At 25.1% G+C, this 144,179-nt stretch overlaps 1 protein-coding gene across 1 annotated transcript; it reads right to left on the reverse strand.

Annotated features, from left to right (window-relative positions):
• Window positions 1–24,397: 24,397 nt before the first annotated feature.
• On the reverse strand, window positions 24,398–84,017 carry LOC129608318 (GATA zinc finger domain-containing protein 10-like). The gene is made up of 2 exons (XM_055519769.1): window positions 82,543–84,017; window positions 24,398–24,485 (listed from the first exon to the last, which is right to left on the reverse strand). The coding sequence occupies exons 1-2, from the start codon at window positions 83,888–83,890 to the stop codon at window positions 24,433–24,435; spliced, it is 1,401 nt and encodes a 466-aa protein (XP_055375744.1). The 5' UTR covers window positions 83,891–84,017; the 3' UTR covers window positions 24,398–24,432.
• Between the last annotated feature and the right edge of the window lie 60,162 nt (window positions 84,018–144,179).

Here is a 144,179-nt window from a genome sequence, read left to right on the forward strand (position 1 = left end):
TTATAACAAGAGAGCCAACTGTTTTGGAAAGGTAAGATGCTGAATATTAAAATTTGAGGAAATTTTAAAATGAAAGTATTCTTTTAAGGAAGTAAATATCTTCTTCTTCTTTCTAAGCTTTACAGCCCCCTGTAAGCTAAAGCTATGCACCGATTCTCTTCCATTCCTCTCGATATTGCGCCAAAATGGTGTAATTAGTAACACTCATACTTCTCAAATCAGCCTAGCCATGGCTAGCCAACTACTTTTTTGTCTGCCCCTGGTTCTTGTGTCACACTCAATGCAAGAAAATCTTTTTAACAATATTATCGTTCATCATACGAAGAATATGGCCCAGTCACTTAATTCTTTGCGATTTCACAAAACTATAATATTTTTATGCAAAGTTTGTAAAATTTCAAAGACTTTAGAAGATTTATAAGCAAATGGACGAACGTACAAAAAGAATAGCACATTTTTCTATCAATTATATTGGAAATGTGCTAAAAAACAAAACTTAATTAATTTTGTTGAAAAAATTTCTTTTCTTTTCACTCACTCCGACTTTTCACATTACGAATTTTCAGCAGACATTTTAAACGTGTGAACATTGGAAAAACAAAAAAAAAGAAAAACAGAAATAAATTTTTCTTTGATTATGTAACTTAATTTAGTTCATGGAATGAAAATGAAGAGGCACTGAGGCAGACTTCTTCTTTTTATAATTTTATTTTTTTTTTTTTTTTTAAATTTAAGTAATGAATTTTTCATTATCAAATTTTTAGACTTCTAAAAAGGAAAAACCAGAAAAAAAAATATTTTGTGTTTAGTTTTTTTCTTTTTAGATGAAAGCCAAATAAAGATTCTACGAAAAATTCACACATACATATGTACATATATAATGATAATTAAATATTATATGAGGAGGTACAGAGCTAGGGAGACTGGGAAGGGGAAAGGGGGGCCGAGAACGCGAATTCAAAATTTTTTCGGGCAAAATCAAATCATTTGCAAATTATTTTTTTTTCTTTTATTTATTTTTGTTGCGAAAGTTTCTATTTTAAGAATTTTTTTTTTCTAAATTTTAAATAAATAAAATAAATATAGCAGAAATATTAAACAGAATTTTGCAAAAAATTTAAACGCGTAAATTTTTATTTAAAATTATAAATGAAGTTTTTCGTATAATTTTCTTAGAATTTTAATAATTTTTAGTTTGAAAATTTTCCACAAGTAATTATCCTGGTTAATAAATTAATTTAATCTAATAATTGTAGTTGTTAAAAATTATTTGTAAAACACGAGCATTAAATATAATAGCCAACAAGACTGAAATAATTCCAAGAATTTGGAAAGTCTACAAAAAAAAACTTTATCATTCCATAAAGAAAAGAATGGTATCGGAAGAAGTTAGTGAAGTTAAATATCGGTTTGCTATAGAAAGCAGCCTAAAGTCAATTATCAGCTAACTTATGCTTAATAACTGAATACGAGAGTAACTAAATCGTAACCGCAATTAGAATTTAAATGACCGAATAACTCTAACGTTGTTAGAGTATAACCTGACTAATATTAATATTAGAGTAACGGAGGATTTTTTTCTACCATAATCTATCAATTGTAATTAATATTGAATCGAAAAAAAAGTTCTAGCGATTTCAAATTTTTTATATTTTCCAATATAAACAATTTAATGAAATTTGTTCCAGGAAGGATAGAATGTCCAGAATGAACTTCTATGCCAGTCGTTGATAAAGTGCGGCTTATGGGCAAAATACGGCACACCATTCTGCTTGCTAGAAAAAATAATATTCGACTGCGATTACCAAAATTTGAAATTTTTTTTTTCAAAAAAATTTTAAGAACTTAATCATAGATAATATAGATATAGGGGCTAAAAATTCCATACAGATTTATTATTTGTCACAACAAAACAATCAATAAAGTGAAATAAGAAACTAGAGTGGCCCATAACCATACTATAAATAAAAAAATTTTAGAAATTAATTTTGTATTCTTGCATTTTATTTCTAATTATCAACTTTTAGAATATTTTAGTAAACTTACACGGTACCTAATTCGGACTATTTTTAATGGGCATAATTTTGGTATAGTGATTAAAATACTCATTTGTCAATGATATACCCTAGTAGATTTTATAATTGATTTTCCATTACCATTTGAAATTTAAGATTATCTTTTCTATTTTTATGATGTCTGATTTTTTTTTTAGCTTTTTTTTTAAGATATTAAAATTTTTATAACATCGCATTTTAATTTAGTTATACAATATAAAATATTTTTATAGTATAGAGTTCAAGGTGAATTAATGAATAGTGCAGAAACGATGAATAAAATGAACCTAGTTTTGAGGATCACTATTACAAAATAAAAAAATCTCTTTCGTTTCCTTATCCAGCAATACTATAAATTAGTAATTTGATTTATATAGCTTCATTTTTATAGGTAATAAAATTTTTTTTTAAATTAAATTTTTTGCAAATTAATTTTATAATTTAATATGGCTATAATCATAAAAAATAAAGGGAAATAATCAAATTTTATATGGAAATAAAACAATTTTAAATTACATAATTCACATAAGTTCAATCTATTCAAAACTTATTATTAAATAGAAAATATAAATTAATTTAATTTCACATTAAATTTATAATAATTATTTTGAATTTCATATGAAATTGAACTGTAGACAACTATAAAATTTAAAGGGAACAATTTTAAATTTATTACGAATTTGTAATGAAATAAGCTTGTATTCAAATAATAAACATGAAATATTAATATTAATTTTATTATAGTAATAATGAGCATCAAAAAACAATAATGAATAAAATATTAGAAATATGAATGTGAACAATATTCTTAAAAAATTCTAATGTGATCAGCATATTACCGATCGTAAAGTATATTGCCTAGTTTAGTGCGTGTATTACAGAAGATTATGAAAATAAAACATTTCCAAGCAATCTTAAGGAGGGTAGCAAAATTTTAGTTAACATACCTAAAAAAGTGTAAATTTGGCTCTTAGTAGAGTTTCGCTTTATTCCACCGAAATTTTCCGAAAAGTTTCGGTAGTTAGTTTCGGTAACAACTAGAACTCATATATAAAATTTCAATAAAATTTCAAGAATTTCTATCAATTCGTTCCGTAGATATGGTAAAAAATTTAAACTCAAGTCTCAGTTCGGTTTCCGAGCCCTAATCTTTCCAAAAAAATTTATAAATTCATTGTTTTAACATCCCAAATTTAAATATTAAATTTTAAGGAAATTTGTTGATTATTACACTTTTTATATAAGCAAAAATGAAAAATTGGCCTGCAAAATAGTTCAGTTCCTGAGGTCTGATTTATCCCAAAAGTTGATTAATCGGTTCAGGCGAACTTGAGATACACGCTTCAACACACAGACCGACAGATCAACATCTCTCTAAATTAGCTTATTTACTTCTACTTCCCTACTGAATGAAGAACTGTATTCCCCCACCGAAAACTCGACATCCAAAATTTGATGCCATCACATCACCTACCTTATTGTATACAATACGATCGGTGAAGGTAAATATTTGTGAATATGAGCAATCGACCCAAATATATCCAACAGGTTATTATTATTCCATAAAACTAATAATTTTTTTACGCTCTCATATATATTTATATATATATAAGCACCAATCATACACGTATATTTGTACGCATACGAACATCATTTCGTATATAATATAATGACGTGCCTATTAAAAATAAAATATCACAACAATATTATAATTCTATGGTATATTTATAAAGGACATGCTCGTAATATCTTAGTAATCACCTGCTCATAGCTTCCATTCATTATTCTTTCCTCTATATATACTGAAAAAATACATATATACATACACGTTTATATATTGTCGTTCGAAATAAGAGGAACAAAAAAAAAAAAAACACCTTATATAATTTATTATATTAAAAGTCTAAAATGAAAACATAAATTTTTACTTCCGTTAAGGTTTTCTTTTATAATAAAAATATTTTTTTTTTTTTGTCTTTTTTTTTGTATATATGTGGAAAACAATATGTAATTTACACGTCTTACACATTTTTATTTCTTTTCTTCATTTATACAACATGAATGTGTATGTATGATTGTATACAAATATACATGTATGTACAATATAAATTTACATGATCCTATAAATATGCTATGTTTGTATATATATATGTAACTCTAATATTAACGTACATATACTTACATACGTAAATTTGCTTTCATCAATCAAAACACCAAACAGCATGAAAAGGTGAGAGAAAAAAAATACCGCAAAAATTTCCAAAATAAAAAAAAATTTTTTTTTATATCAACAATTTTTTGGCTGAAATTTTTTTTTTTTTTTGCCTTCATTCCTTTGAAATTATTCGCAATTTATTTTAATGTTGAAAAGATTCTTGCCTTATTCTTTACGGTAGAGTAAATTTACTGCATTTTTTTTTGTTCAATTGCAAAATTTATTCTCTTAGAGCCCTGGCAGATATGCAATTTTTAGTTTTGCAATTACTGCTTGATTGTAATTGAGCGTACTCTTCAACAGCTAATTACTAAATTGCAATCAGTTTGCGCAAAAAATTACAAAATTGATTGCTTTTTACATAATTAAAATTTGATATAAAATAAATCGATTTACAAATTTAATCACGTAAGAAATAGGTACCATATATACGATCACAACGTTCACAGAAAATTTCAATATTAAGTATAGAAAATTTATGTAGTAAATTTTCTGCTATATCTAAAATCAAATTCAAGCAGCTATAACAAAGTATGTTTGTGAAAATCTACTTTGATATTATTACATTACATTTATATTTAAAATGTGTACATGAAGTAAAAATCATTACCACCTACAGATTTTATACATTACCCCCCGAAAAATGAAAAAAAACTTATTATAACATGAAAATAATAGAAACAAACAGAATATGAAAATAAAATCGCATAAATTACTGTAGATTCCGGTCAACAATTTAAGCAACAAAAAAAAAAAAACTCTTTAGGTGGGAAATTCTGTTACGAACGTTAAATAATTATGGTTGTATGGATAATATCGTAAGGAAATCTATATACATGTGTTTAGAGGAGCAGATCCGTATATGTACAGGGTAAGTAATAATTTTACTAATTTAAGATTCAATTGAGCAGTGAAATGTTAATTTAATGGAATTTCATGTTAAAAAAAATTTTTTTGCCCGTAACTTCAGAACTAGGAACGCTTTACGAGCTTAAAGCACATTTATTACAATGTACATCGATTGGCAGAAAATAGATTAAACTATCAGAAATTGAAATTTTTGACTAAATGAAAAAACTGAAAAATTTTGGAATAGCTTTCTTTGTCTCCTCAAAAAATCACTGATTTTCTAAATTACTATAATCATTTTATGATAAGAACCGAATAGACATGAATAAGAACCGAACCCGAATAGGCTTAATGTATATTTGGGGCAGAAGAAATCATTTCTTGCAGTATACAATTTAATTATACATAATTGGAAGATATTTCTGTAAAATACAAATTATTAACGTACAATATAAATTTACGATATTATAATATCGTAAATTTTTTTTAAGTATGTGTTCAAGTATACTGTGCGCATATTTTCTTGAAATTAAACCAAATCAAATGAAATTAATAAATTGTAACAAAAATGCTTTTATTCGAGAACAATATTTGATTACTTCTAATAGGATTCAGAGACTATACTATTTTGAATATCAAATTTGTGCATGTACATTGCTAGTTAGTTAGGTATGTATGTATGTAAAAGGAATACTACATAATGATGAAAACATGAAAATATTTTCAAAAACAAAAATGCAATTTGAATTTTCTATATGAAATTGAAATAGATGGGACAACGCAGCATGATTTAAAAAAAAACAATTATACAAAATATAATCTGTATACATGCATATTTTAAAATATTTAAAAAACATGAAAAAATTTTATAAATATGTGCGAATTTAATTAACATTTTAAAATAAAAAAACAATTATAACAGAATAAATTGAAATTTTGTACAATCCCAAAAATATCATAGTTTTTTTTTTGCTTCTGCATATTAAAAATTTAAATGAGAAAAAATAGAAGAAAAAACTACCGTGGGAACAATATTTTAATCTAGAATTAACGGAATAAATTCATTTTTCCAGAATTAAAATATTAAAAATTATAATGAATTAAAAATTTAAAAAAAAAAATTTTTTTCATATCAGATTCGATGCTTTGACCGTTAAAAAATAATAATATGCCTGAGGAGGATGCATTCCAATGAATTCAGTTTCAAGAATAGAGGCTATGCAAAGGCGTTCCCTTCGTTTTGTTCATTGTGGTATGGATTAGTCGGATTCGTTTAAATTGCCCCCTTATGAGAGTAGAATTCAACGTTTTGCGATCGCTTCGTTATCGTAGAGTGGTTTTCGATAGAGTTTTCATTCATCAACTTGTGGTGAGTAACACAGTTGCCCCGATTTTATTGGGTTGAATTTCCTATAGGGAAAATTGCAGTAACATAAGTTGGTAAGTCAGTTAACGTTTTTGATATTCGACGTCATAGCACGGAGTATGAGATGCATTAGTCAGTGGTGCATATTTTGCGGGAAAATAATTTGTATTCGCCCGTTTTTTGTATAAACATAAGTAAGAGGATGCTTTAAACCAGACTATATAGTACCATTGATTTTGTTTAATATATTCTTATATATATAAAGTTTTCTATTAATTCGCCGCACAATATAATTGTATACGTTTGGTTTTACCAATAGTAAAATTACTGTTTCCACAAAAATAGCTGTTTATGATTCAATTCGAGGGTTAAAGATAGCAATCACCTTGTACTTTTTAAATAAATAAAAATATATAAATAATGTTAATATTCATACATCTACAGTATGTACAATAAAAAAAAAAGTATTTTTATCTGGCAACTTTATGCACACACACAAACACTAACAATTTTGACAATACACAATAAATAAAATTTCCGAAAAAAATCCTATTGAAATTGTGTCGGACGTATACTCTGTGATGGAAGATGAGAAAAGTGAAAGGTTACCTTCCATTTTTTCTTTTTGTTTCTAGGTTATTGCATAAAGAAAAATATATAAAAGGTTCATTTTTCAAGAAAATTAAAAACTTCCGAAAAAAAAAGTGAAAGCAATTAAGTATTTTTTTTTGTTATTTTGTTCCGTTTTGTTTTTCTTTTTATTATTTGCAGCCATTATTAATTTCAATTTTTTTTCTATAATTGTTTCATTGTTTTGCCATTATATTGATAGTCAAATTGCCTTTTGTTTTGTTCAAATTTTAGTCTGAAAAAAAAATTTTTTTTTTTATTTTTCTACTTTTCTCAATTTTTTATGTTTTCCTTTATAAAAAAATTATAAGGCTTTAGGAATTTTTTACTCTATTACCTACTCAAACATTTTTAATAATAATGGTTATATTTTTGGAATAGCCATTAGTAACCATTATTTTAAAAAGGTGATAATTTGCAAAAAATAATTTTTTTATGATACTTTTATACGAAAAACAATCTGATGTGACCAGCACATAACCGACTGCAATTTATGTTGCCTATTTTAGCAAAAAATGTTGCACAAGGTTACGAAAATACGTCTCCAACTCCCCATCCTAATTTTAAGGACCTTAGTAAGCTGTTAGTAGGATTTTGCTTTGTGTCTTTCGCATTTCCTGAGAAGTTTACCAGTTATCTAAGACAACAACCAGAATTCAAATATTAAATTTCAAAAAATTCTATTAGTTCCGTTGATATAGTAAAAATCGAAAAATTGATCCTTGGAGCGGTTTCCGAACCCTCATTGTCCAAAAAAAAATATCTCTTCATTTTTATAATATAGACAGAAAGACCGAAATATCTCTATACGTAGTTTATTTGCTCTTCCCTACTATGAAGAAATGCATTCCAATCAAAAACTCGATATTCAAAATTTGATGCCATCACATAATCTTCGTGTATTGTATGCAATGCGACCGGTATAAAACACTATTCGCGATTATTGCTTTCTTTTTAATAATGAAAGGTAAATGATTTATTATTTTCAGAAATTTGAATAATATTGCAATTATAATTTTAATAAAAGTATTAAAGAATGCATAATTGTATTTGTATGGAATTAATATTTTGTATACTTAGGATTTAATATCATAAAAAATTCGAAAAACCTGAACGAAAATTGTTTGGAGCATCTAGGCTTAGTCAATATTTAATTAAATTGGGAGTATTTGACATAAAAATCATCGTAGTAGAACATTCGACAGTAGTGATTTCTAATATTAATAAGTTGAACAATTTGTTATAAGAATTTTTGAACTGCAACGTAATGAAAGTGAGTCACAAACTAGTCTTGTGTTTGCCAATGGATCTATATTATAGATGTGGAATTCTGCTTTTGTGAGTGTAACTAGAAACAGAAGACTTCCTTTGTGATAAAGAACTTTCTTTATTTTTTGACCCATATACATATTGTATAACTTAATAATAAATGTTTTCTAACGGGATCAATGGACACCAAAACTTGTTCTAACTTCGCTATTTATCCAACTGATATTTCACTGAAATGAACATTCCCCCAAACCTAAGATAATCTTGGACTTTAATGAAAACACAATCTTGTCATTTTCCCGGCCATACAATTAAGTACTATTATGAGTTACGTCAGTAGAAAACTTCTTATAATCTCACATGTCTTCGACCAGAAATGCCCTTAATATGTTAAGAACGTGCTAACACTCAAATATCTAATGTGTTTTTGATAAAATTTCTACAAAGCACCTATCCTCAACCATGAAATTTTCGGAAAATAAAAAATTTTAAATACAAAATAGGGTAATATATAAATTCAGGTGCGTTATAATTGGAAAAAAGCTCTTCCCGCGAGAAGTATGTTCTAATACCTAATATAATCCTTACAAACGTAACCTGGGAATGCATTAGTGAGGTTAGTGGTACATAACATTACCTGACTTACTTATATATAAAATTTTCTATTGTATGATTCAAATATTCTCGCATACACTCACAGAATCTGGATACAAGATCTTAAATTGGTTTCTCTTGCAGTATTAAAATTAAACAATTTAAATTTAATTAAAAAATTTAATTATTCTTTTGACTTATTAAGTAATAAAATATAATTGATAAATGAAAATTATGAAAAATAACCTTCTTAACTGAATTTTATTTGTTTATTTTTCTTTTTATTAATGTTGGTGTTCGCCCTATGGCACTTTTTATATTAGTTTTAATTCATAATTCAAGTTGATTTCATTATTGTTTATTTTATTGAAAAAGTTCAATAAAAATCAAATATTTGATTGTCTTTTTTAGAGGCCGTATATGAAATCTGACCATAAAGAAAAAGAATTATTGACTTTCTAAAACAAGAAAATTAAAAAAATGTAACCCGTTAAAGACAGTTTAATAATTTTATAAATAATTGCAAATAAGATAAGAAAGAAACAGTAATCAAGTTAAAAATAATAAAAAAAAATATTATGGTAAAAAATTTTTGACCCAATTTATTTTTTCATAATTTTATAACCAATTCGTATGAACTATGAAAATTACAATAAATATTTTTTTTTAAAACAGAAAATCTTATACAGAGAAAACACTGCACTGCATGACTTTTCAATATTATAGCGTGTGTACCTACTGTTTTACCATACAGGGTAGGGTGTTTCCCGTAAAGTGGCAATTAATTTCAAAATTGATTATTTGATCAATTTCCAGCAAAAAAATTATATTTTCGGGAGTGGGTACAGATGTATTAGGTTTCGAGGTACAATCTGTTGAAAAAAAAGATGCCAGATGTTGCTTGCATATAAATAAATGCTTATTACTTTAGAGCAAAGCGCAATAGGGTAAAGATTGGGAGCTTGTCTCAAAGGGGATTGATTACCATTATTTAAATCTTCTAATCAAGTTGTAAGCATTTATTTGTATGCAGAAAAATTTGGGTAACATTTTTTTTTCAATACGACTACAGCCAACTGGAAAGTGAGTCTGAGAAAAATGTCCACTCCCCTCCACCCATACAATTTTTGTAATTGGGAATTGATCAAAGAATCATTCTTGAAATTATTTCCCATCTTAAGCGAACCACCCTGTATAATATGTATATACGTGTATCTACGTGTACTGGCTGCCTATATATTTCATAAATCTGTTCTCATGCATTTCAATTTTAATTTTAGTCAATATATGACCTCTACCTATACAGCTTATACAATTATTATGTACATATACACATACTATCAATTATTTACGTACTTATATAGTAAAATTTAATTTTTTTTGATTGTGAACTCTAAACTCTTAATCATATACCAGCATTAAAGTAATAACAGTGCGCATAATAAACATAACCAATTTTTCGTTTATTTTTTTTTCTGTGCCCATGACTAAATAAATTTATTTTAAATATAATTTGACATGCAATAAGTACACAAACACGTAAATTATATTAAAAAAAAAAGAAAATCCCTCGAATCTCCAAATCAATATTTTTTGACCTTTTAAAAACAAAAGAAAAAAATAAAGTAAATTCATCATGATGGTTAAAAAGATACAAAAATTATGAGTATGGGCTTAAGAAAAAAAAAATTTTTTTTAAAATGTACAGTTAAGATTGCTTTACTATACAAGAAAAAAAAAAAACCGCAAAAAAATCATAAAAATTTGCAAATTATTCAAAAGATAGTTAAGAAAAAAATTGTAGGGAGCGCTCAAAAAATATAGTGAGCAATAAAAGAATGGAAAAAAACAACAACAACACGACCTTGTGTAAATTGAAACCAATCAATCAGTGATGATTTTTTTTTTGCTTAGTATTGTTTTTCTTGTTTTTTGCGCAAAAAATCCAAAAACATGTTTTGCAGAAATAAAAAAAATTTATTTGCAAATTACACATTTACATATTTAAATCTATATATATATATATATATGTATATATATATAACGAAATATTTCCTCATCTTCTTATATACCCACCATTCCACTTAAAAAAAATATTTCTGTTTAATTTAAAATTAAAAGCATGGCCAATTTATTTCAAGTCATCGATATTTTTTTAAACACTAATAAAAAAAGAATAAAATTGATGAAAAATTACTGAAACTATGCTCAATAAATTCGTAATAATAGATCCGAAGTTACAGTAATAATGATTCCGAAGGTATAACAAGATTCTCTCAATAAAGGTTTTGAACACTTAAGCTGTCTCGGTAATTACGCCCATAATCCCAATTAACTTATTAAAAAAGAGCAGAATATATTAGAAAAATTCAGGCAACAGCAGAGGAGTAATAGCGGAAGCTGTTTTTGAAGTCACGAGCGCAATTCTAATTGACTTGTTAGAAAAGAGAAGAATATAATTTAGGAATTGAAGCAACAGACCGGAATAAGCAACTGCAGAGGGCAGAATGCGCAGACAATGCAGCTATGAAAGTAAGGTTGGAGCAATGATCTCCGCGGTAAGTGTAAAACAAACGTTTGCGAAAAGGTGGACTTGCAAATCCGTTTTCCGAATATAGTTTTAATGGAAAACCGATCGAAATAACCGGTTAGAAAGAAGGCGGTCGAAATACTGAAAAAGTTTTCGACAAACTAAAAAACATATGAGAGAATACGTAATTATAGGTTTGGGCAGGGATGATTTTATTATAAAGGTTATGAGAATTTTCACAGTTGGCACTGCCTTTAAAAGAAGTGACCCAAGTGAGCGAAAAAATGGAAATATTGTTGAATTATAAAATCATTACAGAAGAGTTAGAGTCTACAAGTCGCTCAAATTCGGTTGTGAATCATAATTACCCCTATTATACAATCTACAATATGTACCCGACTTCGATTTTTGGATCAAACGTTGTACTCACTAGATTAGCTATTACTTAACATAGTTTTTGTTTACTGTAACGAAGATGAGTACGCCCGTAACTTCATTTTATATGATTTTGTTTCTAAATAAAATTATTAAAATAACAAAATTTAACCGCAATCAAAAAATATCGATTCAAATCATATCGATTCATTTTTATCACATCGATTTGCATTGTAATTTGAGAGTTTTTCGAATCAATGAAAATTTCATAAAGAATACCTGCGATATAACAAAGCATATAAAAATCAAGACAATTTTATGAAATGTGAATATACTTACTAATATTTGGTTGAAAAAGGATAGAACTATAAGTTGGGAAAGTAAATATTAGAACAGAAGAAAAAATAAATTTGAAAATAGCAAAAATATTTTTGTATAATTTTATGGGCCTCGACCGCGATCAAAATTTTCTTTCTTCTTTTTATTTTTTTTTTTTTGCTTAATAACGGTGATGAACTCTCAATATATTTAATTATGCCATATTTGAATGTAAGTGCTTATAAAATAACATTTGATTTTATAGCAATTGGGTGGTTTTAGAATCTAAATCACTGTATAATAACCGATTTCTCTGTGGTAAAGAAACATAAACAAACTACTTTCAAAGAGATGTCAGCCTGTCTGTCTTACGGTCAATTTGCCATTTCTCGGCTAAAATAATTTTTATTTAGTTAGTGTTCATTTTCACCATGTTAGAGCTATTGAGTAATTTGGAATACGTAGATCACAACAACTAAACCTCTACCAAAGGCGAGAAAAACATTTTTGCTAAACTAGAAAATTTACTTTGTGGTAGATTATTCCGGTAGACCACATCAAATTTTTTGATATTAATTTGAAATTTTGTTTTTCTGATCTACAAAGAAAAATGCTGCCCAAAATACTTGTATCACTTTCAGTTGTGCAAGTACCACACAGTTTATTTGCTCAAATATTTCAACTTCCTTGCTTTTAACAATGATTTTCTATTTTTTGATTATTCTTTTCCCATAGTTCATTTAATTTTTCTTTTTTTTATTATTATTCTCTTTCGATACAGCAATTATAATTGGGCTTTGATCATTTTTTATTATCTTTGAGTAAAAAATAGCAAAAACAAAACAAATTTTTTTTTTCTATTTCATTTTGGTCAAATTTTATCTTTAATTACAATCAGTTCCGTTATGTTCTCATTTTGTTTATATTTTATTCTTCTTATTTTCTATATATTTCTCAATTTTTTTCGAAATTGATTGAAATTTTTATTATTACATACTAAATAAGATCGAAAGTAACCGCAAATTTGGAATATTTTCAAAATAATTTTTTTTTTTCTAGGAAAAAAATTTTAAATTAAGAAAATCATTTTGAAAATTTAGGGCATTTAATTTTCAAGTTTATATTAATTTTGTTGATTTTCTATAAATAAATATGAATATGAAATATATACAGCAATCCCCCCTATAACGTAACCTCTCTTACTACATAAATTCGATTTACGTTCATAGATATTTTTTTTTTTCGTATTTATTTTCATTTCGCGTAATTTTTACCACGCTTACTTAACGTAACAAAAAATTCACCCGCTCTACTAAATAATTTAGTAAATTATAGTTTAGGGAAAGATCAAGTTATAGTTTTTTGGAACCTCCTACAGCATAATTTTAGTTCAAGTAAAAATTTGCCGGCCCCGTAAATTACGTTATAAGAGGAATTGCTGTACTTATATGCTGTATATGTAGAGGATTTTTATTTAATATAGAAATCTGATATTGCAATATTTTTAATATTTATGTATACATTTTTATTTATAGTTCCATATAAAAGAATATACAGTTATCACAGAATTTGCGGGGAAAAAAATCGAATATAGACAAAATTGCAAAAATAAAATTTAAAAATTCATTCAACTGTCAACTCTTAATTAATCAGTTTTTATGAAATATTTATTAACGATTTTACGATGAACATTAATGCACACATGTATACATACTCAATTTCCAATATATATATACATATATATGAATAACACAATGATATTATGAATAACACAATCTGTGTAATACGTTCCATCTACATTTACATAATTAAATTTAATACTTTTATCTTTGAGAATTCATTGCATAATAGAAAAAATTTACAATTTAAAAATACCGTAATTTTATCGTAAAAAAATTCGTGACTCAAATTCTATAGTATTCTATTAATCAATTTAACCCACAATATGGGTTGCGTGCACGTCAACAAAAAGAAAGAGTTAAGAATGATCGGTATTTAATAACTGAGATTATATTCGTGCTATTATAGTATAATTTAGGGATATTTAAAGAACTCGTATATAAATGACATATCATGTATATATAGAAACAGCATTGCCATATTACAAAAATTTATTTTCCTAAGTAAGTACGTATTTTATTTTAAAGGTTTCAATAGTTTAAGTAAAAGTCAAGATCTTCTTAAAATACAACAGTTTTTTTCTTCTATTTCTAGTTTCAAATACTGTTATACTACTGAATACTATGGAATACTATTTCAATTCGATATATAATACTGGCTTATAACCTTATATACCAATAATTTATTTACAAACATATAACAAATACCTTCAAATTGTTATACTGTACATAATTTTCTTAGTTTTTTATGACATTTTCATTGTATCTACGTTTACAAAAATATTGGCCTATTTTGATATGCTTCAATAAAATTCAAATAAAATAAAAATTTGATTATGCAAAATAATAACAAGACAGAGAAAGACGAAGAGGGAGACGAAGATATTAACGATAAAATAAAAACAACAGGGAACGATAATATAAAAATATCGTAAAAAAAAAAATAACAGAAAAATTAAAGAAATAGCAAATTGTTATAAGCGTAACTATTGAACCAAATGTCTAATTTACATTAACGCTCATTATGTTTTTAACTGTTTTTCCTTTTAATTCGATTAAAAGAAAAGAAGAAAAAAAAAACAAAAACTCCTACAAAATAATTTTATCTGCACTACCACCATTTTATTTTACTATTTTGTATGTACACAGCTTGTGCTTTACTATTACCCGTACATACATTTTTGCTCTGTTTTTTTTTTTTTATTTTGCCCACCATTAACCAATTAAATTTGTGTTTTATAAAAAAAAAAAAAATTTTTTCTGGCTTTTACGAGTTATTCCTTAATTTCTGTTAAACAATCACTTTTTTTTATGTATTTTTATACTTAATATTTCATGCTTTTTTTTTCTGCTGTACAGCCTTGTTGCTTTTTTTCTATATATATTATCATTCGAGCCTCATTGTTGCTGTTGTTTTGTTACACATTAAAAAAGCACAACTAACTAACAACAAGAAAATAAAAAAAATTTTGAGAGTTAGAAAGGCGTTAAACATACTTAGTAGTTCGTTAACCTAAGCCATGGATAAGACGTAATATGTAGGTATATATGAATATAAAAAAGCTAAATAACCGTCAGATAGTATGGTATAATTTCAAAAAAATAACAAAAAAAAATTAAAAAGTAAGTCACAATTATTATCAAAGAAAGAAAGAAAGAAAATTACACAAAAAAAAGAAAGGGAGTTAGAAAAAATAAAAGAAAAAAACCCATAGCAAAAAACAAAATGGAAAATGGAAAATTACGATCCAAATGATGTGAATTCATTTTTCTATTCACGAATCACCGTGTTTCAAATAGGGAAGGTACCGTCTACATACGAAATTTTATATGAAAAACTGTTAAGGAATACAGTATTCGATGATTTCTGTTGCGATAGTAATAACTGAATGCCTGTTTTTGCACATAAATTTAAGAGATCAGCTTTTAGAATTAAAAATTGGATGATTAATACAAGAGATTGAATGATTCAACCAACAAATTAATTACAAATTTTATTCTTACCAACTTCCTTATATCTCAATATAAGACGAGCCTAATCGGAATATTTATACAAATAAATTTTAGCAATTATGTTACCGATGCACATAATTTAAATATTTCAATTCAAAATAAATAAATACAGAAAACAGAGATGTTGCTATATACACAAATTTCTACCAAATTATATCTCAAATTTGGGCAAATTGTGCTATATTTTAATGTATTATTGCATATTCAGTTAATTTTCAGCATATACAATTACTTTTTTAGCATATTATGCCAAATTTTAGCATATTATGCCAGTTTTTAGCATATTAGGTCAGTTTTTAGCATATTTCTTCTAATTTTAGCATATTATGTCGAAATTTAATTCAAATGTATTCAGTCAAATTTTTAGGATATTAAGCATATTTGGATAATTTTTAACATATTTAGTGAATATTTTGATAAAATTTTTCACATTTCAGCATATTATGCCAATTTTTAGCATATTATGCCAAAAGTTAGCATATTATGCCAGATTTTAGCATATTATGCTAAATTTTAACATATTGTGGCCAATTCTGGCATATTATTTCAGATTTTAGCATATTATGCCAAATTTTAGCAAATTATACTAAATTACACTAAATTTTGGCATATTATGCCAAATTCTACCATATTATGCGAAATTTTAGCATATTATGCCGAATTTTAGCATAATGTGATAAATTTCGGTATTTTGCCAAATCGATTAATAGCCCAGATACAGTCGTTTAAAAAATTTAATTTTGTGACACTATCTCAAAAATAAATACGACATTATCGATTATATGCTAGCCACATTGTTAATCATTTTGCTTAAAATGCACTTAGTTATCTACATATATTTGCTATGTATACAACAAACCATAAATTTTTCTTAAAGTAATTTTACAAAATTTTTTGTTGATTTCAGTAAGTTTTTTATAACATTAACATTTTACGTTGTTAGACTAAGAAAAAAATAAACTCAATTGGGATTTAAAATAAGTTTGTATTGATGCTTTCCTTCTATCATTGATTTTTGCGCAATATCACAAATTTTGGAGTATAAAAACTGGTAAAGAATTTTATAGATTGAAAATTTTGAATTTTGCTTTTATATTTGCCGGAGAAAAAAAAGAGTTAGAAAATTTAAAATTTCACACTTCAATTTAAATTTTATCGGAATTAATTCTCTTTTCCAATTCCCGACAATCTGGAATTTAATATTTAATATTTAACCAGATTGTCAGAAATTTATTAAACTCTTAATAACATGGAGTAGGTAATCAATTTATTTAATCTTGTACAATCTGATTTTAAAGTATTCATTAATTATAATAAAAACCACTTAGATTTTAATTTTATTTTAAGATTCTAATTTATAATATTAATTTAATTATTTGTATACACAAGAAGTGGTTGTGTTTAACCTAAAAATGTATTCGAATGAATAATGATAATCTTATTTAGAATGTTTATTTTTTTCTTATGCTCTTTTTTTTTTGGAATTACGGCAAGTATTTAAAAATCGATTTGCTAAACTAAAAATGTGGATTTAATATGGTATAAAAAAATTAGATAAAAAAAGAATGGTTTTATACTTTGGGTCCCGTTTAGCTTAGAATCCTACTTAATCGTACCAGACATCGGAATCGCCGAAATCAAATACACAGTATATTTGGAAACAGATAAAGTTAAAAGAAAAGGTACTACCGGCTGAGATTTAGGCTACTTCAAAGTCGGCTTGATTCTAGCCAGTCCTATTTAAATATGTGTATTCAATATGAAATCTGGTATTTTACCCTTGGAAAATCACACTTGCTCTATTTTCAGCTTAAAGTTTTAAATAATTTTAATATACTACATATAGTTTGAACTAATTCTATGAAAATTTATTTTCTTAGAAATTTTTAAATGGCTAAAGACGGTAAGATTACATTAAGGAATTTATTTTTAAATCATATAAGGATCACACGTAAGTAATTGTCTAAAAATTTCATAAACAAATTATCAAAATCTATACTTTTAAGCTTTGAATTCAACTTTAATTCTAAAAATAATTTGAAATGATTCTTTTCAATTGTAAGAATAAGTATAACCAAAAATGCTGTTATAAATAATGCCAAAAGGTATTTAGACAATAACGTTGAACACAAAACAAAAAAAAAAAATTTCTTGATGGATTTCAGCCATTAAATTTTAATTCCATTGTTTCTTTTTTTTTCAACTCCCCCTGTATGTATGATAGATTCTGTTTGGTATTTTTTACTTACATTTTTATTTATCACTTTAATTTTTTTTTCTGACTATATAGGAATAAGGCATTCAAAGGACGAAGATTAGATAAAAACGATGGTAAAACAAAAAAGGAACAAACATGAAAAGGTAAAAGGCGCAAAAAAAAATGGTTGACAAAAAATAAGTTGAAACACTTCGCGCCAACAAACACTAAAAAACAAAAGAGAGCAAAAGAAAAAAGTAAACCTCAGTAATAAAAATTTGTAAGTAAGTAAACCTCATTTTAATGCTCAGTAGTTGCTTATGTTCTCATATGGTATACCATGCAATGACATCAAATCAAAAAACCAACAAACAAAAAAAACAGAAAAATAAGTAAAGTAACTAACTCACTTTTGTCGGCTGGGCTATGAAAAGAAGGTTAGATTTTTTAAATTAGGCGTGCGTGTGTGTGTATACGGGAAAGAAGTTATGAACAGAAGTGAAAAACAAAAAAAAAAACAAAAATAATTTTTTCCTTTAAGATTTTGTTGTGCTTTGAAATGTTAACGACTTTCAACAGTGATAAATAAATTTTGTCATGCGCTTATTCTTTTCTATGCAGTGAGCACAAAAAACATTTTAACAGTGAGTGACACATACGCAAAAACATACCCAGATGAATAAAAATCTTTAATTTTTTTTTTTATTATTTTGTGTGTCTTCTATTGTCTTTGTCTTTATATGGTGGATAAAATTGTCTTGACATTATTTTTTTGTCTTATGTCTTGTGTATTTATATTATACGGTATCAGCGAGTGCTTTGTATATAGTTACATAATGAGCTTTAGGACATTATTTTCCGACTGAAAAGTAAGTGTTTTTTTTCTTTTCCTTCTTTTTTTTTGGTTACAATATTTTGAGGAAAATACGAAAATATAATAATAATCATATACACATATACAAGCATAAGCATAATCAACTAGTATAACACTTAAGTATAATTTAAAGCTACTTTACGTAATATAATTACTTTAAAAAAAAAAAAAAATGTGTACTTAAAACTTGATTAATAACAGCTTTAAATGATTGGTTTTATTTATACATACTCGTGTACATATACTATATAACATACATATATTCATTTGATATATAAGAAATGAGGATGAGGAGGTTATAGCTTAATTTATTTTTAACATGAAGTTTTTATTTTTTTGACTTGGAATTACTTAAAATGCTATGTATTTAAAAAACAAAAATGTCATTTATCGAGCTTAACTTCATATTATTTTAGTAGTACAATTTATTTAATTGATATTTAACTAAACGTTACGATATATTTATTCCGAATCATATATTAGAATAAGTCACGTAAATTTGAATATACGAGTAATGTATATCTACATGCTGTATTACTTAGTATATTTGCAAGTATTTTAACATAATCAAGTGGTTCTTTGTATGTATATTCCGAATATATCAATTACAACTTACAATTCATTCATATGATAATCAAAATTCTAGAAAATAGAGAATTCTAGAAAAGAGAATGGAGAGTAGAGATTTAAAATTTCATTTCATTATTTGTTCGTTCTGGTCAAAATTTTTTTAAAAAAAAAAACATTTTCAAATTTTATTTAAATTAAGGGACAAGAAACGATTATTATAAATAATAACAGTGACATGTTATGACGGTATCATAACCTCTTACATTACACCAAAATCAATTTTTAACCAAATTGAACTCAAAATTACTAAAATGAGTGGTTTTATAAAAATCAAAATTAACCTTTCAAATATTTTACTTAAATGTATAAGCTTTTTAAAAATTCTAATTTGAAAATCACTCAAGAATATTACTCAAAACTTTCACTCACAAGTGAAAACACACAATGAAAAAAATTACAAAAAAAAACTCAAAAAAGTAACTCGAAAAATTTCACTTAAAATTTTTATGAAAATATTTTCAACCAATAAATGAGGAAATCTCTAAAAAAATGTTTATTAAAAAATCACTCAAAAAAAATAACGTAAAAAAAATTACTCAAAAATGAGTAATTTTTTATTTCCCCGACGAACAGTTGCATCTAAAAGTTCAACCTTACAACTTTTAGACAGAGCAAAAAAAAAAAAATAATACTCTAAAGCAACCATCGGCAAACTTTTGTTGGTTACAAGCAAATTTATACTATGTGAGTATGGGTATGGACCACTCAAGTTGCTTACACTACTTGCTTACAAGAAGAAATGACATTTTCAATTAACTTTATTGATTGTTTTTTTTTTTGCGGCAAATGATAAATTTCTATGGAATTTTATGTACCTATGTCTATTATATCTATGATTGTGTTCTTAAAATTTTTTTTTTTTGAAAAATTTTAATATTCGCAATCGAATATAGTTATTTTTTGCAAGTATAATGATGGGCCGCATTTTGAAGTTGAATGGACAGCAATTGACAAATCAATTAAAAAGGCGTGTAATTAATTACTAGGTCTATTTATAAATGAAACGTATATCGTTGAGTTTTCTTAGCCTAATGAATGTATGTTTTCGAATAGCGCAGCCCTTCTGAGAGTGATTGAATTCAGATGCGTGTGCTGAGAATCCGGGTCACAATAATCGTATTGATGATGTTTTAATGCAAATTATTTTTGTCAGTTTAATTTTATTATTTCAATAGTTTCTTTATGCGCTCTCAATAATTTCATTAAAATATGAATTTTAATCAAATAATTTTTTGCAAAAAAAAATACCATTTATTGTTGATCTTTGATTTTTAAAATCAAAAATAAATTATTTTTTTTTTTAAATATATAAAATATATTAAAATTTTTTATTCATATTTTAATTTTAATTCTTTCTTTTTATTGATTTGTTTTTTGAATAATTGCATTTTGTTCTTCAATTAACCCTTAAAATTAACCTTTAATTTTTGCTCCTTTTTAATAATTGGTATTTTTTTTTCTTCTTCTTCTTAAACAATGTACCCATTTTAACACCATTGTAACAGGCATTATATTATTTATTATTTGCATTGCAACTCTGTGTGCACAATTTAAATAAATTAAATTTGAAAAAAAAAAAAAAATCTCATATTATTTTAAAAAAATATTTTTTTCTTTCAATTTAATTAAACTATAATTTTAAATCTTTAGTATATTTATTGTGTATATGTAAATAAAATAACAGTATATCGAATGTTAATTTAAAATATTGCATTATATTATTGATTAAAATTGAAATTGATACCATAAAGAATTTATTCATAAAAATTGGTTATTAAAAAAAAAAATGCGATGGCAACAAGAGCAGCCCTCCAACAGCATCAAATTGTTCAAGATGTAAAACAAAAAAAAAACTGAATTTAATGCAATCGAGATATGCAAACAACAATAAAAACGTAGCTGCGATGAAAATTGTAATATGAAAAAGTTCAAAGGAATTTAAAAAAAAAAAATTGATTTTTTTTTTGTCTCAGAAATCATTTTTATTTGAATAAAAGCAGCACTCATTTATCGAATAATTGAATTCATATTAAAAAATTGTTTATAATTTTCAATTGATATTAAATTTTTCGATTAAATTCGCAATAAATAATTGAAATTCATTTATTTGGTTTTTAATTTTTTTTTTGTTGTTATTTTTTTTAATGTGAATAACATTGGGTAAGTAAAATCACATTTATTAACCCTGAGAAGCTATTAAACAAAAAAAAAAAAATTTTTTTTTTTTTACATTTTTTCATTTTTTTGATTTTTAATTTATTCTTCATTTCCTTTGAAAAATATTAAATATGTATAAATAATAAATTGTATTAAATATTTGATAAAAGAAGCCGATTTTTCAATTTTTAATATACATATACATATAGATTGAATATTTTGATATTTGTATAACAATAGCTATAATATTGAATTTGGGCATTATAAATTTAACACTTTGTCTATTATATTAAATCAGATCATCAGAGTTGAAAATATAATTATGTCATATTCGTGTATTACATGAAAATATTATAAAATACATTAACATATAAAATTAAACCAATATACTGTTCATCACGTAAATCCAGCTTTGGACACAAATTCCTTGTCGCGTTACACGTTGGTCCCAAGTTCTCCTTTTCAGGTGGAATCTCCAGAGTAGTTCCATGTCTCGCATGCTCGTCCGCCTTGCAGTTACCCGGAACCCCACTGTATCCAGGACCAGTTTATTTCGAACTTCGCGGCCATCTCTTGAGAGTCGGCTTGAGAGACGACCTGCAATCCCGGAACGTTCTAGACGTGGTGACCTCAGGCCCAGTGCCCTTATTGCGGTCTGACTGTTAGTGAAAATACTGATGCTACTAGCCGATACAACATTGCAACCCAGCCAGTGCAAAGCATCCCCAATTGCGGCCACCTCGGCCTGAAATAGACTACAGTGATCCGGCAGACGGAAGGAGAACTAAACATCTAATTGCTCAGAATAAACTCCCCCACCCACCCTGCGAGTTTGGATCCGTCCGTGTAAAAATGGACTGATCCGTCGTCAGTAACTCTCTCGTTCAGCCAGGCTTACCCAAGAGGAATCGAGGTCCCAAAGTTCCTCGTGAATGAGGTCACCGAGGGTATCTTATATCCCCTACTCAAAATAATCAGTTCCGTTTTTGTGGGTTGATAGTCAACCCACAGCCGACAGCCCAGCCAGAAACGAGGCCCAGGGCCCTCTGCATCAGCCCATTTATGGCATGAAGGTGCTCTACAGACACCGCGACAGTCAAGTCATCAGCGTAAGCTATCACCTTGTAGCCATCCCTCTCCAGGCATACCAGTAATTGATTAATTACGAAGTTCCAGGGAAGAGGAGAAAACACACCTCCTTGCAGGGTGCCCCTGCCAACGGAGCGCTCAATGCATGATCCCCCAAAGCTACTCCTGATGGTTCTACTTGACAGCATGTTGCCTATCAGAGCAATAAGAGAGCCATAAATCGAGAGCCCTGACAGAGCCTGAGTGATAGCCCGCAACTCGATATTGTTAAATGCGCCCTCAATATCCTGGAAAGCAGCTATTGTATACCAAGGATTTTTCAATGCACTGTATCAAAGAGTGAAGGACCGTTTCCGTTGACCTTCCCTTACGATACGCATGTTGTGCCGGAGATATAAGCCTTGGGTAAAGGTTACTCCTTATGTATACGTCCATCAACTTTTCCAATATTTTTAATAGAAAAGACGTAAAACTGATATGTCTAAGATCCTTTGGCCAGCTGTGAAAACTTTTTCCAGCCTTAGGAATGAAGACAACCCTAGCAACATTTAACGTTTTTGGAATGTAGGCTAAGTCTATACAGCACTCATAGATGATCTTAAGCCAAGGAAGGATGACCTCCGCAGCGCATTGTAGTTCTGGTGGCACTATTTCGTCAGCTGACTTAAATGGATCAAAGCCGCGAATGGCCCATGAATCTGATTTCAGTAACTGCTATCGAAAACTTTGAATTAATTCGGATATATATGCATTTATTTTAAAACTATTACAAGCAATATATGATATTGTAATTTCAAACAGGTCTATATAAAAATGAAATTGTAATTTTAGTAAAATTTATATATGACATACGTAATTCTCATTTGTCTTAAATGTCAGTGCAAGAACTTTTATCAAAAAATAACACATACATTTTTAGTTCATGGTTTCAAATTTAATGCGAATTGATTTGCGATATAAAATAAACTTATTTGATATATCATTAATTTTTACAGAGTGTATCTTAAAGTTGACAGGATCAACTCCATACCTATTGTCATTTTTATGTTTTATTTTTGTTTTGATAAGACGTGTATAGTTGACACTATTGATTACAAGTGAAGAAAAAAAAACCAAATGTTTTCAATTATAAAATTTTTCATTCCCATATACATATATATACATACATACATAAATATATATATATATATATTCTCTCATAAATTGAGAGATCATATGGTGTTTAATTTAAGGCATAATGCATTTTATATATACATATATAAGTATGAGAAGTGTAAAACGAAGAATATTTTAGAAATTTCGAATAAATTTGGAATGGCTTAGCTTTTTTTTCTTTTATTATTAACCTTCAAGTTTCTAAGACTTAAATAAATTATTAATTATAATTATTAAAAAAAATATATACGGGAATTTTGTTAAACAAATATTCTTTAAATTTACAAAATCTTTTGTTCAAATTTTCATCTTATTGATGTTGTTTCTGTATACCCAAGTATATGTACTTTTTTTTTATTAAAAATTACTTGACACGTGTACACCTAAAACAAAACTTTGTCTACCTTCGTCATTTTTTTATTTTTTTGAATTTAATAAGAAAGAGTTATGATAATTTATGATTGGGAAAACCAAAATTTTAAAACTTAATTTTAAAAATTACCTTAGTATTTTTTTGTGGAATTCATTTTTTATAAAAATGTGGTACATACCTGAAAAATAAAAAAAAAAAATTATAAATTAATAATGGAAATACTTATAAATTAAATATAAAAATATTTTACTATAAGGAGTGTTCAAATTATGAAATTTTAACATTGCGCCGGAATGTTCAACAGGGTTAACAAGATTTTTCAAATAAAACAAGAAGATGAACACCTAACGTTTGTGTTATTCACACTCTTATGGAATTTGTTGTAACGGAAACAGAATTTACCGGTGATATCAAAGTTAATACAATAGAACAGTAGGTAAATAAATGGATTCAGAATAAATTTCAGAGAGTCAGTGAGAAAATCCTGAGATAAATCAAAAATTTTTAGGCATTAAAATATAAAATCTATAGCCAAATAAAATTGATTTAAATGTCCACCCCCTAAGAGTATAATACTTTAGTTACCTACTTTAGTTAAGTATAATACTTTAGTTATAGTAGAAGAATACGGAAATCTCAAGCAACTTGTACTTATAGGTTTCGAGGGTTTGCTCTGGACAGTACACTGGGCGATCGTGGTGGGGGGCACAATAGATATTTTAGGTCACGATGCATCATCGTCCCAGTTTAGTTTAGCTGTAATATTTAAGTTTATATAACCCAAGTTAGTTAGGTGTAATATTTAAATACTCATTTTTAGGAAAAATTTTAAATACGTTAAGAGTATAGTAACACCCGTTTAACTTGGTTTAGCTCCCGTTTCAATGGTTAACAATCAAAACTTTATTAGGGTATTAAAATGTACGAGATTTCCCGTCCCCTCACTGTTATGTATGTTAAAGGTTCGGTTAATTTCTTTAATTAATTTTTGCGAAATAATTTTATTTTATGTTCAACAACTTCACAAATGCTTTGAAAATGATTTAATTCTTATAATATAATTGATTTCATAAATATTTTATTATAATTAATAATCTTTAACAATTAATAATTAACAATTTAATACGATATAATTCTATTATATCGTATATTCTATTATAGTTTTAATTTTTAAATAAATAAAAAATGAACAATTAAAACGATTTATTATTTAAGAATTTATTTATTAATTGCTCTAATTAACATTTGATAATAAATTTTAAACAATTAATTTCTGAATTTCTGTTGAGAAATTTTACTTAAAATACAAGAATGTTTTCTTGCATCCCTATATACCTACATAAAGCAAATACGCACTCTGCCCACGTGCATATCTGGAATATTTAAAAATTTTACAAAATGAAGTTTTTTTTTTTATTTTAAATTACCATAATAATAATAGTGCTTGTAATAAGTCTAAAGATGTACTTGTCGTATTTGTACTAAGAAAAAAAAAAAGAATTTTATATTAAGTAAGTAAATATTCAATTTTATTTTTTTTCTGTGTTCTTTAAAGAAATAAGAAAAATAAACAAACAGGTTGTTGAACTTCTACACGCATATTTTTTTAAAAATAAGAGAAACATGATTAAAAAAATATTGATGTTCTAAAAATAAAAAAATTACGAAATGAAATGTGTATTAAAAAAAAAATAAGAAAAAAAAATTTAAATAAACGTGAAAATTATAAAAAAATGTGATGTGATCCGCTCATAACCGACCTGAATATGTATTTGTCTAGTTTAGCAAAAGTGTTATAAAAGATACCTCTTAAACAATTTTTTACAATTTTAAGGATACTAGTAAGATTTCGGTTAGCCTAGATATGCTATATATATAAATATGTGAATTTTTACTTTTAAGAGAGTTCCGCTTTATAGATATGGTAAATAATAAAATATCTACGCCAAGTTCGGTTTCCGAGCCGTAATTTTTCCAAAACAAAAACCTATTGATTCTTTATTTTAACACTCCAAATTTGAATATTGCATTTCAAAGGAATTGGTTGATTATTTTACTTTATAAGCCCAAAAAATGTAAAATTGGCCCACAAAAAATGCTGTTCCCGATGCGTGATATATAACTAAAAGTTGATTAATCCATGACATAGCCAAAGTAAACTCACATAAAAAAAAATTCGTCACAATCGGTTCAGCCGATAGAACTGAACCTCTCATTTAAAAATAGTTTATTTACGCCCCCCTACCATGGAAAAGTGTATTCTCAGCGAAAACTCGATATTTACAAAATTTGATGCGATCAAATAACCTCCCTTATTATACGCAAAGTGATCGGTAAAAATTTGATAGAAGATTTTCCTCTTTATATTTTTACAAATTAAGATGAACAAATACACTGAGAGAAAAATTTTATTTAAAACACGAATACCTTTATATTATACCTTTATATTTGTTCTAATTGTAAATTATTTGGTGATATGGTCGCATAATGGTTTGGACTACTGGTACAGAACTAACACATTTCATTTGAAATTTTTTTAAAAAAAAATTTTTTCTCAGTGTTCTGATTTTTATTTTAAAAGCAACAATAACTACAATAATAACAAGAATAGAAAAAAATGTTTTGTAAACAAACATTTTCTTTTTAATGAAAATAAACTACTGTTAGTTAAGTTGAGTCTTTGTTTTTTTTTTTTTTTGAGTTAATTTTCTTTTCCGTTATAATTATTTTGGGTTTATTTTGATTTTAAGTCAGTTTTCATTTTCTTGTTTTTTATTATTGTTGTTGTTATTTATGTCTATTGAACTTTCATATTTTCACATTTGAAAACGTCTGTAACTATTTTTAGGAATATCACGTATTTATAAAAGAATATTTTCGGATTTAGCATATGCCTTAGATTTACACACGGTTGTTGCCATACATTACATTGTAAGTATAAAATAATTTCATTGGAAATGTTCACTTTACGTAAAATATTAAAGAAGAATAAAAAAAAATAAAAACTCCCGCCTAGATAAGATTCGGTTAAAGGAACTTGCTTCACTTACCACCAGTTAAAAATTTTTAATTGAGAAATGGAACGTTTCTGTTTTTCTTCTTTTCCTTTCCTTTAATTTTAAAAAAAAATCCTTGAGTAATTTTCATTTTACTTTTGTTTAATTTCTCCTTATTTTTTTTTTGTTTTTATTAAAAAATTTTTATTCATTGCGTTTATTATTGTTGGAATAAAGAAAACTAGGTGGTATAATTATGTTGTACATACATATATAATATTTGCCTAATTAAAAGTGAAAATTTTTCTAGAGTTTCTAGAGCAAACATTATTTTCTATTTCTGTATATACATAAAATTATGAGCATAAAAACATTAAAAGGAAACAATTGTATTTCCGTTATGTTCCCGTTCTCATTATTTAATTAATTAGAATTTCGCGTTTTAATCGCCATATCAAATAGAACAAAATAATAATTGGCATAAAATATACCAGATATATATGTCCTATATATAGGTACATATACCAAATTTCAAAAATATGCAAGTAGATAAATTTTTGAAATAAAAAATGTATTAAGAGAATTAGAGTTAAAAACTAATTCGAATTTCAAATCTGGCAGATTGGTAAATTTTGAATTGTCAGAAACCTATGTACGGACTCCAAAAACATATTTTATATAAATTTTATTGTTAAAAACGGATTAAATGTGTTGTTTATGCCCGGCACAAGTTGCTGGCAATTAAAATATCGTCAATGTATATTCGAAAGCAAAATTGAATCTAAAAAAGAACTTGGTTTATAAACGGTTAGAATGTTTGAGCCGCATTTCTCAACTCGATACTCATAAAAAATCGGTTTCTTGAACATCTTTAAGCACAACCGGTATTTGATGAGAAGTCCTATGCAAAATTATTTTTAAAAATATAATATCTCTATTTAATTCCATTCTGAATTCCTGCATATGAGTAATGTGATATCTATATGGTACCGTTATCGGATTCAATTTGCGATAGTCTCGATAAGAACGTCAATTCCATCGAATGTTTTTTGGGTGTTAAATGTAAAGAAGACGCTGTTAAGATGATAATAACGTATACTTTTCTTAAGTACTTACTGAATTCGTCATTTAGCGAGAAAGTTACGAGGGTTGGTGTATCAAAATCAAATACTGATGTTCTTCACTCACTAAAAATAATGATTTATTTTCAAAAATAATACAAATTATATTGGAAAAACAATAACCGTTAAAATTTAAAGAAATCTATATAGTTGAATCTCTTTTGATTGAAAAATCTTTTCAATGGTCAACAAAACAATGTAACAAACAAAGAAAAATATTGTATATAGAATGAGAAAGTAAACAAACGGCGCTAGTATGTTAAAATTCCTTCATAAATAACTTGGATTCGTAAACAAACACAGAAAGTGCATATATGCATAATAAAAATAAGAGAAAAAATCACCATTATAGTGCTTTAGTGTTTGTGGAGTCAAAGTATAACAGCCTTCAAGATGTTTTGATATTTCAAAATAACATTTTTATCCTTTGATTTTTTTTGACACCCCGTTTAATACCTTATGTAATTATAATCTTCATGTCTAATAAACGAATGCTTTGGTTATTTGTAATTTAACACTTTTTTTTTGATTGCATAAAACAGAAAGCACCCACATTACATGTGTACACATCAAGTGTAATACAATATTCATGTAAACGTTTCAATTTTTTTTTTTTAGGTTAATTCTACATACGTCCTTATTATATTATTCTTTACATATTTAGTTTTGTAAATCGTGTTGCAAATTGTAATTAATATCGTCAAACGGGGGCCTTAAGTAAATGTTATTAAGTTCTGTTTATATCTACCTACTTTTAAAAGCAAAATATGCATAAGTATAATATGTCTGTATATATGCGCTTATGTATGTAAACATACTTAAAATAGAAAAACAGTAATTATGATGCTCTCTAGCAATAGAATTAAAAATATCTCTTTCTCCATCTTTTGTCTTTTTTTTTAGTTTGATATTAAGGGCTCCGTTTTTTTGTTTTTTTTTTTTTGTTTACTGTCGCATCTACATATGTATATGTAGATAAACTAACTTTGAGTCGGTCATTAAAATTATAAAGAAAAATAATTTGCACTTATATACATATGTATGTTGGTAAAGATAAATACATACAGACGACTTGCCGAAGTGAAACAACTCAAAAATCTTAAATTTTGATTTTTTATTGAAAATAGATTTGATTCGGCATCTCGCTTATCGAAATTAAGGTTAGTGTGCCTCAAGGCAGTATTCTGGGTCCTATATTATGTGTTTTACATAAGTGATTTACTATGTTTAGATGGTATTACTGTGGCTGCATTTGCCGACAATACAGCAATATTGGCAGTAGTAAATTTAACACAATTGAATTTGAATAATGTAAATGTATTAATACAAAACACAACGAAATACCTAGGTATGACTTTGGATGTCAGGCTCAAATGGAAAGAACACGTAAAGAAGAAAAGAATGGAAATAGAAAAGAAATACTATGAGAACATTATTCGGCTCCTACGTCGTAGGTCTAGATTGGCAACATACAATAAGGTATTGATATATAACTAAATGATAAAGCCTATACATATTTCCATATGGGTTGCTGCTATGGGGTTGTGCCAGGTAAATACACATTAAATACAAACTTTCCAAAACAAGGTCCTTCGTAAGATGGTATGGGTGCTCCCTGGTATGTGTGTAATAATAACATTCATATGAATCTGGGAATCCTCCAAGTAAGCATGCAAAAACGGCATTATATACATCAGAAAGTATTAATAAGAGGTCTTAGACGTATATGCTATAATTACAGCAGCTAATGATCAGTTCTTAAAAATAATTTTCTATATGAATCTTACAATTACTTACTACTTCTAGAAATTTCTGGAATACTCAATTTTTTGAATTGTTACACTTTGGAATACATTCTTCACATATATTACACTGTATGTTTTGTTTATTTTCATGTACATGATAAGTACATATATGAAAAATACATTTAATATTTAGTAATTATGTATTTCAAAGAGCAAAAACAAAAAAAAAAAAGATTAAAAAACCCCCATGCACTTTTGCAATAGCATATACGACGAGTTTATGTAAAACTGATACGATTTTAATTTGTATTCCGAATCGTTGACGCTCTTCTTATATAGCAAGAGCAACACAACAGAAGTAAAGGAAATAAGTAAAGAAAAGCAATACAAGAGAAATAAAATTGAAAACTACATAACAACAAGATATAATCACTTCAAATCGTTAGTCAACAAAGAGAAGATATAAAAAAAAAAAGATGGTTGTTTGTAAATTAAATATAACCTAACCAGCATTATTTACGGTGTCTACGCTTTTGACGTCCGACAAAAGAAAAGCAATTGAAAACAAAGAAAAAAAAGGGAAATAAAAGCAACAGCAAATTTTCATTTTCGATCGATATATTTTTTAGAGAAGCAGCATGTGAGTACGAGTAAGTTGTACGTTTATGCATACAAACAAATTTTAGAAAAAAAGAAAACTGTGTTTAATGTTGCAAATTTGGACATAAGTCGGAAAGCAGTGGTTAATAATTCCTTTAAGCCATATATTTCAGAATGTTTGCTTTAATTGTCAATTAGTGAGTCCGTTTTGACTGCTGATGTTTCAATTAGCATTACATATTGTGTACATATTGTGTATCAAAATATATCATTGTCAGGACTTTTGCCTGTCTCGATGCAAGATATTCAATGTGTCTGTCTTCCACATTAAACTTATACCTTCTTAAGAAATTTTTATTTTCTCGTTAAATGAATAGTTTTTATAATGAACCATTTGCAATATTAGCATAAAGGGTTCATTTAGTTCATATGTACTTTATATTTCGGTTTTGTTCAAATAAAAGCTCTCCTATCGTTTTCGCCACATAATCAAGATTTTCGAGTAATATTTTCCAATTAAAACACTCCCACAATATTAAGGATCTGGTAATCATGGGGTAGTGATAGCAAAACGACACATTTGTTCTAATTAGGGTGCGGTGTACTGCATCGGTCACTTAAACCAACCAACCTCGCTATGTTAAAGTATGCGAAAATGGAGTCTTGTTAATTTATTAAACTCAAATTTGTGCTTTTTTTGTTACCATGTTCATGTGTATTAATACACTACTCTGTTACTAATGAAAAATATTATGAATAAAAACAAAAATGGCTCCGACATTTTAGTTCTGCCAAATACCCGTCCTCCTTGAATTTAATTTTATTATCGACTCCAATTCTTTAATATACATAGTTACAGCATTAAGGTTGTTGTATTATATTTATGTGCACGTATGTATGTTTATACATAAATGTTGTACAGTTTATAATTTTATATAAAAAAAAAAATAGGAGGTATTTTCCAAGAAACAAAAAAAAAAAACTGAAAAAAAATTTTCAGTTTTCTGGATTTTTTCTATATTTTTTTCTTTTGTATCTTATATTTTCTTTCCTCCATTTACTTAACAAAAAAACAAGAAATTCAAGATTCAAGCAACAAAAAAAAAATAATAGCTTTATAATAATAAAATGTATGTATAAGTGTACATATATCTAAGTATTTTAAATATATATAGACAAGGACGTTTGAAGGGGGTTAAATGACCTAATCTTGTATATTATGTTGTGCATGTTATGCACTTATGTGAATGTGTTTATATATAATGTTAACGTACAAAGTAAAGCAAATAATATTATAACTATTTTCATATTTACAACTTCATATCATGCGAATAGAAAAGAGAAAACTTAAGATTTACAATTATTGAAGTTTTGCAAAAAAGTGCATTTCCTTTATTTTATTATTTAAGGTGATTTTATTAATTAAGTTTTATTCTAAATAATTAATTAACTTTATTCTAAATTTTCTTATGATTCAGTAAGAGATAACAATAGTAAACAAAAAAGAGAAGTTTCGGAAGAACTCCCCAAACCCCCCTAAGCTTTTGTTAACTTAATCAAGACTTATAAATTAGCAAGAGTAGCAATAGAAAGAAGTCCCAAATGTAAGACTTCTACCATTGTCATTAAATCAAGTTTGTGATCAACTGAGAGTCAAAGTTTCTTAATCAACAGAGTTAAAGAATTTTTCAAATAAAAAAAAAAAGCTACTTATTTAGGGCTTTTTATACCAGCGGTTAGTAATTTTAAGAGACCCTGTTTATTATGTAATACGTAAAAAGACTGGACATTGTCCCATTAAGACATTTGCTGTAAATGTCAGGGCGTTGTTTTGACAGAAAACAAAACACTCAAACTTACTGCAAAAGAGAAATGACTTTTAATATTTGGGCAACGATTTTAGTGAATAGAAAAGGAGTCCCTGGAAGCGTCTGTTGGAGATTTCTTAAATTATTTGGGTAGTTTTGAGGAGTTATGTATGAATTTACTCAGTTCAGGCGAGAAGTAATATATTTAAGAACAGATTACTTGATTTACCTCTTTTTACTCCAATGCTAGGTGACAGCATTTTGAAATACTATTCCCTTCTTTTACTAACTAATTAATAAACAGAAGGACCAGAAAGAAAATACACTATTATTAAAATTGTTATAAAAGATTTTTCTGTTTTTTTTTGGTTTTTCTTATAAATTTTGTAATACGTGATCTAAAAATAAAAGAAGAAAATCTATAAAATGGTAAAGAAAACAAGAAGAAAAGAAAAGAAAAAAATGTATTTTTTTTGCAATTACATTTTTGCAAAAGAATAGTAAAGTACTTGAAATTCAATAGTGGTATGATAATAATAGCATATATATATGAAGTCTATTGTACTACACATTTTAATATACATATATACATGTACATATAAATGAGTTAAGTGCAAGTAAATGTATAAAATTGTAAGAATAAAATGTAACAAAAAAAAATGTTAGTATATATACACAATTACATACTTATATACAAGTATATTAAAATAATCTTTTTGTTAAATTTATTCACGAATATATTGCCAACATTGCATTACATTGCATTTTAAATTGGTTCACTGCATCTACACGATGTATATGCATATATACATATATATATAGTATATATAGTATATATATAGTATATATATAGTATATATAGTATGTATATATAGTATATATCCTCATATTCACATTTCGGTACGAATGAATATATATATATATATATATTTATATATATATATATATGTGAACGTGGCATATAAATAAAATAAAATAGAATTGATATTCGCTTTATGATGTTTGAAATTGAATAAGTTAAAGTTGTATAAAATTAAATAGAAGTAAGTATTTACTCTAAGGCACCTTATAGTACACAGACACATACGTATGCATATACGCATTTTGTATAGCTTACATATACTTATCAATTTGTTTTTGCTAAGTCTTTCTAATTTGATATATACGCAAAAAAAAAATGCTTTTTTTCCTCTTATAAATTCTTTGAAATTTGTGTTTTGTAAGAATGGCTTTGGTATAATGTTAAAAATTCATTTTTATCATTTTTTATGCAATATAGCTAACTATTTGGGATATTTTCTAAAATATAATCTATATATATATATATATATATATATATATACATATATGACAATCATATAATTTATGTGGTTATATAAATAAGGTGTTTCATATCTAGTTGAATTGTTATACTCTGATATTTCGATCACGTCGTGAAAACACAGAGCGTATGGGACAATTTTAAATTGTTACATACATACTAATAAATAAGTATGACATATGTATATACTTATATTATAACGTAGTAGAACTTGAGTTTATTTGTTACATATTATGTGTTAATCGAATTAGTTCCCTTAATCCTCACCAGTTTCTAACTCCATCACCCCTTTAATTTTGTATCTCCACATCACCCCTTCAAATTATAAACTATGAAAAAAAATTTACATAATTATTAATATAAGTGCATACAATGTGCATACTTAGTACGTATATTTTATTCGCGAAAAATATTTGAATACAATGTAGTAAAAAGTATGACGTATGACATTTTGTATAGATTGCTTTTAAAATGTCAAGTATGTATGAATGTATATGTAAGTTCTTATATAAATTTTTGTAAGAATGCATCGCTGAGAGAACAAAGAATTATTATATATACTAACATACATATATATTATATAATTATGTATATATGCATACGTAAATATTATATTCCCACATATATACACGTTTTCTCCCTCATAACTCGCATCATTCACTATTTTTTAACAAATTTTTCTTGGTTCTTCTCAATGCTCTATAATGTTATTTTTTGTTGACGGAATTATTATATTACATTAATATTTTGACATCATAACTTTATTGTGGTTCTAAAAAAATCTATTAAGGGTAATATTTTTCAGGTTGATGGGGGTAAAAAGTTTATATGTATGTATATGTAAATGTCAAAAGAAGTCGTTTTGACGAAATTTAATAAGCGGTTTTCTTCATCAAGTTCTTCTTCTTTCTTTCTTTCTCTCTTCAACTTTTTCCGAAATTATAAAAATGGGAATCAATAAAAAATAAAGAGAAATCTAAGAACTTGTAACATTGTTTATGTAATTATGTAGATGTATATATATAACAAGAATTTGGGACGTTTCAGTTACATTTGAAAATTAAAATGAAATTCTGCACGTTTTACCCTGTACTTTTATTGCTTGTCCGATATTCTTTATTCATACATGTATAATTAAAAATTCAGAAAATAACTTTATTAGATTTAAAGAATTTATATAATTGTAGATTTTATAGATGAGGTAACAGTACACTTCGACTATTGTCGAATTCAACAATTAGACATTCAAGATATGGGACACACCTCTACAACACCCCCTCGGGAGCCACGAACCTAACGACTTCAAGTAGATTTAACAAAAGGCTTGGCAGACTGTAACACTGCAACAGCGTATAAGTATATAGTATTTTCCTTCTCTAACGAGTGAGCGCTCCAAAGCTCCACTTAAAAAGGTGCGCTGATATCTGCTTATTCTTTCCACAAAATTTGCAATTATCATCACCTTCTAAGCCGAGCTTTCTGAGAACACCCCTAAGTAAGAAATCTTATCCGTCAAAATAGGGTAAGAATTTTCACCTGGTTCTTGCCCTGGTGCTCCGAACGCCTTCTCTCAAATTCCTTTTTTAATACTTAACGAACTGTATGCAGTCCGATTCCGTAGAAGGACTCTGAGTCAAGACGAAATATTCTAACCTCCTTCCTTCGAATTGGAATTAAATAGTGACTAAATTATGTTAATTCGATACTATAAGAATTGAGTTGTATGTTCGTTGTTAAAATCAAAATTGCATAATAATAAGTTCGGTAAATTTTTTCTGCATTGCAAATTTTGATTAAGCTTTAATTAATAGTCAAATACTTGCATTAGAGCTGTAGCTCTCAATATTACCCATATATCACTTTGATTATTCAAGATTGATGTTTCACTTGCCTTACATATATGTAACTATATAGACCTATAATAATAGTCTTTTGTATAATTTTCGAATTTCTTATAAATTAGAAAATATAAAATCTATTTTTTTTTCTGTCTTTTTAATTTTTCCAACTCATTGGGTTCAAAATAAAATAGAATTACAATTCAAGTCTCATGATGAGTAGTTAATAAATACGTGTACATTTTACAGTTTAAATGTAAGTAACTCTGAACATAAATATATATACTCGACATATGAATATATACCTATATACATATAAATAAATAACTGAGAGAAACGTAACACTAAAAAAAATTTTAGTACCTATAACCTAAAAAACAAAACAAAAAGTTAAATAAATAAATAAAAAACAAAAATCTATTGAAAGTAGGGCGAGGCAAAATAGGTTTCCTTACTATTTTCATTTTCTAACATTCATTTGATACGAGTGTATGTGTGTGTGTCTTTTTTGTTAAATATACCATAAACTATACTAAATATATTAAATATACCATACACATGCTTATACTTAATAATGAAATGTTGAGAATGATGGTTTTGGTGAAGTAAAAGAAAGAATAGGAGGAGGAAGGTGAGGGGGCTGTTAGATAATGCAACGTAGTTATTTCATTTTTACCATTATTGCTGAAAACTACTAATATATTTTTTTGTACAAGCAAAAAAAAAAAAATTTTTATAAATCTCTGCAGGGCATTAAAAACTTTTATATTAGATTTTTATATTTGAATATTATTTTATAATAATAAATTTTGGAAAAAAAAAACAATTTTCCATAATGGAATTTAAAAAAAAAATAATTCTAGTACTTATTTAATTTTTGTTTTTCTTTTAATAGAAAATTTTATTCAAATGTTTAACCCATTTATTCCTATTGTACCATAATTGACACTGATTTTAAAGATTAAAAATTGATTTTTAAATAGCATCTTGTTGAAAATTAGCCCAATACAATGGTATAAAATTTTTTCCAATATTATTGCGGTGACGCCAAATAGATTGAACAAAAATTTATTTTAAGAATTATGAACCAATAATAATGTTTCAGTCATTATGGGAGATGGTTCCAATGTATTGTTAAAAGAATAAGTTTATGAATAATATTCATAATCTCTGCCCAGCCGACAAGGCAGTGTAAAATCTACCGGGTAATGTCAACATGTTCACTGCCAGCCAAACCGCGGTAAAGGGATGTTGAAGTTTGAAGTCTACATTCAGAACGGTGTATTTCCTTATGATAAACTTGGCAGTTCCAGATAAATTTGGTTTGGGTTCCTGGACACAGTGGAGTTCTGGGCAACTGTACGGCAGACGAGCTTGCGGGACATTAAACCACCTTCGAGATTTAACGCCACGTAACGCAGTCAACTCCTAAGCAATGCACCTGTGGAACGTAACAACTCCAGATGGGCAAATGGATCAATGTATAACGCGACGAGGCAAGTTGTGGGCAAACCTGAAATTGATATCTCTCCGACGGGAGAAAATCGACGGGTCATTGTCTGATTGACGAAAATGCAAGAAGGATGGGCCGCCCCGCAAATTATCTCTGTAGAAGTTGCTGCAACGAAGAGGATGGAGGAAACGGTGATCTACCTCATGTAAATAAACTGTGAGCTATACTCATGTCCGACGCTGATTATAACACAAAATTTTTATTAAAACAATAAAAATTTCTATAGTCAAATGGACCAAATAATTTTTGGTTGATACATAAAATTTGATGGTCTGGAATTTACAGTGCCTAAATTACAATTTCTTATAAAATGATTTAAAATCCTTTTATATCAATCAGTTTTCTGACTGCATCTCTTGTTTACAATAAATTTTCAAAATTTATTCTTATATAATACTTATGATTTATTAACATTTACTCATCCATTTAAATGATATACAGTGATACTTAAAATATAAAGAACATAATTAAAACGTTGAACTGGAAATTATAAGATATTTTAAAGAAAATTTTATTACGTATAATGTAATTAATTATAACGTTAGTATAAAATTATGAATCTAATTGAAAGCAATTACATATATACGATAAGTATAACAGATTTACATTTTTTTGTAAAAGTGTTATACACAATAGATAACATTAAAAATTGTATAATGGGAGAAGAAAATGCATAAAAACAAATTAAATGAGAAAAAATGTTCGCTCATATGTGAAAGATTTCCTTTAGTAAATTTTCTTTTCTGAAATCTCACTTAAGTTTTCTTTAAAATTTTCTTCCTTTTTTTTTTTTGTTTGTCTTTATACTTTTTATAAATGCATCGTACTCATTTCTTTATGTTGTTTTCCTTTAAAAAGATGAGGTTTTCAATTAGGTAAAAAAAAAAAATAAATAAAAAACATTAAGAAAAATAGAGAAATGACTTTTGAATATAAAAAATTTTTATTTTAATTTTTTTTCTTTGCTTTTTTAACTTTCTTCTTGTTTTTTTTCTACATAATTTTTTGTTTTTTTTTTTTATAATATGCCCACATAAACAGGGAAGTCAATAATATGCAATTGCAATATTTTTTTTACAATGGGAAAACAACAAGGAAAAGACAGAATAACAAAGAAAATAATGAGAGAAAAAAAAAGAGAAAACAAAACAACAACTGTATATATATACATATAAAAAATGGGGGAGGAAAATTGTAAACATGTCATATATGTATAAATATATAGTTGATTTCATTGATAACAATGATGATACTGATGAAGATTATTTTTAAACATATTATACATGATGATTGATAAGAGTGAATGAGATGACAATATTTAATATTAGATGCCATTTTATACATTCACAATAATTATTATCATTATTATTTTTATTATTTTTCTTGTTATTATGATTTTTGAGATGATGGTAATTGGAAATATTATTGATGTTGATTATTTTAATAATAACGTTTAACTTAATAACAAGCGGTGAAATATGTGAACAGTAAGTTCAACTTGAGAAATAATCAAGTATTTTTTCAATAGGTTAAAATTGAAAACCTTAAAAACTTAATTGGTATACAAATGTGGTTTATTAAATTTTTATATACGAGTATAATAGTTATTTATTTTATTGCTAGATTCCGAGCATCTTCATATATAGGATATCAATAACAAAATCTCGTAGATGGTACACAAATATCCAAATTGTTTAAATTTTAGGAAAATTTTTAGCACACTAAAGTTCAAAATCTTAAAATTTCTAAAAAACAAAATTCCAAATCAGCTTTCTTATACTTTATTTTTAATTAATTTGAAAATTATAAAGGAAAAAATAGTAAATCTTACTTTTCTGTCAAATACATTTTTCTTGTATAACGATTGCATTTTATATACTTATGTAAGTAAGTATAACATTAGAATGTATAACAATTTTTAAATATATAAGTATAACATTAAAATTTTTTTCAGATATAAATTATTGTATAATGCATTTGAAAAGTATAACATTAAATTAGTTTGCTTTTATATTTAAAATAAAACAAAAGAAATATTATGAGAAATTTGAAATACCTAAATGACAATAATGACATTAGTGTTTCTTCTCAATTACACTATAATTATATAACAATATAATTATAAAATAAAAATCATTTAGGAACAATACAAAGAGTCTTTCTCTTTAAAAGAAAATATTTTTCTGAGAAAAATTGAGGAAAACTTAATATAATTTTCGTAAGGAACAAAATGTAGTTTATTATCATTTACAAAGAAATAATAAATATAACATGCTGGTCGTGACAAGCCTCTTACTTGCAGGTAGTACTAAATCCTTAAATTTATATTGTTTCCTGTAATTTGCGGGCACAAAGGTAAGGTAATGAATAGGGCCTTTAATAACAAAATAAAAAGCAAAAATTTTATAAAACTTCTGTTTCTAGTGCGCATACATGAGAATAAAGTATGAAACAAGAGGTCTATTTGAACTAATATGAACTATGAAGTATATAGTAGAGTATTTGATAATCGCAGAAATTCCATGATAATTATATATATAATTTGGTAATTTTGGCCCAGGCTGGATATGCGTCGCACGGCGGAGCTGTTATCTCTTCCTCCTTGTGACAGTTCACAGTTATAACAAATAATCGTAAGTTTTCCGTATTGTAAGAAGGCACAACAATATGATGATTTCATATCCATTTGTAGATATTATGTATGTTATTTTTACTTAATTACAATGCACATAACACAAAATTAAGCTTTAAATCAATATTAAGTGTATTTTTCACCCTCATGTATGTAGTATCAAAGAATTACTTTTGAAATTTAATAAAATCCAATAATATTTTAAAGTTACTTACCTTTAAAAAGTAAGTCGGGAAGGGGGGGAGGAGGACTTAACATTAATATACGTACGTACATACTTTTAAATGAATAATCGATCAAATACTTAAAATCATTCCATTTATTTTTTTTAAAATCCCCAGATACTTTATTTTTTTGTCCTTCTTGATCCAAAATTGTCTCCATATAAACACGACTGCATATGTACGTACACATGTATATGCACATTGTTTAATAAAAAAAATGCAAAAAAAAGACAGCAAAATACAATAATAATAAACAAAATAAGACCAAAAAGTGGCAACATAAAGATAAAAATTCAACATTCTCCAACATTCCAAAAATTGCAATACCTGTACTCTTACATACACATAAATCTATTAAAAGAAATAAGAAAAACCCAAAGATAAACGTGCAAAACATAGCAACGGGCAAAAAGCACAAAAATTTAAGCGAAAAGACAAAAATTAAAAAAAAAAATTTTTTTTTAAAAAGCAACCAAGCTCTTTTATAATAGCAATGCTAAACTACCTCTAGCAATTAAAGAAGAAAAAAAAACAAAATAAAAAAGATATAGATTATTAAGGTATGTAAGTATATAACATATTACTATATACATATATAAAAGTGTATAATGTAAATGTATATAAGCTTGTTGTTGGTATTTATAGAGACCTGGTCGTTTGGTTGGTACCAGAAGAAAAGAAAAAAGCGACATGAAAAATGTTTTTTTTTTTTTTTTTCAACATAAAAGTCGCAGCGCAGTAATATCTTTTACTAACTAATACATTGGCATACATAAAAATGCAACTTTATGAGAGTGACCAGGTGTCTATGTTTTCTGATATTTGAAAAGAATGGTAGGACTAGTCTAACTTTACCGTAACACCAAAAAATTTAAAGTAACTAAAAAAGTTTTAATTATAAAGTTAAAGAACTTGAAGATTAATTAAAGCAAAACCCAGATAACTGCAATGTTCAATGAGAACGTTTACTTGTGTACTGTGTAAGCTAAAAAAAGAAAGGAAATTGTGTCAAAAATGCTACGCATATTATGACTTACTTATATTATGACATAAATGACAAATGTATATTTCTGTAATAATGAAACATTTTCAAATTAATAAACATGACACAAAGAATAGACCACGTGCCCCGCTGATTAACACTCCAAAAATTTGCCGTGACGAGAAAGGGAATAAAATAGTTGCTTAAATATTTCGTTCGAATCGTAGCGTTCGAATCTTGCAGGCAGAAGAGAAAAACTCTTCCTCCTGTGCTCTAGTTCGTCTCCAGTTCAATTAAAGAATTATTGTTAATAACCAAACCAATTTCTAATCGGAATTGTAAATTGGAAAATATAAAAAAAATTTAATCGTACCTCTTTTTCCAAATATTTTCTCAATGTCTTTCTTATTAGAAATATTTTTTCAAAATCTTTCTCGGAAACTGAAAAATATTAAGAGTGTTTCCTTTAAATATGTGAACATAGATATAAATTTGACAATGCTGGAACTTAGAGTTAAAAATTTTTTTTTTTGCTGAATTTTTATTTTGTTTTCACAATTAGCGGGCTGGGAAACCGATTCACTTCATAACGGCAGGCCGCTGGATGCTACAGGATAAGATTATTAAGTCAACCATAGCTGACGATATACTCTTCATCTCCGCTGCAAGAGAGTGTCGGCAGACCTCCTGTGGTCTATTGTAGTGGATAATCTAATCGCTGCTCTCAGGGGCTCCGGGGCACGTGTCTGGGGATACGCCGACGATGTGACCTTCGTCGTACGGGAAAAATTTGAGAACACTATTTCTGATCTTCTACAGCAAAATTTACGTGTTGTGGAGAGGTGGTGCGAAGGCGTTGAGTTAAATATTAATGCAAGCAAGAACACTTTGGTCGCCTTCACGAGACGCAGAAGCAGGGACAGATTAACGAGCCCAATTCAGCAGGGCTACACTGCTGGCGCTTCGTTTAGCTCAGGTTACATCCAAGCTGGTCTGAGGCTGCCTTGCTGCACTTATGCAATTGGAATCGGAGAACAGAGTCACACTCATTTGGGTGCCGGGCCATAGTGGCCATCCGGGCAACGAAATTGCCGATGGGCTGGCGCGGAGCGGATCTGTGGCTGACTTTGTGCAGCCGCTGCCTTTCTACGGTCTGCCTTTTTCCGCCGTGGGGGCCAGGCTTGCCTGCCTGCTCGCGGCGGAATGCGGCCGTCACTGACGGGACACGAAAGGGTGCCGTCATGCGAAGGCGTTTCTTTCGACGTGCTCCAGCGGATTCACCGCAGAGTTGCTGGGGATGAGCAGGAGCCGGGTTCGCACTATTGCGAATTTCTTAACGAGGCACTGCCCAGTGAAGTATCACCTGCATAGGCTGGGAAATCGGGCTCCCCCCTGTGCAGATTTTTTTGGGTGGCGATGAGACTACCGTGCACAATCTCTGCGACTGTCCGGCACCGGCTGTTCGGCGCCGCAATTGTCTTGAACATGGGTCCCTAAGTGTTCGGGAACTGTTGTCCAACTCCCTTAGGGATATCTCCGGCTTTGTGGTTGGGACGGGGATATTATAGGTGGGAGCGTGGGGAGACTACAAAAAGTCAAGAATGGCTGCAGTGGCTTGGGGAGTTACTCCTGTCCCATACGGTTCCCTTAAAATCTACAATCTACAATCTAGAGTTAAAAATGAAGAAAATTTTCTCCTGATGTTAAATAATTGAGTTTGGTAACCATGGTAATAATGTACACAAATACATACATAAAAGACAGTGAACAAGAGAAACAATAAAAATTCCAGTTTTCTTCTTAAGAGTTTTTGGAACAGGAAAACTTACAAACAGCCAATAATAAACAGCACAATAAATACAAACAACAAAAAGTATTAATGTTAAATCTAGTAAATTGTTAACTAGTTTTACTTACTTATCTTTTATACTATCGTATATAAACTAATACAACATTAGACGATACTAATGCATAGATGTCAACTTATAAATATTTTGTATAACAATATGAGATCTTGTTATGTATATATATGTATGTACGAATGTGTGTCATAGTTAAGTATGTATGATGGCCAAACATTTTTATTCATAAAATATAAAAAAAAAATATCTTGTTTATACGACTTGAATAAAATTAAAATCTTAAAGTTTAAAATAAGTAAAGTTTTTTTTTTTTGTTTTTACTTTTGAACAAGTTTCTCGGGTATTTGCTTGTCATTTGTTGTTGTCCAATTTTATTTTATAAATTTTTTTTGTGTTGTTGTTATTATTGTGTTTCGACTGTTTTTCTGTAATTTTTAATTTGTATACGTTATGTAGTATATGTATATATACAATGTACATTGGAATAGGATAAACTATTATACGTTATTATAGAACTAGGCATGAAAAGTTCAATAACCTTGCCTCTTACATTTTTCTTTTTTTTTTGTGTTAGCAAATTTTTCAAGAAAAATGGAAATAAAAGAAATGAAGAAATAAAAATTAAAATTAAATTAATTTATTAATAAATTTCATTTTGTCTGTCTAAATATGTATTAGGCTTTTACAAGATAGGTAGTAGAAATATTAAACGTCATTTACTCTCATTTATATAGAAATGACAAATAAGAGCGCTTTTTTTAACAGAGTATTCCATTCAGTAATCGTTTTAAATTTTCTCTTCAATTACTCATATTTACTCTCCTTGTACCACAAGCATATGCAAAGTGTAATGTAAATGTAAAAATATTTTAATGTAGTGTCAGTTCTCTATTGTGGTAGCCCTTTATAAAATTTTAGTAACTAAGCGTCTAAATGTTGCATTTTCTAAGGTACTGTTTACATTATCGGTTAGACTTTATGTCAAAATTTAATAATTTTACTGCAAAAATTATAACGACAATAAGTATCGGACTATCGTAGCTCAAAACTTTCGCAAAAAAATTAATTGTCCCAATTTTAATTCTAAAAGATTTGGCAGAGTAAAATCTGGTGAGAATGAAATAATTATACATGGTTTCGGAAATTGAAATTGTGCTTTTTTGCATTTGGTTATACATTGCATTTAATCAAATTGCATACCTTAGATTGTTTTACTGTCTTATTCGTATACAATGTGTTTACATGCATATGCAACCTGTGAACTTGTAGATGTGTGAGTGCTTTTCTTAGTATTGGTACTACTATGAATTTTTGTTGTTGCTGTAATTATGGTATTTTTATTTCTGTATAATCTTTTTAATTCAGAGTTTCTTGATTTTCACGTTTTTCTTTTTATGTACTTTTTATTTTGTTTTAAAAACAATTTTTTTTTTGAAATTTTAACCAACTACTACTGAAAGTATGTTAGGTATAGGTGTATAACGTGCGGCGAAAAAAAAACGAAAAACTAAAAAAATTTCGAGTTCGGCCTTACACTCTTTTTTTTTTTATTTAATTTTTGTTTTTTTTTTCATTTTCTTCATTTTTTGTTTCAGTATTTTCTTATTGTTTTTTGAAAGTAAAATAGTTAAGCAAACACTAGTCAGCTAATTCTTTTGTGGTTGATATTGTTGTTGTGTGTCGTTGCAGTAAATATCAAAAAAAAATTTTAAAGAACAATAAGAAAAAATAAATTGCATATGGAATGGACTATGGAGTACTAGTCGAGTAGTAGTCGTACATTCGTGCTAAAGTATGTATATACCTTTGCATTTTCTTTTATAGTAGCATGGCAGGGCGGGGGGGTATCGCAGATTAAAATATTGAAATATTGGAATGTAACAAAACAAAACATACAAGAAAACAGAAAAAAAAAACTTTTAAAAAAATGTTGCAATTTTTTATTTGAATACCTACAAAACGAAAAAAAAATCATGTTAATCTATTTGTAAATAAATTTTTTTCTTTTTAACAACATTTGTGTGATTAAGAATCAAAAATTCCTTCAAAAACTCCGAAGACAACTGAAAGCAAATGAATAGAAAATTATGAAAAACCATAAAACTATATGAAAAAATTTCTATTTTTACAATATTAATATTTTGCAGCTATAGAAGATTAAGAATAAAAAAAATTATATTTAAATATTGAGAAATTACTCTGAATACCCTCAATTTATATCTGAAGTTTCAAAATGAATTCACAGTTGGAATTCTGTACCCATTCAATAAAATCAACACCTTATGTATGTGCACACCACACAATTAAGCTCTATAAAGTCAAAGCCAGTGTTTCCAAATCGTGGGAAATTTCCCATTTTGAGGGAATTTTTAAGCCTTAAAGGAAAAAAGGACAAAAATTGTGGAAAATTTTCATTGAAAACTTTTCATTTAAATCGGAATACCTACATATTTAAAAATTAAGATCACATATTCTGGTAATATTGCATATCTCACATGAATCTTAAACGTCTATCGTTTACCCCTTGAAAACTAGAGTAAAAATAAACTTATTTAGTATTTCATTTAACATTTTGGAGTAAAATTTCATAACAATGACTCGATATTGTACTCGTGATAATTATCTTTGTACTTCGTTTTAATTCGGTTCCATTAAAAATTTTCTGAGACGATAAGGAATGTTTGAGAGTTGGAAGTTGATTATTTTTGAATCATGATTGCTCTTTTTTTCAAATTTTCTTTTTTTTTCAAATTTGAAAAACAAACTTGTGACGTATTTTTTACAACCATATTTTAAAATTAAAGGTTATAATTTTAAAATTAAAATAAATGTGTTTTAAAAAATTTTTATGATTTATTTTTAATCCTTTATATAGTTACCCTTTACTCATATATGTATGTATGTGTTCAGGAATAATTCAGGAGAAAAATTGTGGAGAAAAAAATGTAGAAATATTTGTGTTTATCGGTCAATACTTTTTATTAAAATTTTCTACAAAATTTATTGAATTCATAAAAAAAAATTTATTGGCATTTTTACATCTCGATGTTCGTATAAAAGAGAGAGAGAGAGAGAGAGAGAGAGAGAAAAAAAAAACTAATAATTTGATTTTTTAACATAAAAGTTTATGTAACTTCAGATTTTTGTTTATCGGATTAGATTTTCTATACATAGATAATCTGAAATTCAATTTTATTTTCTCACGTTTATTTTCCAAGCCTTGTTTTCTCATATACACATGAACAAAAACCATTTTTTTCCTTTTTTTCACATATTTTTGTTTGAGATTATTGCAACAATATTTTTGTGACACAAGGACTAAAAATTCAAAAACAAAAAACGATTTGCTATTTAAAATTATTTTAAAAGGGAAACCATCCAATAACCAATAATTCAAATCGAATATCAATAAATTAGAAAGTGTCAAATAAGTTTTTCTCATTTTTGTATTTTCCATTTTTTATTAAAAAACACAAAAAAATATTTTCCAATTTTATTTTAAAGCATAAATACATAAGATGTGCACAAACACAATCATATTTAAGATTGCCAACACTTAAAAAAAATTGTAGCAGTATACGCGCTCAATATTGGGAAGAAGCAGCACATGTTTTACTAATAATCCGGTTATTACCATACGAGCAATGAAGGAAATCCAAATAAGGCAGAATTTATTAATACGAAGAATAAACTTACACTCGAATAATTTCTGATCAAAGAGCTTTCCACGGCTAAAACAAATATTATTAATCCAAACAAGAAAAAAAAACTAAACGACATAATACAATTCTTCGTATTAGAACGAAAACGACCCGGAAAACCGAATTTAGCAGTCAAGTTCTTATACTTTATAGAGAAAAATTAAAAATTGCATTCTAACTAACAATAGCTAACAAGGAAGTATTGTTTAAGAAAAGGAATTTACAAATAAACTAATCAGATTATGACTGGTACAATATTCGAACATATCAGGAACCTTCTTTAGCACGGTTCTTTTGTTTATGGTACAATTAAAACTGTTTTATGAGTTATGAAAAGTAATTTTTGGTATTCTCGTTCGTTATGTTGATTGACTTGCACATTAGAAAAAAACATTTATTAAATCTATCTTAGTATTAGTAGAGAACCAATGAAAATTGAAAGCAACAAATAATCATATGCGAGCCTATGCCTTTATTGCTCGGTGTTTCAAGTTGAAATACATGCAATAGAGATCTGATTGAGAATGAATTTCGAAAGGGGATATAAAAATCGCACCAACTATGTGCTCACAGGCAGCATGGCGGCGTTGTCGGCGTTTCAATCGGCTCAGGTAACATTCAAGTTATTTTGGAGCTATATGTTTGCACTTGTAGAACTGGCGTCAACAAACAGAACAACGGTCATTCGGGTGCTCCGACACAGCGAGCCTCGGCGCAACAAGATTGCTGAAGGGTTAGCGTTAAGATCATGTAAAAGTCATAATAAAGCATTTATCATCTTCGAGACGGAAACTAAGCTGAAACAAATATAATAACAAGATAAAACTCCATTTTACTCTTTAATGAAACCATATGGCAACTTAAATACTATGGAAAAAAAAATTTTTTATCAGTTCTATATAAAAATGCACATAAGTTGAAACAATAAATTAAAAAAAAAATTAATAAATCTACAAAAATCTACACGCCTTTCAACATAGCGTTCAATCTTTTATTTTTTACTTTTCTCTCTATATTTGATTTATTTTTTTAAAGATCCAAAAGAGATAAAAACTGTTATTGCATAAAAATACAAAAAAAAAAAGAAACAAATGAAAAGAAAAAAATAATAAGCATGAAAAACGGCAGTCAAACTATACAAAACTAAGAATTTATTTGAAATTATTTGAATAGTTGAGTACTATACTATTGTAGAAAGTTGGGAAAGGCCATGTGCTATAATGCTCACATTAGAGAAAATTATTTTAATTAATGTAGATGGGCTGGGAAGATTTTAATTTGTATTTTTTCTATTCTTCTTGTTCTTTTCTTTTTTGAGATTTTTTTTTTATTTTTTTATTAGCTTTGCAGTAGTGTTCATTTTTATATAATGTTGATCTTTGTTAAGCGGGAGCGTTGTAAGTGGTCCTATATGCATATAAGTATACTTATAAATATTATAAATAACTTACAAAATAATTTTGCATAAAAGAAGTACTTTGTACACTCATTGAAATAATTGATGATGGGAGCGGTACAAATAATTTTCTAACAAGTAAAATTTAAATTTGATTGGTAAATGGCAAAATTATAGTATTTAAGCTTTAATATATAAGAAATTAAATTTATTGATTGTTATTGACGTAATCAATAGATTGGAAAAAAAACGGGTATATATCAGCATTCTAACCCCTCCCCCCTCCGAGACCAAAACGACTTTTTGCCGAAAAATTCATTGCTTGAATTGATTCCCGTAATTATTTGCCACCTTATCCGGAAAAAAACCCGGTATATATACAAGTTTAAAGTGCTATTGTTCATTGCATAAAGGTCTTAAAATATAAAAGAAAATTAAATTAACTTTAAAATTTCCTCGCATTCATGTAATTAAATTTGAAATGAGATTACAAAAATATTCTTCTTCCATTACCACATTTAATCTTATTAAATACACTTTCTTTCCTTCATTTTGATTCTGTTTTAATATGCAGAACTTTGTGAGGGAATAAAATAAGGGACAAGCAAAACTAAGCAGAATATGAAAAAAAATATATATTTTTTTTTTGTAAGAGACCACAATCAATTATTACGAATGAAAGAGGAAAATATGAAAACACGCAAAAAGATCTGGTTTAAAATTGTTCTTCAGACTAGACAAAGATTTTAAATTGACTCCCCCCTCTTTAAAATATTAAAAAAGAACTTGTTTTTTTTTTTGGTTTGTTAAGAACGGAAGATACAAAGTTAATATAGACAAGGAAGCTGAAAATAAATACAAAATAAAATTGAAAAGAAAAAGGCACCCACAATCTGTACGTGTACAATGTAAAAGTTCTGGAAATATTAAACTGTACATAAATACACATACATATAACACATTCATATTTATTTTACTTTTCACTCTTTCGACATGGCATGCAATGTTATATATCGCGTAAATATTCGGCCAAAGGGTATTAACTATAAATTTGTTTTTCTCTATACATAAGTACTAAAACAAAAAAAAAAATTGCACTCGAAAAATTCTTCATATTTATTTATTCAAAAACAGAATTAAAAAAAAAAGAATAAAATTCAAAAAATTTTGCAAAATATTTTCAAAGTTATTCAAAATAAATTTAGCCCACTTATTTGATTTGTTAAATAGTGCAAGAGAATCGAATTTCCTCATGCAGTCTAAGTTAATATTGTGACGGAATAGTTTTGTTGGAAATATACATTTAAGTGTTTTAGTTTATTTATGGCCATATTATTGGAATATATATAGTAAGCACATGTGTGATATACTTGGTGTGTTACAATGTTGTACAAAGAAATGGTGCATGGATTCCATTCAAAATTAGACAACTGTAAATTAAGTATAGGATACATACACATATTGGATATATTGTTCATATATAAAATATTATTTTTTATTTAAAAATTGTAGAAGCAAAGATAAGAGAGACGCACTTTTCGGAAACGGCAGTTAACCATCTTGTATTAAAAGAGTTCAGAACATAAACAAGAAATTTAGGCATTTAGGCATACAAAAACAGTAATGCAGACGAAAATATAGACGATTTATAATTATGTATGTAGAAGTAACTTTAGAGCAGTGATTAATCAAAAGGCCAATGAACAATAATACTGATATTACACCTAGATAATTAATTTGAGCGTATAATCTTGATAACTTTAATATTCATATCGAGAGTAGATTTGTAAATGGCAACAAAATTACAACATAATAGAATATCAAAGGATATATAAGTAAATAATGTGTATATATAAGTGAAATATTTTTAGAAAATACATGCAGAGTGAGTGATACACAGATAAAATAAACTAGAATAGTCACACCTCCCTACTTTGGAGAAGTGCGTATTCGCCATTAATTTTTGAATGCAGGGTGGTCGATAAAAAGGAACACAAATTTTATGGCGTATTGCGAAAACCAACAATCAGATCAATCGCGACAATCGTTCTATGAACATAAATTCCGGGATTTAAATTTTTCATAGTCATTTTAGGATTAATATGTTATTGAAATTTTCATTTTACATAAAATAGATTTTTTTTTTGCAGGATCCTTTTTTCATTAAAAAAAGAAAATGTTCATAAAAATGTTCACTCAAATAATTTATTCAAATACATGGTCAGTAAAATCATACTCAACTTTATTAAGTAATTATACTTTGCAATTCTAATTATAAGACCGCAAGACAAAATACTTAATTTGAATATTTTTAATATATTTTATTGTCAAATCTACATATCTTATACATAAAATATTAAAAGATCAAATAAAATTCGTCCCATTTTGTCTTTTTTTTTTTCTATATTTATTTTATTTTACATAAAAATCAATCACTCATATATATATGTATATATACCTACAAAATAAAAAGAATAATATATAGCATTTAACAAGAGTTAAACAAAGTATAAAGAATCACATGTATACTTATTAAGTATTCATCAATTCAAAAGCAATAAAATGTCTTTAACATCAAATGGGTTGGATAATGTTTATAATACCAATTTTGTACATGTTATACATCATACACGTATTTGATATAAAAATATTATAAATAATAAGTGTATATACATATAAGTATTAAGTAAGTATTTTTGTAAATGTAAAGTACAATTTTTATATAATAAAAAATAAAACAAAATTGTATATATACTTAAGTATTGTAAATATTATTATAAAAATTCTTAAAAATATAAAGAGTACTACAAAATATTAATAAAATACAATATTATAACAGATATATAAGCTTTATAGCATGTATACATTAAATATAGATAATATGAAAATGTGTTATACAATATCGATTTTGTATTTTCATAAATATTTTTAACAAAAATATCGAATCTATATAAAAGAAATAGGGTTATAGAAAAAAAAATTAATTTTCCGAAACAATTTGAAATTTTTAAATAATACAAAGCATAAATCAGACTCTTTTATTACTTTATTTATGCAGACTCTACCAGAGAGGGGGGATAAGATGGATGAGCCCCTGGGCCTTACTATCTGCGCGGCCTCAAATTATCAACTTAATATTTTAAACAAAATATTTCAATTGAAGTCTTCAATGAACGGAATAATAAATAGTTTTATTTGTGCGTAATCACAATTAAATAATAATCCATCTAAAAAAAATTGAATTCCTAAAACCTTTTATGAATATCAATAATGTGTCAGGACCGACTAAATGGACTAGCAACTATAAAAATTAGATTATTCGTGCATAATTATTAAATTTGCTGATATACAAGCACGTAAAGCGTCTAAATATCACTTAGCTCAGACCTCGTATTTTCTCTGAAAGCCACTGTATGTCAATTTTTTTATAATATATTCAAAGAATTTGAGAATTAAGATCTTGTTCCTCTAACCTTAACAAAACACAAAGGCTATTTTGAATAAACGCTTAACTATAGTTGTATAGACTCCTTTTATATCAACACCTTGGTTGATTAAAAAAAGGAATTCATCGTATTTTCTAATTAAGTAGCCATACTTATGTTCTGTTTTTACATTCTTTTTTTTTTTTTTTATATTTGTAACCTTTCATAACAAGTATATTAATCATAGTAGGTATTTTCTTTAATAAAAAAAAAACAAAAAATGCATGTGTTATCTTACACCCACAAATCTAAACTTATATATTTTTGTACATATATAGAAATAAATTCTATAGATTTAAATATAGATCTTTAGATCCCATTCTTTAGATCCCATATACTGTGATGAAATTTTAAAGAGCACGTCAAGAATAAAGTAAAACGATAAAAATAAAATCGTAAATTTTTTCGTAAGCAATTTTTCATCAGTAAAAAAAAAAAAAATTATTTTTTATAACAATTATCCTGATTTGCTTATATACATATACAATTATGTATCTACTTACATACATATGTAAATATTAACGTTCATATGTAAGTATTTCCAAATGGTTTAAAAATGCAAAGATAAACAAAGAAGATCACGTACGCTTATACATTTTGTTATTATTGTTGAATTCATAAAGTATTTTTATAATCTTTAAAGGTACCTTTTTCTAGAGTATTCTTGAAATGAAAAGAAAAAATAAAGGTTATCGGTCCGTTTTACATTTCAAAAATTAATAAAAACAAATTGTTGTAAAATTCTTAGAAAAAGAAAAATACACAAAAACTCAGGGTGCAGATCAAAATTTCAGGATGAGTTCATTGAAAATTAAGATTAAAGTTTATTTCTCATTTAATCTACTTACTTGAATTTACCAATTATTTTTATAAAAACTTGCAATTTTGAACCAAATGGATTCGTCCAATCACCGATTGATTTATGCTATTAAACACGCCAATATGTACGCTTCACTTCATAATAAAGTTTCTTTTTCACTAGATGTTTAAAATTGTTTAAAATTGTATAAAATTATGAGTACATTCAAATAATTCTTCAATGGTTGATAATTTTTCCGAAATATACATCCTTAAATATGTACATATATGAAACAGTGATTAGAATCGCCAATTATTCATGAACTGCAATAACTGCAAATTATTATTAGCGGTAATATTTATAGAATCTCAAAAATCAACATTAAAAGCTTACCCGAATCTTTACAATTCTTAAACAACATTTTGTCACCATTCACAATTTCATACAACTTGTTCTAATGCTAAAGTATGGCAACATACATCGATTGAAAACTAAATACGCGCACATTTGAAAATGACATTTGATCTTTTCTATCCTTCTATCCAATTATTAATTTCTATATCTTTCTTCTTGTGTTTATTACACGTTCTTGTGTGTTACAAAATATTTAATTTTATATAGAGTATGTATGTAAAGTATGTATGCATGTGGTTGGTTCTTTATTTTATACGTTTTCTTTTAGAAAATTGTTTTTCAATTAATGTTTGTTTTCTTGCTTTCTTTTTATATTTTTTTTTTTTCGTTTTTTCGTATCCTTTTATTTAATGTCCTTCTGTGTTAAAATTATTATGTAATGAAATAAGTTTTTTATTCGTTTTCTTTTTTCTTGGTTTAGCCACAAGTAATGTAAAACAAGAAGAAAACAATTAAAATAAAAAAATAAATCTTTTTAGATTGGTTTAAAAGCAAAATGGAAAATTAAATATTTTTTAAGTAAAATATTTTTTATAAATGCTTTTATGATGTCCAGTCTTTCATAAAACGTTTCGTATGTAATGAATGTATGCATTTACACACGTGGGTCTGAATACATATATATGTACGTATACAAACCATCATAAAAATATCAGCATTATTAAAAAAATACTTGTCCCTAAATACTTGGGTTCTAAAAAATAAATTCTATAGCAATATCAAGTTTTAATAAAAGTAATATTGCTATAATATTGTGCTTCATCTTGCACATGATTTTACAAATTTTTACAATTTCATGTCAAAAACTTGGCTAATTTAAATATAGTATCAATATTTTCGAACAAACTTAATTTAAATTTTAATAATTGAATATGATTTTAAAAATTTTTCTTACATAATTAAGTGAACTGTAATTTCCGTATAGAGTAAAATTATTGATTTCTAAAAATTTTTTATATAAAAAATTTTCATTCTATACAATAGATCAATTGCACAATAAAAGTAGATCACTAAATTTAATACATAATATGCAGTAAAATTCTTATTGTGAATTTTTTTCCCTTATTTTCCCTTTTAATTCAAATTTTTTTTAAAAGACTCAATAAATCAGAAGACAACACAATAATGTGTACGTGTGTAACTTTCTTAAAATTCCCTTCTATAGTAAAATGTAACTATGTAGTACATGTTTAGGTAGAGAAAATATCAAAGGAATGAGCATTAAATCATTTACTTATTTTGTTCTATTTAAGTAAATATATTTTATATTTATGTGCAATGTATGTAAATTCTATATTTATTTTCTTTTACTATTTTATTACAATTACATACCTACATTTACATACATATACATGTGACTTTCTATTTCATTCTATTTAAGAATGTGATTTTTTATATTTCGGTAAAAGATAATGCAAAGCATTTGTATACACGATTATGCATATATGTATATACAAAAGCCCCATATTATAATACAATATAAAGCAAATATTACAAGAATGCTTTATGTTGCTTAGAAAGCAAAAAAAAAATTTTTTTTTTCAGAAGGCGAAACATCTGTTATACTTGCGTCAAAATCAAATTTTTTTTTGCGACAAAGTAAGATATTTCAAAAATTTACAAGAATTGAATTAAGCTAGAGAAATCTATGGGAAATGTAGATTTTTTTTTCATTATTGTTGTAATTTGTATGATTGTAATGTTAAAAGAATATAGGATTTAGTTATATTAAAAGACAATATGTTTCTTTATAATGTACATACGTGTAAACACATATATGTTTTGGACAGTGGTAATTAACTTTACTTACAAAAGGAGCGCCCAGTGGTCGTTTTCTAAAACTTTATGAAATTTTAATAGCATTTTTTTAAAATCTAAAATAAAATATTAGAATAATACGTGTTGAAATGCTTTTTTAACATTTAAACTTAATATTAAGAGCTGTCAAATGTGTGTGTGTATACAAAATTTAAGTTTTTCAAGTTTACAATTTTCAAACACGTTGACTCTTTTAAAACCGCACAATAATTCTTTGAATATCTTTAGAATTTGTACACTTAAAATATTATTTACAATATTGAAATTTAAATAACATCTCTTTCTTTTCATTTAATTCATGTGAAATAATATAAATATTTTTTTATTTTTTAGGTACGACGAAATTGAATGCAAATATGCGATCACGGTGGCGCTGCATGTTTGCAAATTTTAATATTGTGAATGATGTGAATTAAAAGTTTCGCTATTGATAACAATGTTATATTGACATTGTCAGTTTTATTAATTGTCATATTTTTCGCGCACATAAGCATATCAAGAAATCAAATTTTTTAAATTCTTATTGTTACATAAATTCTTATTAATATTTTCTAAAAAGTTAACAAAACCGAAATAAAATTTGAAAAATAAAGAAATAATTATTAAAAAAAAAACTATTTTTCTTCGTTCAATGGCACTAGTTATTTATTTTGTGGGGCGCAGTCGAGAAATCTTTGTTTCCAGCTACTAAAGACCAACTCTCAGAACGATCTTCTTAGTGCCTTTTACAAATATTCAATTGTGAAAATGAAAGCAGTTCATTCAAAATAATTTCAATTAATAAATTGCATGCATAAATCGTGTGGTTCCAAAAATTTTGAGGTACGAGTGTGAGTGCAGTAAGACACAACCAGTAAATTTAGTTTTTAGTATTTAATGAAAATAATTTTAATTGCAGTTCCTTTTGAAGTGAAAAGAAGAATATTATACTAATAAGTCCAATGACAAATATATACAGTATGTAATTTCAAAGGGAACTAAATTGTATTTCATAAATTTCGTTTTACATTACGCAAAAAATTTTGATAACATGGTGGCCCAGTTTTTAACTACATACATATTTGTTTACACATGCTACATTTGCTGGCGTAAATCAAAACAAAACCCTGCAGTAAACAATAAAAAATTTAAGTATTTATATATTTCAGTTAAAAACTAACAACTTATTTATAAATGCAAACAATTAAGTATGAATCCCAGAGGAACTCCCCTTTTTCCTTTTACATAATATGAATTAAGAAACATTAAAACAAAAACATTGTAATTATGATCCATGTATAAAGGAATTTTCTTTAAAAATTCAACTTAATTCATAAGTAGCAACCAGAAAGGACCAATATAATGGCAATTTAAAATTGTCCTCTAGGGAAAAATCAAATATATAATGTCAAGTATCTTTTTTGCTTTTTTACCTCTTGCCGTATATTCCTTTTATGAAATGAATTTGAATTTAAAAATTAAAATATAAGTAAGGTAATCAAACATAAGGTATCAAAAATTTGAACGTTTTCTGTTATTGGGTTTTATCAAAATACACATACATACTAAGTTCATATGTAAATATTCGAAAAAGCACTTTTATCATTCAAATGGTAAATATTTTCTTTTTTCTTTTTGAAAAAAGGAAAATCCAATTTTAAAGGACATTTATTTTTCTCTCTTTAAACATTTTCATTTTTCTTTTTTTTTTTCATTTTTTAGCTTTCACTCCCATTTTGCTTTATTTTGCTATTTTGTTTGTTTTAAATATAAAATAATGTGAATATAAGTATGTATATACATATTGTATATATATTCTTGTGTGCTTTTACACACTATGTCTGATAATATCTACAGGTACATATATCAAAGAAGAGGAAAAGTAGAAATGAAAATATGATTTTTGGCATTTTACAAAAGATATTTTTTAGTACATACTACATATACACATATGTATATATGTTTAAATATATATATATGTACGTATTTAAATAATATTTTAATATATGTATTATATCAACACCTACGTGCATATAAATGTTAACGTTGTTATAATTCACTTTCATTTCTTAAAGCATAAGAGGAAATTTTTAAAGTACCCCAGTAAACGTATCAACTAACATACGTGTCTTTTCTTTTCATTTCAGATTTTAGTTTCTGCCCTGTTTGAATTACGAATTACGAATTAAAAGGATTTGAGGAATAAAAATTAATGATCGTATGCAAATTGACCACGATTAGAATTTGCACCACTAATCCAAGGCGAACTATATTATTTTTGACTAATACAAGGTAAAGCGTATCCCTAATTTACAGTGTACCAAGTAATTTTCAAAGATGATTCAGTGAAGAGTACATGGAAAATTATTTTATGGTCAATCAACTTTATGGTACAATTGACATTGTTCAAGGCATCATGAATTACTTATACATAATATTCATTTTTTATTTGAAAAACAAAAACTACAATATTTAAAATCAATAACGGGAGAGTTCGTATCAAATTTTAAATTAAATTAAAACAATGAATTTTTTATTATAAGCTTCTTATACATTGGCACTAAAAAGTTCTGATGAATTCGGAAAACATAAAATAAAAAAGTTAAATGTAGAAATGTTCACAATAATCAATCATAGAGTGATTTTATTAGTTCATGAATATGGGCAAATTGAATTACTCTGACTATCAATGAATATTGGGAGCTGAAAACATCCTTATTTCTTTTCCTAAATTTGCTTCTTCCATATTCAAGGAAATAAGAAATATTATAGTACCTAAAATATTTTTTAATTAAATGAAAAATTTTGAAAAACTACAAAAAATCCTAATTTTAGAAAATATTTTTAAAATTTCTAAAAACAATTCCTTTTTATATATAGCATAGATAACACAAGCGTAAAAAAATCTGGACAAATATAGAATTTTACCTTGAAAAATTGTTAACTGATACAACCATAGCATAAATATGTATGTTAATAATACGCAAACATATTTGCGTAAATACATATATATAAAAAAATTATAATATAGACTACATGGCACGTTTTAAATTTTTATTCAAAGTAAAACAAAAAAAAAAACAAGGCGTTAAAAACTGGCACTCAATTAAAGTCAGTCTGTGAAAATTTTCCTTTTGGTTTGAATTTTCTTTCCCTTTTTACAAAATTAGCGAATTTTATTATTCAAATGGTTATTTTTGGTCCCTAATATTTATTTATTCGCAAAGAATTTCGTATATAAAATGTGATAAGAAAAGTGTAAATGAGAATAAGTTTTTTGGCGTAATAATCTACTTACATGACTTTGATAATTTTCTTTATAAACAAATTCTTTAAATTGGAAAAAATTATGAGGTGAGGAAATTTGAAAAATTTTTTTGTGAAGGTTTTAAATGCTAATGTTAGTTAAATTATACATTAAAATAAATAAAATGTTTAATTAACCTAAAAAAATTTGAATTAATTGCTATTTTATTGAACATTGTAGATTAACGACCAGCGAAAAGAGGATTTAAAATACATCTTGAGACCTACATATCTTGCAAATAAGTTTGGGAATTTTGTGCAGTTATCAGATTATCTACAGATCTTCCGCTAGAATGTTCGCATCAGAAATCAATAGTGTTTTCATGGTAATTCTAAAATTAAACTAGAATTAGATTTACTGTTCAATGCCATTTTCAAAATAGACAGCAAAAAAACAATGTAATTATAAAACAAAAAGCAAGAGAAAGGTTTCATGAACGTTAAAAAAAAAATAAAGTATTACAAGGATAAATAAAATAAGAAGATCAAGATAAAGAAAGTAAACAGAAAAATTAAATTACATGCAGATTGAAGGTGTGAGTCCAAGGATATGTAAGAAAACTGATTAGTTAACAAAGTAAAGATAATAAAAAAAAATCTGATGTGGTCAGCACATAACCGACCGCATTGTGCACTGTCTAGTTAAGTGAAAGTGTTACAGAATATTATAAAAATGCCTGTTAATTACCTCTTTCCAATTTTTAGGACATTAATAAGCTTATAGTTAACATACCTATAAAAATGTAAATTTGGCTCTTAGTAGAGTTTCGCTTTGTGCCACCCGAATTCCCTGAAATGCTCGTCAGTTAGTTTCGGTAACAACCAGAACTCAAACATCAAATTTCAAGAAATTCTATCAATTAGTTCCGTAGATATAGTGAAAAAGGTAAAATCGACCCGCAGATCAGTTTTCGAGCCCTGATCTTTCCAAAAAATTTCTATGTTCATTATTTTAATACGAGGAATTCATATATTAAATTTCAATGAAATCGGTTGATTATTTCTCTTTATATACACAAAAATGTATATTTGGCCCGTAGTAAACGTCCAGTTGCCGATGCCTGATTTCCTACAAAACATAGGAATTTTCCCGGCCGGTCAAGCGAAGCTTATATATGAAATTTCAAGCAAATCGGTTGAATAGTTTCTTTAAAATGGTGAAAAATGTAAAACCGGCCCGCTAAAAAGTGCAGTTCCTGAGGCCTGATATATCCCAAAAGTTGATCGATCCGTGCCATGGTGGAAATAAACTTACATATAAAATTTCATAAAAATCGGTTCAGTAAAACTTGAGATACACGCGTGCACACACCGACCGACAGACCGACAGACCGACAGGTTCCTAAAAACAGTTTATTTACACTTCCCTACTATGGAGAAGTGCATTCCCACCGAAAACTCGATATGCAAAATTTGTTGCCATCACATAACCTACCTATTGTATACACAATACGGTCGGTAAAAAGAAAAGAATCATGTTAAGTAATAAAGATTGAGTATATTGCAAATTCAGTGAGTTTTGCTGATATGTTGAATATTTTCTATGGTATGGTGTGATTGTGTAAGCGATTAGGATAATTATTTTGAGTGCTATGTTAATGTTAAAAGAGAACAAATTGGAAATTCAATTACTTACAATGTTAAAAAGAATTTGTTTTTTTTTTTTTGTTGATTTTGCCCTTTATTTCTTAAATTTTTTAGTAATTTTCTTTTATCATTTTATATGTTTTTTTTTCTCACTCATTTTAAAATTGTTCTGTATCTTTTTCAATGTCGTCAATATAATATGTTTAAAAAATCTGAACTGAAATAAAAGAAAAGCATTTTAATATAAATGCGTGCACATTCGTACAAGAAATTCCACCAGGACACATCAGAGAACTAATCTGAGTATGGCAAAGAATTAATTTTCAATTGAATTTTAAAATATTTGATATTTTTGTTTTTAATAAAAGTACGATGAAATTTTCTTTAGATTTTAATTTTTGAACATTTATGCATCTCCTGTTAAGTTACAAACTCACAAACTCGTTTTTTCTGGGGTTTTACTATGTAATTCGATTTTCTTGAAACTATACTATTCAGAAAAATGGTAAGGTAGTTTAATTACAATTAATTTGTATAGTACTAACTTTCCATTTCTGCAAATACGAAATTCGAATCACATAGTAAGGCCCCAAAGCAGGGTTTTTTTCGATTAATTTCTACAATAGTAGAAATAGTTGTTATGTCATCATTTGTTTGTAAACCATTTCGTCAAGTATACACATTGCAATATCGGATCGTTAACCACCGACATCGGTCAATGATTTCGGATTCCAAATCACCGATTTCAATTTAATTCTTTCAGTTCTCAAATGTGTGGAATTGTAAATACAATATGCTTATAAAATTTGTTCTCTTTTTACAATTTTCTATTTATTACAATTATTATTTTTCTTTTAATTTTCTACTTTAATTCTGTATAAAAATATGTGCATACTTTCTCTATATTGAGCATTCAAATATATAACTTTGTTTTTTAAATTTCAATGATTTTTATTTTCATAATAAAGTTAATGAGCGATCCCTGTGAAATTAATGTTCTCTCATTCTCTAACTCTGTTATATTTTCATATTATTTTGTTTTCGGAATCTTCGAATTTCACATAAAAATTATTTTTATTTACGCTAGCTATGTGTTTTTCATTTTTATTACTGTAAATACGAATGCGAGTTCAATTTTACTTACATATAATCTTGTTATTAAGTAAGTTGTGTTTTTTTTTTAAAGTGAAGTAAATTAAAGTAAAATGTAATAAAAAATTTAATTTATACAATTTAAAATTGTAAGATTCTAGCTAAAATAGTCGTTCGTAACAATTTTATTTTAGATTTTTTATTGACATTTTATAAACGGAAGGGAAAAATTAGCATTAAAAATTTTACAAAGTAATTTCTTTTGTGAACATTTTAATGCTAATGCGTACATACTATTTAAAATTTGATACTTTTATTGAAAATAAGAACATTTGAATGACCTTTTTATACCTTGAACCTCCGTCAAGGTTATTTTAACTTTGGTATGGAGTTTGTAATCACTTAAAAGAGTTATCTGCAGTATGAACATGTAGACATATTATTATTCTTGCTCAAATTCTTTGTTGATTTAAAAATGTCCATCCGTCCAACTCGATAATAACTCAAAAACGAATAGAGTAAATACCATCAAATTTTCTACCAAGGGCGGCTCTATTGAATCAATTTCAGAGAACGGAGTTGCGCAGCTGCCATACAACTAAAAGAAATTATTTTTAATATTTCAAAAACTAATGAACACATTAATATGAAATTTTTTAAATGTATGCCGAATTACACTCTAAATATTGTAACGAAAAAAATTCCTGGAACTTTTTCCTTCAAGAAGCACTCGTGTTTTCAATTTTTTTTTTTGTAAAATTTCCTATTACTAATTGTAAAATAAGTTTTTGTTCTCAAATAATTGTTGATAGCCATAATAAGCTCATAATGTTCGTGCACAATATGTTGTAATTCTAATAGTAATTCAATTTACATGTCATTATACAAAATTTAAGATGTGAATTAGGAAGACAATACTTAGAATATCCTTATAAGTTCGTTAGTATATCATAAATCTTAAAATTTTCCACTGTATATTTTAGTTTTAATTATTAAAGAAACTTAACTATTAAATATGAAAATTTTCTCGATCAACAATTAATAATTATTAAATTAACCAAAAGTTATAAATTATTTAAAGAACAATTTTTAATACATATTTACTTAAAATTGTGAATGAATTAAGGAAGCCAATCATGTTAACATACCTGAAAATAGACCAGAAATAAAAAAACAATTAGAAATTAATTTTAAAATTGTAAAAACTATTTATTTAAAATTTTTTATGTATTTTCATGTAAATGCTGAATTTTCCAAAAATTCAACAAAATTAATTAATTTAATAAGAAGATATAATATTAAAAACATTTATTAATAAATTTTTATTCCCATATAGAGTTCTTTTTTAACAAATAATAACTTAAATCAGGACTCAGAGAGGCGATTCTTAGCACATTTTTATTAAAAGATTTGCTAACTCAAAATTTATACTAGAGTATTCCAGAATATTTTATGTATGAATGTATGTATGAACATTTGCAAATATCCTTAAAATTTTTAAATTTCAATATTATGAAAACATTCATTGTTCAGATCTTTTATTGTTCTAATGCAGTACATGCTTTCGTTCTAGAATATGTAAGCATATATTTATGAATAGATATGTGCATAACTGACATCACATATTTTCCAAATATTTATATAAACATATACATACATATTATATGACTTATGGAATGTCACTGCTAGTAAAGAACATATAATGTCATTTTAAACAAAATATTTTAAATACATAATATTTAAAATGTGACAAAATATACATAAATTAAATTGTAAGTATAAAAATTTAAATTAATAATCTGTATTGCAGCAGATGTCATACAATAATTCAAAATAATTCAAATTCTATATTATTTGTCATAAATTTCCATAAGTTTTTATAATTATTAATTAACAATCTTATGAATTTATAAATTTGTTTTTATTCCTTTTTCTTTTAATTTATAGTAAAATTATTGCAAAATTATGGTAATTTTTCTAGAAGTAAAAGAAAATATACGACAATACTTGAAAAAATATTAACGCCATCTTAAGACTAGTTTTTAATTAAAATACTATTTCTTATTAAGTATTTGTAAATTTCATTTTCTTGTATCTATAACAATTTTCTAGAATATTCCGGTCTTGACTAGAAAATTTCATTCCAGAATTTTCTGATTCAATAAATTCTATGTAATATTTTATAAAAATCTGGGATATATAGTATATTAAGCCATGGAATATTCTAGAATGTTTTGCATATTGGGGAGAATCGGGATAACTTATAGACACTTGTTTTGATTTTGAGTTGATTGGGGGAGAGTCGGTATAGTGGGGGAGACTATACCCAGTATTTAAGCATTTTAGGTGAATATCTATGGATATATGTATGTGTGTTTGTAACTTAATTGGGAATAATATACCTAAATTAGTTCACATACATATTTATGTTTAATGTTGTCCCTACCTATGATCGACTAATGTCGGTCTATCTCGATTAATATTTTATTAAATTGTTTATTAATAAATCTAGACAATAGATTTTCTGAGAATTTCTTATTTCCGTGGCACTGTTGGTTGTTTGTTCGCCCAAAAAGGACTGAAATCTAGAACAAATCTAGCTGGATTAGAACATATTTGAACTTTATGTGTGATATGTACCGAGTTATCAATATTCTTGGATATATTTTATTATTTCGTGATTTTAAAATAAAAAAAAAATAATTAGTATATAAGTATTATAATATGTAGAGTAAGTGTGAATGGGGCTGGACGGAATATTGAAGATTAGTACCGGGGATTTAGATAAATTCATGAAGTGAATAACCGGGTTGATTAGATAGGTCACCTGCAATCGTACGCTCAATGACGGTCTGGTGATCACGGGGTCACGAGGTGCTGCATTAGACATTTTAATCAACCAACTAATATTATAATAAACGATTTGAGAGTGCATGACAGGGTTTAGTAAAAAAAAAGCTTCAGCAGGTATATATTGTATGGATTTTTAGTAGCTTGGATTTAAGTAATATTTTGTTCAGTGTTTTTGGGGAAATTGCTTAAAAAAGGAACTCGTACGTGATTATGAACGTCCTTAATAAATTTAAAGTAAATATAGGTAACGAAAATATATTAAAATGGATGTATTTGCAAAATATGGCACATAAATTAGTTTTACCCAGACTTGGTCTACATAAAAATTGCTCTTTGAAAACATAATAGAAAAGGAGTGGTCACTTATGAAAATTGAAAATTCAAGTAATAAACATACATATATATATATATACACACACGAAAAATATACAAGAAAATATATTATATAAAATATTTCAAATCCTTTTAAAAATTGTTCCAATTAAATGCAGCAGTAGAAATAAAATGAAAAATAAAAATCTTCTTTTTACTCTAGAGAGAATTTTAACCGCATCAATAAATTTTTTTTCTTTTTGACTCTTTGGGAATACCAGTACAGTACGTGTTGTATGAAAATCAACATGAAAATTTTACAAAATTTTTTGTAACACTACATAATACATATACTTATATAAATATTATTTTGATAACATAATTTTGTAATGCAATATAACAATATAGCAATGTATATGTGTCAAATGTATTGTGTAGATATATGTATGTGTGCAAATATATGTAAGTGTGTATAGGAAAATGCTTGTGCTTTGGTACCTACCTGCATTTTGGAAATTATAATTAGAAAGGTAATTTTCAAATTGTTTTAAATATTTTTTTTAATTCCTTGTTTTCATCACATAGCTTGTATGTATATAGAAGGTACATATGTACGTATAATGAACCTCAGAGGTATTAAATGTAATATAAATATTATTTAAAATAATATATGGGTAAATGTGAGATAATAATTAGTAACAAAAGATGTAATACTCTAATGTATACCCGAAAATGAAGACCGAAACAATTATAAAATAAGCGCATAAGTGTACAATTTTAAATGAAATGTTGGTAAACCGCACTATAGTATATTATGAAGGGCTGCATTTTATATATTAAAAAATTAAATGATAATTCATAAATTTTGATTAAAATTATTGTAAAAATTGAAAATTTATAATTAAAATAAAACAGTATTTAAAATTGATTTGCGGACCCCGAAAAATTTATTAATTGAGAACCAGAATTTTTTACATTTTACGTAAACAACAAGTTTTAGGTGATTTACGTCTTATATAAAAATATTAAGTGTTTTAAATTTCAATCCATTAAATTTTGTTTATTAAACACAATTTTTTAAAAAATGGTCAAATATAGATCAAAGTCTCAGATAGAGCCTCTAAATAGGGTTCTTGAACATGTTTTTAATAATATATTTGTGAAAATTTTACGGGAACTTAGTTCAATTACTATTGGTTTATAGCTGGACGACAAGTCAAGTAACAGAAACAAACAAATGTGACTGAACCTCAATCTGAACCTGAAAAATCAACTTAATTAAAACTAACAATCTAGGTAATTATTGCTTGTAACCACAGAATTTATTATGCAAATAAATAAAAATATTTAAATACGAAGTACATTTAAAAGTTATGCTATGTTTAATATGAAAAATTTTATTAGAAATTTATTTAAATAAAATAAAAAAAAAATAATATTAAAAAGAGATGAAAATTTTAATTTAGAGAAAAGAAAGAGAAAGTTAAAAAATAAAGAAAAAAAAATTCATAAGTAAGAGAATTTATAAAAAAAAAAAAAATTTACGGAAAACTAAACGTACATAAATAAGAATAAATAGGTGTAAATTTTACGCACTACTAATTTAATGGCTAGCATACATACAGGTAGAAATTAAATATGCATTTTTACACATTCATATATAATATATATACAGGATGATTCCGAAAAAAGTAAAATCTAAATGTTTGGTATTCCGAAAGTACATAAAATATGAGATCAAGTAATATGTTGCTTCCAAGCTGTGTACTAGCCCTTTCAGAAACTGTTCAATTGAAGCTTTTGTCTTTTTCGAAAGTTAAGTTATAAACAAAAAAAGCTTAGGTAAGTAGAAATTAAGTGAAAATTCGTAAACACTCTGTATTCCGGAAACCGTGTAGTTTTGACAACTAGTTCTAAACAAAAATTTTACTTATTTTCGATGCCCTAAACAATATATAATATCATTGTGAAACACCCTGTATATATATACAAAAATGTAAATGGCCATAGTATGTAAATGATTTCGTTTTTTTTTTCTTGTATTTTTCGTCACCTTTCGTGTTTAACTAACATTAAAATTTAAAATCAATGAATTTTCCTATATTATATTTTGCTTACTTACACCTTGCAAATAAAAAAAAAACATCACGAACGCGTAAACACAAAAAAAAAGGAAAAAAAAAATTACACTTTTTTTTTTATTAAGTTTAATTTAAGTAGTAATGTGTGATCATTATTAAAGTACACGAACATTCAATTAAAATTTTGATTTCATTCAAACAATGTTTTCATGCCTTAATTTGAATAGATTTAAAAATTTTAAAATGTTTAAGAAGCGCATTATAGTTCCGGTTAAAAATGAAGAGAATTAATAGTTTGAAAGAAGCGGGAAATTTATCACTTAGCCAACAATCATGGCAATCAGCAACTATAACTGAAATCGTCACCATTTATAAATGCGATAAGAGAAGAGAAAGAGGGAGGGGCGGCAACCAAGTTATCCACCGCAAATTGACGAATGAAAACTATATCGGAAACTGTCCTATGACTTAGTAGAAGTATGATTTGAGTAACGAAATCTATATGAAAACAAAACTCATTACAAATTGCATTATGCTCGAAGAACCCTTGAATCAAGTTACTTATACAGAATACTTCGGACACTTAGTATACAAATCAGTAGTACATGCACTCTTTGCCAAGTTTGTACTCAAACATTCAAATACAAGGAGCAATTTAAGTATAACAAACTCTTACACATTGAAACAATGAATATTAACCCTTTCCACTCCAATATCGAGTGCCACTCGACACTGATTTTGTTCCGCTAACTACATAATAAAACTTAATATAACGTTGTTATCGCAACGTTATATGTTCGCGTCGTAAACAACTTATCTCTGTGCTTCTTGGTGGAATTCTGTGTTCTGAAAAACAAACACAGCCTTGGAGTGGAAAGGGTTAATACTTATTTAAAAAAAAAGATATCAAAATTTTCTAAAATTTGCAGTTTTTTAATTTAATTATGAAAACTCAATTAATAATAACTTAGTTGAAATATAATTATTATATAATAAAAGTTTGAAAATAGTTTTAAAAATAAAATTAATTCAAAAATTTTAATAAGGTCAAACATTATTTTGTTTAGAGTTCTAAACTTACACTTTATTGTTACGTAAACAACAAAAACAAAAATTATTTTTTAAACTTTTTATTTTTGTTTTAAAATTTATTCTTTCTTTTTGCATAAAAATGAGCACATAGATTAGAAGATAAAATTTTATTTTGGAAATTTTTTAATAACAAACCTTAAGGAAAGTAAAAGCATAAATAAGTGGGCGGAGAGGCGGCGGGTGGTAACCCCTAGAATAATTTATTTCCCATAAAATGTAATTTTTTAAAATTTAATCCCTTGTTGAATATTTTCTTTAACTTAACAATGAAATATTTTACATAACTGAAAAAAAAAAATTATGAAAATTTTCTTTCCCCCACCGCCTTGCTCATATTAATCTCCATTATAATGAATTTTCTCATCTGATTAACTTAATAATAACATTTACCTTTTATTTTCATTTTGTTTTTTCTTTTTCTCTTTGTTAATTTTTATTCAATTTTCAAAATTTGTCTAGGCTTTTTTTTTTTATATTTGCATTCCTAAAATTTTACTTTACCTTTTACTTTACTTACATATTGTTATATACAAGATTCTCTCCTAATTCACATTCTCTAACCGCAATTTTTAATAACCACCGCAATAAAAAAAGCCACAATAATAGAAAAGGTAAGAAAACAAAAAAAAACATCGAAAATTTTATAATGATAACGAATTTTCATTTTATTTTTCTTCATCTTACTACCACAAAATTTTCCTTTTTTACCTACCTGCCCAATTCGGTTAATAATCAGACATTTAAATATAATGGGAAAATTTAGAAGGTTATTAAAAGTACAGGAGAGTTGCGCGAAAGGGGGCGGGGGAGAGAAGGAGGGGAGGTAGAATGGCATTTAAATATTAATAAAAAAATAAGAGAAACTTTAATGTGTAAAAGAAAATGCTTTTGTAATAATGGCAAAATTTGACTAAAATGTATGTAAGAGTTTTCATTCTTCTTCTCCCCAAGTCTTAATCCACCCCCCGCCCCCCTCCTTCTTAACCATTATTTTTCATAACATATTCGCGGGCGAACATAGAAAAAAAACATAATATAAAAACAGAGAGAGAGAGAGAGAGAAAGAGAAAAAAAAGTTTTATTAATTTTCTTTCACGGAAATTTATTAGATAAACACACAACAAAAAAAAAAAAACAAAAATTAGTGAGCATAAAATAAATAAATAAATAAAAACAAAAGAGAAACAAGAATAACGGTTAAAATATAAAAAAAAATATGTTAATTTTGTGTTTTCTTCCAAAATCTCCTCAATTATAGAAAGGAAGCATAAGAAAAAAAAATTGCAACAATTTTACAATTAAAACAAGAAAAAAAATTTTTAATACTTATAACAATTTTTTTTTTTTGGAACAAAAGTAAAGAAGTTGCTAAATTAAAGAAATAAAATACTGGTTTCTGTTATAATTGTTCCTGGCTACAATCCAAAATTAATACTCAAAAACTCTTTTGCCCGAATAACTGAAATAATTTAGACTTATTATAACAATATTCGTATTTTTTATAATAATTTTATTTTTTAATTTGAAAACACCCTTTTTTTGAAGCTAAAGATTACATCCCCGTCTACCAAAATCAAAGATTTGCAGCCGATTTGACTTTTATTTAATTTTGGTACGATCACAACGAAAGTAAAAATGTACTAAAATTTGTTTTATACCATTATGTCAAAAACAGCTGAAATTGACGTCAATTTGACATATTTTTGCAGACAAAAATTTCAGTATGCATTGACAAAACCATAGTAGAGAAACATCAAAATGTAAGTGGTTAATTATTTTTTTTTTGTTGCAATTAAAGGTACACAGCTGACTGAAGCAGAATTGCCAGTCTACATTATTTATTTGTTTACCCAAAATTTTTAACAAAAATTATTTTTGCTTATTGTGAATAAAACTTTTGCAGTCCATTTTGCAGATTAAAGAATTAAGAAATTTTGCATATTAAAGTTTCATAATCACGTTAACATTTCAATTGCAAATTCTTCTGCTTTGGTGTTTAAATAAATTTACAACACACGTCGGTGTGTGTACAATGTCGAAATTTTACTTTAATTTAGTTATACACATGTTTATTATTACCACAAATTGTAAATTATTTTAAGTATATCAAGTCTTATGTATACGAGTATTTAACATACTATTAATTTACGATTATATTTAAATCCAATACATTGTAGTACTTACTATATAATAGCATGTTCAGCGTCTGCGAGTAGTACATAATTGTGTATGCAACTACATTTTAATAGTATACTTTGTGATATACACAAATCTCTTCTTTTCATTTAAAAAGTTATTGGGCTAAATAAAAATTTAAAAATTTATTTTATAGTAAAATATTTGAATACACACATAAGTACACATACATGTATACATAGATTCATAGATAATAAAATTTATTTTCTTTAAAAACGTTTAAGAAAATGAAAAAATAAAATGGCACTCATTGTTTTACCTTTAATTTTTTTTCTTTTTCATTTTTCTTGTATCATAATATCATAACGGCAAATTTATACATTAAAATTATACCGCAATCATTTTAAGGTTTTAAAAGTAAAGTTCCGTGATATATCTACATAAATAAAATAAGTAGGGTGTTATACAATGTGGATAAATACAAAAATTGACGTATGCATAATATGTGTATACATTTCTTACGTGTCAAGAGAGCTAGCTTTAAATATACCTGAATGCATGTCTAATATGTGTATAACAATAATATTTCAAGTTCCAACAGAGTATAATATATACTCGTATATATATACGGTACACAAGTAGTTCCAATTTAATGTACGAAGAGAAAATGAAAGTTTGTATAAGTTAAAAATTTATAATATGTAAGCAAGTACGCATAGCATTAAAATATATATATATATATATATATATATATACATTACGTTATTACGTTAAAAACATTACATGTCTGCATAAAGTATATTAACAATATTTTATACAATATGACGACAGCATGTGTATAACGTACATATTATGTTATACGTATGTCAGTTTTTTATCTTTTTATACGTTTATGTATATTTACTTTTGTTTATATGCATTTATATATATATATTATGCATATATAAGTATATTTACATTTATGGAATTCAGTCGTTGTCAAGTATTCCGTTATATCAAAAATTTCGTTTGTACACAAACATTTAAAGTATCATATTCGGGGGTACCTAAGTACAATACGATATATAAGCACATCAGTATATATAATTGCTATATATATGGATATAACGTACATAAGTATATATGTATATAGAATTGTTTACATGTATATCTCGTATGCTTTATGCACCTGTAAACAATGTTCTACTTTTGAAATACCTTTATGTTTGCGTTCGTTTTAAATTTTATACTCATGGTATAGGTTTTCAAAGAAGAACTAAATTAAAGAAATGTTTTTATAATTTACTTTTGATCGTCTGTTCGATTTTCTTTTTTTTTTTGCTTAAATTTCATAAAGTTTTTTAATAAAAATTTTTATAACAATAATATTGTCAAGATGTTATATGTAGCGTTACAAAATTTGAATTCTAACAAATTGTCAATTCTCTTTCATTCTAGAGAAATGCGATGTGAACCAGTCCTAAAATTTGTTCCATTTTAGAAAATGTAAGAACTTAACAAAAAATTAGAATCAGGTAATAAAATTCCACTCTTCCTTATTTGTGATTCGAACATATTTGAACTGAAGTCTAATCGAACTAATTGTTTGAATCTACATATGAGTAATCCAGCAACGTTTCAAACTAAATGTAAAAATATTTTATTAAATTTTTTTGCTATTTTATTTCCTCCTAATTTTCTTTACCGGCATTAAAATTTCACCTTTTAAAAATTGAATATTTTATTATTTATTTTGTAAATCTATGATATTATCATGATTTTCTGTGAGAATTTGAAATTTCGACATTATACAATATTGTATACATGCATAATATTATAAAGTGTGTTTCCACATATATATGTAGATATTTTTGTATAAGTACATCCCCATTTAAATTACGGTTCACAATAATGAATTATTAAAAATATTAAGAAAATTTCCTTTTACATTTATAATATTTTATTGTATATTAAGATTAATGCTATACAAGAAGACAAATCAAATATGTGCTGAAACCTATCTTTTATTATAAGCCTTTCAATTACCCTCAGAAATTGTTTATTCATTTCTCTCTCTCGATTCAGCAATAATACACGCATCATTACGTATTAGCGCCTAGCGGTTCTATACTCATCACAGAATTGTGTATGTTAGATGTGTAACTTAACTAGCGATAAATAGATGGCAGGAGTTTCTATTAAATTAAAATAAAGCTTAAGTAAGTATAAAGGTTATATTTCTCACCTCTATATCTTATTGTAGTCCGGATTAACTGTTTATTTTTTGGTTTAGTATTTTAAAATTTATTGTTGGTTGTTATTCGTTTGTTTTTGTTGCTTTCTTTCGTTCATATTTTCTTGTATTTCATTTTTTCTCTTATTTTTAATTCATTTTTGTTTTTCCTGTTATGCTCGAAAGAGTTTTCATTTTTAGGTTAAAATAAAAAGAGAAAACATACATACCAACATATTTATAATTTATCTTTAAAAATGTAATCATGTACATGTCATTAAAAAACAAAAAAATCAAAAAAAAAAAATTAAAAGAAAAAACAAGGACTGTGTTTGATTTAAAATTATATCGAATTACCTATGGTGAATATTATGGTGTTCCTTGAACAAAATCCTCTCGTATGTAATCAAAAAATTACACCTTTCTTATGTAAGCACTTTAATTGGATATTGTGTTCGAATGCTGGTTTTTATTTTTAGTTAAAAATAAATTTGTTTTTTTTTTTTTTTTTTAATATGCTGTTATTTTTAGTTTAATTGTGAAGAAATTATTAAGCATTGTATTAATAAATACAAAAACAAAAACATGAAGGAAAAACGAGAAAAAAAAATTAAAATAAAATTTCATTTTTTTAATTAAAATCTCGTTGTGTAACGCTTTAACGTATTAAAGGTATAAAAAACAAAAGAATAATTTTAAGAAAAGAAGAAGAAAAGAAGCATTCAATAATCAGGACACATGCAATCATCGGAATCCTGAAATTCAATTCTCTTAATCGCAACTAATCATCCGATTTAATTTCTTCTTACTCTTACAAATGTACGTGTCCGGTTTAAATATTAAAATTTAATTGAAAACATCAATAAAAATAGTTTGGAATCATGTACATATTAAGTCCGGCAATACAAACTAGAACCTTATTCGAGTTGTTGAAGTAGAGCGACAAATTTCGTTACCATGCTTGAATTTTATATTTTGAGTGGCGATCGCAGTGACACTCTTATTACCAGAGAATTTTGAGGAACATATTTTTCAGTCATATTCCAGTTGGTATTCTGATGTGACATATGGCGTAGTGAAGTGATGTTTTCTTTTTCCGAAAAGTGTTCAGCAAGTGACAAAATGGATATACCGAAAATATAAGTTTAAATAAAAAGAAATTTAATGTAATTATAAGAAATAAAAAATTTTATAATATAAAACATAAATTATTCATTTTTAGCATAAAAGTGACAATAAGAAAACCATTTGAAGAAATCGGAATCATTATGACAGAGAACGTTTTCAGAGCAAAAGACGTAAAGTTCGCCGAAAACAGTGGCATAAGGAGTTGCGAATTTGAAGACAAGTAGAATCACCTGACAGAAGAGTTGTTCCTAATGTTAAATATTTGGATCTTTAATTTTTGTATTTTTTTTTAATTTCATTGTAATCGGAATTTGATGAATCCGTAAACCAAAAATGCAAATAAAGACAATATTAAAAACTTATCAATATTTTTCATGCCCACGTTACTCAATAACTATATAGAATACCACATTCCGAGCGATGTAACAGTAACAACGGCAAAAATCACTTAGGAGACCCTAGAATCAGAATAAGATGCATGGGGTGTAGATATTTATTACCGACATGCCAATTTCATCAATTAAAGAAACTACATTATTAATGCACGATTATTTTAAGATATAAGTATGTTTGTGTTTGAATATAATTTATTTTTAAGTAATTATAAATTTACAATAATTATTAATTTACAGTGTACGTAATTAAACGAGAAATATTTTGTACTTGAAATTTTCAATTAAAAATTTTTATTAATTTAATTTTTTATTATACAAGTATAACATAAAATAATTATGTTAAAAAACAGAAAAGAATATAAAATTTAATATTAAAAGAGAAAATAAAGAAAAATAATAAAAATTAATCGGATAAATATAAACAAAACAAGTAGGTATGCATGTATGTGTGCATATGGGCTCATTCTTATTCTCATTAACAAATTATTCTACTTGTTCATTTTAATTTAACGAGCAATTTTTTTAAACTACACATTTAATATACACGTAAATATAAATAAAATTTTACATTCATATTGTTTTCTAAAAAAAAATCTGGGGTGTAAAATGAAAATTTAAATCCAAGGTCAAAACTAAGGTCACAATATAATTATCTTTAAATATTTTAAAATTCGCAATTTCTTAAATATTTTGTATATATTATATTTGCTCCTTATTCTCCAAATTTATATAATAGTTATAATGAGTATAAAATTCCCTAATATATCAGTTTATTTCAACTTCTCTATATATACAGGGTGTTTGCCATATGGTGGCAAATAACTTTAGGGATGATTCTTTGATAAATTTCCAGCAAAAAATTGTATATGTGAGGCGGGGTGCAGATATACTCGTTCTCGAGTTACAGTCTGTTGAAAAAAAGGTAGCAGATTTTTGCAGGATATTAATAAATGCATAAAATTTCGAAACTCTTTCGAGTAACCATCGGGAACTTGTATTACAGGCGATTGATTTTTCATTATTTTTGGTCTTACAATCAATTCGATTTGTGCCATAGTCTTCCAAATAGAGGAAATGGATTCCCCCTCCTGGAAATCGGTCAAAGAATCATCACTGAAATTATATGTGATCTCATGTAAAACACCCTCTATAAAGTTTCTATATAAAATTCTTTCTTTTTAAGCTATTTTTTTTTTAAATTTCGAAAATAATTTTATATTCTAATTACAATTGTGTACATTTTGTAAGAAATTTCATCCATTGTGCTTCTTTAATAATTTGTAAAAATTCATCCAAAGTCCTTCATTAAGTTATTGATAAATAAATTAAATATTTTTTTAAATAAAATGAAAAATATATAAGTAAATAAATAAAAAAATTTTGTTTTTGGAATTGTTCTTGAATTTTCAATTGATTACAAAATTCGGGTCTTTTCTCACACTTTTCCAAAGAGAAATTTTCGCATTATAGATTGTCGCTTGAAATTCTCGTAATTTTCCTTTTCTATATTATTTTCTTTTTTTTGTAATTTAATGTTGTAAACTTGTAAGTAATTCTTTTCATAATGAAAACCGAATTGAAGAATAAAATTTTCTTCTTTGAAAAATATTAAATGTAAATATTTTTATTACTTGTATTGTCCATTAAAAATTAAAGCGAAAAAAATAAATAATGAAAACAATAAAATTAAAATGAAATTGAGGGAAAATTATTTTTTTCAATTCAATTTCTATGTTTTAAATGTAAGTACGTAAGTAAATCAACAAAATATTATTAAGCTTCAGTAAAATAACACTCAATAGAGTTGATTTTATGAACAAAATAACATTTTAAATTCTTTATAGTTAATACTGCACAAGGCTGCCGTTCTTCTTTAAAAGTAGCAGATTATTTACTTCACGTTAACGTTAAACTTACAAAATCTACTGCTATCTTTCTGTTGGTTCTGTTTTCAAGTAGGAATTTAATGTGCTTTTTACTTAAAAACAAATTTTTCAAAAATCTATCAGATGATGAGATTTCTAGCCCAAAATGGCAGATTTTTTTTAATTTTGCCCGATTTTTCTACATGAGAAAAGGTCTGACAATTCAATTTAAATTTCTTGTTTGTTGAATTATTATTACTGTAACGGTAACCCAGTATTTTAATTATTAATAATTAGAAAAATTTATTTTAATTGTATTGACATCTAGGTGACGCTGAAGCTGCAAAATAAATAATTAAACTATTGTGAATTCAGAAATAAACAGTGAATGTCTTTTTAATTAACCGAATGCTTTGCAGTGAACCGAATTCAGCAGTGAATGATTTTTTGACATGTCGATATTATTTGTGAAGTAAAGTTGGTTTTATGCATACAAATTTATAGACGCTTCATTCTAAATGCAATTTTATGCTAATAGTGAAAAGTAAACCAACATAATAATTTATTTTTCTTTTATTTAGTTAGAGTAACAACAGAAGGAAAATGAAAATAAACCGAAATTATATTTTAAAAAAAAAATTAGACTAAAGTTTTTTCTTGAAAATTTTAACTCTAACAAGATTAGTTTTTGACAAACAATGACTAACTATATGACAATGAAAATGTAATTAAATTAAATATAAAAGCTGATTTTTTTTATCAGATTTTAGGCCAATTTTTTCGGCGAAATTTTCCATATATCCTGTGAAATCAATATGGTAACGCTGCTCTCACCCCTTAAGTACAATTCTCTTTCTCTTCTCTTATCTCATCTTTTCTAATAGCCAACCAACAGGTTTTTGTTTTTTTTCTTTTTTTTTCTTCTTTTGATAATACATACTTCTACTTCTCTCTATTTCTATTATAATATTGTATTACTTTCTTTGTCACTTACAGAATATTTTCTCTTTTTGTTTTATTTTATTTTTTTGTTTGTTTTGTTATTTTTACTTATCACTTTTTATCAATTTCATCATCATAAATATTTTACAATAAAAAGCTGCAGCAATTGTGTGCGATATACAAATTTGTGTGTATTTTTAAGTAAGTAAGAGGTCAATTGAGAGGATCAACACTGACATTAAGTGCTGCTGTTTTTTTTTGTCTTCTCTCTTTCTATTTTCTTTGTGTATTACCGACTGTTGTTTTCTTTTCTTTTTGTAGATGACAAATAAAATTTTCATTGAAAACAAAACAAAAATATAATAGTAATCAACAGTAAAATGGAAAAACAGTAAAAAGAAAAAAGGGACCAAAAAAATAAATACAAAAATGTAAATATGTATCTGACATCATCTACTTACACTGCGTTCTTATACTAACAATGTCCTTTTTTTTTATTTGTTATTTTATATCCTTATTATATTATCATCATTCTATAACCACAAGATTGAATATATTGTTGTATAGTAGAGAAAGAGAAAAAATTTATTGTTATTCTATTCTCTTATAATTTTGTTTTTTTATTTTGTATTCATTTCATTTTCTAATAAATATTTAGAATACAATGCACAATATATATATATATTGATATATATACAAATATTTTATATTATACACACTTTTGAATAGGAAGAGGAAGGGGAAGCCGGGTACAAAAACGGAGAGGGAAATTTAGAATTGAAGATACGGAAAATATAATTTAGAAGAGAATACAATGGAAAATTATTTCTATATATATATATTCTATATATATATATATATATATATATATATATATATATATATATATATATATATATATATATATATATATACATATATATATATATATTCTATATATATATATATATATATATATACATATATATGTATTTCTAAATGTGTATTATGTAAAAAGACAATTTTTCTATTTCTTTGCAATCCTATGTGACAAGAGAAGAGTATATTTTTACATATACTTTATAAAAATGGTAAGAGGAATGTTTTCAAAACCACTTGTTGGAAAATTTGTTCTTATATATTTTACAGATATATGTATATAGGCATATAAATATATATACGTATATAATAATTTTATTATATTATTGTTAATATTATTACTTGTATATTGTTTGCTATTATGTATTATTGTTAAAAACATAATGTTTTGCATATATTATGTGATATATATACACACATATATATATCACATAATATATATATATATATATACATGTTTGAATTAATATTACAATAATAATAAAATAATCTATTTGCCTTCTTATTTCTCCTTTATTTTCCGTTTTTTACTTTTATTTTTTTTTTTTTGTTTTGTTCTCCAAGAAAAGAATGAAAACAATTTCCTTATTTGTTTCTAAAAAGGATATTTTATTGTATTATAAACACTATAAAATTCATTGATTTCAATGTTATATTCAATTGAATATAAATTTGTTTATAAATATGTATATATATATATACCCATAATGGTATATATGTATATATATATACCATTACGGGTATATATAAATATAAGTATGAAACATATTATATTGGTTATAAAAATGTTTTTGACAAATTTATTTTATATACAAGCCCTATTTCATGTTAGTTTTGTACCCTAAAGGTTTTGTGACGCGTTTTTTATTTCCAATAAATTTCCTAATAACTTTTAATTTCTTTTTAAAGGGTATATATAACTGTATTTGGGAAATTATTAATTACGACATTAAAAGTTCAATAATTTAAAAGAAATTTGATGTGAGCAGCATATAACCGATCACAAAGTGTACTTCTTTCAAGTAAGGTAGTTAGTAAGCTTTTAGTTAACATATGCCAATCCAATTCCCTGAAAAGTCTATTAATTACTTCCGGTAACAAACTGAACTCAAATATTAAATTTCAACAAATTTCATCAATTAATTCAGTAGATTTGGTAAAAAATGTAAAGTCGACCGCTAGTTCTGTTTCCGAACCTTGATGTTTCTTTTCATTGTTTTAGCATTGTTCTAAATTATTTCTTTTAATATGCACAAAAAATTTAAGTTTGGCCCGCAGTATCTCCCTAAAAATAGTTTATTTACACTTGTCTACCACGAAGAAGTGTATATCCGCCGGAAACTCGACTTGCGAAATTTGTTGCCATCACATGACCTCCCATATTGTATACAATGCGGTCGATAATAATTTTGTGAATAATAAAAATTTGATAAAAAAATACGGTATGACTTCGGTTTCGATCACGCGCGGCACTAAAACGTAATATGGGAAAATTTGCTATAACTTCGATAAATTGATTAATGTGTTCTCCTACCTTCAAATGGCTTTCATTTAAATAAAAGGGATGTTTATCAAATATGTTAAAGTTTTATAAAAGTTTTAGAATGGAAAATAATCTGTCCTTATCCGGTTTTAAACTGCGAATTAAAACATAGTTTCGATTAAAAATGTTGAGTCTACAATTGAAATTGCAAATTGTCTAAGAAAAATTTTTTATAATAATCGAACTATAATGATACAGGGTCAGTACTGAAAACTGATTTATAAACACGAAGTACATACATATATACTGGAGAACAATAAAATCATATAAAACAAATGGAGAAGTTTTAAAACCTTCTCAACTTTAGTATATAAAAATTAACATCACATTTTTCAAAGTTTAGAAAGATCAAACCATCTTTCCAAAGTATACTTTAAAATTGTTCGCAATACTCTTTAACAAGTTTATTATTAAAATATTATGACAAGTGATTATTGTGGACAACTTTTTAAAAATAATTTGACATCACTCAAAAGATGATTAGTTATAAGTATGAAGACCAATAAATATTGGTTGAAAAGATTGTTAGTGGGAATTGGCATTAAGTACATTCAAAAAATTCCTTTATAACCAATAATGGTAATTGAAGTCATACTATATTTAAATATCGTTCGATTCCTCTACCTCTTTCAAATCGTATCCTTCATCATTATATAAAACTTTTACATTTAATTTTCCTTCTAAATTTTAGTAAGGGTTCCTTATCAAAATATACATGACAGCATTTATCGTAAAATGAGGTATTTGTTTTTATTTATTCTGATCTAGGGGACCTAGTAAAAAATCAACAATAACTTTTAGAAAATGAAAACGCTAGTGGTCCATTTTAATTAATTTTATTGGTATGTTGGACGTAACATAACATTTAAAGACCATATTTAATTAAAACTTTCGCAAGGGTATTCAAAATAAAGTTATAATATTAAAAATGTGATAAAGTTTTCTAGATTTGTGATCGTATTTATTTGCAAATGTTATTCATAACAAAAAAAAATTATGTAAAAATTAAAAATAAATTTTAAGGATATTTGTTAACCTGTAAACAAAATGCTTATATAAATTTTATGATTTCCTGTCTATAAAATATAGTGACTATATATAAGCTACATATATTGTGTATTACTTGAATAATTTTGTTGCTATTCATAAAATTTATTAGAACTTTCAAAAAAATAAATTTTGAAGAAAAAGTGCTTATTAATTTAACTGTGTCCGTCCATACGTCCATACGTTCTTCCGTTCGTCCGTGTGTACTTACAAAACTTCAATACTCTTGGAGATAGACAACTGAAATTTCACATATTTTCGTAGAAACAATTTGTTACATATCTTCTAGCCTCTAAAATTTATAGAATCTCAAAGCCCCAAAAATTAGCATTTATTTGATTACTTATAATAACGGAACCACAAACATTTTTTAAATCTTGTAAACGCAGAAAAATACGGCGACATAGCTTTGCCGAACTTTAAAAAAGCAAAATGGCTGTTAAATTAAGTGTTACGTAAATTACGTAATTTACTTCGCTCATCTTCTAGTCTTCTTCTTCTCCTATAAGCAGTAAGAGTCTGAAATTTTAATAACTTTTCGATATTAATAAACAGTTCATTTTTCGAAAAGAATTTTTTTTTTACTCAAATTTGATCCCCCTTCACATTATAACCTCCCGAAATTTGTAAAAATTCGAATTTTCGGTATATACCTTATATATTTCTGAAACTGAAATGTTATTTCAACATATCAGGTTATAATGGTATATGATTGATACCATTAAACCAATTAATGGTAACTAATTGGTATATGAATGAAACTAATTCAATATAGTAGAAATAATGAGTGATGAAATAATGTAGTAGATTAGTTTTAAAAGTAGTATATTCACTTTTTGAAGGGAAATAATTGCTTCCATATAAACCATTGGTTTGACCAAAAATTTATTTTATTATTTTAATTTAATTTGCCGTCCAAAAATATTTATAATACAATTTATTTATTTATTTTATATAAGTATAATAATATAAAATATTAATTTAAAACAAGTATGCTTTAAGCATTTAAGTATTTAATTGGCATTTAAAAATTTTCATGTATACAATACAAATATTAGTTTAACAGAAAAATATTGTATATAAAAAAAAAAAATTGTAAATAATATTTACTTGTATATATATGTATGTATGTATGTAGATCGGTAATGGACAGATAAAACCCAAAATATATAGAATTTTATAATTGTTACATTTAATATTTAAATTGTTAATTTTAAATACCATAAATATAAATTCGGTAAAATAATAAAATAATTTTATTTATAATTTAATGCTAACATTAAGAGATTTTAATAGAATTAAGTTAAATTACTTCCTAAAATATTAAATACTCTTAATAAACTGAAATATTAGAAAACAAACTTGTATAAATTTGCATCTAGCTCTTTCACAGTAAAAAAATGTTTTGGAAGCTGAACGGTAAATAACTGAAAACTGTCGCATGTAGTGTAGCTTGAAAAACTTCAATTTTTAATATATGTATTCAATAAATTCGATAAAACTAACATCTCAGAATTTTGAAGGCTAAAATATCAGAGGCAGTAGAGTCGCATTCACAATATTTGTTTATATAAATAAAGTAAATTTTATTGGAAATTTTTATATGGGAGGAATAAGAGAACAAAAACAGATAAGACAAGAAGCATAACATCTAAATTAAAAAATTAATAATTTATTGATAATTTAAATATTTCAGAGTTGCCGTTGCGGGAAAATAATTTATATACAAATAGTGCAAAGAAATCATGTTAGAACAAAAGAAAAATTTAAAAGGGCAACTCTTTCCAACTAGAAATTTGTTTCGATTCTTTCAGATTGAAAATACAAGTGTTTACAAATTTTAACAAAAAAATTCCCGATGATTGGTTGTCAGTTATCAAAAAGTGACATTCTTATGATTTTGAGAGGCTGCCACTTGACCAGGAGAGAAGATGGGTGAAAATTTTCATCTAGAGAAATGATTTTCTCGGCAAGATGTTTAGGAATGATCAAATGAACTAAGTGACTCGGACAATTTTTATACTAAAATATAATATTATTACATACTGTGACGTACATACATATATTCATAATTATTGTTTCAATAACGTTCGCATTTAATTTATCACTGTATAGGTGAGATTCTATTTCTATACATAATGATGATGGAATTAAAAAAAAAATTTTTTTTTTTTCAAATTATTTAAGTATTAATGAAAATAAACTTGATTCAATTGACAGAAATAACAATTTCATATAAAAATTATTTCGAATGCCATTATTGCAATTTAAAAATAACTAATTTTTTTTTTTGTTTTTAATATAATCTCTATACAACTACAGTGGAGTCCGCTTATAGTCACACAAAAAATTTCATAAAAATGTGTGACTATAAGCATCATATGCCTATAAGCGTCAGTAGAAAAAAAAAATTTATAAATAAAACTCAAAACTTTATTTTTTTTTTATTTAATTTTAAATTAAGTACACAAATGTGACAGAAAAAAATATTTAAGTTACAAAATTTGCCGCTACGAATTCGACAACAAATATTGTAATTAAACTATTTGCCGTAAAGTAGGTAGTAAAACTACTTACCGCTTTAAAAAAAAAAGGCGTTCAGAGTATGTGACTATAAGCGACGTCAAATATATGAATTAAGCAATATGGTTCACAAAAAATACGATCCAATAACCGTATGTGACTATAAACAAATGAAAATACATGAAAATATAATAAAAAAGATGTTGACAACGAAATTGTTGACTGTAACCGAATTATGACTATAAACAGTAGTGACTATAAGCGGATTCCACTGTATAAATATACAATATGTAAATTCAATATTTTTCACATGAATATTTGAATATTTAATTTTATCTTATACAAAACGAATTAAAAATCACTTAAAATAAAAAAAAAAATTTAAAATAATTGGAAAGTCATTCTAAATTATTACATAAATACGGTTATGAAACAAAATATCTTAATGCAATATTTTAACACGACGTTACGGTATGTAATGTTAAATGTTATTTAACATGTTTGCAACAATGTTGCACAAAAATTAAGTTTCTATTTAATGAAATTAATGGAACAAATGAGAGGCGAAAAAAAAAAAAAATTTACAATAAAATTAATAATAAAAACTTGATCTGTCAAATAAAATTGTTATTTTTTTTGCTAGTAATTTATAGTATACGCTTACATACTAACATGTATAACGTATTCATATATAATTGGTGTACGTATACGGTTCATTACAGCAAATATAATTAATCATTCACTAAGTTATTCATACCAAAAAAAAAAAAGAAGGGTGTATCAAATCTTTATTATTGAGCGCATACTTTGTTGCAAATTTATAAATTTAATTTATAGTTACTTAGCTGTTGACCCGTTAAATTGTATAATGAGATCTTTGTATGCAATTTTTAGCTTAAAAAAATCTTGTTATTTTCATCGAATCAACAAGAAAAATTAAAATTGTTTAAGAATATTGTCAGGTAAATTTAATAAATGAAAAACGATAAAGAAAAATATTAATAAATAAAAATAAAAAAAAAAACATACCATATTCAGACGGCATTGAACATAAAGCAGGATGTGCTGGACAAATATCATGTGGATGATGAGGTATAAAATATCCATGTTCAGTTGGATAAAATTCCCCCGCATATGGAATGTAAATACCACCAGGTGGTGGTGGAGGTTGTGGAACTGCATTACCACCAGCAGCTCCACCTTGATTTGGACCATTTGGACCATTTATTGGTGATGAACTAGAACCACCACTAGTATTACCACTTGTATTATTAACAATATTCGTTGAATTTATTACAGGATTATTACCACCACCGATATGTCCATTTTCATGAACATGCTGTGAAACATGCTGACCACCTTGTTGTGATTGTTGTGGCTGTTGTTGTGATTGTGGACATGGTTGTTGCTGTGGTGGTGGTGGTGGTGGCGGACCATGATGATGATGGTGATGATGATGATGGGACGGATGTTGTTGTATTGGTGGTGGCATATGAGGATGTGGTGGCGGTGGCGGTGCAATCTGTTGTGAAGATTGTTGTTGTGGCGGTCCACCCATATGCGGATGATGATGTTGCTGTTGCTGTTGTTGATGTGCCATTGCAGCTAAATGTGCTTGTATAACAGCTAATTGCTGTTGTTGTTGCTGCGGAGTTTGATGTATAGCACATGGTGGTTGAGGATGTGGTGGTAAACCTTGTGGCGGTGGATTTGTCATAACTTGAATAGTATGTGCTGCTGGATGTTGTGTTTGAATTAAAACACTTTGTGGATTTGCTGGATTCGTTTGTAATTGTTGCTGTTGTTGTTGTTGTTGCTGATGATGTCCTAATATAGCAGCTGGTATTGGTGCTGCAGTTATTATAATTGGTAATTGTGGAGATGGCGTAGATGGTGTTAATGAACCTTCTGGTGTTACTACCGTAATATTACCAGTATTATTATGATGATTATTGTTATTAATTCTATTATTTATTATATTATTACCATTACTAGTATTATTATTATTATTATTATTGGCATTGGATGTATTACCAACGCCATTATTATTATTACTGTTACTGTTATTGTTATTATTATTATTGTTATTTGTTGTTGGCATTGGTGTATTAACTGTTGTACCAGTTGTGACTACAACTGTAGAAGTATTTTGAGTTGCTGTTGTTGTCACACCTGATGTCACTGTCGATGACATTTCAGTATTTAATTGTGAATTTGTATTACCAGTCGTTGTTATATTGGCTGTCGAAACAGCAGCTGCATCAACAGTTGTTGTTGCAGATGTTGTATCATTATTTGTGCTATTTATTATTGGCTGTTGTTGTTGTGGCTGTTGCTGTTGTTGCTCTGGTGGTGACGTAATAGCCAAACGCACCATAATTTTATATCATAAATTTATAAGGAACAGAATTTTTTTGTAAAAATGTAAAAAAAAAATTTCTTTTTTTTTATAATTGATTTTTCTTTTTTTTTTTATTTGAAAATAAAAAAACAAAATTTCCTTTTTTTTTCCTCTTTTCACAATTTTTTTTTTCACTTTAACTTGCTGTAATTTTTTTTTTCTTCTCAATTAATTTTCGTTTTATTTTTAATTTTAATTAAATTTTAATTTTTTTCTTTTTAAAAATATTTTCTTATTTTTTTTTTCTATTTATTTACAAATTATTCACTTTTTTCTTTTCATTCAGAAATATATATATATATATTTATGTATATAACAAGAAATTTGACACATTGACTTGCATTTAATATGACATTAATGACATTTAATTTATAAACAAAATTATATAATTTAATAAAAAATGGAAAAGCAATAAATTTGCAATATTTTCTCTAATAAATTTTTTTTTTTAAATTTTAAACAGAATAATTTGTTGTTCCCTTATAGGGTATAATTGCACTTTGATTATTTTGTTCTTTAAAATGACAATAAAATTTTTACAATAACAATATGGAAAATCAACAAAATATATAGTTTAACTGAAAAGATATAAATTAAAATTTAAATTTTATTAATAAAATTAATTTTTTCAATAAAAATATTAATTTTTTTAATGTAGAATGTGTTTTTAATGTTCTGTGTGTTTATTCACCTGAAGATTTTTTATATTTTGTGCTCTTTATACTTACTAACATAAATTTTGTATATACTTTTAATATCTTTCTTGTTTTTATTAAATTTCTAATTTAAACAATGTAAAATAAATTATATAATTAATTGGAAATCATATATATATGTAGAAGCCTGTATGTCTTCATTAATTATAACAGTAAGTAATATGAAAATACGTATATATATCATAAACTTGTAAATTATTTAATTGTTAAAATTTCATATACATATGAATTTTAATAATTATATGTATTATCTCATATTGTATATGAAATTAAATTTAATTTCATATACATATGAGATTTTCCTGAAAATCAAAAATCAATTCTATATTGCTTATATATATTTCAAATTTATAGGCTTATTTCATTGCATAATTTCCACATAAAGTATTAATATTTAATTAAAACATGATTTGATTTCATAACAAAATACCTTTATACACTTATATTATATATATATATATATATATATATATATATATATATGTGTGTTATACGCATGTAATATTTTTGCCAAAAATTTCAATCTATGAATAAATTAATATATAATAAAAATTTTATACTGACATGATTATTCGTACAGAGATCAATGTACATACATATACGTAATCATGAATTAAAATATGCATATTTTATATCTAATAATAATTTAATAATAAAATATGCATGTATGTATACATATATATATATATATGAAAATTTATTGTATAACCGAAAAGCACAATAATTTGAAATTTTAAATCATCATTAGTATTTACGTAATTTATATATGTATATAATATGATGGCTAATTGTTTTTTAATTAATTGAATAAAATACAGTGCAATATACTAATTATCTAATGGCAAAATAATAACTTAAAATTATTATAGTCTCTCATAATATTATTAAAATAATTTGTTAAATATTGTATAACAAAATAAGTATGTTACTTATATTATGTAAACATATAAATAAAATACTTATTTTGTATAACAGATTGTTATATAAATATAACAGTTTATATAAATATAGCAGTTTATAAATATTACAGTTTATATAAATACAGTTTATATAAATATAGCAATTGATAACCAAATTACTCTGAAGCACTTGAGACCGATTTGTAAATGGAACACTGTTCTATATTCAAAACTGTTATATGTATATCATTTTTCATACGACAATGCGAAACCATCTACCGGAATGTATTTACGTTAACATTGCTGTGAGCTTCTCTTTTCTATATTAAAGTGTTATACGTAAAATGTTATACATCATGGATGTTATATACATAATTAAAATGTTATACATTCATATATGTACTTAATTAAAACACAATTATAATATATACGGTACAACATATACATTTAACTAGTTAATTTGCTTTAAAAAAAATTAATAATAGTTGTGTTCTATTTCCTGACTATACAAATATTCTATTTATAATTGAAAAAGTGTTAATATAAAATTTTCAACTGTTCAGCACCTCAAAGAAGATCGGTAAATAAAAAGAATATTTTATAAAGTTAAGAAGTAATTATACACATTTATTCCGGTAGATGGCTTTCTTATATTTCATTTCCATATAAAATGGCACTTTATGATAAATTTCTTTTATACACAGTCGAACGCTCTTATTTGTAACACGCATACACGCATTCCATTTTTTGCACACATGTAATTTTTCAAATTAAATAGAAAAATAGATATCTGTATAATACCAATTATACATATTTAAAATACACAAAAAATTAGCTCGAAAGGGTACGCATATTATAAGTATGTTCGACTGTACTACTGCAATAACACATGTAATCTTATGCAACTGCTCTTAAAAGAAAAACAAATTATTTATAACTACTTTAAAATAAAATTTTTCAATTTGTCGTTTTCCCTCAAATCTTGTCCTTCAAATCTTCACCCATCAAATCAAAATTTTAGAATTTATTTCATTTTATAACTAATTTCTAAAATCAATTTTAGAAATTCATTCTTACTAACACTCAAAAATTATACTTGATTTAACACACATATGATTTCATGTTGAAATTTAAATGGAAATTAGAAAAAAAAAAACCCTTCCAAAATACAAAATTATCATTTAAATTAAAGGCTTTAATTATTATAAGTCATGAATCATAAATATTGTAGCATGCAGTTAAGAATTTATTCTTCAATTTTTTTTTGTTTGTGTTTTTAATTGAAATGTTTCGTGTGGGTATTCATTAAAGTGACATTATTATTGCGTGGCATGAATTTGAATTGTTTTTTCAATTATTTTAAATACTCTAAATTTAAAATGATAATTTTTGGTTCACAAAAAAAAAAAAAAGAAACTAAAAAAAAAAATTAAAATTACTTATTTATACCTAATCATCATTAGAGTATTAAATTTTAAATTAGTTATTAATTTTAATTTAAACGTGATTATTATTAATAAATCGATTGTAGGGTTAATGAAAGTTAAATTTTTATTCTGCTAAACTGATTTGCAAATCATTTAATTTTTTCTTCCTCCGTTATATACATACTTTTAGTGATGGCATCGAGCTTTACATGGCGTCACATGGTATCATTGAGTCTGTTTGACTGTTACTGATACTGCCTGCCATAGTTATACACAAATCCTGTACATATATCAATAATATTTACCGCAAGATATCAGTCCGGTCAGAGTTGTGCAACAACAGGTCCTTCTGATTGTCATCTGATATTTTTGTTGATTGTGGATATACATATATGAATATGCTTATTTGTACGTATTTATGTAATGTACTGAATCTGTCCAGGTACGTCTATCATAATCATTTTCATATAATAATATTATAATTTTATGCTAATATTCATTATAAAAATTATGTCTTTTAGCTACAAACATATGTACGTATATATGTATACATAACTAAAATGGAAGGTATGATTACATATTGCATAGCGTCAATTATGTATCTCTACCAGGATTGCCATTTTGGCCCAAATAAATCAATTGTGTTCAATTCTTTTTTTGTTTAAAATCATAAATACACCGTTTAAATTTGTTTTTTCCACTTATTGCAAATAATTCAGAATTCTTTATATTGAATTTATAAAAATTAATCATTTTTAATTTGAAAATTATTATGAATGATTAAATTACTTATTAAAAAATAATTCTTGCAAAAATTTAATTTTACAACTAAAAATGATTTTGATTTCTTTAATTTTTTACTTATTAATTTACAATTAATTTTATATTTCTGCTTTATTTAAAATTATATTTAATATTCTTAAATAACAGACAATATTCACTTTTGACGTACATATTATGTATGTATATTTTATAGTGAAAATGTTATTGAAATCAGTCAAAAGTGTAAATCGAAGAATACACAGAAAAACCAGAATACAAAAAAAAAAAAAACGAAAAATAAATCGAGGGGAATGAATATTCATGCATCTATAAAAAAAAATTTATAAAATTCTAAGAATTGTTTACATATGAATTATTATAGGGTTGCCATATAAATCTGATTAGGGTTGCCATAATGATTTTGTAAATGATATTTTCGATAACGAATTTATATTTGCATTATATTGACAGCTATTAAAATTTCAAAACAAAGAATATAACACAATTGTTTAATTTCTTTACGAAAGATGACGTAAACGTAATTAGTTTATATAATAATAAAAATATGTACTAAATTTAAATAGTTGTTTTTATATTTTTAAACTCTATATTTTCAACTGTTATACTGAGTTATATTTAACTGTTATACTGAGTTATATTTAACTGTTATACTGAGTTATACTTAACTACTATACTGAGTTAAACTTAACTGTTATACTAAGTTATACTTAACTGTTATACTGAGTTATACTTTAGAGTTTTCTATACTGGTTTGAAATAAATATATTTTTTTGTATAATTTTTGTTTTTCAAAATTATTTCAAGAAAAATTTATAAATAAAAATTCTCTGGCAATGCTATGTATTATATTTAAAGTCAAAATTGAGTTTATTTATTTAATAGAAGATTAATTATAGTGTCGTTTATTATTTTGTTTTTTTTTTTTTTGTTAATATTTTTAACAATTAATTATACGATTTATTATATTATCATTTTATTTAAAAAAAAAAAAAAAACTTTCTAATTAAAGCTTTTTTAATGATGATTGTCGTCTGTTATACAGTCTTGTGCTATAACATTTGTACATAATTAATGTGATTTAATATGTTTGCAAATACATATATGTATATATATTGAAAACGTAGTCTTGTGTGTTAATAAAGAAATTATAAGCAAATTAAAAATTTCAATTACTTAAGTAATTTTTTTTTTGTAATCGAATTTTTAGATTAAAATAATTCTAAAAAAAAATTCTTATTACAGTAGAAATCTGCTCTAGTGAACGCCCGACTTTATGAACTTCCCAGTCGAGTGAACACAAAAATTTTAGCATTGACTGCCTTACACTGTGAACAAAAATTTTTATAAGTGCCCAGTATAGTGAACGATTTTACAAAACTGTTTTTTTTTTATATTATTCTTTTTATTTTTCTCATTGTAACGGGATATTTCAAGTTGAATTACAAAAGAGAGCATTATTTTGTTTATTTAACATATAAGTCATACATTGTGTTAGGTAATGGCATTCAATTAAAGTGTAATTTCGATAAAATAAAAGTGTTCAAGTTTTTTTTAAAATGCCGAAAACAAATATTAAAAGAAAACATTTGAATTTTAAAAAAAAAAATAAAAATTATAAAATCTTTAGAGTCAGGAATAAGTGTTACAACATTATCTAAGAAATTTTGTATAGCTAAATCAACCGTGTGCGCGATTAATAGCAGAAAACTGAAGTTAAAGAGCCAGATTCGGTTACTAATTTCACTGAAAATGTGATAGAAACAGTTGAAGCAAAAATTTCTGATTATGAAGCCCTTGAAGCGCTAAGTAAGACTGTACAATGGGCTGCAGACAACGATATCTTGTTAACCGACCAAGTCACACTTAGAAATATAAGAGAAAATATTGTTTTAAAAATTTCAAATAAAAAAAAATTCAAAAAAAAGTAACTGAATACTTTTCGAAACAATAAAGCTTTAAAAACTGCTTTTTAGTTTAATTTATTTGACATTTAATACAGTGAACAGGTTCAATAGAACGAACAGCCTGTGTTTTTATTATGTTCACTCGAGCAGATTTCTACTGTATTTTAGTAGACACATTAAACCTGCAAATAAATCTTTCTTTTACTGTTGTTATTGTTAAAGAATATATGTACATGCACAGTATATAGAAAATGTTTATTTATTATTTAAATAACAATCAAGTTTAAGTGTCTTCATTTTCAATTAAATAAAATTTTGTTTTTTTTTTTTTTTTATTTGAAAATATGTAAGTGGAATCAAAATGACATTATTAAGCAATTCTCGCCTGTTTGTCTGTCTCACCCATAAAAATTAAAAGCATATTGAATGACAGACACACTAATTTTTCGTGTATTGTTTATTAACACTTAATATGTATTTAATTCATTCTCCTATAGATGTCGCATCAATTTTTTATCAGACATCACAAAATACAATTGCTGATTTGAAAATTAAAATTATTTTTTATGATTATATCTGTTTTTTTTTCTGAATTGAATAGTCTAAATGAATTAACACATGTTTTTTTTTTTTAATTAATTTAAAATTTTATTTCCGCTTTTTAATGCTACATCAAAAAAAAAAAAAGACAACAAAAAAGCTTTAATTATTAAGCATTTTTATTTTTAAATTTTCAATTTTATTTTTGATTAAATTTTTATAGATTAATTAAGATATGAGTGATTTAATAAACACATACATACGTATACAATAATATTTTAATACAAAATGTGCTGTTTTTATAAACTAAAAATAAGCGGAATTGAATATGATTTTTAAGCTTTTCAATTCAATTGAATAAAGCGTTGAGCCACAACGAATTAATGGTCTAACGATCATGAACTCTATATAATACATACATACAAAGCAATGTATAATTTGTTTTTGTTGTAGAACACATAAATATTAAATGTAAATATATGCTTATAGAAAATGTTGGTACATTCCCATATTATTGTGAGTATATGGTTTTATTTTTATTAAAAATAAGCATGTCAATCAAATCTTTCTGAACGTATGTATGTATGTATGTATGAAAGTATAATGACACTATAAATGACATCTTTTTTTTTTTATACTTTAATATTTTTCACGGCGCATTTTATATAAAAATATTCTTTTATATTCAATTTGTATTTAATTGAACAAAAACAAAAAAAAAAAACAAAGATGGAATAAGATTTTCCAAGAAATTATAATATTAACTGTTATACATGTATAACAGAAGTCTACAGATATTGACTTTTATTTGTATGTAATAAATTAAATAAAAAACAGTACAGCAGTAGATAAAAATTAAATAATTTCAATATGAATATAAATTTTCGGCTACATAGGTAAGAACTCAGGCAAACATGCAATTTTTGAAACAGTTTGATTGCACAAACAGTTTGATTGCCCTTTTTGGTGGTATTCCATAGGTTTCTATTCAAGTATGTTCACGTTCAATCAAACAGTTTGTAATTTTTTCTAAACTGATTGCAATTTTTATTTTACACACTTTTCGATTTGAATTGACACAAAAGTTTAATTGCAAAGATGTGCTCGCAGCAATTTTACGATGTCTGTCTGAATGCTAAGGCAAGTTTTATACATTAAACATTGTAAAAGCACAAGGATGAACAAGCCCAAATTCGAAACATCAACAATCATATTTTATTCTCTTTATGTTAAACAAAACAGCACAAATATTTGTATATCCAAACTTTTATTAAATTTTGTATAAATCAAACAAAATCTATAAGTGTTTCATTGTATAAACTTGTCTCTTCTGACTAATATTTTTTTTTGTCATGCAATACAAAAATTGTGGTCAGCTGAACAGAAATACTTATTTATTATTTAAAATTTGTGGTTACATATTTTCTATAAAACATTGTCAATGATCAAACAAAATATTTAATGATCAAATCAAAAGAATTGTTGTATCATACAAATTATTGTCTAATACGAAATAAATGGCAATACAATAGATAAGTATGTATGTATGGATTTATAACATAGATGGATTTGTAGAATATTAAATGAAGTTTTTATAAAATTTAAATATGAGTTAAAAAAGAATTGTTTAAATTATGCATTTTTGAAATTTTGAATGATATGAATGATATGCACACACTTATGTGGAATTATGACTAAAAATGGTATATTCAATAGTAATTTTATATATAATAGAATTTTCACTGCATAATATTTTTTAATTGAGCTTTTAAGAATCATGAATATTGTAATATTTTTTTGTAGGATTTATTTTAATATTTTATTTTTTTGGTATTATTTATTTTTTACAATTTTATTTTACGATAATATAAAAAAAATCCAAAAACAGAGAAATAATTTTAATATTTATGAAAATATTCAATTACATTTTGAATTTCACATTTCTTTTTTTTTCTTTCAACAAAAGTACATATATATAACAGTATACAAAATTGAATCATCCCACATAATCCGTTCTGCAAATATTATAAAAGTTAAATATTTATTCATAAAAATATATTTGATTTTTGTTATACATAATATATTATTTGAATATGCATGTTTAAATATGCATATCTATTATATAATTTTTATATAACAATTATATCAGCACAATATTATGTACATATATATATATATATATATAATTATATTGTATACTATTTATTTATTTTTATTAAGAAATGACGTAAATACACATATACATTTATGAATTATGTTCTTATCTGCAAAATTCACATTCATTAATCACAATATTTATTTTATTTTTTTTTGTTATTTTCTTGCCGGTATTTCATTCATAATCGCTTATTTTCATTCATACATATATCCGATACATATTGTAAATAACTTGTGACAAAGATTAAAATTTTGCTTTATTATAATTTAGTTATATTAATGTTGTGGGTTTGTAATTATTTTATGAAAAACTTGTATACAATACGAGTACACTATACATTCCTTTTAATATACTTAATTTTATGAAATTGTATATCAGATAATTTACAAGTCCAATACATACATATATGTATATTGTACTATACAAAACAAAGTAGTTACATATAAAAACTTAAAAATAAAACTTAAATAAGTTAAATTAAAAATATTAAATGAAAAATGTCGTATCATACAAAGTGTCGTATTATACAAAATTTTGTATCACGCAAATTGTCGTATTATACAAATTGTCGTATCATACAAAATGTCGTATCATACAAAATATCGTATTATACAAAGTGTAGTATCATACAAATTATCACTATATTATCATCCAACTTTTACTAATATATTAACAGACTCTGGCAGATATGAAAATTTTAATTTAACATGCGCACACTTAAGCAATACTAGATCTATTTGAAATTACTAAATTGCAATCAATTTGTAAAAAAATTACAAAATATTTGACAGCTTAATTGCATGCGATCATACAGTTACATGTGTGCGTGTATGAATATATGTACACCAAACAAGCAATCAAACTGTTGCAAAATCAAAAATTCCATGTATGTCTAAGCCCTTAGTCGCGTGCGATTCACTTGATTTCAATGTTCAAATAATGTTGGATCACTTGTGTAAATGTAATCTGTGCTGTGCAACGTCCGTACTGAAATATGATAATTTTTCATTGGTATGGGGAATATAATTTAAACCGCCCTTAAAAATTAAAAATAAAATTTAATACCCATTAACTCATTTAAATTGTATACATATATGCATGTGTAAATATGGTAATGTTTGTATAAAAATTTCCAAATTATCAAAAGAAATAAGAAAATAAGAAAAAAGAAAAATACTTGTAATATCTCATATAATTTTCCAATTGAACGAAAAAAATATGCGCATAAAAAATCCAACAGAGATTTTTACTTTTAGTTTTTTTTTTGTATAAAAAATAAAGTATATTTAAATTTTATGTGTTTATTTGGTTTGTGTATTACATATACTGATATATATACGGTATATATATATTTATATATTACATATACGGTATATATATATATATATATGTCACATATATACCTATATGTATATATATATACATATAGGTATATATATATATATATATATATATTATATATGTACATATATACTATATATACATATATATACTATATATATACTAGATATATATATATATATATCACATATACTGATATATACGGTATACATATGTATATATACACGACACGGTATATATACCTTGTACCGTATATATATATCGTATATATACTGTATATATATGAGTATATATACGGTATTCATATATATTTTCATATGTGTTGGGGCCGAGTCAAAAAAATTTAAAAAAAAAATTTCATTGTTTTTATTTACATTCCGTTATTATTGCCTTTTTATGTATGCATATATTTTTGTATAGTTGTTTTCTATACTTTTGTGCAATTCAATTTTAACATTTTTGCGCTTAATTTTTGTTATGTTTCCCAATCATTTAATTTGTTCATTCTCCTCTATTTCTCTCTATAAAATTTTCCAAAACAAAAAAAAGTCTTTAAAAATTTCAATTTTACTTTCTTGATTTCATTTTAAATTTTGTTGTTGTTTCTTTCAGATTTTTCTTACGTTTTTTTTTTTTTTGTGTTTTCCATTTCAATCGTGTCTTCAAGATTTTTTACCAACTATAAAATTTATTACTATAAAATTTAAATTATATTCGATGTCGTATGCTTTTGTAGTTTTATCATTATTTTATGTGTGTGGTAGAGGTGAGAAAACAAAATTTGCCAGAATTTTCTAGATCAGTAAAATTGTATGTATTTTTAAAATAAAAAGCTGACGTTGAACCCATTTTGATTATTATTGTTTACGAATATACATACGTACATAAGTAAGCACATACTTGAAATTTATGTATATTTTACATATATAAGTATATGCAGAAAATTCATCCGTAACAATACGTGTATATAAATAAAAATACATCCATTATATTATGTTGAATATTTGCTTTATGACGCCTCTATTGAATTAGTGAAGAAATTGTAATGTTGTACAAGGAGTTGCCCTACGAATCAAAAATAAAAAAAGTTTGTAACATTCAGAGCAGTAGTGTTGTTATTTTTAATACACCTGTACTTATTTTTATGATAGCAAAATTTACTATTTTTTTACATTTACAGTAGAAAACGTCATTATTTGTATTTGTTTATGAAAATGTCATTTGTATTGTTACAAATATGTCATTTGTATTTTCACTACAAAAACCACTTATATTACAAAAACAAAAAAAATAAATTTACGGCCATTTCTGACGTCACCACGGAAGAAACGTGAAACGTTGAAATTTCATGTTGTTTCAAGTTTTCATATTACTGTAAACTCGTGTTTGTCCATTTTTATTATGTAGTATAAGCGCAAAAATTTTGAGAGCGAGTACATTCACTAATATTAATTGAAACTAGTATTTCTTTTTTGGTTCGGATCCATGTTCGGATTTCGGGATCTAAATTTTTTTTCAAAAAAACAAAACGCTTTAAAGTATGACATAGTACATACTATACTTAATTGAAGGCGATTTCAACAGAAAAGGGTGAGAAATGAATGTGAATTCCAATATGAGTGCCCTGTACCTTGACATTCTATAAAACTTACAAAAAATATGTATACTTTTGAAAGATTATTTCTGTACACGATTTAAATATGTGCCCATTTATCAAATTTATTAACATAAAAAAAATTTAAAACTTTTGGACTAGACACCCTGTCTAATGGATTTTGTACATGTATACATAAATTTATTAGTTTTTTTTTTTCCTCCATAAGTCGTAGGTGCGTGTTCATTTGAATTTTTTGTATTTTCTTATGAAAAAAAAAGCGGTTTTAAAGTGATGATTGCAAAATTTTTCATGAATTTTTATTTTATAAAAAAAAAAAAATGAAAAATTTACATACCAGCATAGGTGGTAACAGAAAATTTAATGATAAGTAAGTGAACAGAAGTGACGTGTCAATTAAAATTTCTAATTTATTATTTTATTATGCTTTCAAGATTTTTAATATTTTCAATTTTTTCTATATCCATACAATTCTATATATACATACATACATCCATAGAAAATGTATTTTATAGTTCGCCGCCATAGTGCTTGCCTTATTATGTTATTACTAATATGAATAGTTCCCTGTTTTCTTGAGATGTACATAGTTGTTCAATTGTTGTAAATAATTTAAAATGACTTTATTATGTTAAATAATTTTCTAATTATTAATGAATATTTTCATATACTTACAAAACAGGTTAAAGATTATAATAAGTTTTACGTTTTCTTATAATTAAAATATGTTGATATACTTGTACTACTTATTTGAGGGTGACAAGTTTAGATATATACATGTATCTATACCTATACATTATGAAGGTGTTGACGCGTAATTTAAACTTTTAATGTCATAAGCATTTTAATTAAATTTAAAAAAAATTAAAAAAAAAAATCTCTTCGTACAGTGGAACGTTTCTGATTCCAAAACTTCTTTTCAAATTCGATTGTTCAAATCTGGTTAATATACATGTTCAAAATATAGCTTGAAAGTTTCCAATTAAAATTTAATTTAAAATTAAAGATGTTAGAAAAATTTTGAAAGCTCTGCTTAACGTTTTGTAGTTTAATGAAGCCATCTTCAATTACGTGTTTTACTATATTCCAAAAAAATATTTTTCACGGAACCCAAGAATATTATTTTTGTTTATGAAATACATACGTGTAATATGGAAACAATTAATTTTAATCAGTCAGAAATCAACGAAATCAGATTCCATTTTTTAAACATGGTTTGAATGTTCTCTTTTCCGATCTGAATACGTTCAATAAATGCAATGAAATACACAATAATGAATTAAATTTCTTCAGAACAAAAGATGGCACCACATAACTCTATGATCAATAGAATGCTAACTATATACACCGATGGGAAAAGTAGGACTTAAAAGCAGAAGAAAACTTCATATTGAACACGGTAGTCAGGAACGATTATTCGATCGAAGCTTTGAATTTATTCCTTAGGAAAAAGAAAAACAAAATTAAGAAAAATTTAATGGCATAACATGAACACATCGTAGAAACAGGACAGGTTAAATACGGTTCTGACAGGTTATAATATTCGGACATCTGAAACCAGCAATAAATACTTGTATCATTTAAAGAGCTTCTTGAATTCGGCCAAGTATAAGAGATTCGGACGACATATTGTTTGTATTGTGTTTTTTTTAACAATTTTTATTGAATAATCGCAAAAGTTATCAAGTTCTTTCAAGTTTATTCAATTTTATATATTGAAAGGCTTGTTGGGGAGCTAGCAAGAAAAAAACTATAAACTTGAACTTGCCAACAAAAAAACATAAAAATTTTTTTTTTTTTACTTTTAGATAAAAAAAAATTATTCATTTTGTATTGTAAATTTTTTTTTTTTTTTGATAAAATTTTTTAAATTGATAACGTCGAAATGTTTTTGTTTTTCTTTAAAGCAAAAATGTTGACATTAAATTAAAAATCACATAAATTCCGCAATATTCTAAGACTTTCTATAGGGGGAAAGAAAAAATTGTGCAAAAAATAAAATTTTAATTATAATTTTATTACTTAAAGAATTCGAATTTTCGCGCCCATTGTTTTAAAAGTTACGCTTTTTATTTTATCTTTATTGAATAATAGTTTATGTTTAAAGATATGTACATACATACATACATATACTATATATAAGTAATTAATTTGAACTTCCCGTTTCTTTTTATTCTATGAATGTGATAAGAAATCCAAAAAGTTTTATTATGCCCCTTTATAAAGCTTTTTAATTTTAATGTTTAAAATTTGTTTTATATTTACAGATACTATACTTAGTAAAGGTAATAAATTGGGTTTTGAACTTCATAAAAGGTTAGTGAACATCCTGTTTTACGGAATTTCTAGAAGGTATGTAATACGAAAGCAAACCCTTGAACTTACATATAATTTGTGCAAGGGTGGTTCAATTGTTTTTTTTGTAGGCATAACAGATATTATTAACATAAATTATTAGTTTAGATGAGAGACTCTAAGAGAGTCATGAAAATTATGTATACAGGCAAAATAGTAGAGGATGAGGTAGCGCATCGAAAAAAAATTGTTATAATTAACGTTTTTTTAAAGAAAATGACGTTTTTGTACTCAAAACTTCATGTTGAAGCAGCTATAACTCGAAAATGGTAAGTATGACATCAATCAATCACTGTTATATAAATTTACCAATTAAGAAAAAATTTTGTGAACAACACAGTGCTCTAGCTTTAAGCTAGCAAATTGTATCAAAGTTCCAAACCACGGAATGTGTTTGCCAAAAAAAAATGAATTGATTCCTTACAAATCTTTAAATCTACCTGGGCTCATGTTTTTCTTACCTCTGCAATTTCTTTTAATAAACTTCTCTTCCACTTCTTGGTCTCTCTACACTTCTTGATCCATGGGGGGTTCCACTCTATTGCCTATTTTATAATGGAGTGTTCTTCCTAGAATATGTTCGAGCAGACACATTCTCTAATATCAGTTCGCCTCGATATTTGCCTATAGATTTTAAAATTTTCCAAAAGCTTGCAAATGCTGTCCTGGCCTTGTTCAGTTTGCCTTCAATATCAAGTTTTGTGACTCCATCAATACTAATTAAGCTTGCCAGGTGTTTCTCGTATTTCTTTACATCTTCTATCCGTGAGTTCCTCTATTTTAAACCTTGACATGTTCGTAAAATTTATTCTCATTTTTTAAATGTTGCATTTTTTGAAAGCGCCTGTTTAGTTCTTCTTTCATAATTTCATATATGTGTGTGTCATCAGGCATACGTCACTAGACATCGTCTAGTGTGTTGAAAAGGGGTGAAATTTAAATGTACCAACACCACCAAAAATCAAATTTCGTGCGTGCGGAATATATTGTAACTAAAAAATTCATTTCGTTGCTTTTGACGTTTATAGTTACATTTTTGATAAGAGTAAATGTCACGCAATAAAACTCTAATATGTTGCGCCGCATCCATTTATTGGGTTACGATGAGAAGTAAAGTGTTGGTGAGAATTTTTTTTTTTGCAACAAATTAGAAATATGCATTTTAACTATTATACAATGACCTACATAATTAAATAAAAGACGCACTGTTATACATATAAGAAAAGTATTTATATAACATTTTTTTTTAGTATCAAACTATTAGTATATAAAATTTTTTAAAAAATAAGAAAAAAAGAAATGAACAAAAAATTTTTAAACGTTTCCGTTTTTTTTCTCGTATTTGAAAACGAACTCAAATGAATTCCAGTTATTGCTTCGTTGACAATATTATGGAAGTTCTATTTAAGAAAAAAAAAAAATTTGTGCTATACTTATTGTATTTCCTTAAATTTTATTTAGTTTTTTCAGCTGACTTCGCATTTATAGTTGAAATAAAAAAAAAAATCTTCTTAAATATCAGAAAATTGAAAAAAAAATTAAAGTTTATTGTTATTTTACTCTTATGAGAGAGTATAGAATAACAACGTATTATATTATATATATATGTATGTATAGAAAAATAAGAAAAGGCAAACAAATATTTTAATTGAACACAAATAAAATTAAACTTGCTTTTCTTTCATATTATAATAATTATGTAATTTAATATAATATGACGACATATCTTCTCTTTTCTTATTTTAAGAGAGCTCTCTGTATAATGTATGTGCAGAAGAACAGAAGTCACACATTACATATTATTTTGGAGTGTATATACTTACAGTCGAAAATATTTATTTGTTATACGAATATAAGAAAAAGCTCCTTGAAATATGTAATGCATTTTTTTTTTGCTCAATAATCAAATAAGAAGTGAATAACGGCACAATACGTGATATATGTACAAAACATGTTGCTTGAAAGAGTGGCTTCTTATAAGCGTGTTCGACTGTGTATCTAAAATATGTTTATGCGTGTTATTGGCAAAATACAATGCAAATTCCAATAAAAAATATTCTTTAAGCACAAAGATATTATTTTAGTTAGTTCTCAAATAACATTGTATGTTCGTAATATGAGTAAGTATTATAATTGTATATTGCTTTATATTATTATTCATATATATATGTACAAATGTATGTATATACATAATTATTCTAGAAAAGATCTAGTTAAATTGAAATTATATTTCAAAAAGATAATTGGGTTGAATATTTTATATTTTTTCAGAAATACCTAATTTAAATCTTAATTACTGTAAATATATATATACATATATATAAAACATATGTACATTTAAGTATGTATGTTTGTATTTGTTTCTTGTTTAATTTTTGTTTTAATTTTGTATAAAACTTAAGTATTATTTTTATTGTTAAAAAAAAAAAATTTTGCTGCTTATTTAAAATTATATTTGTTTGTATTGTATGTGGAATTGCATAATTCACGGGATTCTCTTGAAGATTTTAAAATAAACACATAAACGTACAATATTTCTGAATTCTAGTTGAGCTGTGAGGAAAAAATCTTTACAAAAAATAATCAGGTAATTTTAAAATTTTGAATTGAAACTTTTGACTAAAAACTTTGCCTAACATTTTTGTTTACCAACTTTAATAACAAATTTGAAGTTAACAAAATAGAGAGCTGTGGTAGATATTTAAAAATAAAAATTCCAAGACATTTTTGTAAGAACGGCAGAATATTTATTCAACAAAAAATAACATTCAATAATGTCCAATTGATTTTTATTCTAGAAAGAAATTTGGTTCGACAACCTGTTTATAACGCCTATAATGTACTGTTATACAAAATAAGCAGAAATGGTATTCAATTCTCTTGATTTACTCCGTTTTTTCTTAAATAATTTATAATTTTTCATTTTGTTTATAGAATGTCATAACAGTTTATATTCTGTCGGGGGGTTCCCATATAGGATGATTACAATTACTGCAATTTTCTATGATTTGAATCCAAAGAAGTTATTATGGAAATTGTTATTGCGCACAATATTCAAATAATTTCGATTTGATTTTCGAAAATTTCCGAATTTAATTTTAAAATTTTCCTGTATATTTTTAAGAAATCAGCTTTATAAATCATTCAATTGTATGTATACATATATATATTAAAATAAATTATGTATAACAATTATTTGAGTAAAAATAATGAATATTTTAAAATTGTTATAATGCATGTACATAGTATGTAAGTATAAGTTTACATATTCATTGAATTTGTCCTAATTTTATGATATACATATAGTAATTATGCATTGTTCGTATATGTATATATGTATATGTATATGAATATTACATATTTTGAAATTAAAGTAATTTCCCACAAAATATATTTTCCTTTTCCTATATTCATACGAGTACATGTGTACATATTCACCTATTGTTAAAAATTTTTACCAAACTATTATACATTTAATAATATACATATATATATATATATATATATATATACATATATATGTATATTTCTATATATATATATTTATATATATTGTATATATATATATATATATATATATATATATATATATACAAAACGTTGCAAAACAAAAAAAAAACAAAAAAGCAAATGGTGTTGCTTTTTTTTTTCCTTACAATCACCATAAATATAAAATTTCACTTCCATTCCAATTACAAATTATTAAAAATAATTTATTCTACATACATACATACATAATATGTACATGAAATTTCCATACACGTAATACATACATATATTATGTAGCTTTTTCCAATTATTCGCCTCGGTGAATCTTCAACCATCTTCAATCTCATCATCATATCAAAATGGCTCAATGTTAACAAGTAAGTATATCTATGTATACATGTGTGTATGGAAATGTATATTTAAAAAAAAAAATATGTATTGTTATTTTTTTAAATAAACAAAAAAGATATCTTTCTCTTTAATAAATGTACGCGGATAAATAAACAATAAATGTATGTACAATTTATATGAGTATTGGATACAGATCTTTAATATTTTTATACATGAATATTATGCACGTTACATGTATATATATATACCAATTTCATAATATATATATATAGATATGTATATACTTTTCATCTCTTGTTATAATTTCTGTTAAAATGTTAGTATTCATGTAAATACTATGTACAATTTTTCTAGAAAATGTTACATAAATTTTTCGGTAATAAAAGATGATTTTGTATAGGGGGAAGAAGGCAAGAGAGAGGCAGCGGTATTTTAAACTTGCTATTGCAAGTTGCTAATCAAATTTCTATGATTAAGCATTCTATTTTATGTTATTAGAATTTTATTTCCGCATTAATTTCTTGTAATACATACCATCTTACGTAATTTTGGTATGAGAATTTCCGAAATTTTATTTGATTTTCTTAAAAACTGTTTAAGAGCTAAACACACGTTTAAATGGCTATGAGTTCTGGTATAGAAAATTTTGAATTTAAAACAATAAATTTTATAATTTTATAATGAATTGAAAAGTGAATGATTGCGGTGAGAATAAAATTTTTAAGAATTAAAAATTACTCTTATATACTGCAATAACCTTCTCTTAAAAAAGTTCTAAAAGCAATACATAATAACAATTCATTTATTACGGTTCGGAATTAACGTATGTCTTTTTCATGAGAATAAATTAATAAAATGTTTAAAATTACCAAATTAAATTGAAAACAGAACAAAAGCAATTTTCTTTGGCGAAATGTCAGAATTCATATATAGAATGCACATATTCAAATGAGGCTGTCCAAAATCAGTCGAAATTATTGTCACGAATTTCACTGCAGGCATTAAAATAGTCTAAAACTCCTATTTTACTTTTTTGTTAACACTATGTTAACGGTTTGCATGTTTGTATGACATTATATGCAAAATAATTGCTTTTGATGTTTCGATCTTGTATTGGGTTAACAACGTTTACAGCTTTGGTTTTCTGTTCACAACTTAGGTACTATATAAGAAACTTTCACTTATATTTGTGTGTATGTGTTATTTTACCTATAATAATTATAAATTTAATTAAAAAAAAAAATTTTGTATAACTCTTTGTTCTTTTGTATTAAAAAGTATGTGGTTCTTATGGAGGCGTTCAAAAGTATGGGTAAGTAGGTACGTTATTTTTTTAATATATTGCAATATTATACTTGTAAAGAAGCAAAAAAATCATCAAAAATAATAATAAGCTAAAAGTAAAAAAAAAATATAGTGAAAAAAAAAAAAAAAATAGAAAAAAAATTTGACAGAACTATCATGCTAATTATCTAATCATTTATCATCTCACCTGTAGTAAATTAGATAATATTAATTAAAAAAAGAATAAAAAAGAAAGAAAACAAGAAGAAGAGAAAAAAAAATTGAAACATAAAGACAGTAACTGACAGATACATTATTTGTTACTTTGATGATGAAAAAAAAAAAAAAAAAAAAAAAAAAAAAAAAAAAAAAAAAAAAAAACACTTAAATTTTATCTAAAGAAATCGTACGATTTTTTTTTTGTTGTTCTTATTGTTTTTTTTTATTTTTCAAAATTATATGGAATTTTTCGGCATTTCTCTTTCATACAAATAATTTAAAATTGAAAACTGATAGAATTTTAAAATTTACATTTAGTATGCATGTTTGTGTTTGTAGATCATTTATGTATATATGTATATGTTCATATGTATGTGCATATAAGACCGTATATCCATATATAATTAAAAGTATTGCAAAAAAAAAACAGGAAAAAATGTATTAGTTTTCATATTTTGCTGTTCTATGTTTATTTATTCCTTAGCTTTGTGTTTTTATTTTCTTGATTTTTGATAATAAACATAAAAACAACATAAGTCTAACAATACCCATACATACATACAATTATATTGCGGGTTACCATCATCCAAAAAATTTAATTAAAGCAGTTCGACTCTCCGTTCAAATAACACACAAATATGCAATCATTCACCAAATTTTTGATATACAAAAAATTCCCTAAGCTAAAAGAATCAATCAGTATACCTTCTTATTTTCAAATTTTATGCACTTTGGAATTTTAGAAGAAAGAGAGAGACAAATAGAATATCAAATATAATATGTCTACCTATTTTTTATAATGTATTTTTAAAGGCGCACAAAAGTAAATACAATTTTCGTTTATAAAAATATAGGAAAAATACATATTAAGAATATTAAAGGCGCACAAAAACTGTAAGCTAAAATAATTCTATTATGCTTGATTAAGTAGTAAACAGTTAACGATTGAAAATCGGATTGCCGAATAAAAAAATACGAATAAAGATTAATAATTGTGTTTATCCAAAAGAAAAAGAAAATGAAAAAAAGAAACAACCTTTTTTACCAACAATTTAAAGGCACAGGGTATAATTCGGTCGGTTTACACCAACTGAAACATATTTACTTCTTATACTTGTTTTCAGTAACTATAATAATATTCTAACCATAACAAATTTTTTAAAAGCCGGATATAATAAAAACTCTAAAATAATTTAATCACTCCTTACTCTTTTTTTCAAACAAATACGAAAATATAAACATAAACTTGAACTCATCATTACAACTTAAAAGAAAAATCCAAATTTTTGAAATATTTTTAAAGTCCATATTGCATACAATAAGGGAGGTTATGGGATGGCATCAAATATCGAATACCAAGTTATCGGTGGGAGAGCACTTCTTCTTCTGGTAGTATTTCAGTAACCAGTGTGTGTATGAACGCTAATGGAGGGAATCAATTTTAATTTTTTTTTATCGTACCTACGCAGCTAATTAATGGAATTTCTTGAAATTTAATATCTGAGTTCTGTTTGCTGTCGAAACTAACTAACAAGGCTAAATTCTATTAAGAACTAAATTTACATTTTTCCAGCTATGCTAATGGAAACCTTACTAACAAATTGGAAGGAAGTTTTTAAAAGGTATTTTTTATAAATTTTCTGTAACACTTTCGCTAAATTAGACAATACCATTACGGTCGCGGTTATGTGCTGACCATATAAGATTTTTTTATATTTATAAATTTTTAAAATAAACTTTAAAAAAAATCTTATATTTTTGATTAAATCATAATTTATTTATTTTTTTTAGACTTCGGACTATAAACTAACATTTGTTTATTTTGATTTCTTATCAATGATAGTCATTGTAATTATGATTTATTGTATTAATTTTTAAGAAAAACCGCTAAATATAAAATAAAATATAAAATTAAAAAAATTATTAAGATTTTAAATTTTTACCGACCAACAAGAGGTCGGAATGTAATGGCATCAAATTCTTCATGTCGAGTTTTCGAGAAAAATCCGATATTTCTCTATTATATATAGAGAAGCGGAAATATACTGCTTCTAGAGAGATGTCTGCCGATTCTGTCTGGCTGTCTATGCAGATAAGTATCTTAAGTTTGACTAAATTGATTTTCATTAAAATAAAAATCTTAGTTTACTTTGAGGATATTAGACAGTTTACTCAACTTTTGGAATATGCTATACGTTTTTAGTAATTGGAGCTTTACTATACGGACCGTTTAACGTTTTTTGGATTATTTTCAAGGAAATAAGCAGAGAATTTCACTAAAATTTCGTATATAAGCTCAACTTGACTATACAACAACTGTAACACATTGCAGGGAAATCAGATTACTAAAAATGAACCTCTACTAAGAACCAAATTTACATTTTTCTAGGTACATTAAGTTAAAACTATTTTCCTGTTCACATCAGATTTTATTTAAATTTTCAGAGAGATTTTTTGACACATTATTGAATTTCTCGTACTTTAAACTTTATAAAATTTATTTATTGCCCAATTCTACATAAAAGCATTATAAAGAATATTTTCTCTTATTAAAATTTTTATATACATACATACATAAATAAGATAGAGAATTGTTCCTAATTTAAAAAGACAACTATCTATTTGAAATTATTCCAAAATCTTATTGAAATTTTAATCTTTTGACAATATATTTTGATCACCAATATAGTATGAGTGAACGTATATATACATAACTATTAATTTTTATATAGTCTAATAGTATGTGTGCATATTTAAGATGAAAATACATAATGACATTTCGGTAATTATAATTCGTATAAGTATATATAGGATCAGTATAACTTTTAATATTAATCATAGATTTTTATTTAAAAATTTAGGTGTAGATCATGGGGCTGTGTTTTATATACTGCAATATATATATATATGAATATATATTCATATATATATATGAATATATATGAATATATATGAATATATATGAATATATATATTCATATATATATATATACATATATATATATGAATGTAAATAAAATAAACGACTAGGTGATAACCTTCGAACTTTTCAATGAGATTTTTGTTAAGGGACCAGATTGTATAATATTTTCATCAAATATCGGAATTTCTTAAAAATTATGTATTACATTTAAACACGTACGTATAACTATTATTATAAATATAACATTTTTATTTAAGAATCCCCTTTGGCATATTTTAATATACAGCTATTGTGTACATATATATATACCAGTATATATTAAGAAGAATATATACAAGTAAGAGATAAGAAATATTTCAAATATTTGATGAAAATTATTCGCCTTCTTCAGGTTGTTGTAACAGACAATCGAGTATCAAAATTCCGTATACATGTACATATATATTCTATGTCAAATAGAATATTGTGTACAGGTACTCATAGTTTTGCTATAGATTTGTATCTTACGATACTATAATAAATTATTTCCAAGGTGAGCGGAAAATACACGACATACAGTAAAAGAATTTAAATAATAGTGTGTTCACTTGATGAACAAGACGGCACAGTTTTAATGTGCAGCAATCATTAGTGTCGAAAACACTATTTCTAACTTCTGATTAATTGTTTTCTCTTCATCAGTCAGGTATTCAATTTGTAGATCATATGAATTTATTCAATTACGTTATTAAATTATTTTGACATTTACAATGACAGTAAATAGATAGAAGCGTAAAAATAATAATACGACAAAATCGATTCATAAGTACAACATTTTTTTTTATACATACATACAGACCTAGATTTACAATCACTGGTATTATAATTTAATAATTGAATGTCGTGCCTGTATACTCTACGTGCGAATTTACATGAATTTTTGATAGAAATTCATGTACTGTGATGTTGCGTATTATGTAACAGCTATACATAATATCATTTTACTTGCATTTATCAGATTTTTTATTTTTAATTTTTTTAAAAAAAAAAACCTTGATTATTACTTACTAAAATCGCCCTTGAATCATTTTTTTTTTCTGTTTTTCTGTTCCCTTGTATCAATGGTAAATTTTTTTTTTAAGATTACCTTATTTCATTACTTTATGTATATGTATATTTTGTGTCTTTGTATGTAATTATATTCAACTCTATGAAATGTAATGCAAGTATGTCTGAATGTATACTTCAATAAATATTGTTGTTTTACGAGTGATACCAAAAAAACGTTAAGGAACTGGAGGTATTTTACGATGTGTTACAAAAAAAAAATCAGATGTGATCAGCACATAACAGACCGTAATGTGTATTGCATCTTATTGTACTTCTTTCCAATTTTAAGGAGGTTAGTAAGATTTTTAATTAAGATACCTAAAAATAGCTAAAACTGTAAATTTACCTTTTAGTTGGATTTCGCTTTGTGTCATTCGAATTCCCTGAGAAAGTCCGCCAGCTAGTTTCGGTGACAACCATAATTTAAATATTAAATTAGCTCTGTAGATATTAAATTATTAAACTTATTCTGCAAGTATAGTAAATAAATGTAAAACTGACCCCTATTTCGGTTTCCGAGCCCTGATATTTCCAAAAACCCCGAATTTAAATATTATAAATTTTAATGAAATTGGTTGATTTTATTTCTCTTTATATATGCAAAAATGAAAAATTGGCCGGCTAAAAGCGACAGTTCCTGGAGACTTATATATCTCAAAAGTTAATCAATCCGGTCCTCCCGAATTTGAGATACCCAGACCGGCAGTGCGTTCCCACCCAAAAATCCAACATTCGATATTTGATGCGATCACAGCACCTTCCTTATAGTATGCAATTTGGTCAGTAAAAATTTTTATTAAAGTGGAATATTAAAGAAATAAATTTGTTTATTTATTTTTGAAATTTTACTTAATTGAGTTTATAAATTAAACCAATTAATAATTAAAATTAATATTGCATACGATTTGTTTATGGTTAAACATAAATTTTATTTTTAAAATAGGCGACAATATTTTATATACATTCATACTTATGAAAGAAATCTTAAAGAAAATTAAGAATTTTTCTTAAGGCAAAAATATCGACACTCAAAATAATTTATTAGGGAATTTTAAATTTTTGTGCAATATTTGCATTTTAACAAATAATATTCTGTAAGATTTTCAAAGAAAGGTGCTTGAAAACTTCCTTTTCTTCTATTCAACGCAATTTTTTCCTATAAAAAATTTGTTTTGTTATAACAACCATTTCAAAGATTTTCTTTACACAAGATGGTAATTATTACAAAAAATTAGAATTTTTCCTATAAGACTAATATTACTATCTTCGGGAAATATTTGGCAAGCCTGAAATTCTTGGATTGTGTCACATGAAAAACTTGCAAATCCAAGGCTATCTATTGACCTGCTGTTATAATTTTACGTTCAAGGATATTATGTTTATTTTGCCGCCATATAAAAGTTTATAAAAACTGGAAATTAGTAATTAATAACAGAAAAATATTTAACTAAAACTACCAAATTCTAATTTTCATTCAATAAAGTAAGTAGCATAAACTTTATGTAATACATAAGTGACATGAAGACATTAACATTCCTACACATTTTTCTATTGTTCATACATAAAATAATAAAAAAAATTTTTTAATAAGAATTGAGCAACAATATTGCAGAAATAATATTGTATTATTATTCTTTCTCTTTTCCTATCACAATTTCTATATAGAAACATTGTTGCATAAACATTTTTCATAAAATTAATTATTTCCTTCTTTGCATAACATGTGTAATAAGATCCGTCCCTGATTAATTTTTTTTGTTTTTTTTTTTTTTATTAAGTACATATTTATATAAAGGAAAATGAAACATACACAAAAATATTAGAAATTTTAAGTTTGTATGAGTGTCTTATCGCATGACATAAACATTCAGATTTTGTTATGATTTTATGTTTATAATAATAATAATAATAATATTTTTATTCATCTCTACACTTAATATACATATAAAAATTTCTTTTGTATTGTAAACTTAAATTACTAGTTGTTACATACGCCAAAATCACATTTTGTATAATAAGAAAAAATTGAGAAATTTGAAAATTGCAATTTTACTATGATATTTGCTTTTTTCGAGATTTATTAATTTATTATTCAATAATTTTTGTCCTCCGTGTAGATTAAACATTATACTTGCCTCGTTATTAACCTGTTGTATAATCGAAATAGATCGAAATGTTATATAATCGAATAAAATCGAAATTTAATATTTTAATTTTTGTATTGTAGCTCCTGTAAATTTGTTAAAAGAATAAATAGCTTTGTATTATAAAAATAAAATTTTTTTAAACAAAATTTTCCCCTATAAATATGCAATCCAAGTAACATTTTATTACTATTTACATTAATTAATGAAAAATTGCATACAATGTAATTAGAAACAATGTAATCAAACATTTTAGTCTATAAGGCTCAAGCTTAAGGCTGAAATTCCCTGATCACCGGCTCCGATATTGACAGTCAAAAATTTTCGTCACGCAAATAATATATTATTTTATGCTATTGGTTGATTGGTTTACATGGCAGATGCAACAAGTCTACCACAATCCAATTGGCACAAATGTACCGATTTTTTATCAATATCCTGTGATCACAAGACCTTCACTAAGCGCACCGTTACAGGTGGCCTATCTAAGCTACCAGATTCTCTTGAACAATTTCTTACCAACACTACCCCATAATTACCAGGCCATCACTGAACGTACGATTACAGATAGGCTATTTAAGCCACCCAATTCTCTTGAATAATATCTAGATATATCTCATCCAGCCCAGTCACACAAGCTCTTCCCCATGTATTATTTATAGTGTATGTTAAAAAAAAATAATGCTTTATATGTCACGTTTCAATTTAGTAGCACGCATGGCCACTCTCCGATCCAAGTAAATTTCTAATAAATATTCTTAACCTAAAAATACCAAAATGGCGTATACGACATAATAAACATTGGGGTATGAAATAAATAATAATAAAAATAAAGCAAAAAAAAATCATCATTATTATTATTTAAAGTGTTGCTTTGCGTAACATTTACAGTTTTTCTACATTTTTCGTTTTTTATTAATATTATTTTTTTTTTCTCGTTATTTTCTTTCTTTTCATAAAAACGAACATTAAATGTGCTCTGATGTGAACATGGTGACATCCGCTCTGGGCAAGATAAAAGATGAAAAAAAAATAAGAACAATAATAATAATAAAATTAAAAGCAAAAACAAAAAAAAATTTTTTTTCGCTTTTTGCTTTTTCTTTTTATATTATTTTAATAACATTAGAAAATAAGTAAAAAAGAGAAGAAAAAAAAAAAGCTGTTCTGAATCAGAATCTAATGCTAATGATCTGAACCGAATATACTTAATATGAGCAATGAGTACGCGTTATACAATAATAATAAAAGGTTTTAAATGTTGAAATTTTCACATGAAAATATTTTTATATATGCATGTATGTATGTATAATTGTGTGTGTCCTACACATCCTAATACGCATATTTTATAATGTATCCGACTGCCGGGCTGTTTTATGATAAAAGGTTTTTTTTTTTATCAATACAAGGAATTGAATTTGAAGGCGAGAAATCGACAACTCAGAAAAAATTGTTTTTGTTTTTAAATAAAATTTGAATTGAAAACAATTTTTTTTTTTTTAATATTTCTTAATCAAAATGTGGCCAATATTTTATGTATAATTTTAAATGGACCTTCAATTTGAGCACAATGCATTTTTTAAGAAGTACATTACATATTTTTCACACTGTACTCCTGTATCTTGGTCTTCTTGGTCGGAGAAATTTAATTTTTACTTATAGAGTTTTTGAATTTTTGATCGAGAGGCAATTATATAAGTACATTGCCTGTGCGGGGAGTAAAATAGGAAATTACTACTCTGTCAGATTATTAGTACGTATATAGAGAGAACAAATAGGACTTTTATTTATTTATAAAATTTAAGTTCATACCCTTAATAATTATACAATTGAATTTATTTTTTCAAAATGGATTTAGCATCTAACATAAATGTTATCATAATTTGACAATGCCAAAATCATATGGTAATTTGTAAGAAATAATTAAAAATATATTTTTTTTTGGAAATATTGTTAAATTTGATATTGTTTAGTAAAAAATTGGATGGTCTTCAAACAACATGCAAATTTTGTTATTGAACAAGATATAAGCGTATATAACTCATATATTTCATTGAAAACTAGAGAACAAGAAAATATTCCACCAGGTCTTTTTTAATGTCTCGTTCAATTTATTAAAATTAGAATTGAAAAAAAGCATATCAAATTAGTTGGAAACAACCATATCTGTTAAATCTTATGAAACCTGTACAACAGAGTTCCTAACATTCTTTTTAAAGATAAATAGGGATGGGCATAGTTCCCCTCAATTCTTATAATTTTTCTAAATCAAATAAAATTTTTATATTAAAATTTAAAAAAAAAAAATGTGTTAAATAAAGAGTTGCTCTAAAAAAATTTTAAATAAACACAAAACAGCAAACAAATTCTTATAATGCAGTCAAAAGATTTCAGACCACACATATACATACATACATACATATTGGACCTGGAGGATTTTAGATTTTAACTCGGAAACACGTTTTTCCCCCCATTGAATGCTTTGCTTGTTTTGCGTTTTTTTTTAATTTTTTTTTTCGGATACAACGGAAATGAAAGGTTTAATTCATCGTAAATTAATAAAAAAAAATCAAAAGGCAAAAAAAATTTATTATCAGATTTGGCATGCCGATTTTAACAGCTTTTTGTTTTGCCGACACACACATACACGCTAGTCATATAATGTCATATGATGAATTAATTAGAAACAATCGCTAAAACTGAAACATGAAAATTTTAGAAACAAAAGAAACATGTGTTGAAACATCATTTTAATTTTTTGTTTTTGATTTTGCAAAAATTTTATTTTTTTTTCTTTCAACAATTATTAAAAAAATTAATTATAGAAAAAGTTATGATCATATAGAGATGATAATAGTGGCAAATGGATAGTTAGAAAAAAAAAGTATGTTATTAGAGTGTTTATACAATCACGGTAATTATAAAGAGAAAGCAATTTAAATTTTGTTTGGTGGTGAATTTAAGAGAATACGTGTAGTTGTTTTGTATGTATTTGTGTGTATGGAAACATATTGTATAAGAACTATTATACAAGTCACGAATCAGATTGGAAATATTAATTATCTTTTTTTTTTTTTTTTGATTTTCTATATTATTAAAAAAAAAATTTGTAATTTAATTTATTACGTCGCAAAATTTATAAATTTATTCAAAAAATAATAAAATTTTTTTTTTTCTTTTCAATTTTTATTAATTTAGAAATTATATAAGGAGAAACAATAATTCAAAAAAATTGCTTGTATTTTTTGTCTCTCTCAAACGCGAAATATTCAAAAAAAATTGGTGAGAAAATGAAATTTCGTCTGTCTGGAATGCAAAATATTAAAATTTGAGATATTTAAATAATAAAAATATAAGGAAGCACACAATTCAAATTGAAAGACATGTTAAAATGTCAAATTTAAATGATACTACACGTGATTGGTGCAATAGAAAATAGGTGCAACAATATGATGGAGAGTACAATAAATGATTTTGCGCTACATGCGCTACAGGGCTCAATCTTAAATTAAACGACAAAAAAAAAAAGAACAGGTGTTGTTATACTAAATAAAAAATACTCAATAAAAATAAAATTAAAACGAAGTGTTTAATAATTAATTCAGAGCACATAAAGACGAGCTTTCCAAGCAAAAGTTGATTGAAGTAAATGACAAATTGAAAAATGTGAATATCATTCTAAAACAGAATATTAGGAAAAATTGAATTGATTTGGAGAAGTTAACACTACCTAAATATATCAAAAATATTGAAATATGCGTAAAGTATAGGAAAAATGCCAAATGAAAGTTCAACATCAATTATTATTGTTAAAAAAATTTGAGACTTAATCGGTGCAGACATAGCAGAAGAGATTATAATAAGAGCCAAACAAAATACTAGTAAAATTCAAATATTTGGAAGAAGAGATCAGTTTTTTGGAAACAGTTATGCAATTATTAAATGGAAACGACAGATTCAAATATAAAATAATTTTCGTCAATTTTCTTTCTGAAAAAAAATTTAGATATTTGATGATTTGACAATTTATTTGATACAAAATTCCAGTTTTGTATTCCAGTAGAAAAGTGAGAAGAGTTGGTAACCGTAAAACTTTTATACTAAAATATTGAAATTTTTCAACAAAACAAAAAAAAATTATATTTTCTAAACGCAAATAATTTTTCTAACTAAAAAAGACTAACATTTGTCGTGTTTTTGTTTCGTGACAGTCGCACTTTAACTGTCGCAAAAAATGATGCTTATAAGTGTTCACTGTACTTATATTTTTAATCTTTAAAAATAATTCATTAAAAAAATATACACCAAGGCCTTCATATATCATAATTAAATATGAATTTTAATATTTTAATTTTATTAAATATAAAATTATCTTAAAACACACACAAATAACAAAAAAAAAAAATTCTTCAACAATAATAAAAAAAAATTTTAACACAAATAACAAAAAATGTCCTTCAAACTACAGAAAACCATTTAAATATCGTACATACTTCCAAATTGGTTTAACGTTGGCTTAAGTGTAATAATTCGGCTGTGTGTGTGTGTGTAGTTATGTCTGCACAATAAATAATATGTACAAGGTATAGGCACATTAATATGAATGTATATATGTATGTAAGTAATTTATATGTCAAAAAGTTATTGTAATTGTCACAGTTCAATTACTTACTTTTAAAAGAATAAAATTTTTTTTTTTTTTGTTAAACCACACCAAATAACTTTTGTTTTTTCGTCATTATGACCTTCTAATTCAACAATAAACATTATACAAAAAAAAGAAATAATTTTTTTTTTTTAAATTAAATTATAGAAATAGAAAAATGTGAATGAACTAAGAGATTGACAAGCAAAAAAGAAAACAATAAAATTAAAAATCATAGAAACAAAAAAGAATTAAACAAAAAAGTAACTGATTTCCGAAGTAACTGTAACTGTATAAGAAATAAAAATATAAAAACAAAAACTGAATAAAAACTTAGAGTAGACAAAAACAAAAAAACAAAAATTTAATTTGAATTAAGGCAAAAAAATCGAAACCAATTAAAAATTATTTAATAAATTGACAATTACTTAATGGCACACAGCATCCAAGTACCAAGTACATACTTTAAAAATTTAAAAAAAAATTCTTGTAATTTATTTTATAAAATTAATAAATTAGTTATAAAAAAAAAGATTCAAATTATTTTAGATCCAAATTCTTTTTAATTTCATTGACGTTCAAAGAATGTTTATAAATTCTTAGCACATAGTAACTAAAACTTAACAAATAAAGTGTAACTAAAATTGATTTAATTAATAATTACTCCGAAGAAAAAAAAAAAAACCAATAAAAATTAAGAATAAGAAAAACATTTCTTTTTCTTTGAAATTTAAATCAATTTTAAATTAAAATCGTAAAAATACTCTTTATAAAATACAAAATTACTTAAAAACTTAATTTTATTTGGTATGAGTACTTTGAAACAGAAAAACTATATAAGATGATTACATAACATAGTACTAGTTTAATTTATGATTACTATATAAAATATTGTTAATTATAAAATGTAAGTATATAAATGAATATTTTTGTGTGCGTATGTCTGTATTGAATACAAGTCAATATATATATATATATATATATATATATATATATACGTATATGAACAAGTTTAACAAGTTTTAATATAATTTGTACTGTATTTAATTGCAACATAATTACAAATCTTAAAAGAATTTTTATCATGTAATTATAAACATGGCCAAACTGCGGCTCGCGAGCCGCATGTGGCTCTTCAACCAATTTCATGCGGCTCTCGAAGAAAAATTAACAAATATTTTTAGTGCAGCTCAAGTCGAAAAAAAATATTCCCAAAAAAAAATTTTTTTATAGAAATTTGACTGAAAGTAAAAATGCAGTAGAGTATAGGCTTTTCCCACACTTTTTAATTTTGTCAACGCTTACTTAACGTATGGAAAAATAATTTGTATATTTTGGTAAATTCTTAAACGTCAAATTTTACAAAATCTGAGTTTCCGAATACTCTACGTTTTTATATTACAAATTATATACAAACCAAGCCAGATGCATCAACCAGTAAAGTATAAAAATATCATATTTTTTTTCTTTAATTTTAACTCTTTTTTATTTGTAAGACTAAGACATTTTCAGCCAGATATTACATAATTTATAATTTATATCATTGCGGCTCGCAAAAAATTCAAGATTTTAAGTTTTGGCTCTTACCATGACCAAGTCTGGCCACCCCTTTATACTATAAAGTATAAGTAGGTACCTACTTTTTTTTTTTAATTTTGAACTCTTAATAGAGTCTAAAATACTGATCGTACTGCAAATGTACTAAAATAATTTATTTGTATGCTATTTATAAATCTGTACACGTATACTAATACGAATATATATGCGAATACGAGTACAATATGTACGAAACGAATACAGGGTACATACATATGTTGCCATTGCCGTTAACTGTTGATTTTGCCATTTTTATTGTAAGTACTTATTGTATATTTTTAAATAAATTATTGGAATCGCTTAAGATTTTTATTTTTTGCTGTTTTATTTTATTTTTTTTTTGGGTGCAGGTAAGTACCAAGTATTCATTTTTAAAAATTCATTTCACTTTTACATATTTTTTGTATGGTTTTTTGTGATTATTTCTGAAAATTGTTTGAAAAATGCCGATTAAATTAAAAGTGACAAAAAAAAATGTAAGAAATACAAAAAATTTGCTATTAATTTTATTTTGTACTTAAAAATTATATTTACGGTTACTTTTTATTGTTTTCTTTTGAAAATTTATTTTTAATTTTGTTAATAGCTCGTAACTGTATATAGGTACCCTATAATTTGCTGTCTGATTGTCAAACATTATATGGACCATTTTATTTTAATGTAATTTTAATCTTAATTTATCTTAATTTATTTATTTTATTTTAAATTTTTAAATATATATATTTTTTTTGTCCATTTTTACTATAAAGTAATTATAAAATTTTTTTCTTATTGATTATTTTAAAATTTTTGTATTCATTTCATATTAATTGTAAACTCAAATACATACACAAAATTACATGTTTTAAATTAAGAAGTATAGGTACTTAAAATTTAAGAAAATTTTTAATTAACCTTATTTCTATGTCAATTATTTTATTCAATATTATGTAGCACACATTTTATATAATATATTTATTATAGATAGTGTTTAAATTATATAATTAAATTTTATTACATAAGTTCTTGTTTTCACATTAAAATTTTTAATTTCCTGTTAAAATACTAAATAATTTAGTATATATAAGTAATAATTACTATTCAGTGTTATATTTGAGTAATTTGGAAAAAACATTTTAGTGTTGAAAGGGTTTTTTTTTTGGCAGAAAATTATGACTAAACGACTTAAGTCCATTGGTACAATTTCAAGCTTGTTTTATTACAAAACCACTAATAATATCCAATAGTTGAAATTTAATCTCATCACCTGAGTTATCACTTGTAAAAATTGAAATAATCTGGGTACCGCTTGTGTAGATTTTATCATGATAAAAATGAGACGGCTGAGAATATTCTCTGCTTTTGTGAAGCATTGCGCCGGGAGATGATTGGTTCACTTGGATGTGAACGCACCTTCGGAAATATAAGAGTTGGCGTTTAAACAATTGTGTAATTACCTGTAAGGAATATAGGCCTAGCTGGCGTTTTATAAATGGTAGGATTTTAAATATAAGACTTTGTGACTACAGACACGATAGTACGCAAATTACTTATGGAAATAAACAATGAAAATTTCTCTATACAGTTGTAGAACAAATGGACAACGTACAACCAAAATAATGAATCAAGAGAGAAAAAATAATTTTTACTCGAACTGTATTCGAAACAGTAACCTACCGTTTTCTAAACAGACGCTCTACTATTTGAGCTAGAGAGAGAGAGAGATATCAAAAAATTATTGACAATTTATCGGTTCCATATGGAATTGAATAAAATCAGTTAAGTGATTTAACTCAAAAAATATGTCGTTTTGGAATGATTACAAGTTCGTTAACGAGTGCATGGTACAAAAATAAATACAATTTTTTTTTTCTCTGAACTTATAAAATATTTTTGTAATTTTATTGTTAATATTTTTCTGAAATATGAAGGTCAATACATTTTGACCTCTATAATAAAAAAAAAAATACAGCAAAAGTAGATTTTAATTAAAAAATAACAATTAAAAATAAATAATTAATGAAATATAAGAATTAAGTAAAAAACATTAAAAGTTCCAGACTTTTTTTTTATGTTAGGAGTGTAGTATATAGTAACGAAAGTTGAACAAAATGTTCATTATATATACACATATATTTATTTATACAACATATACATAGGTAATCAAATATTTTTTAAAAAAATACTCGCTTAACCTATAAAAAATTTGAAATAGTTAGCTTATAAAACTAATGTGTAATGTGGTATGCACATACTTGACAAATTACCGAACATTTTTTCGTTTGACCTTTTTGAGACTGTGATTTGAGTGAGTATTCGTATTTAACTTTACAACTTCATATCTCATCAAAAATTATTCATTTAGTTTTCCGTTTTCCTGGTAGTTGTCATACAATTTCGATATTCAATCATACCGTAGAAAATATAATCAAGCTACTACGGTTAAATTTAACACCGCTGTAGGCTGCTACTGGAAACAGAACTTTAAAGTTTCGATTAGTGTAGCCGTTCTCATGCAATTTCGAGAATCATTCATTCGTACGGATGTGCGTCGTGTCTACTTTGTTCGCTCTCTATTTTTCCAATTTTAATAATTAAATGTCTTCATTTTTTTTTTATTTCGATCAACTTGATTTTATAATGGTATTTTTACAAAAAAAAAAAAAAAAAAATCTCAATTATATCACAAATTTTTTTTTTACACCTTGAAAAATATTTTTTATATTTAAATTGTACCACAAAGAATTCAAAGAAAAAACAATTTAGAGAAAAGAAAAAAAAAAATAATTTAATTTTTTTATAAAAATATTTTGATTAATTCTTTTTTAATAAAAATATCATTATTCATTGAAGTATAAGAAGAAAAGCAGAAACATAACAGAGAAAAATATACACACCACACATGCTCTTGTATATAGAGATACGAAGGCCCATATCACCACGGTAACGGCCATTTAAAAAAATAAAATAAAAAGAGAAATAAAAAAATATAAAAATTTATTAAGAAAATTTTACTATCTAAATAAATATGTACGAATGTGTAAAAGTAGATGGTATATATATATATATATATATATGCATATATATGGATATACATATATATATATATATATGTATGTATATATATATATTTGTATATATATATATGTATATATAACATCTATATATATATATATATATCTATTACCATTATACTATATATATATATACCATATATATATATATACCATGTATATATATATACATATAAAGAGGTCGGTAACAAATTTGGAAACCTTCAAATGCCAATATAATTAACATAATATACATATATAAACACTATTAAATATCTATGTTGTATATACATATATATTTATGTACATATGAGTAGTATTGTGCGAGCGCGTGTAACAAACTAATAAAAATTAGAAGAGAAAAAAAAATAAATAAAATTTTAAAATTATTCTTTTTTTATTGCCTTTAAACCTATTCTTGATTTCCATTTTACATATTTCGACTACAAACTTTTACTATGTAGTTTCGATTAACTGCGTGTAGGTATATGTATATATATACATATATATATATATATATCTGTAGTAATGGGAAAACAAAAAGGTAAACTAAAAATTGTGCAATTTATTTTACCTTTTGAAACAAATCTTTTTACAATAAAACAACAATGGAAAAAAAATTTTTTTGAAGTCATTTTTACCTCTTTTTTTTTCTCTGTATCGTTTTTTTGTTTTGGTATTTTAAATCTCAAGAACATTGATTTTTTTCCATTTAATATACTCGATTATTGTCTATGCATATTTGCTTGTATATATATCCATATGTATGTATATATATATCAAACTATGTACATAGGTACCAGATATGCTTTTGCTGGTTTACTTGTTACTTTATTATTGGAGAACCTTATATACAGTATATCCAAAAACTTAAGAGAATTTGTTGAATGAATTTAAAATAATGGTGTACTTCTTTTACGTACATATATATATATAAATTTATTCCTTTATTAGCAAAGAATGTACAAAGTATAAACTTTAATAACAAAAAAATGGAGAAAATTTTTTGAATCTTTAAAAAAAATAATATTATAGTTATACTGGGGGACTAGGGTTTTCTTTATTGTTATTTCAGTTTTATTTAATGTTGCTGTTCTTATAAAACTGTTTTATATTCATAACGATACTTTTTAGTCCCCCCTCTCTTTAAATGGTCCTTTGCTTTTAAAAAAAAAAAAAAGATTTTTGCACGGATTTTTAAGATCAAAATAAGCATGTAAAAGAAAAGTTTAAAAATTGGAATCGAAAAAAAAAACAAAGTAATTCAACGATTACAAAATATTTTTTTGGAACAAAAAATATGATTACTTTTCTATTTTATGGTTTTCTTATTACCTTGGTTGTCTGTTCTTGTGTTTTTTTTTTTTGCAACATCTTAAAAATAGATTCTCATTTCAAGAAATGTTACTATATTTAGGTATAGGTACATAATAACCCAGTGGGAAATATTTCTCATAACAAAGTTTTTGTTGGGATTACTTATTGGTGAGTAATTACTAATTTATCATTCTTGTTATTCTCAATGTAATTTCTCGATTACATTTTGCTGGTAGTAATAAGAATCAACCAATTGGTTACATTTTGCATTGCTGGGAAATAATTAAATAGGTAATTAAAATGTAAATAGCCTAGTTTGAGCTACAGGCGTGATAGGCGAAAGGGAGCGGCACAATATTACCAGCACTTGACTGGCGGTTCATTGTTACTCCATGTTTAATCCAATCTACGTAGTATGGTTATATATAAATCAGAGGGGAGATAACGTTATACCCGTCTTATTATTAAGAACTCTATACTTCTCATATTTAACTACAGTGAAATAGAGAATAATTCAATCGTCGTAAATGCGGATTTTATATTATTTGTGATATACAGATGTATGTACTCAAAATGTATTCATTGCATAATGTACTCAATGTGTTGTTGTTTTAACAAGAAAACAACATAAATAAGTAAGTAATTTTTATTCTTAAATAGAATTCTAAGCAATTTTGTCAACCTATACTATGTATGTATGTTTATATTGTATAGTTATATATCAAATATTTTTAATAATATTATTTGCATTTATATAATAGAAATTTACTAATCATATTTTATTGCGATTAATAACAACTATATTGTATATATATAATTACACGTTACAAAACTTTTATGATCTCATTGATTTTTATTTGATCTCTCTCTCACTTTGATCAATTATATATATATATATATATAGATAATATATATCATGTATATATATGATATATATATATATATAATAGATATAATATATATATATATATATATTATATATGATATATGTATATATATATATATATATATATATATATATATATATATATATATATAATATATATCATAAATAATATATATATATATATATATTATATATATATATATATATTATATATATATATTATCATATATACTATATAATATATATCATATATAATATATATATATATATATATCTATTATAATATATATATATAATATATAATTTATATTTATATAAATTATATATATTATATATATTATATATATTAATAAATATATATATATATATATTATCTATATATATATATATATATATATATATATATATAAATGATCAAAGTGAGAGAGTAAATTATATATATATAAATATTATATATATATATAATTTATTTAATTATAAACATACTTAAGAATTTTAAATTTATAATTTGTGTTAAGAATTATAGATTAGCATTTTAACTGTATAATTGATATGTATGTAATATAAACGTACATATTTGTATAAGATAATAATGATTATTGATTGTATATATGAATTTAATTAATTATTTATGTATTATATGTATGGCGCCCACAACATAAATAAAAACATGCTATCAATAATATTGGAATAAAATTATGTAAAATATTCTATTTTTAAAATTTAGCATAAGTTAAATGTAAATATTACAAGATTTAATACATTTTAAAATTATTTTTAAGTTTTCAATTTGAACTGCAATATATTACTCTATTACTCAACTTATTACCCTACGGCTAGGTTTAGATTGCCCTTTAATACGATTATTTTTGTTACCAACTTGTTCAATTAACAATTTTAAAATAAAATGACTAATAAAATTGTTTATAAATTTTCTAGAACTTTATTAATAATATTTTCTCAGCACTGTAAATCTATTTTTATTCTTTATTATTATATAATTTCAGTTTTATTGTTATTATATAATTATTATTAAATTTCAATCGAAAATATAATAATAAATTTATATATTATTATATTGACCTATTTTTACAAATATATTTTTATTGATTATTACAATAAACATGCAACGAATCATATATATACGTACATATTTTGTATTTTACGATTTTACCCCAAAAATTAATAAATATTATGGACATTGATTCCATTAAGAAAAAAAAAAGTTCTGTTACATAAAATTTGCCCACATCTTTATTTAACTTGAAGTATATATATATATATATATATATATATACTTGAAGTATATATATGCATATATATATATATGTATATATATATATATATATATATATATATATATATATAGATAAGATATATATAGATAAGGTTAGTATATATCATTTATATATATATATATATATAAGATATAAAGATATATATATATATATATATATATATGTACATGAGTAGTTACATGTATAACAAAAAAAAAATCCAGCATAGAATTAAATGGTAAAGAAGTACCTAAAATTTTTCATATCTTTTTATTAAAAATAATTTGTAGTTGTAATTTTTGTTTTCACATAAAGTCACGTACATTCATAACAATTTTTATAAATAAAATTATATATATATATATATATATATATATATATATGTATAAGTAAGTATATATAAAAGAAAATTATTACCTTAATTTAAGATCAGGTGTTTACAGTTCTAAATTTGTTCAATATTTAATAGAAAAGAAAAGCAAAAATACTTAATTATTTTTGTTTTTTCGGTGTCTCTCTAGTCAATTCTAGAAAATTCGAACAGTACATATAATGAAAAAATTGATCGTTTAGAAATGCCATGCTGTAATCAAATGCGTTCGAAAACTCATTGTGTAAAATAAAGAAATGTCAGAAATATTTAATGTAGTCATCTATATAGTTTAAATTTTTTCACAGCTTATGTCATTTTCGAACAACTAATTATTTAGGAGTTTCAGAATTTACAGACTATGTAAACATAAAAAAATTTGCTGAAGTTTTTGCCTCATACTCTTTAAATAAATGGCTCACAAAATTTAAGTTCTAATGTAAAATTGTAGAAGCGCTGCGTGCAGAAAAGAACCTGCGTGGAGGGGGGGGGGGGGGGGGGGGGGGGAAACACAAAAATTTTAAAACTCTAACAGAATCGACATTAGACACTATTAATTTTCACAGAAAAAAAAGAAAAAATCATTTGATTTAATCAAATAAAAATTTATGGATTCGAAAAACATGTAATTTACAACATGCAATGCGCGATTCAAAAAAAAAAAATTTTTGTTAATTTAAAATTATATTCGCTGTTAATTGCGATATGAATCTTATAGTTTGTCCGACCTAAATTATTGTAAATTTTTATTTTCTTGTTTTTTATTAATTTTTTTTTTTAAATAATTTTTTTTTGTGGTTTTTCATTAATTTGCTTAATTTTTTTTTTTCAGTGTTTACGATTAAAATGTATGGCTTTAATTTTTAAAAGGTTTGATAATAAAAATTAATTTTAAAATATTTATGAAAGCAATTATATATATGTATATACATACATATGTTTGTGCGTGTTTAATGACATTCAAAATAATGAAATAATTTTTATATTTTTCTTGTTTTTTTAATTTTTATAGGCATATTACATTTATATTATCTATACTTTAATTAAAATTTAATTTTAAGGTCAACCTTGAATGCATTTTAAAATTATTTCCTTAAAGAAACCATGATATATACATATATATATATATATAGATATATATATATATATATAGATATACAAATTATATAACTATAAAGATAAAAGGTACACCCGATCATTAAAAAATAGTTTCTTGATTGAAATTTTTGTCGGTATTCTTGGTATGTGTATACCTACACATAAGTGACTCTATAGTTGCTTTGAATTACAAAAAAATTGCAATAATTATTTTAAATTATTTATCAATTAATAATTATAGATATTATAATTTTAAAAAAATTTAAGAGGAAGATAAGGCAATAGTATAGTTTTTAGTGTTGTTAAAACTAGAGAAAGCTACAAATATTACGTCACCTTAAAAACGTCAAGTTAAAATTTCAAATATTTCGAACTTTAGAAGTCATGTGATTCTGAAATCTAAACAGAAAATATCTAAATAAATAATAGATATTCATAAGAAAGTGCGCTTCTTCTTAGGTTTTAAAAAATATAATTTTATAACGCACCTATCTGATACAGCCCCGAAGTTATACTTAAAATTTCAAAAAATCGAAAAAAAAAAATCGAAATTGTCTTATAGATTTTATAACTTGGAACCTGTTGAGTTGTGAACCTTGTCTCCATACAAAAATTTTATCTACTTATAGTTAGTCCATAAGAGTACAACACACTTTGTAGTAGTAGGGGAAAGTGTTGTGATTGGGCGCATTGAGTAATTGTACGCACACTGCGTAATTGTGTGCACCAGTATACGAGTATCTTCACTAATAAATCTTTGTATGTATTCGGGCTTATATACAAAAACAAAGTAGTTATGAAAGTTAATCATAACGAAACGTTAATCATGGTATATAGTAAACCTAAAGTTCCAATAATACCATAGTAGTTAGTTGAATACTATTACTTTTGTAAAATCATACTTCACACACTTATTATTGCTCAAGCTCTCAGTCATATTAAATCTCCAACAATTAGGAAATGTCATTAATAATACTATAAATTTTTAATTGTCTCTAAAATACATGTTGCTTATTTATTTAAATTCTTAATTTTAAAAAATGATTTATTGTATTGGGATTAAGTTTTTTTTTTCAAATCTACACAAAATTTTACGTAAGTATACTTAAAAGTTTTCAAGTTACATGCGCAATTTTTCAGTATTTCGCAGTAAATTTTAGTCTCTATTCCAGCCATTCTGCTATTTCGTAGTCATACGTCGTATATGTACGTGTATTGCCGTATGTTCAATAATTTCTACAATACTCTCCACTACAATCATGTATACAGGTATGTGGAGTGTGTATTTATGTGTGAACCAATCGGTATAATAAATTGTGTATTTAATTTTTTTTTTTAGAAAGTAGAAGTAACTAAAAAATTATTGAACTGACTACTTATAGACAAAAAAAAAAAATTAAATGTACTCAACTTTACTTTTAAAATTTAAAACAATAAAAAAGCTAGAAAAATACAAAAAAAAAAAACAAAAAAATGTGGAGAGAAAAATACCAAACTGATGGTGCAATAAGATTTTGGTGCAACGTTACACTTTTAACATTTTTACTCTTTCATCCGCGAAGGCTCCAAAAAAGAATTTCATTAAATTCCATTCTGGTTTGGTTTCGGTTTTTTTGTTTTCTCTCTTGTTTTTAATTCTTCTATCTCGCTTTATCTCCCGCACTCTTTTTTATATTTTGTGCTGCTTTATATTTTTGTTCATTTTTTTCTTGTTCCCCTATTCTTTTTTTTATTTATTTATGTTTATTTTATTCTTTGTGTTTTTATATAATACTTACATATATGTATGTATGTATGTATGTTTATTTATGATTGTATAAATGTATGATTGCATTTCAAGAAACTTTATTGGTATTTTCTTTAACGTTATAGTTTTCTCCTTGAAATTTTTTCAAATACAAAATAATATTTTTCTTCTTTTTATCTCTTTCTTTCTTATTTTTTCTTTTTAACTTTTATTTCTTCATATTTTTTTTATTGTTTAATATTCTTTATATTTTCTTAATACCATTGTTGAATAACTATAAACTTAAAGAATTTATTGAACGTTTATTTTGTATATAATGTATGTACCTAATATATATATATAAAAATATATGAGTTTACATTGGAATGTATAGGAGTGTGCAACTACTTACATATATAAAAGTATAAGTTCATCTAAAATATGTGAAAAATCAAAAACTGAATATGCTAGTCATACTTATGTAGGTACATAAAAGTATTTATATATATATTCACGAACATTCAATACATACCCATACATACTTATATGGTACTATTAACACATTACGTATATTTGGGTAGATCTATGTCATAAAATGTATGAACGTAATCCACTATGAAGTAATATTATGAATAAAAAGTTTTTACTATGTCGAGTATGGTGTTGCCATACTAAAATTTTTGTTAATCACATACTCCAAGACTACAACCCGCTCTACAGCCTTAATTCTTTTTGGAAAAAAATGGCTGATAAATGAAATGCTCTAAAACGAATCATTTATGTTTCATTTCGTCTAGTAAGTATGTATGTATATAAAATTATGACATTTTTGACACTTTTTTAATAATGACATTTATCCATTGCAATTTCTGATTTCGTCATCGTTAGAAATAGAAGGAAAATAACAAAGGTTGACTTGAGAACTAGAGAAAAAGTTTTTCAAAATACACACTTATATCTTTGAAAGCCTCACGATAGTTCTAACTCACAAAAGAAAGGAAACTTTAGCAAATATATACACTCACTGCGACTGAAATGAATTTTAAACTGTCAAACTTAATAAAAATTGGTGTGTTCAGTTTCGTTCGAAATTCAGCACTCACTGGGACGCAATTAAATTAAATTCAAATGGACGGCAAGCCAAAATAGAATCTACTCAATCTACCTCATAGAATTATATATTCAATCAATATAGAATCTATCTCAATATAGAAACGACCACACTATTTTCTTGGTTATAAAAATGTACATTATTATAGCTTTTAGCCTAAATGTTATACATATAACAATGTACATGTGTATATATATATATATATATATATATATATATATATGTAATATATAGAAGGGATGATACACAATAATATAAATTTACAACTGAAATAAAAGTCATATTAATACTTAAAGAGTTTTTTCTTTATTTATAGAAGAAACAAAACAAAATTCTTGAAGCTTGGATTAATAAGAAGACGAAAAAAAAAAATAGTACAATGATGACATCTTATAAAAGTGACAAACACAAAAATATAAATAAGCATTAAACATATTTGTAAATTCATATATGTATGTATGTAATTATATACGAATGTACATATGTATGTAGACATGTATGAGATGTAAAAAAGTATATCTTCTATATTACATATCTTCTATATTACATATTTAATATAACTATATATATCATACATATATATATGTAGGTATGATATATATATGTAGGTATGCTATATATATGTATATTGTGAATATATATACGTAATATATGTATATATTGTAAGAATATGCGGAGTTACGTATGAACATAAGTATTTATAGATCATAGAAAATAAACATTAGCAATAACTTACTAGTATAACAATATTACCATTATGCAGTTTTGTTATACTCAAGAAAATTGTTATATTGAAAAAAAAAATTCAACTGCATCACAAATAATAAATTTTATTGTACATTTTAAAAATGTTAATAACATATGAATATATATATATATATATATATATATCCAGAGTTACCATATTATGTTACATACATACTTACTTATATATCGTGGAAAGTTATGAAAAACGAAGCAAAAAGAAAATGATTAATAAACTGGTAATTCTTGTAATATCTACTACTTTGAATTGAAAAATAAATAAAATAAAGAATGAAAAATTTTTTAAAATCTCCATCTCTTTTTGATTCTGTTTCTATCTTTTTCTATTAAACTCTTATAATGAGAAAACAACAAAATAAAAGAATTCAAAATTGTTTGTGTGATATTGATAAAAATAATAAAAGACGACAAAAAAAAAGGTCAAGAGAGAAAGCAATTGTTTTTTTTTTTCTTGCTTCTCTTCATTTAGTAAAATATCGGTCGAATCTCGAATATTTAGAATAAAGATCTACATACATTTAATAATAAGAAGAAGTAAGGGGGAATTAAATTCATACAATGCACAATATACATATATGGATATATACTTTTATACGGGCATAATGGTCCAGCACAAAATAATATTTTAGAAATACACATTCTGAGTACATTCACAGTTATCTACATATGTATTACATACATATGTTACATTCATACACACATATTAAGTTTTATTAGAAGATTAAATCTTGTAATCATAATTATACCCTACAATATACATATTTATATACATACATACATAAAAATGAATTTTAATTGAAATTAAAATTTTTATGAATATTTAGAAAATTTGAATTAATTTAGAAATGCTATACATTATAAGTAACTGAACGAAACTTGAACGTGACTGAATTTGATTTTAAATATACTAAATTTTGGGTACTCTGTTTTTGTTCAAAAGTCATAATTATGTCAAACTTCTCATATAAAATATTTGAATGACGGACAAATTACAAAATTAATAATTTTAATTGGTTATTATGTACAAAAAACGCAATCACGTCTTTAATAAGTTTGACAATATTTTAGTACCAGTATATTGTTTGAACGTAATTTTTAACACGATATTTTAACATCGTACACATGATAATAGTTGTAATCACAAGAAGAAAGTCATCCAATTCAAACACATGGGTTCAACTCTAAAATATTATAAAATATTATTTTAAAAACTACTACAACTAACTGGAAGATATTTGACAAATGATGTGTTTAATTGTAGCTCAAATATATACAGATACAAAAAATTTCTGCGAAGTAGCTTAATAAGTTCGGGTGGTTGTTATATAATCATAAAAGGTCAGATTTAAATAAAAAATTTTAAAACTAATTCAGGTACATTCATAAGTTCCCGAAATTTGAAAAGAAATTGCCCAAATTATAGTTGAAACACATCTTAAAAATTATGTTCGGCTAGTTTACTATAGATATTCGCCATAACCAGATTGTTATGGCGAAAGTATGTAGGGTATAATTGAGTCGGCTAAGTTAGAATGAAATGTTTTTTATTACATATTTTAATTTGTTTAAATTCAATCTATTTTTTACTTAGAATAACTATTATTATATTTCTATATTTTTACCAATACTTTTATACTTAGTAAGAAAAATTATGCTACATATGTTTGTAGTACATATATACATACATACATACATAAGTACTTCATTATTACTCCTATTATAAATGGAGACTTAAGTATTCTATATGTGTATATAATAGTTAGTTTGTGTGTTCTATTTAACCCACGCGATTAAATTTATAGGTTATAATATACGATCTTTTCTTTTCTTATAATTCTATTCTATTTTTTTTTTTTCGTTAAGTATTTAGTATCTATGTTTCATGAGAAATATTTTTATACTTTTTCTAGCTCTATTTTTATTAATGTTTAAGTCTATATGTAAGTAGTTAATTGTGTTTTATTTTTCTCATTTTCTCTACATTACATATATGTAGGTACTTAAATAATCTAAGAACTCTTTCCATATCAAAATCTTAAAATATTGTTACCCACTTTGCTATTGTACTTATGTTATTCTTGTTGATTTTGTTTTGTTATTCTGGCTCTGCTGCCTGCGCCTGCCTTGCCTAGACATTAAAATTTTCTTTTTATATAATAATTTTCATTATTATGTTATTTTTAAAATAAGTATGTATGTAGGTATATATATATATATATATATATGTAGAGTGATAGTAGTGTATAAGAGAAAACTGATGAGTGGAATAAAATAATAAAAAAAAAATAATAATAATAAAAAGAGCAAAAGAAAAGAACAAGTTAAATTATAAGCAACAGGTTGTTGACCGGGTCTTTTACCTGTGTTAATTTTTCTCTCCATCTCCCTACTTTTTTTTTTGTCATATTTTTTGTTTTTTAAATTTACGTGTAACAGATCTTACGCGAAAATAAAAAAAAAAAATATTGTTATTTTTTTAACTCATTAATTTTTTTTTTTTATATTTTCGAAAATGGTTAAATAAAATCATAAACAAGAAAACAAACGTACATAATACATGGAAAGAGAGAGATGCAAATAGAGACAGAGTAAATGAGCGGGATGGAATATGTTTACGAGTATATCGTGTATTCATACATACATACAACGTATGCAGAGTTGTGTGTATAAAAAATTATAGTAAGAATGATGTTTTATGACAAGAAAATTTCTTAAAATTTTTAAACTTACTTGTATGATAATTTTTTAAATAAATACATAAATAACAATTTAAATGATTTTTAAATAAAATGACTCTATTCTTATTTAAATTAACATTAATTACTTATATATATATTATGTAAATTGAATATATAAATAAGAGTTTATATAATGGACTCATTACATGTACCTACAATATATGAAAGAACGAGTTGCGATCTTCTTCTACACACTTATGCATGTATGTATGGAATTGAAAATCAAAATAACTTTTGATTCTTAGAAAACTTGAGGCAATTAAGTTAAGGCGTATTTTGCGGGAATTAAATTCATCGAGTAGATGGCTTTGCCACGAGAGTGTTATATTCAACTCGACTATACAAGTACCGCGTAAAAGCTTTTTCCAAAAAGGTGCAAAAATAATTTACATTTGACGATTCCAGTTTTAAATGTTTTTTTTTTAAATAGAGACCCTTTAATTAAAATAATCCATGTTTAACTTAAGGTAAGATGGTCTATTGAATATTTTTTTAAATTATAGTTAAGGTTCAGACAGATATATGCAATTTTTAGTTTTCCGATAACTGAGCTCATCTAAGCATCTGAACTATTGCATCATTTCAAATCGATTGCGTTAACTAAAAATTGCTATCAATTGATAGAAAATTACAAACTGTTTAATTGCTTAATTGTATACGATCACACAGAGTCACATGGACGCGCTTGAGCGTAAACCTATCGAATAAAACAATAAAAACAGTTTGAAAACTAAAAATTGCATGTCAGTCTGAGCTATTAAATTATTTTCAAAATTTCAAAAATTTGTATACATATTGATATTGTAACTTTAATTATTTTTCCACGCAACTTTGATTTTTTATTTGTTTCGGGAATGGTGTCTTAATTAATCAAGTGATTTGTTTGAATTTTAGTATTTCATTACTTTATAAATTAAGTATATTATTATTTGAATTTAATAATTGTCCAATTAAAATTTGTTATCAATGGAAAGGACAAGAGCATAGACATTTTTGAATTGATTGAGAACTTGTCATTTAGGAAGAATATACATATATATATATATACATTTTTATGTGTTATTGCTAATACTTTAGCAATAGTTCATATAGATACAAAAATATAATCCGTGTTTGCTATTAATTATAATTGTTCAAATTAATTGCAAATTTGTCAGAGAAATGCAAGCAATTGGTGTTGAGAAAATTATATGTGATTTGAGTATGTTAGACTTGTTTAATTGTGATAACAATATTATTTATGATATATGTCAAAACCACGTATACAGCATTTTACTCAAATATATACTTAAATTCATCATTTTAAGTAAAAATTCCTTGGAATATTAAAGAAAAAACAAAAAAAAATATTTAGATTAAAATATAAACTTAATTTAATTATTACTCTTACTGTTTACTTCAAATCTTCATTAAAGTTTATTTCGAAAATAGGCATACGTATATAAAGTGTGTGTTCTTGGCTACTAAGTTCTTATTTATATATTTTTATGCTACAATATAATTAATGTATATATATACCTATATAAATACATATATATATTTATAGTTACGAGTAAATTTTCTGATTTCTAAGAAAAATCAAATTATGAGATAATTATATTTAATTCTATTTCAGATTAATCTCTATAATATTTAAAATATTTTAAACATTAAGAAAAAAAATTTTTAATAATAATTGACTAACATAAGTGATTAAACTGAATTTGACATTTAAGTTCAAAACTTTTAATGATAATAAAATTATGAAAGAAAAATAAAAAACAAACAATCATAAATTTTGTAATACCCACTCAAAATAGTAAATAACAATATTTAAATTACATTTACATATACACATACAATATATTGTAGATATATGTAAGTTAATAAGAGTATATATATGTATATGTATTTGAAATGAAATAGTAAAATTAATTAATCAAATTATTAATCTTGCATGTTATATGCCTATTGCATAACTATACGAGTACATGAAAAATTAATAATTCTTATTACTCAATACAAATTGATTATTTCAATTGAATATTTTGATAAAAATATGAAAAATTTTGAAATGACAATGAAAATTTTGAAATTTTTTAAATAAATTATATATATATATATATATATATATATATACATATTATATATTCTTACATATTTACTGATATATACATATATAGTAAAGTATTGCGCAATTAAATTCTCAATTAAATCATATAGAAAAGTCTTTGACTCATTAAGTATATGAGATTTTTTTTTCTAATTAAAATTAAAATTATCTAAATATTAAAGATTAGGTTATTCCCAATTAAATTTACAATTTGTTTACAAAATAAAAATATAAATGAATAACTATATAACAACGTCCGTATGTTGTTATGGAACCAGACGTGGAATTTTAAATATTTTTAAAAAAACGGTGTCTTACTACTTATAATAAATGTAGAAACTAATATTAATAAGTATAGCTCTATTTCGTACGAATTGGTTAACCTATGTGCGAATAAATAAACCATAACTGACTATGGAACAGACAATGACTTTAAGTTGCCGTATTACCATATTAATTTATGCAAAATTTCAGTACTGTGTGCCAAACTACTATTGAAGTTGACAGCTTTTATAGTTTCTAAGATATAGCCAAATAAATTTTGAAGTTGTATGGCAGCTACCCGAACCGGTACCCCGATCATGTCCAATTTAAATAGGGTTCTGGCACTTACTACAGTAAATCATTTGTGAAAATTCGGTGAGAGTCTATATCTAAGACCGTTATTTCTCAACGTTACAAACGGTAAGGCAAATTTAGTATACCCTTCGAACATACGTTCGTACGGGTATAATGATGATATGCACGCGATACTACCCTCTACTTGAATATGTGAGTTGAAGTTGACACAGTTAGTCCATTATGTATAAGTGTTACCTATATTCTTTCCATATAGGTAAAGTTTGTGTAATAAACCTATTGAGCTTAATTTTTTTAACGCTTATTTCAAAAATATACGTAAATTTTAATACTGAAATAGGAAATTGTGTGAAAAATAAAACTTCAATTATGTTATATGATTTGATTTCCTATAAAATACTAAATTGCAATATTTTTTTTCTCAAAAATTTTACACTAGTATACTAATTTTAATTCTTTATTAACTTTTTACCTTTTTTTTTTTTTGTCAAGAGCTTAGGCACTCAAAAAATTATGTTATATATATTATCGTTAACATTTTTCATGTCATAACTGCAAGTTGTATAACATATATGTAGGTACATAGATTATATTCCTAAATCTAAGTATGTATACATGGAGCATATACATTTCAGGAATTTCTGCTTAAAAAAATTTCTAATAAATGTGAAAAATTGTGGGCACGATATGATGCATATTATATATACATATATACTTATATATATATATATATATATATATATGTAAATATATACATGGAAACTTCATTATTCATAAATTATTAGTAAACAGAAGAATATATATTATGATATGAACCTGATAATACGTATATTCCGAGGTATACATGCAAGTATAAAAGTACACTGAAAAAAAATTTTTAGTGTGAAATCACTATAATATTTGAGATTGCAGTGTATTAACACTCGAATACCATCAATATAATCGTAGTAAACAAATTCAATGAGATTATAAAAATAAATTACATAATCACGAAAAAAAAACCAATACTACACTTTAACAAATTTTAGAGTAAATTTACTGCAAAAAATGCTTATTATCAATAACAATTTACTTCAAAAAAGATTAAAATTGTTTCAAATGATAAATTGCATTCGTATATAAATTACTTTTGTATTTTACACATTAATATTACTTTTTTTTTCAACAGTGTTGCCGTATTGATGGCCTACCTACATGGTAAAATGAGTAAACTTTGAAAATTCTAAAAAAATAAAAAAATTGAAAATTGTATACAAATGTAGAATTTTCGCTTATGATCGCAAATTAATTAGTTCTTATATGAATATGATAAAATTCAAACAAATTTTTTAAAAGTGTATATAAGTTTATTCTCTTTGCGTAATATGTATATTTTTCTTTTAATATAAAACATAAAAGAATCTCTGCCTTTTTATTAAAAACAATTTAAAATTAAAAAGCCTGTAAAAGTAGCCTAAAAACATGTATAATTCAGATGTATACACATAATCACATATACATACGTTATATGAATAGTTATATTGTATACTTAATAAATTGTAAAATTATAAATGTTATACTTGTATTAAATTTCTGTAAGAAATATCTAGTTAACATAGATAAGTATTCATCTGTGAGTACGAATAATTATAATATGTACGTAGTATATATATATATATATATATATATATATATATATATATATATATATATATATATATACATATATATGGATATATATATATATACATATATATGGATATATATATATATATATATGTATATACATATCTATATACATATATATGATATATATATTATGCATATATTCTAAATAACTATCTTATAAGGCAAAAACGTTTATTTCTTCATTTTTTTAATTTTAGAAAATATTTTTGTATTATTTTTTTTCTTTTTTAATTTTTTAATAGTTTAACATACCAGTGAGCATAAAAGTATTATAGTTAAAATGCATTCATAAGTAATATGCATAAACCACAGTAAAAGTACTATGCAATGTTTGAATATACATATATATATATATATATATATATAAATTAGTATACACATATTATAATTATACAGAATATTAGCTAATATACACATATGTAGGCATAATTGTATATTTTGTGTATATAAGTTTAAAAAGAATGTTTAAAATGAAAGAAGTCTATAATTATACCTAAATTCAAACTGTTAATGTTATACTTACATATGTATGTATATATATAGACACTTATCATTATCAAGATATCATGTATATGAATATATTGTATATTAATATGTATGGCTAGCTGTTATACAAATATATATATACGCTTTAAGATATCACGTATATGAAAATATTGTATATATAATATATGTATGTATAGATATTTGTTTACACATATAAAGAAATATAATATTTTGTAAAATATTCATTATTGTAACCTACATATTACTTAGGTATCTCTTATATTATACTTTATGACAAACCAATCTTCTTATATATGAATAAAATTAAATAACTACATAAATGCATATGAATAAGCAATTTTCTATTAAGTAGTAAAATAATTATAGTAAATGCACGGTTTAAATTTAACATTTTTGTTTTTTTTTTTTTTATATAAATTTAAAATATGCAACTATTATAATTTAATATGTTAAACATGTTTCTATTATTTTCTTATATGTATATATATACCTACTTACATATACATGAAATTATAAAGAAAACCTGATTGTTTTTAATATCTTATACCTTGTGTATAACTATAAATTGGATATACATAAATACATGTATATTATTTTAGAAACAAATATATAAGTATAAAAAATATTTCAAAATTCAGGCATTTTTTACAAATAAATTTACGAGTTAAGAATATTATTTAAAAAATAAAATAGCAAGAAAAGAAAAAGTGTAACGCACTTTATTTTTTTGTTATACTGTATATGTATAACAAAATAAATTCATAATATAGAAGTAATAACTGTAAGTCAGTATGTTTGTATAACATATTTTTAATTATTGTATTATATTCCCATGTACGAGTATGTATAGCAATCAAATGGGAGACAATAATATTATATATGTATATGAAAATAATATTGAATTATTTGTTATATTTCACTTGAATTTTAAATATATGTATGTACTACTAATTTAAATGTTGCTTAGATCAGTTTAGATTTTTATTCAATTGAAATCGAGCTCATAATTTTTCGGTAACACATTTAGAAAATTTACTATTTGATTTATAGGATAATTATAACAGTTTTTATTCAATATGGTACAATATACGCCATTTATACTGCTATTGAAATTTACTGTTTTTAGTATTTTTAAGGGGAAAAAAAAAGGCATTTAAAAATCATATATGAAATTACAATAATTTCTGATTAAAATTTTATATTCGCTGTTTCTCTTCTATACTATGTTGTTCGAATATTCTTCTTTTATTCCTCTCTTATTCCATTATTGTTTATAAACATTTCATAATTATTTTTAATAGTAACTAAGTACTAACATGGCAGTCATAATGCATTCAATACTTAGAGAATAGTGTCTTTATATACATAAGAATAATATTATTATACTAAGTATTATAATAACAATTTATACGTGTACATACGTATACCTATTATTAAATTTATGATACCCAAGACTTCATCTGTTTACATTTTAACCATTTATAATAATAACTAGTTTATATTTTATGCAACCATTATCTACTGCATAATAGTCACATGCATACATATCTACATATAAGTACAAGTACGTACATTGTCCTTCAGTGTCTCATCAATTCTATTTTATTTTACATAATATTATTCACATATAAGTAAGTGTTCTTCTCTTCTTGTTCGTGGAAATGAGAAGAAAAACTAGTATAATAGTTACGCATATAATGTAATATAAAAAAAAACTCAATTAGAAAAATTTTGCATTAACTTTTCTATATTCTATAGATCTACATATACGCATGCATACATAAGTATAAATATATCTGTGGTCCCTTTGATTACATCTATACATTTGTATATTTGGTACTTACATAAAACCAAAAAAAAAAAAAACAAAAGTGATCAAACAGAAAAAAATATTAAAAATTACTGTCGCCATTAAAATGAATATAACCAATAAATATTTATGTTGGTACCTTCAATCCATTAAACAAAATGTGGCCATGTATGTAAGTATGTGCCTAGTATATGATTGCATAGAGTAACAGCGCAGTGAAATGTCATTATTGTGGCTATTTTAGTAATAATTTTTTTTTTTTACATTTTTACATTTTTATGTTGTATGTTGAGATAAAAATGAGTATATATAACTACAAAGATTGTTACTTAGTATACATATACTCGCATATGCATGCCAGCAGGTCAAAATAAGAAATCATAAATGCAGATTTTTTTTTGTTTTTCTTGACATTTTTTGTTGTTGTTGGTATTCGGTTTTTATAAGCCTACTAATTATTGTTGACATGTGATGATGATGATGTTTTTGATGATGTTACAATAGTAATAGTTGATGGTTAGGATAATAATAATTATACGGTATGGTTGTGTATTGGTTGTTGTGATTTTCGTAATTTTTGTAATGCTGCGTGTTGATCATTAAAATTGTATAATGGAAATTGGTGAATGTTAATGGTAATGGTAACAAAAAAAATTTTTTTCTCTACTGTTTATATTTATTTATTTTTTAATTATTTTATATTTTAATTTAATTTAAAATGTTAAAGAGGCTGCTTGTAAGTTAATTTTATTTTACGCTTTACCTTTTTTTTTGTAGTTTACTTTGGTTGTTAACTTTGTGATTCTCTTATAAAAAGGGAAAATTTTAAATTTAGAAAACTGGTTTTAATTTATTATTATTAAATTATTGTTATGTTGGAAATTTTTATCGTAACTACTATATAGGACTATAAAAATAATTTACAAGTAAGTTAAAATTAAAAATACAAAAAAAAAGGTTTATTCTTTATGTTTTTGAATAATAAATTAAAAATAAATTTTTTTTTTAGTTATTTTATTTTTAGATTATAGCTTTAATGGTGGAGGAGAATGTTACTAGTCAAGTTAATTCTATTTTTATATTGTAAGTACATAAATTAATTTAAATAATGTAAAGATAGTTGCGTACATAAGAACTTAAGTATTTAGAAGGAATTTAATTTTTTTTTTTTTAAATGTCATTGCTTTAAGAAGTATAAATTATCAGCATAAAATAAAGACTTGAATTTATTGAAGAGGAATGCAATATTTTGTTAATTATAATTATAATAAATACAAGTTTTATGCAATAAGTACCTAAAAAAAAATCATTTAATAGTAAAATAAAATATTTCAAGTTCGAGACAGGATATAGGGTTCTACACTTGTCATTTTTATGGTTACTAAACCATTAACTCTAGTATAATTAAAATTGTTTTACTTAATTATAATTTGTTTATTGTAAACTGATAGAAAAGTTTTCTTTGATAATGTTAATGTGATGACAAACATTAATTTTGTGTTCTAAAAATATTTAACATTGAAATGCTTATAAATTTATAAGAGTAGACGCTCAGCACCTTAGTGGCCTACATGCAAAAATGATATTTCGAGTAAATTGCGATTAAAATATTTAAACATTTAATTTATAAGACAATTTTTTGAAAGTAATAACTCATTTTTACAAAAATTTTGGATACATAGGTCACTAATGTGCTGAGCTCCTCATAATGTGTACGTATATGTTACGTAATATACATTACGTTATATGATATGTAAAGAAAATATTGCAAAGAAGGGGTAACATTGCATCGCGACCAAAAAATATAGATCTATTGTGCCCCACAATCAGATGCGGGACAAAGATCTACAACACCTTCTCAAAACCCATCCTCCTGATGAATTCGAGCAATTTTGAAGGGCTGGCTAATCGGAGCACGTAGCCAATCTACAATGTAGAAAAAAAGGAAAAGTAGTACACTTATATAATAAATTTGAAAATTTACTTACACATTCAAGTATTTGAGAAAAAATTTATACAAAATAATTCTTTTATATTTTATTAAATATCTCTATTTTCTTGTGTTATAATAGCTCTGTTCTACGAGCAAATTAGAATTACTTCCATTTAGGTTAAATTTGACAAAATTAAAATTTTGTTCGTCCCACAAAAATTCTGATGAGTAAGTGAAAAATTTTCGAGTAAAAATTATGCTCTCAAAATAATATTGTTATTGCTCTTTCTTTTTCTGAGAGAGAGAGAGAGAGTATAACATAACGTTTCTCTAAATCACATTCGATTTTCACGATACTTTTTTCAAATGACTTAAACGTCAAAATAATGTCGATAATAAAAATTTTAAAATTTTTTCATTCTCTCGAAAAAACTTCAATTGTGAATAACCAATTATTGTGAAAAAAAAAATATTTCCGTAATTTTTACAGTTAAACAAAGGAAAAATATTGAAATTTTTTTTTTCTCATTTTTAATTTGGAAAAATTTTCTTTTTCTTTTCCTTGAAAACTGAACTACAAATAATTGTAAAGTCAAGTGTTTTAATAATTTTTTCGTTTTTCAAATCAAATTCCAAAATTATTTTTTCCTTATTGCAAATGCATTCTATACTAATTTTCTTACATTGTTTTTTTTTGGTTTTTGGGTTAATATAACAGTAAATTGTTTTTCGTGTTTTTAATATTTTTCTTTTTCTATTAATTTATGTATTTTTTTTGTTGTTGTAGCAATAGAAAATAGGCACATTTTAACATTGTGTGTAAATGCACAAGCGTATTTTGTGTTGCGTGATAGAAAAGTATAATTGATAGTGTTACCACTGCAAGCATGTAAGTATAATAGTAATAATGGTGTCGAATGGTTAAATGCTCTTTTTTTTTTTTTATATTACAATTGTATTTTAATCAGGAATTAATATTCAACGTTGCATGATGATAGTAACGAAGAATCACTGATAAATAATTTTTTTTAGAAATTATTCGTTTTATGTAACTATATTGTTGCATTTTCCTTGGTATCAGTTAAATGTGAAGAAGAAATTTTTATAAAAGTAGCAAAAATTTATTTCAATCGATTAATAAAAATTAGTATAATCTAGCTTTTAATATTTTATTATTGTTTTCTTTAGTGATCAAATACCTAGACATGACTTTGGATGTCAAGCTCAGATCGAAAGAACATGTAAAGAAAAAAAGAATAGAATTAGAAAACAAATATAGAGAAAACTATTGGGTCCTAGGACGTAGGTCTGGATTGTCAATATACAATAAGCTGTTTGTAAACCAAATGCTGAACCCTATATGGATGTACGGCTTGCAGATATGGGGTTGAGCCAAGCGAACACGCATCAAATGAATACGAAATTCCCAGAACAAGGTCCTTCGTAATATGGTGGCTGAACCCTGATATGTGCGCAATAGTGACATTCATTGGGATCTGGGTGTCATCCAAGTAAGTGAGAAAACAAGGAACTGTGCCATGAAACATAGATTGCGTTTGAAACAGCATGTAAATGTCGAGGCCTCTCGAATTATAGGGAAGAGGGTTTGGACAAAAAGTTTGAAGCTAACGAAATCTTTCGAATTGACAGCACTTTCGTGTCTTCCTTCACGAAACCACACCATATAGACCTTAAAACCATATAGACACTAATTTTAGAAGTTCATGACGATCCAGGTGTGTTTTAGGTTGGATTGAAATCATCCACTATTGATAGGTTTGATGACAGTTTGGGTCTGCAAAAAAACAAAAAAAAGGGATCGGAAGACCGCAGTACAAGACAAGGAAATAATTTTGTTTATTAACCTTTTTATTCCCATTTTGTTAATATATACACGAAATTTACAGTTAAGTGCACAGAATAAAATCGCTTGAAAGAGCTATTGTTTGATGATATTTAAAAATCTGCTCTAATATAGGGAAACTGTATATATATTTGTATACTATGAGTACACTGTCTTACCACTAGGAAAAAAGCGGTTAATCTTGTAATTCTTCTATGAATTTTTTATTACTTGTTACAATTAATTTCAAAGACGAATTTTTTCGAACTACTTATATGTATGCATGCAAAATAAATCTTGAAAACCGTATTAATCTTTAAAAACGTTTTTTGTTTCTTAAATTAATGCAAAATTTTTAATTACAAATTTTCAAATTGTAGAGAAATTGAATTTTTTTATATTAAATGAATTTTTCAAATTTTATGTCTTAAATTTCATTCTTAAGCATTTGTTTATATTACATAAGTGCATACGAACGCATTCCATTGTCTACGTACAATATCTATGACAGACACAGAAAGGAGTTTAATTTTATTTGTGCAATATTATGCGCACAAAGTGTCATTCGATATACAAGCTACGATATTGATTTACTTTAAAAGCATTTTCGTTTTATTTCTTCTTTTTCTTACGAAAAAAAAAGTGTGAAAGACAAGCAGAAAATAAACACGAATTTTTTTTTTTTTTATATAACTGCAACTTGTCAAAATTTTGAAATTAAGTAATAAAAGAGAAGGGGTAATAATACCCAAGGGGGTCTACAAAATGTTTTGGTTTTTGTTTTTTCTTCTTGTCTCTTTAAATGAAATGAAAAAAAAAATAATAATGCTAATATTGCAATTTAAACAAAATGAATAAAATTGAATTTGAGAGGTTTCCAGCGAAATTAACGAGGAAAAAAAAGAAAGAAATAAAAATCAAAAATAGAAAGTGACTGTACATAAAAACAAAATAAAAAAAAATATAAAAGACGAAGGTGAACATTGGAATGTAAACACGGCAACCCAAAAATTGTGTAAGAGCAAAAAAAACAAAAAAGTTTTCTTTTACTTGACAATTTATTATGATTGCATCTACCATTTTTTGTTTTTTAATTAAAGGAAGACAGTCTCCATTTATAATTATGATTTTTTATTTAATACAGAGTGTTCGAGATTCGATTATACTACCGAAAGGAAATTTAATACAGTAAAGAATGTATACTCTCTTTCGCCAGCCAGCGGGAATATGACATTTAAGGTCGAAACCTGGTATACTCATATTAAAACTCACGAAATTCCTTTTCAAGCATTAAAATTTCAATTGACTAACGTATTAGTTTCTTTTAGGTGAAATGAAAACTGGTGGGTTTTATTTTGATATAACAAAAATTGCGAAAAAATTTCAGGAGTAAGATCTGTAAAATTTGTCAGAAATAATATAGCAAACAGGGTATATTTACCAAAACTAGGTGCCCAAGAGTATCGCATTTTATGAAATTGTATCGGCTTTTAAAGCTCTCAATTACTTCAAATTCTATTACATACGAAGAAAATTCACGTACATATACTTATGGAAAAATGATAGTAAGCAAAATAAAATCGTCCAACTTTGTGGAGTGGAAATAACCCAACCCAAAACTGACAAAGAAGCACCCTATTGGCAAAGAAGCACAATTAAATTTTAATCAAATACAAAAATGTGATTTTCTCCAGAATTTAATAAAGAAACACTTATGATTTTTCAATATAATTTCAAATCTCGTAAATTTCAAGAACACATACATCATATTATTCAAATGTCATAAATTTATCAATTAAAATTGAATATTAATTAAATCAATAAATGCAAAATATAATATTAAAATAAATATCATAACAATTCTATAGAATTCTTTTTAAGATTCCTTTTTCGTATAGTTATTGCAATTATTTAATAGAATTTCTTTGTTTCGCTTGAATTAAATTTATTTAAATATTATTAAAATAATTTTAACAATATTAAATAATTATTTATTTAATTATTCATTTATGATTACGTGTCAGTATTTAAATTACAAAACCTAAGAATTCTAATAATAATAATATGAACAGCAATTGTAAATATTTGTTCTTAATACAAATAATATAAAAAATATAGAAAGTCCTTTATAAATCTATTTGTATGGTTAGACTATTGATTTTTGTTTCAAAAATACTTGGAATTGATCACATCTTCAATTCATAAGCACATATACATTAAACTATAAGTATTTAAATGTTTATCTCATATGCATATATATCCATATATATATATATATATATAGTTCATTTGAAGCTCATTATATAACACTCTTTCAATTCATTCACAATAATAAGCAATTTTGTAAGCAATTTAAAATTTATTAATTAATAAACTTCTTATATTTTCATTTTAATTTCAAATTGAACAAATTTTGGAAAAGTTAATTACAAATGTGCATTCATGTAGAATGTCATAACCTGAATGAAAATATTGGTACATACATATATATACATATATATAAATATTATATATATATAAAAGTATATATATATATATATATATATATATATATATATATATGTATATATATTATATATAATATATATATACATAAATATATATACATGTATATATATATATATACATATATATATAAATATTATAAATGTATATATTATATATATATAAAAGTATATATATATATATCTATATATATATATATATATTTATTTGTGTAAATATACTTTTAAATAAGAATTATTTGTTAATGACAATGAATTTTGTTAGCGAACTGCAGGAAAACGAAATAAGTAATATGAAAAAGTTTTTTTTGTTCCTTCATTTCAAAATTCTAAGCACGAAAATGCAACTAAATTTAACCTTGATTATACATATATATGTATATATATACATATAGGTATGATATATATTCATCAAATACGGTATATTAAACTTTTTTATAACTCCTATTGCCTCCCTGATCGTAATTCAAAACTTAATTTATCTCTTTTCTCATAATCATATCAATATATCAGATTATTGTCACACTTTTATGTACTGAAAATACAAAGAACAAGGATATTGGAACATTGTTATATATGTATACAAACATACATACTTAATTATATACTTTTACTTGAACAATATACGAGAATCTACTAATTTTAAGAATTCTTCAATTTTTGTTTCAAAAGATTTGATCATTTGAAATAAAAGTTTACTCATGGTTTTTATATATTATAATACGTATACGTATACAGTTACAATTTGAGGTTAATATATATATATATATATATATATATATATATACATAAGTAGTAATTGCATGCACTTATTATGACAAAATGATGGTACATTGTTACCATAATATTTGGCCAAAATATAGTGAATTTTTTTCTAAAATGCTTAGATTTTAATTAAATTTTCATATAATAATTTCCAATATTTTTGAGTCTTTTCAAATAGTATTGAAAATAGATTTATTAATTTTTATAAGTCATATAAGAAGCATAACTTAGATAGTAATTGAAATGGGGCATAGCATAGAGAAATTCGACTAAACGAAAGTATTTACTAAACGTCATTTTAAGTACTAAAGTAATTATTCCATTTAATATTCATATAAAATTTGGCTATGATTTTTGGGATTCAAAAATTAATACGTCACTTCATTCTTGCATTCGTTAAATTTACAAATTGCTCTGAGATTTCAAGCAGTTCTGTGCTAAAATTAAATAGGGCGAAAAGTACCTAAACTTAAAGGTGAGATACACAAAAACTTATAAATAATTTCTTTATCAATTGCCTTGCCAGTAAAATGTGAGCTTTCTATTTTTTTATTCTACTTCGCTCCTGGAAGGAGCATATAAAGCTGAAGCATGATATATATTTATTGTAGATAACCATGAACCAATTTCTTGAGTTATTGAGCCTACTAGGTAGGTGATGTGCCTACCGTAGTGCTTTCTACTTTGAGTGTAAATATTTTTGCAAAACAGGTTTGTAAAACAGACAGACCATAAAACCATTCAAAAATTGTGCTAAAAAGAAGAA

This window comes from Condylostylus longicornis, unplaced genomic scaffold, assembly GCF_029603195.1.
Source record: "Condylostylus longicornis isolate FDR11 unplaced genomic scaffold, ASM2960319v2 ptg000031l, whole genome shotgun sequence".
NCBI classification, from domain to species: domain Eukaryota; kingdom Metazoa; phylum Arthropoda; class Insecta; order Diptera; family Dolichopodidae; genus Condylostylus; species Condylostylus longicornis.

What these genes read in the sequence shown, in the direction of transcription:
- LOC129608318 (XM_055519769.1), bottom strand. Translation starts at nt 83,890, where the DNA reads ATGGTGCGTTTGGCTATTACGTCACCACCAGAGCAACAACAGCAACAG. An exon ending in TTCAATGCCGTCTGAATATG is followed by an intron (nt 24,486 to 82,542) that starts GTATGTTTTTTT and finishes TTTATTTTTCAG; the next exon opens with GTATGTACCACATTTTTATA.